The sequence below is a fragment of the Electrona antarctica genome, assembly GCF_951216825.1.
Source record: "Electrona antarctica genome assembly, chromosome: 19".
Lineage (NCBI taxonomy): Eukaryota > Metazoa > Chordata > Actinopteri > Myctophiformes > Myctophidae > Electrona > Electrona antarctica.
Window position 1 is genome coordinate 2,876,394 of NC_136800.1, and position 144,179 is coordinate 3,020,572.

The window sequence follows — 144,179 nt, forward strand, 5'->3', positions numbered from 1 at the left end:
TCATTTATGGAATTAAGAGTTTTTGGTCAGATCTGGGGGGTATATGTTATGATGGTTAAAGGGGAATTTCTCCCTAACCTTTTTTTTTTTTTACAAAAGCAATTTGATAATTATGTATATTGACCAAAGTAAAAATAAAATAAAGACATAGGGGAGCTGAAGCTGGAGCTGGAGCTGCTGCTGGAGGCGTCTAACGTCAGCTCACGTAGACCAGGAAGAGTGCAGTGCATGGAGTGTTGCTGTCACATCATCTAGAACAGATGTAAACAAAAAACAATTGCGCGATTGAAGAGGAGTTCTATCGTTAGACCCCTCCAGCAGCAGCTCCAGCCCCAGCTTCAGCTCCCCTATATATATATATATATATATATATATATATATATATATATTTTTTTTAAATATTTGATTTTGGTCAATATACATAATTATCAACTTACTTTTGTTAAAAAAGGGTTAGGGAGAAATTCCCCTTTAATGCTCCGAGTTTGTGTGAATATTTGAGAGGTTAGCACGCTGAGACAGCTGGCAATGGACACCCTTGAGGAAGCAGGTGTTTCAGATTTGAGTGACAGGTGGTAATCTGTTTCCTGTGACGCAGCCAGAGTGAGCCACCCGATTTCATTTCTTAATACAGTATGAAAGACTTAAGAGAGGCAGCGGACTTATTTAGGGGCCGATCCAAATATGAAAATGTGTTATTAATATGGCAAGAATGTACTATTATACTTGATGTATTATTTATGCTTACTTGACTCGGCGAACTCATTATCAAAACTACCGTAAAAGATATTCTGACAGAGGGGCCCATTTTCGGCAGGTGTAGCTGGTATTCAGTTTCCCAACCTTCAATAAAAATGTGGACAACCACAACACCATAATCCCTGTGTGGGAAATCAAACCCACCCTTGTCCTAAAGCTATGATTCCTAAACACTGGCTCTAAAAGTATTTACTAAAACACTGGTGGCTGCGAGCTGCATGTTTTAACTTGCAATCTGTGCTCAGATTCACAGCTCGCAGTCGTGGAATGTAAAGCTTTTCTCTTCAGGTGGAGCTGTCTACCCCGCTGTCAGTCTATCATTATACCAGAGTTGTCCCTTTGTGCACGCGTGGATGCACGCGCACGCGCGCATGCACACGCATGCACGCACGCACGCGCGCACGCACGCACACGCGCACGCACGCACACGCGCACGCACACGCACACACACGCATATACATTGTGAGTCCAGAAGTACAAAATACACTGTACAGATCACCCACACATTACAAACAGGTGCTCATATCGAGATTGGAGGCGCGCACACACACACACACACGCGCGCACGCACACGCACACAGCCACTAGGTATTACTACGTAGGTAGCTAGGTATACAGATGGATTTTCTATTTGAGAAGATGAGCACACACCTGTACTAAGTATCTTTTGAAATTCCAGTGATCAATGAGACCATCAGATGAAGGGAATGGGGTAGAGTTAGTGTTCCTGTTGTTTGCGATAGAGAGGGTGATTCAAATCGATTTGTTGTGATACACACAGTGCTCCTGAGAAAATGTGGACAATTACACCCCTACTTCAAAGGTTAGCAGATGTCTCAGGTAATTGATCTTCGCCACCGCACTCTTGCGAAAGCTGCCGCCCGTTATAACCAAAGCCTACATCAGGCCTCGGCACTCTTAAGAATGAAACATGAAGCAGCTGAAAACGGATGCAGCAGACTACTAATGTTATATATATTGTGTGTGTGTCTGCATCTGGGAGAATGTTTATGATGTGTCCTTTTGTAGTAGTTTGCATAATGCACATGAGGTTAACTTGGGGTTTAGGCCAGGCTTAATCATTATTTTTTTTAAAACACTGGGGGCGGAGGAACATCATTTCTTAACCACTTCTCGATATACTTTGTTCTACATCAAAATTAGCAAACATACGGGATCTACAAGCTCTTGTGCCACATCACGATACATTGGGAGCTCGTAAATGTTGGTCATTTTTTAAATAAAATACAATTTGCCCAAAAGTAACCTATCCCTGGAAGTGTAGTGTTTACCATACACTTTGAATTGTGATATTATCTAACATATCATGAGGCATTGGATGTATTTAATTGAGTAGGACCAGAAGAAATAAAAAAATAAAAAAAAAATATATATATATCTCAAAATGAATGACATGCATGGGTGTGGGGGATATCAAATGCAGAGAGGCATGGATTTCCGTCCGTCCCCACAGCAGTTAAAACCCTGGGTTTAGGCATAGTGAGCACATGCATGCCATGTGCATCAACTGTTGCACTGCTTAAGTGTTCACTAGACTAGAGTGAGCATTCTGACAGAGCACTTCCTCCGCCATGGGTGTGCATAGCTGAAATGCTAACATTGTGACAGGTTGTCAAGCTAACACCTCCGCGACAGGTAAATCCACTACACAGACCACTATCTCTGCGTATACGTACGCGAGACATCTCTCCCAGGGGTCATTCGCGATTGTCTCTCTTTCCTTTGCATGTTCTATAGGAGGTGAGAGAGTCCAAACAAATTGACTGCAGACGTCACACTCAATCAATTGTCATGAAATCCCCAGAGGAGATTATGTGAACACGGGACTTGATGTGGACTATTGTAGTTGTTCTAGCCATGGCGATACAGCAAAACATACCAAAATACAAGTGAATGCCCTAAACATTTTGTTCACTTCTATTCTGTAGGAGGAAATATGTTTTAAAGGACCACTTCACCACTTTTCAACCTATCTTCATATAATAGGTCCTCACTAATAATCATGATAAAATGGCACGATTTTTTTCCTACTCAGTCTGTGTCTCATAGGAGGGCTGTGAGCAGTTTAGAAACCGTCTTCCAGTGACATCATCATTAGGCAGATTATTTTTTAAACACGATTTTTTTGCAAAAATGTTTAGATTTTCATTATCGTGAGAACGATGGCTTCCATTTTCGCATTGCAACTTTTCAGGACTAGAAAGCCTGCAGTTTTTATTAGCTTATTCCCCACAGACCGAATAGAAAAAAAATTGCGCCATTTTTTTCATGATTATTAGTGAGGACCTATTATATGAAGATAGGTTGAAAAGTGGTGAAGTGGTCCTTTAAGGGGCTAAAATAGTTGGAGAATATTTCCAAAGTTCAGAATATATCTGTATAGGCCTACATATTTTTCTTCACAGTGATGTTTTTGAACATCCACAAAACAAATTCTGAAATTCTGACATTAAAATGATCGAACAAACGAATGTTATTCATAGGGATATTGGTATGGCAAACCATGAACCATGAACTCTTAACCTTTTGCCTTTAGGCCCTTCACAGCGGAAGTTCCTGTTGTTTTCTTAGTTACACAGATTGAAAACTCCTTGTTGCTTTTGAAAATAAGCCTCCCCCTATTCGTGGCCATAGGCTGTGATTATAAAATGCCAGGGAGCTGGAGGCTACATGGAGATGTCTGAAAGATAAGGGCTAGTCAAACCTGTCTTCTTCAAGACCACACATTAATTAATTTAGGCCTGAAAAAATGTCTTTTTAAAATGTCTTTTGTTTCTGTTTCTATATCAGTGGTTCTCAATATTTCATGTCAGGACCCCAAAAATTATATGTAATTGGCCACCGACCCCCATCTGAGGGACCCACCAGAAGCAAAGATTTGAGTTAACAATTGAAACTTCAAAGATTTGAGGCACATTTTCACGATTTTTCAAAAATAGCAGACCTACAAGTTCATAGCACGGCACTCGGTGCTGCGCTATGAGCCTGTAGATCTGCTAATCTTCAATAGCTAAAGTATAACATGATGAACACCAACAGGGGTTCCTGCCCGGAATGGGTTAATTCGCCAGACCTGCTTCTGGTAGCACTTATAAACTAGATGTAACTAGTTGTCTTATTACATTTTCAGAGTCTAACATCTACATTGTGTACCGTCGAGTAGCTTTCTTATAGTGCCTCAGTGGAAATCATCATGCACTATAGCTAATGCCCATCAGCGGTGTTGCAATGATGCATCACAGCGAAATGACAAATTGAGAATTGTAATTGCAAATGGCAAAACATTCCCTTAGGAAGGCAGGACAAGTAGTAGGCAAGATCATTGTTGAATACCATTTACAGCTTAACCCATTTAGACCTGACATCAACATTAAAAAAATGTCGTTTTCTGAAATACCCGTTTCTATATCAGTGGTGCTCAATATTTCATGTCAAGGACTCCAAAAATGATATGTAATTGGCCACCGACCCCCATCTGAAAATATGTTGTTCCAGGAACCCCCCAGAAGCAAAGATTTGAGTTAAAAAACGTTCGCTCTGAAAGAATACATATTCAAAGATTTGAGGCACATTTTCACGATTTTTCAAAAATAGCAGACCTACAAGCTTGTAGATCTGCTATTTTCCAATAGCTAAAGTATAACATAATGCTTCAAACACCAAAAGGGGCTCCCGCCAAGAATGGGTTAAGCAGACATGGTTAAAACCTCCTGATTGTGCAGTGTACATGTATATATGTATCGTTCGTTGTGGCAGCGGTGGCCGAACGGTTTGCGGAGTGGTCTTGATACCGGAAGGTCGCCAGTTCGTATCCCCGGACCGGCACGTTAAAATTACCACCGCTGAAGTGCCCATGAGCAAGGCATTGAACCACTACCATGAAATGTTCTATGAGCAGGGCCTGGCTGTAAACAAGTATCTGATGCTTAGTCCAGTTACCCTGGGTAAATATAGTAACTTTGCTTTTTGTACCTCGGTGTGCCATGCAGGTACATGTCCTAGGGAAGATTGAGTGACATCTCCTGCTTTTTAAGAGGATTTTATTTTGTGCCGCCTGGGAGATATGGACCGTGGCGCTAATCTATTCTGACACCACCATGCTGGTGGTGGAGCCACGACTCACTGAGGCAAAGCAAACAGAGGAAGGAAGACAGATCCGTTTTCTGGCTCTGCATTCATTGTTAAAACCTTGGTACGTTCAAGAGTCCACTCCTCTGTGTGTGTGTGTGTGTGTGTGTGTGTGTGTGTGTGTGTGTGTGTGTGTGTGTGTGTGTGTGTGTGTGTGTGTGTGTGTGTGTGTGTGTGTGTGTGTGTGTGTGTGTGTGTGTGTGTGTGTGTGTGTGTGTGTGTGTGTGTGTGTGTGTGTGTGTGTGTGTGTGTGTGTGTGTGTGTGTGTGTGTGTGTGTGTGTGTGTGTGTGTGTGTGTGTGTGTGTGTGTGTGTGTGTGTGTGTGTGTGTGTGTGTGTCAGATTATCATTGTCATTCATCATTAGAGGTTTTTGATTTTATTCCATAAATCAGTGCTATTGAACACCCTTTACGTCTGTGTGTTGTTTCGAAAATATTGAACCAATGGAAAGTAGTAAAAAACGCATTGGACAAAACCTCTTATCTCAATTGGACCCTCAAACTGTCTGCTAAAACAGCTAACTCCACAACCTCTCTCCTTCTCATGCAAGTAATTGACAATATCTAAAGTCACAACACCAACTTTGATGGGGCAGTATTGCATTGTTTAAAAAACACAAGGTTTTATTAATTTCCTTAAAAACGTATATTTTTGATTTCCTGAAAAATGAACATTTTGGAGTTATGAGGTTTCCTCTGGACAGCAGAGTTATAATATTTGTAGTGAAATGACCTAATGGTTTAATTCCACTGTACAGCCTAGAAATAATTATGTTCTATAGAAAAATGTTATAGTTCATTCATCTTTGGTTGGTTGGTGATGACTTGATCTCTGTATTTCCAAAACCAGCATGAGGGCTATATACAAATCTTCCATTTCATCTAACTCAAGATTTTAAACATCACAGGCTGAAACAGGTTTCTGGTTCTTACATTTCATAGTTTTAGATCAAAAACGTAAAGCATTCCAACATGGAATTCTTTCTCATAAGCCCCACTTGAAACACCTCCATGCCAAAGTAGCCTATAGCCGTATCTCGCGCGGCATGTCCGACATACCGTATAAGTTAGCATGCGTGGACCATCGCTGAACCTGGCAGTAAATTGCTGGGGGGGGGGGGGGCGGGGGGCCTCCCGCTATTGCTACTAAAACATGACAAGATTTTGACTAAGTGAATCATGTGTACTTCAGAAGATTCTTTAGTACATACCTCACATTTTGTGCGTGTACGTGTGTGTCTGTGTGTGTGTCTGTGTGTGTGTGTGTGTGTGTGTGTGTGTGTGTGTGTGTGTGTGTGTGTGTGTGTGTGTGTGTGTGTGTGCGCGCGTGCGTGTGCTTGCAGATGATTACTGTCAAACAGTGATTACAAGAATGCCTACCGGCGTGACCAGACATGAATGCTTACATTGCCCCGAGGTTTACAGTACTGCATCATTATCATCATCTACAGGTGCCTTTAGACCACAGCACCACCACCACCACAGCGTTTTAATCACTTCATCATTACACGCTGAAGAAGCTATAGCCTTTATATTCAAGGCTGAATTGCACACCACAGGTTTAACTTATTCTGGGGGCGGGAACACCCTTTTGGTGTTTTAAAGCATTATGTTATACTTTATCTATTGAAAAATAGCAGATCATACAAGCTTGTAGATCTGCTATTTTTGAAAAATCGTGAAAATGTAGTGCAAATCTTTGAATATATATTCATTCAGGGTGAGAATCTTTGCTCCTGGGGGGGGGTCCCTGGAACAACATATTTTGAGATGGGGGTCAGCGGCCAATTACATACGATTTTTGGGGTCCTTGACGTGAAATATTGAGAACCACTGATATGGAAACATGAGGTTTTTCAGAAAACTGTCATGATTTAGAGGACTTTTTTTTTAAATTTCGAAACACAGGAGGATATGAAGTCCCAGCTGTGGACCTGCATGGCTGCAACAACAGCCACGTTTCTGAAAATACACACTAGCCTCATCAGCACACTGGTTATGTTCCCTATACCCCTTTAAACTCAACTTCTATGTTCCCTATACCCCTTTAAACTCAACTTCTATGTTCCCTATACCCCTTTAAACTCAACTTCTATGTTCCCTATACCCCTTTAAACTCAACTTCTATCTTCCCTATACCCCTTTAAACTCAACTTCTATAGGGCTCCGTCTGCCCCCATTAAAAGCTAACATTCTGACATTTTGATAATTACCTCCACTGTATCGAGTGCTCTTGTCCACTGTATTATACTGTATGGCCTCGTTTTACTCTGGGTACACATTTTTTGTTGGGTTGTTTTGTTGTCAAGGCGGAGAGATAAAAGAGGCTGTTCTAGCAGAACAGTAATTACTGTTATGGTGTGTTTATTCTCTGTATTAGCCTCTCTATGACAAGTACCAAAACAATCCCATAATTTTATGGGCAAAGCCCTGGGATTTTCCTTTTTTTTCCTTCTTCTTCTTTCCCTTCCTTCTTCTTCTCGGGAACAAGGAGGAGGAGGGTGACTGAGCCGCCGACTTGTCCTGACACTTCAACAGGTTGGGTACGTATACCTCTCAATAGAAAACACCTCTGCACTGCAGAGTCACGTCTGCTGCACCTGCCACAGGCAAGTGCCTTTTTGCCATACAAAGGCATAACTTAATGCCGGTGTGCAGGTTCCGGCCTGCATCCCCCCCCCCCCCCCCCCCCAACACCCATCCCACCCCCCCCCCCCCCCCCCCCCCTGACTCCTCTTACTCATAGTCCCTGCTTGTTGTTCTCCGTGTCCTATTGTCAAGCCAGGCTAAAGGAGGGAGAAAAAAAAAAAGCGCCTTCTTGACCTCCTTTAGACATTTTCATTGCAGTGTCTTTCGACCGGATCGGGATGCCGCGGCGCTGCCCCTGGAAAAGGGGCTGTTGGATTGCTTCCAGGCGGCGTATTGGTTGACTATTAGGAAACCAACCAACCACTATTAGGCGCCCGGCTGAATGAGGGATAGCCGATTATAATGAGCTTTCTCATCTCCACCTTCTCCCTATATTCGTGCGCAGTTTATTAGCATATCCAATTCATTTTCTTCAATTGGGCCTCCCTCTATAGGGCCACCATGATCAGGTGGGGGATTACAAACTTGAATCAATGGCAGCCTTTCAGAGGGGGGAAAAGCCGCCGCGTCTCAAAGAGGAGCATCCATCCCCCCCCCCTCTCTGTTGCGTTGGCGATTCGCGCAAACCCGCCTGGACCGCTGTCAAGTGAAAACACTTTAGGATCAGCGGATCCGACGATGGCGGAGAAGTCAAAGCCGTAACGGGGTCCCTCGCTGCTCATGACAGCCCTCCGCTAGCGTGCCCAAACACATATTATTTTGCATTCCTCTTCCTTTATCTTCATCTTCCTGTGCATCTGCTGCCAATTACCTCATCAAATGCTCTAGTTCCTGTGATTTACGCCCTTCAGTGGCTGATCATCCGCTACTGTAAGAGAATCAATCCACTTGGGCATACTAAATATAGAAGGTATGCATATGAACGCACGCACGCATGCACGCATGCACGCATACAGTATATCCAGTATACTACGCGCATTATGACTGAGGGTTATGTATTGAGGGCCAGAGAGAGTTATTCTAATTTCTGTTTGAATGGAAGCTGATGAAATGAAAGCCTTCTCCATCGTTTTAAGGGGCCAGGATGAAGTTCACGTCTCTGAAGCAGAACATATATAGTATCTCGCATTCAATCTAATGTCAGACTCCTCTATATACTGTCGTATGCCTTATTCAGTGGGTTCATATATGCAGCTCTGCCTCATGCCCTGGCTATTAGATTGGGTCTGTACTGTGTACATTGAAAGAGTCTATTTTTAGTGCATCACATGCTCCAGTATTGCTTACACACGGCGCCGCGAGATGTATTATTTCATTGTCTTTTATATACGCTGAATCAATCTCGAATGATGGATAGGAATATAAGCCATTATCGTGCGGGACTAACCCCACTCGGTTGTTCTTTTTCCACTGTGCTCTATGGAGAGGAAAGGTCATTTGTCATTGATTTTTCCTGCTGCCTTTTTCCCCAAGATTAACATTGCTCCTCCATGACGCTTCAGTACCTCTGGGAGCACTAGAGAAAAGAGGGCAGCTACACCTGCGGCTGGCTTGCTGAACAAGTGTATCAGTGTCTGGGGCGCTCTGTCCCGGCATGTCGAGGCCCTCTCGTCTGGAATGTGGCGATGAGACAATCAGGTGCAAGGAGGCGCGTGGCAGCTTGCTGCGGGGAGGGATAACCTGCTCGGAGACACGGCTAGCTATCTTCTAGTCCCAATCATCCGAGATATTCCAATCCCCCTCGGACATGTCAATACTCAACTACTGCATTGTGACGCATCGGTGCATGTTGGTCGATTTCAAAACAGCTCATCTGTCGGTATAATGTAAGCTTTATTTGACTCTCCCAGTGTGACTCACTCCGTCACGGGGGAACAGGGTGGAGTACTAGGAGATTTTGTTTAGCCTGGGGGAATGAAAATTTCATTTCTATCGAGAAAAAAAAAAAGGTCACAAGCAATGTTCCAGCTTCACAGGGAATGCATCAATGCACATAATTGGATAACTCATCTTGAGTTCAGGGGGGGGGGGGGGCGGGGGGGGGGGGGGGGGGGGGGCACGATTGGACTGACACATGTTTTGTTAGTGTTTAGTTTTATTGAATGTATAGGCGCAAAATCCTCAATGCAAATTTAACTCACTCAGCAAAAGTCCAAAGTGTCGCAATAACTAAAAGTCAGTATTATTTTTGAAATGTTTACAAATTAATTTTGTAACAGACTACACGACTAGTCTAAAAATCAAGGAAACGCACGTACAGTAAAAAGCCACATTTCCATATCTATGGACTGACACATGTTTTGGTAGTGTTTAGTTTTATTGAATGTATAGGCGCAAAATCCTCAATGCAAATGTAACTCAGAGTGTGAAAATAGACCTTATAGGTCTTTTTTGACGCTCAAGCAAAATTTGCATTGAGGATTTTGCCGTGTGGGAAAACACTATAGCACTGTAAAAAGGAACAGTATTATAGTAGGCGGCTACATGCTTAAATATAACAGCTGATATGTAAATAGATTTTAACATGGGTTGAGCTTGTTTTGTTACAAAAGTGGAAACTGTAATGTTATGTACTTTTAGTTTAGTCAAATTATATCTGGAGTATATTGGCATCCTACTAAATCAACATTTCAATGAAGAGATACTCAATAATGCAATAATAATTTCAGCTATACTAAGCAAATAACAACAATGTATATATTTGATCTTAGCACTAATCTATCATCACACTTATTTTAAATCACTGACTCTGTACAAATTGCTCTAAGACAAGTGATACAACCATTGATATGATATCCAAAACATTTAGCTTCTCATGAATTATGAACCTCATGTGGTTTCCCCCTCCAGGCGTAACCAGCCCCCTCCATATTTTAACCCATTTAGGCCTGACGTCGACATTTAAAACGTGTCTTTCTAAAATTAATTTTTTTCTGAAAATGTTTCTATATCAGTGGTTCTCAATATTTCGTGTCAAGGACCCCAAATATTATATGTAATTGGCCGTCGACCCCCATCTGAAAATATGTTGTTCCAGGGACCTCCCAGAAGCAAAGACTGAAACTCTGAAAGAATATATATTCAAAGACTTGAGACACATTTTCACGATTTTTCAAAAATAGCAGACCTACAAGCTCATAGAGCTATGAGCTTGTAGATCTGCTATTTTTCAATATCTAAAGCATAATGCTTAAAACACCAAAAGGGGTTCCCGCCCAAAATGGATTAAGTATTTAAATCTTGGGTCATCATGTGGTTATGTGGTCTTTTTTCCCCCCCTCCACGTTACGATTTAGAAAGCATGACATCACAACCTTTCACCCCTTGTGAATTTGGATAAGCGCTTTATTAACAACAGGCCTCTGTTGCTATCTGGAAGGCATATTTCTAAAGATTCACGACGGGCTTTTCTGCGGGGGAATATTATTTACCGCGGAAACCCAAAAAAGCACGACTTTCTCTGAGCAGAAACGACCCCCTTCTCAAGTGTTCATTTTTCCAGAATGTGTGTGTTTTTGTTGTCTAGGGTTTTCCTTGGTGGCAGTGAACAAAGCGTTCTTCTGTGGAGCTAGTTTTCAGCAATCGCAGACACAGTGTCTGTACAGGGAGTTCCTGTCCCTGGCCCAAAACCCACAGACCAACAGCAGAGAAGGACGAGGTCGGCCATCGCCAGCCCTCTGCTTTCCTTTTGGCATCGAGGCATGCAGCGGGGGGGAGATTTACCTTGCTCTAAAGTTGTGTCTCTTTAAGCTTCATGTCAGGTTTAGTTGTCTTTACTATGATACATAAAAGGAATAAATCATAATGAATAAAATGTGTGTGTGTGGGGGGGGGGGGGGGGGGGGGGGGGGGGGGGTTTACAGTGCTGCTTCATGAAAATCGGACTGGTCAGCAACATTCGTTTCTCACAGCGCAACTTCAGTGAATCACAGGTGAGCTCAGTGGTGGAAGTAAAAGTACAAGTTACAAGTAAAGGTCCCGTATTCAAAATGTACTCGAGTAAAAGTACAAAAGTATTGGTATCAAAATGTACTTAAGTGCAAAAAGTAGAAGGTACTAATTATGCCGAAAGTCCCATTTCATGTTTTCAAATGTCTAAAAACATCTTTTGAAACTGTGAGCTTGTAGATCGGCTAATTTCAAATGGCCGAATTGTATATATACTGTAGGGCCGAAGTGGCTAATGTATGTTTTGTAATAATAATCCACATCTACAAAGTAGCATAACTTTAGTAACTAAAGTTGTCAAATATTTGTAGTGGAGTACAAGTACAATATTTGCCTCTGGAATGTAACGGGGGAAGTAAAAGTAATGCAAATTTGACAGACTCAAGTAAAGTACAAATAATTATGTCAAAATTGTACTTAACCCATTTTGGGGCGGGAACCCCTTTTGGTGTTAGCATTATGTTATGCTTTAGCTATTGGAAAAATAGCAGATCTACAAGCTCATAGCGTGCCACAGAGTGGCGCGCTATGAGCTTGTAGGTCTGCTATTTTTTTTAAATCGAAGAACGACTGACATAGAAACATAGCTTTTTCAGAAAACTGTCAGGACGTAGAAGACATTTTTAGAATCTGATCTCAGGTCAAAATGGGTTAAATACAGTACTTAAGTACATGTACTTTAATCACTTTCCACCACTGGGTGAGCTGTACAGTATGCTGCCATGCTCTGGCTTGTTAAATATTGAATACTCCATGTTTGGTTTGCACACTTTGCTACAGCGTAGTGAGACGATTTATCAGAGGTTGGAATTCCAGGCCGTGCTACACGTGATAAGGCAAGCTCAGCAGTTGTGAGAGATAAAAGCAGAGGCACTGCAGTCACTAATGAAAACAACAGAAGCGTTATCTGATTCCTGATAGACTTTGAAGATCCTCCCAAATCACTGAATATTGCCTTTGAAACCGTTTTTCACTTGTCTCTTTAACAAGCTCTGCGCAATTGGCACCGCTGTTCGTCACCTCGGACCGTCCATGACACAATAAATTATGGAATTTGTCAAAAGAATTGAACCCTTTTCATAAAATGGAGTGAACTCGTTATCCATGTACTGTACTGTAGTACAGTAAAGAAAATCGTTGTGTAAAGTAGACAGGCCATTATTCTCTCATGAGAGAGAACATCTATTGAATTTGGGCGGCAGTCAAAATTTACTATAGGCCATTAAAAAGCGAAATGACAAGACACATTTCCTTGACGTGCCTGGATTTCTCAGATGTCATTCCTGCCCCTGCAGTGCAGAGTAATAGAAATATGAAAGACTTTAGCTGCACATGCGACGTGCTTAATAATATATCACTCCATTATGAGGTCAAACGATGCATGGGATTAAAATATACTTTACAAAATGCACATACCGGTACACACATCTGCCTTTAGCAACTGGGCTTCAGGGTGGCTATCTGCAATGTTTTTGCAATGTGATTCCTGAGCCTTCACTCCAGATTACAGAGTCCATGCAACATTGTCTAGGCTCTCACAAAGTCTACTGACCTCCTTATATTTGACCTCTTTGACGTCATCAACTTTTTATTTTATTTTTCTGCAGGGCTACTCAACTTAAGATGGCTCAGGGGCCACTCAACTTAAGATGGCTCAGGGGCCACTCAACTTAAGATGGCTCAGGGGCCACTCAGCAAAAGTCCAAAGTGTCGCAATAACTAAAAAATGTCAGTATTATTTTTGAAATGTTTACAAATTCATTTTGTAACAGAGACTACACGACTAGTCTAAAAATCAAGGAAACGCGCGTACAGTAAAAAGCCACATTTCCATATCTATACGGCCAAACCTCAATGAACAAAAAACATTGTGATTAATGATGACGTTACAAAATCTTCAGTCTTCATTCACACAATGGGAAGAGACTGACATCAGGCCATATCACAAACAATACTATACCTACAATCTTGTTCAAAAAACAATGAAAATAACAAATTATATTTTTATTGGTATGACCATGCACGGACCGCAGATACATCCAAGCAGGGGCCCGCGTGCGGCCCACGGGCCGCGGGTTGAGTATAGCACTGAGCTAGAAGATCATACAGTACAATGGGCGTCATGATATTCAGCCCGGGCATTCTTTGGATACGTGTATATATATTTTTAGTTTGAAGGCTACACTTCATTGGCATTCCTTGAGCTACAACAAAAGCAATGTTTTGGCTTCTGAATGGAGCAACGGGAGGGAAATCTCATTATCAAACCCTCGCTGGTGTTGTTGTGCATGGTGGGATCTGGTGTTGTTGTGCATGGTGGGATCTGTTTTGGTTTTTTTCGTTTTTAGAAGGCAGTGGATAGAATAAGCTTTATTTTCAATCCCTTTTATTTCCAATTTTGCAGAGGAATTACAAAGGTTGTAATACTTAGATTAATGTGCTTTGTGATGGACAGCTAAAAGTTACTGTAACTATACTGTGCTTAAAGGGTGATCTTTGTTATACTAAAGTAACCTATAAGAAGACTTTTCGCTCCTATGCCACCAAAATGTGGAACGCCCTACCAACAGTCATTAAGACATGCGAATCCCTTGACTCCTTCAAAACCGCTCTCAAAGGGCACCTACGGATGGCTGCAATTCGAAACTGGCCCCCGTAAAATCTGATCCCCATACCCCCACCGCCCCCCCTTTTTCCCTCACTGTATATGTTTCTTTTCCCTTTTTACCTCCATTATGATGAATTCCTGTTCTGTTTTGTGTCTATTTGTACGTCTCTAAATGTTTTGATGAATTGAACATGGTGGACCCTCTTGTAAACGAGTGTAATGCTTAATTGGGTCGTCCACTCACAGTTAACAGCCTTTGTATTGAGTTTGTGCTTGAAATGTACTGTACTTCTGCAAACTGTTAATAAATATTTCAATCAATCAATCAATCAAAGACTTACTGGAAACGGATATATATCCTTCACAGCTACAAGTTGTAGCCGTGAAGGATATATCCTTTTTCCAGTAAGTTATAATCAAAGTTCAAAAACCCCAAAGTGTAAATAAGGTCCTATACTTCATGTCCTAAATCAGGGGTGGGCAACTGGCGGCCCCCACCTTCACTTAATGTGGCCCTCAGGTTAATGTTAGAATACTGATATAATATTGGTTTCTGCTGTTACTATTCCACAACATGCAAAACATGACCCGCTTTTATTACTTCAGTCTAAATTAGTAGCTTGATCATTGCTTCAACCCAAGTATAATTAAAGGCATTTGAAATTACATAAAAATGTTAACTTTCAGGATTCCAATTAAAAAATAGCAAAGATTTAAGATTTCAATTCGAATATAGCAGAAATAGCCGATCTACAAGCTCAAAACGCACCGCCGCGCGACGCGTTTTGAGCTTGTAGATCGGCTATATATGGCCCTAAGGAGTGAGTGTGGAAATATAATGGCTCTCTCCATCGTCAAAGTTGCCCACCCCTGTCCTAAATCATGGTTTGCATGGTATATTCACAAACCCAGATTCAGTTGAAACGGAAGGCGTAATGTATTCTCATTTGTTATACCTACTATGTATATCTCACAGTCGGCCATGGTCTCCAGTACATCCCTGCAATACTTCTATGCCTCACAAGGTTTTATCAGACACCCCGCAGAGAAGAAGTACAACAGGCCTGTACTTTACGATAACAATGCTTTGAAAGCCATCTTTAGCCACAGTTGTGCATCCCTTTCTTACGAATCTTGTCCATGCAAGCACCCCCCCCCCCCCCCCCCCACACACACACACACACCACCTACACATGGGATCTCCCTTGTCTACACCACATCCTAGTGAGTAAGAGACGCTCCAGACATTGATGCACTCAGCGCTCAGGGCCCTGGCGGCTTCTCCCTGCACCTATACCCAGCCATGTCATCACGGACGGGGCTACTCATTCTGGCTGTAATTACCTCAGGCTTTGACACACCACGAGGGGCGGACGCCTTCAAGTAAACACAGTCCAGATTCTGGCTCGGCTCACTTCAAAGCTGGCTGCGTGCTGATAACAAGAAATGGCCCTGGAGAGTCCCCTCATTCTCCTCCCCAGCGGTGAGAGAGGGTGGATGGAACGACGGGACGGGACGGGGGGGGTTTGGGGCTGGGCTGGGCTGGGTGGTGGTGTGGCGGCAGTGTGAGAGAGTGGAGGTGTGAAGTGCCTTTTGACAGCACAGCACCTGCTGCTTCTTCACTACTGGCCAGCCCACCACACCACCCCCCCCCTGCCATTTGTCTGGGCCTGACCAGATAGCAAGGACCAGGGGATTAGTAGAGGGGTGGGGTGGGGGGGGGGGGGGGTTCAACGAGAAGGCATGTTGATGGTGGAAGGAGAGAGGGAAGGGGGGCGAGATGAGAAGGAGTGTAGGGATGATGGTGGGGGTGGGGTGCCGTGTCCTGTGTGCCCTCTCTTGTCGGACACTCCCTCTGTCATCTCGGTGGAACATTCCAGCTGCCTGTGGCAAGTATAGCCCCGCTGCTGCAGGCTGGATGACGTGTCTCCCGGAGGGGCCCCCCGGCCCCCCCAGAGAGGGGCTCCGCCCCCCCCCCCCCAGTGGATATAGTGCCTTCTGTAGCTGCTCATCCCACCGGGGTGGCATTATTATAGGGGGTGAAATCACGTCTCGTATCAAACGCCATCTTCAAAACGAGCTTAAGCCATTTTGGACTGAGGTCGATTAAAAAAGAAAAGGCTTCAAAATCCTAACATTTTTCAGAAAAACCCTATGTTTCTGTGTCAGTGGTGCTCAACCTTTTTCATGTCAAGGACCCCCAGAATTATCTCTAGTATTGGGCCACGGACCCCCATCTCAAAATGTGTAGTTCCAGGGACCCCCCAGAAGCCAATATTTTAGTTAAAAATGTTCGCTCTGAAATATATATTCAATGGTTTGTGCCACATTTTAATGATTTTTCAAAAATAGCAGACCTACAAGCTCGTAGATCTGCTATTTTTCAATAGCTAAAGTATAACATAATGCTTAAAACACCAACATGGGTTCCCGCCCAAAATGGGTTATGCCAAAAAGTGATGCGGCAGTTGCTTTAATCGCCGAGGCCCAAATTAGCGTTAATCTGAATGCCATTAGCATTATCTCTCCTAATACAACCCAAATGGCACATGTTGCCCTTTAAAGTCTCGCTTATACCACATCAGTCAGTAGTGTCATCTCGATCTCTTATCAGCAGTGGTGTTTTTCTTTTCTCAGCAGGCTCACCGCACAGCTGGATCAGGGACTCCTGTGATCAGCGCAGTGGAATGAGAGCATTGGTGCAGACCAGGCAATCTCTGAAACTACTCAAAGGCTGTGGTGTAAGTGGAGGAATGCAACAATGACAGAAGTTATTTATGGCGGTGAGGACCGCGACCGCTAGCTGGAAAGACAAACAATCCAGTTTCTCGGAGGGGGCATTGCAATATTGATGCACTGTTTATAAGAGTCATAATTGCAATGTATTACCCCATAGAGCGCAAATATTCAGCTACTTTGGATTGTTATCTTTGAAATCTTAGAGCGCTTTGCAATGCTTCTCACTCTCCTCGAAAGACAGGAAAATGGCAATTAGGAGAGCTGAAGCTCTGCGCCGCGTAAATACAAACATGCCGAGTATTCACAGTGGACATTTCTGTTGCATATTATTCCAGACATATGCTGTATCAGTGCTCTTCCAGTAATCACAGAAATACAATTCGAGTCCTGTGAACCATTTGTTTTCATTGACTCAAACTGCAATTGTTCTCTGTGACGTCCATGCACTATAGCCACTTTTGTCGAGCGTGCATATGGTGGTTCATAATGCACGTGAAATAATGTATACAAGTGCATAGTTCTAACAGACGGTGACAATCGATGTACGTTCTGTGATATGCTGCACAGGAACAGGCCCATATCCTGGGACTGAATGAAATCACTGTGACGGTGGAATCATCTTTGATTCCCATGGGATTGTTGTTAAGCACAGTTAGGTCCTATACCCAACCTCAGAGAAGCTGCTCCGGAGATCCGTGTCCTGTCGGGGCTTGTCTGCTGAGCACAATGCCCAGAGTCTGAATAATGTGGCTGGGAGCTAGTTTATTCAAGCACCTTTTGTTTGCACTCTGTGCTCACCTTTTTCCCTCTGCTGATGAACAGATAACGACTAGACACACAGACGGGGAAAAGTCCAAAGCATCTCCAGTGATGCCCATGCAAGCCCTGCATTCTACTACTACTAGGCATGGCTTGTCCTGGAGGCCATGAGGGGACTAGCTGTCGCAAAGTAAGGAAATGCAAAGTCCAGAGTTAAAGGGAAACTTCACCCCTTTTGCAAAAAAATATATGTTAATGACATTTAGAAGATTTCCTGGGTGTCTTTATGTGTGTAATATGTGGTTTTAGATATTGTAGATTTTAGCAGTGAGCCCGGTCTCTGACGTCATGGACACTGGGCTCACTTCCTTCCTGGACTACATGTTGTCTCAGTAAGACAGCCCCTCCCCCTATCCAGAAGGAGGAGCAGTGCCCCCAAAGCATTATGGGAATTGTAGTCCAGGAAGGAAGTGAGCCCAGTGTCGATGATGTCAGAGACACTGGGCTCACTGCTCAAATCTAAAATATCTAAAACCACATATTACACACAGAAAGACACCCAGGAAAGTGTTCTACATCTTCTAAACGTTATTAACATATCTTTTTTTTGCAAAAAGGGTGAAGTGTCCCTTTAACCTACCCAATGTCCTGATCTGACGCTGAAGGCACCTGATCCCAGACAGAGGTCTTAATGTTGGTGCTGATCTTACAGGGCAGGCAATTCTCAAGCCCACACAGTATTCCATTTCACCCATAAGTTAAGAGAGGTCATGCGATAATACGCCAGTCCCCGAACAGCTGCTCTTTGATGTCAGTATACCTGGGAGAGGAGCATAATTCCTGAGAGAATGTTGCACTGTTTTGATCCAGTCATTTGTTTTTCTCACAGCTAACACAAGTTCCTCTGTCTTTTTTTTGTAATCATAATTCAGAACCCCACCTCAACAGTTATGAATCACTCACCATCTGCAACATAGCAATTTAAAAAACAATTCAGCAGTCACTCTCACTTTATTTTCGAGTGGTGCGGCGCCACTCCAAGGAACAGCAATGTGCGTGTCCCTTTGTCTGTCTGTCTGTTTAGGGTACCAACAGGTGACAAACTGGCGCTGTTGAGCTTCACACTGTGCACAGGTGCATGATGGGAAGCTGAGTTTAACACCAGCACAGAGCACGGTGCAGCACAGACTACGGTGTAGCACCGACAACCAATGGTCTGACAGCCAATGTCCGACAACCAATAGTACGACAACCAACAGTCCCACTATTCCAGTAGTCCGACAACCAATCGTCCGAGAGCTAATAGGCCGGGGTGCATACGTTGGTTAGACATACTAACAGTCCGCCAGCCAGGCATTAGTCCAACAACACCATCGCTTCCGACATGTGTGGCCGGTTGCAACTAACCCGTGGCTGGTTAAAAGTCACACGTGGCAGGTTAAAACTAACCCATGGGTCCCCGACATGCGTGGCAGGTTAAAACTAACCTGTGGCTTCCTGTGAGGTTAGGTTTATAGGGTTGGGTTTTGGGTAGGGTGTCGGAAACTAATGCCTGTCGGACTGCTAGTACGTGGGACCAAACGCATGCAGTCAGTCTGACAACCAATAGTCCGGACAGCCCAACAGCACCACTCAGTTCAGACTGGGTCTGATTTATGTTTCAATGTGACTTCATAGGTGATTGGTGGCTCACAGCAATGCTGATGAGTACATATTGTTGCTCTGATATGTTGCTGTCCTCGCCGAGGCCGCTCACCCTGTTGCTGTGTGGAGTGAAACTCCACTTAGAGTCGGCCGGTGGCCAGACATCTCTTCCTAGCTCTCTGATTCATCATAATTAGGTCACTGGCTCAGTCTGCTGGCCTCCTAGGAGTGCTCTCGCACTCTCTTACATTATTGCTACCGTGTATCACCGGAGCTGGTCAGGGCACTGAGAAAAATGTTTACCAGTCAAAATAATATTGCCTAATGGAATGCGGCGAAAACAGGTAAACGCATGGATTGCAATCTTTCCTCCTCAGGAAACAAACAGAATACAAAACTGAAAGTGTTTTTTTTTAACACTCTATTTTAACACTCTAATTTTAAGTTAAGTTAAAAATTAAATAAATTTGAGTTTGTATACAAAATATTTCACATTATTTACATTAATATGGAGACATCATAGAGCCATAATTTCTTAGTTTATTTTGCCTATTTGGATGTGACAGCTGTGACAGTGTCAACAGCTGGTAAGTGTGCCTTTGGAGCCCGGAACTGGCATATGTCCAGTTGTCCACACTCCACACATGGTTCTGCGAAATCGATTGTGAGTTAACTTGTGTTAAAGATGGAGTGCCGTGACTTTTTTTTTGCCAGTTTTTCATGTGTTCATTAGACCTCTTGGTGTGATTGTTATGTGCAATGATGTCTTCCCTTTGTATATAGGATTTCTTCCTGGAGGCTGAAACCTTGACAGTCAAACGTGCCAATGAAAAGAAACAGTGATATAGTGACATCACAATATCATCCCCTCCCCTAACCCCTCCCCCTTTATCATACAACAGCTGTGGGTGCGGCTTCAGTTCAGGTGGATCAACACCCATCACCACCCACAGGCAAACCATACTTAATGAACTGGTGGGCGTGTCCACATAAAAACGACATTTTAACAGATGCTGTACACTTTTTTAAAAAACGTTCTTCCTCCTTATATAATAATAATACCTGACGATCATGTTTTAGGGTGGGGGGAAAAAATCACGGCACTCCATCTTTAAATGCAGAGCTCCAGAAGTGATGATTCAATGAAGATAATACAATATATGGATGTTTTGCCCAGTGTAAATGGAGTCCCCTTTAGAAGACCCTACAGAACAAACACCCATGTGTGCTGTAATTAGGTAAAGTAAGCATTTATCGACTCAAAATAATTAGAGGTTCTGTTGCGCCACTTCTTTATTTGGCTGGACTCTATTACGTCTATTAGGCTCCTACTTTGAGGTTTCTTCCACATAACTTGTACACGCACACACACACACACACACACACACACACACACACACACACACACACACACACACACACACACACACACACACACACAGACACATGCATGCCACACTACCACCACCACCACCCCCTTATTACAGAGTGTTCGAGAGAGCCAAGCAAACATATTATCCTCCCGAATGGCCTCTATTCCTGAGGGGGTTTGGCAACATGGAGGTTCTGTTCAGTGAACTGAACAGCATGCTGGAGATTGCGTCATCCAAATGAATCAATGCCTGTGTCATCGTGACCATCCTGATGTTGTTCACCTTGTCATATCTCTCATACAAGGATAACGCTATCTCTGACGGCAGCTCCATTTATCAGACACTATTGAGGGTTTTCTTTTTACGAAACAAAACACTAAAATGTAATTTAGAAGAGTGTGGAAATTCACATCATATTCCTTTCTATTTGGCTAAGAGGCATGTGATTCGGGCCGTCTCATGATGGATCAGAGCTGTTTTGGCTATGGAACTGCTGACAAGTCACCGTCAAGTGGGCACTAGGGTAAAACTTTTTAAATTATAGAAAGAAAAAAAAAAAAACGTGGAAAGTTTGAATGTTCAATTTAAACGATGAAAGCTTGAACTGTTTACCCCCGTTCGTAAGATTGAAAATAGCCCCGGCATCCATCACAAGCACGGGGGAAAGGGATTTGTGGATGAAGCTGAACATTAACATTCATCCAATATTATTACGCCATCGGTTTAATAGACACTTTAATATATGAAGTAATGTCTTCACATCAGTAGACGATTTGAACTGTGGTAATGATAATCGTCATGAAACGGAATGCCATGTGTTGATGTCTCAATCCTCCAAATGATCCACGGTTACAAAGGAGCTGTGTTGTTGATCTTTCCCTGCTGTGGTCATGGGGTTTTTTGAGTTGGACATTAAGGAGGAAATACAATCAAGTAAGTATGATCACAGGATCTTTTGACAGCTGACCTCTGCTCGACAAGGCAGCAACACAAACTGGCCAGGGTGCTATTGATCAAGACAACACAAGCCTTGTCTGTCTCAGTCAGACCCGACTCTTGTCCTCACCACTTATAATGACACGCCGACCAGGTCCATCTATGACCTATATTCTATATCTCTTTCTATAACACGTTTAATAAGACACAGGTCTGATTATCGTCGTCGTCCCCTCAGTGTTGAGCCAATGTCGAGACCTTTACATCACTGTTTTACCCCCCCGTACATTAACCTTTTACTTTAATGAGACACCAAGACGGGAGGGGGGGGGGAAGAAAAACATGACCTTCAGCACGACTTCAAAAGACTTCCCTCTGCCACCAGCGGATCTGCATGAAGCAAATTCATCAGCGCATAAATATATTGCCGCCTCCACGCAAAGGACGCCGCGCAATTAGAGGCAAGCGGTATTATCCGGAGAATTAGAATGTACACCTTTTCAGCTGAGTAGCTGCACCATTCTAAATAGCTATCTTGGCCACTTGAGGAGGGAGACAACGGAAATGAAAGAGAATGCTCCTTTTAACAAGATATGGGAGCTCAATAAACAGGCAAACATTCCTCCGGGCAGTTAGTGTAACGAGGAATACACAATCAGCTCCATTCTGATGCACCAGGGTATGAGGGAGGAGGGCTGTGGATCATGCAGTGTCTCAGCCAGGGCCTCAGAGGCCCTTTATTTCATTTGTTCCACTTGATGGTCATAAAGGAGTCATACTCCCCATTCTCCATAAAGTCAGCAGTCGGCTTTAAAAAAAAAAAGAAAAGTGCCACCTCCTAACCCTCTGGTCTCTCTAAAACAGCTTTGAAATGTTTACACTCTGACAGTTAAACTAACACTCGGGATTATACAGTGTATGTTTAATCCTCCTCTTTCTGTCTGTGTATGAAGTCTTACGACGTTATGTTCAACATTGGAGCCCACTGCACGGTGCATGCAGAATAATAATGTCACTTCACATTTTCGTAATTTCACTGTAATTAGTCATGAAAGTAAATTAAACGAGGAATAATTCACGCTGCTCATATTGTTTTGTTCACAGTGCATACATTATTAGTCATTAAGGAGCTCCTTTTTTCATGTTGGACTGAGAAACTCCTGGTTGAATTCCTGCTATTGGATCTTTCTTGCCGGTTGGGTGATTACTGTTCACCACCAGAATGGCTTTTTAATCTGTTTTCACTCCCGAAAGGTATTTGACACATCCTGTAACAGCCATATGCTGTAAAAGGAAAATAACAAACCCTCCTCCTCCCATCACCACAATATAGTTCAATCAAATATTAAATGTCAAGGAGAAATGTGTTTGTTTCACATGTTTTGTGATGTGAAGAATCGGTTAATTGTTATAACAGTGCAATGAAAGAGCAATTTGCATTATTATTTGTAGATTATTATCATTATTATATTTCTACAAGACGGTAAACCACACAAGGACAAATGTTTTAGTTAATGCAAAGAGGTAATTTAACTATGAAAGTTTGAAAATTGACACATAACCATCCCCTCTCCTCCCATTAGAGCGCATCTTGACAGAGTTAAATGAACACGCCGGGTTCCGCTGTGTACTATCACTTCAATACTGGAGTTCAGAGTGTCCCCCTGATGGCACTTGCCCTTTATGAGGTAAAGGATCTGAATATTAGGACCCGCTGCTTGTAATGTTTCCACATTAAATCATGTCTGGGGTTTCCTAACGCGCAGCGTGGAACTGTAGCTGAGGTTGGTGTTGGCGCCGGTGGCTGCACCTGCTTTCCAGTGAGGCTGCAGCGCCGGCAGCCACCTGGCCCAATCACATCAGTCGGTGAGAGCACCTGGAATAGCTCGATGATGACTCACGCTAAAGGAGTAGCTATACCTAGAGGGGGTTCAGCCCCCCTCACAGCTAGCAAAACAAGTGTCTATTTGTCAGATCACGTCTTTCAGGTCAGCAGCTTCTGGGCATCGGTGCGAACCCGAGGTTTGTTATAAGGAATTGAACTTTGGCTTGTGTCCTTCAAGGGATTGTTCTCGCCGTGTTGCTGTATATGTTGACAGCACTAGGCTACAATAGACAACAGAAAACACCCTGAGGAAGTCAATTTAATCCGCGATGGCAAGGATCCCAGAATGCAAGAGGGTTGTCAAAGCGAATGGGAAAATGTGGTTTTGTAAAAAAAATAAAAATAAAAAAAAAGGAAAGAAAGAAATAATGAGAGAAAGAAGACTGTTGCGAGAAAATGTCACTGTCCTCACTCCCCACAGCGGATGCTGTGAATGAAAAGCTTGCAGTTTTAGTTGGTTTAAACTTCTTTAACAGCAGCATTTAACAACTACAGGTAAAGAATAGATATTTAGATTTGAGACATTTACAAGGGATAAACTCTTCCATTCAAAGGTTGCAGTCTCTCAGGCAAAGAAAGCACCACGGGTCCTCAAAGAGGATAACAAGTGGGTGCAGATCAATATAGCCCGTATGTGTTAAATTTCAAGTTTGTTTGATGTCTGGACAGGTTCACAAGGAACAGGTTCAGCCTTGATTCGGAGTTGAGTCATCATACTCTTCATTTCTACACCTCCATGACACCCGTCCATTCCAAGCAGGAGTTATGCTGTTGTACAAAATGACCAGTCAAATCCGGAGTGATAATTTAACGCTGAAGTGTGTTAACGAACGCTAAGGGGTCCATTATTACGCTTTCAGCGATAAATCAACATTCCGGATTTCACTGCGAGGACAATCGGCTACATTACTCGCATTAAGTTATTGATCCTGGGTGATATTGAGACCACAAAAGAGCTTAAAGGGGCATTCCACTCATTTTCAACATTTTACTATGTCATCAATAGAACTGTTGTGTGGAAATAATAAAAAAGTCACCCCATTCTGTGTTTCCTAAAACTGGAGATCTGAAAAAAATCATTAACATGGTGAAACACATCTTGATGACATCATCAAGATGTGTTTCACCATGTTAATGATTGTTTTCATACTTCCAGTTCTAGAAAACACAGAATGGGGGGACTTTTTTTATTATTTCCACACAACAGCTTTAAGGTATATTAATGACATAGTAAAATGTTGAAAATGAGTGGAATGCCCCTTTAATAGTCATTACTCAGACAGGAAAGCAAGAATTATACAAAACAATTACTTTTATTTTAAAAATCAACGTGAAGGTATCAAAGTATCAAAATTCATTCATTCAGTATCACATTTCTCACCGTTTATATACAATCATCTCAGTCACACTTACATTCAATATATAAAAATATAAAAGCAAACCATTGTTTAAAAATACATAACTGCCAAGTAAACTGAGGCACTTTGGGGGAGAAAATATTGCTCTTTTTTTGAGTGCTGGCAAATAGTTTCTGATTCATGACTGTGCAAAAGTTATAAAACGCCCACACAAAAATACATCTTTGCGCTTGTTCCCTAAGCAATAATGGCTTCAATATTCCTTTGGATGTGTGCTATAGACTAGTCTGACTTAAGCATTGCACCATTTGATACAGTTTGTGTAGTTCTTACAAATCAAAAATAGAATTTCATTATAACCTATAAGACACAGCCCCCAAGAGAGACATACGTATCATACACATGTTACAAGATGACGTTCTGAAGATGTATAACACAACGCGTTATCTAAACATGCAAGAAAAAGTGCATGAATAGCACAGGTGGGTGGATTACATGCTATGATGAAGGTCAACACTGATTGCCGTGGCGGAAAACACTGCTTGAAATGAGAAGCATGTGACAGTCAGAGCTTTTTTTTTTTTGTTTTTTTTTTTAACTCTTGTCATGAAATAGATCACCGCTCGGAGAGAGAAAAAAAGTCCAGAGTTTTTTTTGGAACAAACCCTCAGTGTGATTCCCTGACAGCTCTCCAGGGTTTTTGGAAAGTAACCGAGGTCTCTGGTGGAAGCAGTACTATCCCATGCAGTTCAGTCAGTGTGCTGCACAACAACCAGATTCCTCATGCTTGTGCAGAAGGGACATTCTGGAGAAGGTTTTGGAACAGTTCTTGCACTGGTATTTTTTCACATCCGAATGGGTCTGTAGGTGAGCCCTGAGGTTGGACCTGTCCGCGAATGCCCTGTTGCAGTGGGGGCAGGAAAATGGCTTCTCTCCTGTCAAATTGAGAAAAAACGAAAGACAAGTGTCAGTGATCATCACAGGCTTGATATCGGGTTTTGAACAATGCGTTAGGGTTTGTGTAACCAAACTCATATAGTATAGTTATTGTCTTCTTCTGAAGGCCTGTTTACTCTGTACCACTTTGACAAGTATAAATGCACATGCTGTGGAGGTCATTCTGTTATTTCCATTAGTGAAAAAATAAATAACGTTATTGTGTGTATGAAAAGGCACTGCCACTAGTGTTTATACAGGACAACTAATTATGCTTTGTGTGAAGTGGTTAGCGGCCCCTACTTGAAGATCAGTGGTTTGTCTTGACGGTCACAAATGAATTTGAAAGTATATGAAGTCTATTTCATTCATTGTGTATCATTGTTTAGTAAAAAGGTATTCAAGTAAGGCTATATCAGTAACCACAATTACAAGATGTCAGCCAGGCTAGCTCATCATCACCCCACACACCCTCAATGTCATCTGCTTACACGGTTGGCCCATAACCACCCCTTATTATACTTCATTATAGGATGGTGTCACGCACGAATAGTCAAAATAGCAGATCTACCAAGCTCACAAAGAAGTGTGTGAAGCATTGTGAGCTTGTAGATGTGCTATTTTCCACTATTGTTGAGAATATTTGTTGGAAAATGAAAATGTTCACCTAACATGCCTAAAATAGGGATGACAGTGACAGCCTGGTTGGAAGTGGTTTAACTCACTCACTCTCAGTCACTCACTCACTTACCGGTGTGCGTTCTAATGTGTCCTTGGAGCAACCATGGTCTGGAGAAAGCCTTGCCACAGATTTTACAAACACAGGGCAAAGTGTGAGTCCTGATGTGCATCTTGAGCGCTCCGAGGCTGACATACTCCTTTTCGCAATATTTACAACTGAACGATTTCCTCGTCTGGGCTTCGCAGTGCAGCTGTTTGTGTTTGAGCAGTCCAGAATAAGTCGAGTAGGACTTGTTGCACAAGCCACATTGGAATTTCTCCGCTTCCACTCCATGAGCGTCTGTTAGCTTGGTGATGAGCTGCTCGTCCTCATCGCTCCTCGGGCTTTCAGAGCCGCTGTGTAGGTCTTTGGATGATGTGTCGGAGAGCGATGACGGGTATCCAGAGATGGGCGAGAGGTCACTTGGAAGCGGAGAGAGCGGCAAGCTGCTCGTAGTCCATACCGTGATGGGGCTGTACGCCACCGGGCTTAGGATCTCCGGTGGGATGACAGGCAGTGGAAGGCCTTTGTAGATGTACGGTGAAAAGAATACTGAAACAGACAACAACATAGAATGTGTCAAACTTTGTTTTTTCGTAGTGTGTGTGTGTGTGTAAGGACTGCGCTTGCATCATTAGAGTGAGAAACACAGATTGCAAAAGTTAGGAGGACAGGTTAAAACTTTTGAGAGAATTAAAAGAAGGTGTCTCGGTCAATGTCTTTACATGTAGAAATGTGTACATTAAAGCAGTTAGTTTGTAAAGTAAAAGCAGGACTTTGTATCAATGAACTCGAAACTTTACCTGTTGGACATTCCAGCTCACTATAATTTGGCTTCTTAGCGGAGTTTATGTGTTTCTTGACAAGAAACGAGCGTGGCATCTTGGAAAACAAATGGGATTACTTGTTTGCAAAACTTTTTTTTTGTTGGAAGATATAACGGTCGCCACACGGCGCGACAGTTCCCTGCGTAAAGACGGAAATCCCTATTGCATAGTCCAGTTAAGTGTCATCGTGTAGTGCTCTCTCTTGGAAACAGTGCAGAGGGCTATAGCCGTAAAGAGCTGTAAATACTCCCCTATCAGGTGCATGGGAGGAGCCACGCACAGCTCGTTTACATATCAGGATGGCTCAATCCAATTCAATTGCTCTTTTAGAAGAGAGCCCTTTAAAAATACGACTTTTACGCGTGCGTATACACCCGTAAAGGGCGGGGTTATTACATGCACCTTCTTCTGTATAGTGAGACAGGTGTTTTTGTTTTTATGCTGTGTGTGTGTGTGTGTGTGTGTGTGTGTGTGTGTGTGTGTGTGTGTGTGTGTGTGTGTGTGTGTGTGTGTGTGTGTGTGTGTGTGTGTGTGTGTGTGTGTGTGTGTGTGTGTGTGTGTGTGTGTGTGTGAGTGAGTGTGCTTATATGAGTGTGTGTGCTTATATGAGTGTGGGTGCGCTTGCGTGCGTGCCTATAGCTTCACGTGAGTTGATGGGGACGAGGAGGGGTTGTCATGATGTATAGTAATGAGCCCGTTATAATTCATATGGGTGCAATCACTAGAATGTGTTGTTGCTAATGAGCGCTGCGCATTCCTAGGTCTGGGGGAAATTAGTATTCTTTCTGTGGCTGTCAAAAAAATAATGCATCCAGAGAAAGGGAGGATTTATTGCTATACACATGCAGGAACGTTCAATAGTGTTGTTCACTCAAATCTATTGAAGAGACACGTTTTGTACATATCTTTATCTTCTCTCTCTCTCTGTCTGTCCACTCGGTTAATTATGTTTATTTAAAAAAAAACTTGCCCTTTCCTTGCTCCTATATGGTCTTTCTTGAAATGTGAATCTTAGTATAGCCTTAAGCATCGAGCCATGATGACCATGGAGGTTAGACTAGAGTCAGTAGCATAATTACCTTTGCTGCTCAACTGGACACGGGGAGGCAAACTTATCACGTCTACGCCCCCTTGTGTTCAACTCACTTCAGTGGGTAAACTGTAGGCTGTAGGCTGTAATGATTGTGACAAAAAAAAAACACAAATTAGTCTTGCAGAATCATCTTTGAATATTGAAAGGCTGCCCTTTCTTGGAGCACCTTGATTGTCTTGGCAAGCAGATCAATGAACATGCCTGTTTGGCTGGGGCAAGACTTAAGTGAAAATGGCTTAGCCTATATCTGCAAAAAAAAACATAATTACACAACACAAATATAGTTTCCCTTTGTGCTTGGTTGGTTGGATTATAGAAGACATGGGAGGTTTATCTGCTCCATATACAGGTACATGTCACACAGACATATATAACATGCTCTCAAATGAGCATGAACATCCATCGATGCAACGCATGGTGGGTGAACAGTGATGGTATTTTATGGTAGTCATATACAATATGGCTGTGTGCACCAACCACCGACTGGGGGTCTTATACTTTGTAATCAATGCTGCATGCTAGCACCGAACCGAATGAAACTGAAGCAATATGGGCTTGTCTGCTCATCCCAGGCGTTCAAGGAGAAAACTGAATTCAATACTTGCTCTCTGCATTATTTATAGAATGTTATGTTACTAATGTCACTGACAACAACGGATGGCGATAAAACTGAAGTGAAACCAGAAGTCAAAGTGCTGACTCACATCACATTCTAAATCACAGAGAGAGAGAGAGAGACAGTCATTTAGGATCTGTGAAGAATTCACAAGGGAGAGGAACGTATATACCGTATAATATCTTCTTGTGGTGTATTATGTGCATGCAGGGATCGAGTTCACTGATTTACATAATCCGCACATGATAACCTCTGAGACCTGAGGGCGCTTGTGTAATTATTACAGGTGGTATATCACTGCATCAATCGTATTGTTTGACATAACATGGATGGATCAGTCAACCTATAATGGCGTCCATGTGTACATACTGTATGCTCAGGTCAAAGAAGGGTGGAGTCAAAGTGGGTGATGAAATATTGGTGGTCTACCATTCAGTGCATGGCTAAAGGACGGACAAATGTGTCCATGGCAAAGACTCTTGGTAATGTCTGTGGCAAATTTTAGATTTTCTGTTTTACATTACAATGAGTTTTTATTTTGATCACCCTTTGTCAGCCTTGATTGGTCCCTGACTGACTAACCAGCAGGCTCTTCTGCCTTGTTCCGCCCTGGTTCCGCCTTGTTTATGTTGAATTTCTAAAACATAATTTTTGGAAAAAACTAAAAACAAACATGATAATGCCCTGAAGTCACCATGCTGCACCTGTGATGTTCCTTTTTACTGACACCAAGTTTAAAATAAGAATTGAACGCACAGATTATCAATACAAAGCAACTGAAATTCAATGGTTATTTCAATGGTAGTGGACGGAGAGAGAGAGGATTTTTGTCCAACCACGAAACGGCAACCAATGGGTTCGAAGAGGGGCACAACCAATGGCGGGACTTGACAAAGGGTGAATTACTGCATGTCAATCTCCAGGTTTTCCTCAGAATATGTATGGAAATTATTTATTATGACACTATGGTGTTCAACATACGTTAGTGGTTCTCAAATGTTTTATTTGCAAAGACCCCTATGTAACCCTGAGAGTGTTCAAATGGAACCAAATGGACCTGCAATTATAAGGGTCCGTTTGGTTCCATTTGAACACTCTCAGAGTTACAGATTCAGGGCTATTTTTTTCTGTGTTTATATAATATGAGTTTATATAATATTAGTGTCCACTCATTTTGTTTGTCCGTGGCAAAAACTTATAAAATTATGTTGACAAATGTCCCACCACAAGCCAACATGGCGATGAGATGACCCCTGCATGATGACTCCTCAAAGCAATATTAGATCCAGTACAGTAGGTGTACATTAAACATGGTTGGAACACTGTTCAGCCCTTCATGTGTAAATTGGAGAAGTCTCAAACTGAAAAGGATTAAGTGCTAGTGAGAACTCACTGAATACACTATAAAAGCCCTCCATTCCGAGGCCTGTATACCATGTGGGCATTAGGGCGTATGATTATCCACACTTTTGCTATTATAGAGGCAATATTGCCTTTCATGTTGGAGGTAGACTCTTGAAATAGACACGGCCTGATATCCTGGCTGGCAATAACATGGTTTTTGACCATGCATGCATTGACATGACTTGCATGGTTTTCATTTCAAGATCCAGAAGAATGATCAAAGTGGTTGTGCACATACATACATATATATCACGCAGCATGCTGCAGGCTCTATGTGTCTCCTTTAAATGGGCAGGTGTTTCAAGCTGCGTTAGTCGAAAGCTGAAAACGAGTGGAATCTTCCCTGACATGGAAATGAGACGCACCTGCCCTGCCTGCCCTGCCTGCCTGCCTGCATGCACACCCACCTGCGCAACTGCTCACCGCTCACGCATAAGCGGCCGCTGGGATGAGGCTCTCACACAGTCACTGTCTGTACGCAGCTGTTCAATGTAGAATTGTAGATATAGGCCTACTGAGGATATGCAGCCATTCAGTACTCTCTCTCTCGCACGCACACCCACACACACACACACACACACACAGTCACACACGTACACGGTACACTCGACACTGACTCTCACCCTGACTATTAAAAAGTGTTGAAAAATGCTAATATATGCGTTTAATATGACACAACAACATGCAAACAAACACAACTTTGAGACATCTATTTCTGAAAAATCCTCTTGCAGTCCCGTTTATCTTTATCCAGTTTTCCACTAAAACCTATCCCCGGCTTGTTTGCTCAACCGCAAGCTGATAAACCAAACCTGGCTGGGCTATATAAAATAATTCCCGAATGGATTCATACCGCAGTGCACGCAAATAAATAATTGGCCTCAAACGCAACTGCTTTGTGAAATGTAGTATCTGGTGCCCCTCTCTCTCTCTCTATCTCTCGCATAGGGCATAGCGAGAGACAGACGTCCTTTGCTTTACCCCCAACGAACCAAAGTAGTACAGCATCTAATATTCATGTGTAGCCCACACAGAGTTGCGCCGGGTTGGTTGTTGGGTACCACGGAATATACGGGAGTGGATTGACGGACGCGTGCGTTGTTGAAACAAATCGCATGTGATTTTCAGCCAGTCATTTTGGCAGAACCAGCGCACGATGCAAGCGGGATGTGAAACTGTATACCCATGCACGGACGGAGCGGAATCCCTAAAATATCATCGCTGCTGATGCTGCACAGGAAATATGGGAAGATCATGTAAGTGCGGAGTGTGTTTGTACATTTTTTTCTTCTTCTTTCTTTCTGCACATTGCTGCTGGGTATAATATGGGCTGACCAGGATATGCCGTGTGGTGTGGGCGATGTTTGCCACAAGGGATACATTGTGATATGTTTTTTTGCAGAGATGTTTTAGCAACCGTTGCATAAATTAAATAAAGACACCCATCTCATGAGGAATTGGGGTCGGTCGGGGGGTCCAAAGGGATATAGTAACACATCGCCACCTGTTACCAGAACATCAGTTAGGCTAAAGGTTTTAGACCATTCATTGGTTGTGTGGTTTCGTTTTGCAGTGCAGTTTGGACGTAGGTGGCTATTCGTTTTTGACTAGATGGGTGCTATTTATTAGTACACTGATATGAGTCTTCACACAATTTCACCTATACTTTTGATAATGCAATCTGCTTATTTAGGATATTGCAGGCTACATGCGCATTAGGCTATAGGCTATACCAATAACCTATGAGCCATGAATGTAAAAAAAAAAAAAAAAAAAAAAGCAGTTGCAGTCTGAATGAATAGCACATACAAATACATCCACTATGGGGATGACTTAAAAGTCTAATGGATGATTAAATACTATTTCAAATTAAAACGTGTTTTATTTCCAAAGAAATGTCGGCTTCCTCCAGAGACAGCTCCTCTCACACTGTCTCAGTGTTGGAGAGAGGCAACCCGCAGTTCCCCAGCTGACCAGACCTCTCTTCATCCCTCTATATACTACTGGCACTGAGAAACGTTGGACAGTATACTGCCTGCAATCGACACTGTCCTTCATAAATAGATAGCCTTTACATCTTTATTCTTTAACGTCTCTGTCTGTCACAACAACTGTAGGCTACGCTCAGCCGACTCAATCTGTCATCATAAGCCACGAATAGCCATGACCAATATGAGGCGTTAATGTCCAGCTATGGCAACCTGAGGACTAGTTCATATAGCCTGTCAAGTGCATTTGATAAGCCTCGCAGAGAGGGCATCATAGAATGTCAGTTCTTTTTATTAGATTTAATTGAAAACTATAAAACTGGAGATCAGTTCTGACAGGATAGACGGGCTGTTACATTATCACTGTAATAGGTATAGGTGATATAAACAAATTGCATTCAATGTGTTGAGTTAATGAGTTAATCAGATATAGTTATATACGCCTTCTTATGCCCACAGTATCTCTTCCGTCCTTCGTTGTCATTATTGCATGGCTACACTGTATATTTCTTATGCATGGCTTCAGCATGCATGAGAGCATTGTGTTCATATATGATTGTATGAGAGTATATTGAACTGCGTATACGTACATAAGGTCCATCGAGCGGGTCACAGGTCAGGAGCAATCTGGTTGATGTACTGGACAGCTCTCCGTTGGCTTTGACACGCCAATGACAATTTTGAATTGTATGCCTCTGGTGTAGCCTATATACACCCGTTCACCTTACGTCTTAAATCAGCGAAGGGTTTGGCCCACTTGGCCGTGTGACAAAGGTCCCTTGTTTGTTAGGGGGCTATAGTACTGTGTTGCCATCACCGTGACTTGTCATATCAAGTCAGGGGCAAGCTGCAGGTATAATGAATTCCAGTTTCTGTGGCACATGCACGCGGTGCTACTGTACAATGTCATGCCTTGTCAGCTGATTCTCGTGAAATGGTACAAAAAGAATGTCGTATATTATATATGCACTGATTTGAACAGATTGTGACGCAATACAATGATCACAAAGCCTAATGTTTGACTGCAGAATTCCTATAATGACATTATACATAATTTCCACATAGGCCTATACTGTATGTCCCCATATATGCTATAACAGGTCACTTAATAATAACTCTAGCACTTGTCAAAACAAGGTTAATAACGTATAAAACAAAATTGCCATTATAATTATGGAAATGCCCTTCGATACAACTGGAAGAAGTGATTTAAAAGAATACAGTGCTTTGACAAGCTCCGCATGAGCTCCTCAGGCAGGTCATTCCAGACTCCAGAGTGGATAGAGAAGCCCTGACGGCAAAGGCACGGTCACCCCTTTGTCTTTAGCTCTGACTCAGGAACACAACCAGCAGCCTCCTGCCTGCAGGACCACAGGCGATGCACAGACAGACAGCAGGCTCATAGGAGTTGTGCCCACTTGGCAAACAGTTTAGTGAAGGTAAACTAGGATTAATGTTCTCTCCTCCTGGTTATATAGCAACAGTGTTCTATACAATTTGAAGCCTGAGGTTGTTGTTTTTGAGCAGTGCTGACCGCTCCAACATGTGACTTTATGTGCATGTGTGTCTATTAGTCAGCAGCAGCAAGGACTGTAGTTACTGCGTCTCATGGTCGCAGCCAACGTGTTTCCTGTAGGCGGAGACGGCATATCTGCGGTGTAAACAGCCAGGTCTTCTACTACATTGAATGGTAGAGTGACTGATGTTAGTCTGCTCAAACGTTACTCTTTTACCTGCTTTTTACTAACACAACCTTTACAAAGATGCCCAGAACATCGGGATGAACCTGTGTAGTTTATGGCTGCTCCAACAGTAGAGGCAACATTCAACTTTGTACCTCATACTTTAAATGCTTAGTATGAGGTATAAAGTACAGCAGCTATTGGCTATTGGGTAAGACTGTATATCTTTCAGGACCTTTCAGTATCTTGAGACCTCACTGCTTCGTCTCAACCATTACTCTGTGGCTCTGGTCTCAGCCACCGCGTGTATTTTTTGACATTCCATTTCTCTCCAAATTTGATGTTGCCTCTACTGTTGAAGCAGCCATAAACTACACAGGTTCATCCCGATGTTCTGGGCATCTTTGTAAAGTTAAAGCAGGTAAAAGAGTAACGTTTGAGCAGACTAACATCAGTCACTCTACCATTCAATGTAGCAGAAGACCTGCAAGTTTACACTGCAGATATGTCGTCTCCACCTACAGGAAATACGTTGGCCATGAGACCCGTTTCTGAATTTGTCTATAGACGAATCCACGGAAGGGTGCCCTGAGCACCAGCCATTACTGAGGTGTAATCAGCACTGATTAGCTACACCTGGCCAAGATCCCAGGGCACCCCTCTGTGGATTCATCTATACATCATCATCATCGTCATCGTCATCGTCCACACAAAGGTGATTTTTCTTTTAGATGTTAAAACACCTTTGCAATACCCAATGTATGAAGAAATAAACTCAAATTCAAAAGTGATCGGATTCTGGATATATTCCTTAACCACACCAAAGGGTCCCCATGCAACTCCGTGGGTCCAAACGGTTGCAAGGAGTTGCATGGTGACCCTTTGGTGTGGTTTGGGACATTGAATTCCATGCGTTGAAACACTTGGGGACAACTTGGGACGACGTGTGTCAACGTACAACAGGACATATCACACCGCTGGGACAACGCTAAAACCGTCTCGACCCTTTTGTGTGGTTAGGGCTTTAGGTATGAGAAAAACATGTAGGTAAATGGTGCATTTATATAGCGCCTTTATCCAAGGCTCTTTACATAGATTGTGCATCACATTCACCCATTCACACACACCTTTACATAGATTGTGCATCACATTCACCCATTCACACACAGCATTACATTCACCCATTCACACACACATTCATACACCGATGGCAGCGGAAACCATGCAAGTCACCAAACTGCACATCAGGAGCAATTAGGGGTTCAGTGTCTTGCTCAAGGACACTTCGACACCAACTCTGGGGGAGCCCGGGTTCGAACTGGCAACCTTGCGGTTACCATCCAGCCACTCTACCCCTGAACCACCGCCGCCCGTAGCCTATACTGTATGAACAAGTTTGATAACGTGGCTCCCAAAGTTTAGCCCGGGATCAAATAAGACACCAATGATTTTGCCAGCAGACCTGTCATGACATTGTTGGATCAAAGACCAGGAGATGACAGCATTTGAGGATGAAAGTGATTTCAGTTTTATCAGACTTAATTGGAGGAAATGATTTGACTTGCAAAGCAGTCCCTTGATATGCCAATCTATTGATGAGAATGTTCTGATCAATGTGTAAAGGCTACACTCGGAATGTCATGGAACACCACCGGCGTCAGCATTCATTACATTGTTTTTACTATAATCAATGCAGTCTCCGTACTGTGGTGCTGTCGAACAAACCAATCTAATATATTATGTTTGACAGCTGCCAGAAATTGTAAGGCTTCCAGATTTCTTTTTTTTTCTTTTTCTTTTTTTTTTAAATGAATGGGAATTTAGAAATTGTCTTGCAATTGTTGAGTGGGGAGAACCAAAAGAATTATAGTTTTTAAAAATGGAAAGCAAAAGAGCAACTACTTACAATACATTTGGAGGGTATGATATCAATAGGGCAAGTGGAAGTTGAAACACAATATCCATCTCTCTCTACGTCGTCCTCAGACGAGCCCTCCCTCGGTGTCTCCAGTCATCTAGGTTCTCCGTACATCTGGCCAGCTCATTTGTGCTTTCTGCACCAGCACCTTTCTTTAGTACGTCCACGTAGGTCGGTGTGGGACGTCCTCTCGAACGATGCCCGTGTGTTGGTTCCCACAGTACAAGCTTTTTGGCCCTGGAGTTCTTGGTGTCGGTGGCAGTGGCCAGCTAGTCTCATCCTCCTTACTGCTATCTTCTCTGATACACTTGGTAAATGCCCCGTACAGACGCTTGTTGGTGATGTGCTCGTCCTGGTTGATGTTCAGCACCACACGTAACATTCTGGTGTAGCAGGACCCGTCCAGGGATTTCTGTAGGGCTTGTGTTAGTGTCCAGCATTCACAGCCATAGAGGCCATTCACAATATCAACTAGAAAAAGTGCCCTTCTGGGCACAGGTCTCCACCAGGAGGATGTTTTGTGTGTGTGTGTGTGTGTGTGTGTGTGTGTGTGTGTGTGTGTGTGTGTGTGTGTGTGTGTGTGTGTGTGTGTGTGTGTGTGTGTGTGTGTGTGTGTGTGTGTGTGTGTGTGTGTGTGTGTGTGTGTGTGACGCGGCTTGGCCTGTTGTAGCGCCACCATGAGGCTGATTTGAAAACTGTCAAGTGGCATTTCTTCCTCAGCCTAGTGGGAATATGCATGCACAGTTTCACCGCAATCGGATGCTGCGTTGAGTAATTGTGGCAATTTGTACAAAACGGGTACAAAGCGGGCTACTCCTGAAAGGTTTAGAAGCCAATCGTAGTCAATGAAGGTGGATTATGAGAAATCAAACAAACGCGTCTTGATCACATGACTATGGAGAGCATGTGTACCGATTTGCGTGAAATGTGGATAAAATCTGAAGGTGTAATATTAGAAAATGTGTTTTACATATGTCGGCCTCCTGGTGGCGCTATAAAGAGCAGATGTGAAAAATTCCAGGCAAAGGTTTTTCCTTGGCCTCTAGGGAGTTGGCATACAAAGTTATCCACAGATCCGTGCAGTTAGAGGTAAAAACACTTTTCGGCGAGTTATAGCGCCACCATGAGGCTGAGTTGAAAATGTGGCATTTCTTCCTCGACCTAGTGGGAATGTGCATGCACAATTTCACGGAAATCACACGATGTGTCCATGATTTGCAGCATTTTGTTTGAAACTGAGCACTCCTGCAAACTTTGAAAGCCAATCTTAGCCAATCTGGATGGAGTCTGAGAAATCTGAAAGACCCGTTTCGTTGAATGGCTCTAGAGAGACTGTGTACCAATTTGCGTGATGTTTGGACAAAATCTGTAGGTGTACCGTCCAAAAACTTGTTTTGCACAAAGCGGCCTCCTGGTGGCGCTATAACAGGCCGTTCTGGAAATTCTGGGGCAGAGGTTCATCGTTGGCATCCAGGGAGTGTGTGTGCAAAATTTGACATCGACCAGGTTAACGGTGCCGGAGATTAGCTGTTCACAGACGGACGGACACACGGACACACGGACGGACGGACACACGGACACACGGACGGACGGACGGAGTGCAAAACATACTCTCTCCCCATGCCTTCGGCCTGGTGGAGACAATAAAAAGGGTTGGCATAAACTGGATGTATGGCAATGGCAAGTACATTACAGTAAATGATGATATCAGAGCAGAGCTCAGAGTAGTTCTCATCACCCAATCAATTACAATAAAAATGTTGGTATAAGCAGACGCTAGCCTGACACTAGGCAGACGCTCTTATCCAGAGCGACTTACGAGATCAGAGTAAATAGCATGAGCCCTAGTCAACAAACGGGGAAATTATCACGAATATTTTCACTTATCTATAGGAGATAACCGTGTGTTCTGCTTAATGCTAGGTTTAACGGATGCTACACAGTAGTATCTAAAGTGGAGGTACAGTCTACAGAGTAGATTAAAACCACTGACTAAGTTATCAACATCAGAATGTTGGGATAACAGCATTTTCGTCCAAAATGGGAGAGTTCACTATGTTTCTGGTCTATTATAACACATTGAAAAAAATAATCACATCACATAAAATGCATGAGTTATTAGACACACAGAGATCAACCTAGTTAAAGCTGCAATATATGTAACTTTCCCTTCTACCCTGGGAATTGAACACAGTTTCCTGAGCAAGTGCTGACATTTTTTCCATTGCTCTAATAGAGCATATTACTCAGGGGATGGCCATCAAGTCAAACTTTGTGTCAGATCCTGTGTCTAGGTGAGACATGACCTTGGCTTTGACACAATCTAAATGTCTCAATAGAAGAGCAGGGAGGTAGACCAGGCCCGGACGGCACCTAGGCTGCTGAGCCAGCCTGACGGCGTGCCGCGGGTTCGACTCCCGATCCCGGCGGCCTTTTCATGTCAAGGACCCCAAAAATGTAATTGGCCTCCGCCCCCCCCATCTGAAAATATGTTGTTCCAGGGACCTCCCCAGAATCAAAGATTTGAGTTAAAATGTTCACTCTGTAATTATATACATTCAAAGATTTGAGGCACATTTTCACGATTTTTCAAAAATAGCAGACCTACAAGTTCATAACGCAGTGCCGCGCTATGAGCTTGTAGATCTGCTATTTTTCAATAGCTAAAGTATAACATAATGCTTTAAAACACCAAAAGGGGTTCCCGCCCAGAAGTCTATCCCCCCATCTCTCTCCCCATTTCCTGTCAGTCTACTTTCAACCTATCAATAAAGGCAGAAAAAGACCAAATACACGTCAATTGTAGGCCTATAAGTTATATTGTGTTCACATACTCTCCATATAAACTGAACAAACTTACATTTCATTCATTAAAGCATGTTACAGTGCCACTTTAAGGGAGAAGATATTTAACACCAAATACTAATTCTAAAGATATGGCCATGGTTGTGTCAGGCCAAAAGAATATTTAAAAAGTCTCACAGTAATGGTTTAGCATTTAAAATGCTTATTTAAAACAGCTGCACTCCCACCGGCATCATGGCTCATAAAAAAATAATCAAGCTCAGGCAAAGCAAATCATTCAACATAAAAAAAAGTCTTATTTGAGATGTGGTTGTATTAGAAGATGGAGCAACATGCTTAATTTATATAAGGTTATTGATATCAACCTGAGCTTAAGACAATCAGTGTCAAATTGTTTGTGTACAATAGAACAATGGCTAGGTCTGTGGTTAATAACTACAGGAATATTAAAACATGAGTACTGTCGCTACTATACTCGCTATAGTGTGAGTTACATGTCTAAAATTATAGTCAGTGTCTTTACATTTACAAAATGCTGACTGCATAACTTGCTTTAATTGAAAAGTATCCTAAAGCATACCTAGAATCAGTGAATGTACATGTGGAGATCAATTATTTATGTTAACCCATTCATGACGGGAACCCCTTTTGGTGTTTCAAGCATTATGTTATGCTTTTAGCTGTTGGAAAATAGCAGATCTACAAGCTCATAGCGCGAGTGCCGCGCTACAAGCGAAAATGTGGCGCAAATCTTTGAATATATATATTCTTTCAGAGTGAACGCTTTTAACTCAAATCTTTGCTTCTTGGGTCCCTGGAACAACATATTTTCAGATGGGGGTCAGCAGCCAATTACATATAATTCTGGGGCTCCTTGACATGAAAAAGGTTGAGAACCACTGACATAGAAACATAGGTTTTACAGAAAACTGTCAGGATTTAGAAGGCATTTGTAGAATCGTTCCCAGGTCAAAATGGGTTAACACTTTCAAAGTGCTGTTTTCTGCCTACTAGTGTCACCCGCTGGCTAAAACCACCGCGGAGCCTGCATGAATATTCAGAGATTGCACTCGGAATCTCAACATTGTCACTCTATTGAAAGTGAGAATGGAGCATCGCCTCCAATTTATTTTTCTTTCATTGGGGTGAGGCAGTTCAGTGACTCATTATATGACCCTGCTAGGACATATTGGGCTCATTATGATGATGCTCTCTGAGCTCTTCCTGGAGAACGGAGACAGGAAAGCATTAAAAAATGTTGGATGATCAGAAAAAAGAAAGCCAAATAAATACAACGTCCCCATGACAATGCCACATGTACTATTGATGGTGAGTGTATATAGCTGCATGTGCTTTTCACTATATATGTTACGGTTCGATTGGAAAACGGGTCGGATTGAAAAAGGAGCATGCACTCGTCTTTGGCACGAGGCAGAGTGAGCGGGAGGCTTTGATGTCACTGCAGTACAAACCAAACGCCTGTATAAGGGGCCTACTGGGAGCTGTCCCGCCGAGACCCTGGTTAGCAGTGGTACGCAATTGTTTTATTAAGTAAAAGTACCAATACTGCAATTTAGAAATACTTCGTTGTAAGTAAAAGTACGGAATTAAAAATGTACTTGAGTAAAAGTACAAAAGCACCGGCATCAAAATGTACTTAAAGTACTAAAAGTAAAAGTACTCATATTGCAGAATATCCCATTTCAAAAGTTCAAAATGTGTACAAAATCTATTGAAAATAGCCGATCTACAAGCTCACAATGCGTCGCGTTGCGACGCATTGTGAGCTTGTAGATCGGCTATTTTCAAATGGCCGAAATGTAGTGGTTAATGTGTCTTTTCTAACCAGATCTCCAATCTCCAAAGTAACTAGTAACTTATGGGGTGCGCTGGGAGGGAGGGAGGGAGGTCCGTGGGGAGGGAGGGAGGTCCGTGGGGAGGGAGGGAGGGAGGGAGCGCCCGTTTCGTAGCACGGGCGTTGACATCAAAGAAAATGGGCACAAGGAGTGCTAATTTTCTTTGATATATGATGTCAATATGCTCCGATCAATCGGCCACCGATCGGTGATCGGCCGATATTCACTCCAAATGACTCAATTCGTGATCGGCAATTAACCCTATACAGTTATATGTGATCGGCAATTTACCCTACCTGGAGAAACCGATCTTTAATACCATTTAAGTGGTATAAAAGTCAATCAGATATCAGATATATAGTATCATTTTTCATCTTTGTGACAGGCCTAAACATTCTCCCCTTCCTCCCCACACACACAGGAACAGTTTGGACGTGGGTTTTGACATATAATCATTTTGGAAATATTAAAATTTTCGGTATCGGCCGATCAAGAGAAAAACAATCGGTGATCGGGATCGGTCCCAAAAAACCTGATCGGAGCATCCCTAACATATACATATATATATATACATTTTTTCTTTGAAAATCAGAACTAGAACCTTATTTGATAATGATGATCCATGCACACATTTATTCTGCCTTCCATAAGCCGTGGCAGGAGGCAGAATGTTTTCCGATTGTACACCGTCCATCCATCCGTCCGTCCGTCCGTCTGTGAACCTGATATCTCAGGAAAAGCCTTGAGGGAAATGCATGACATTTGCCGTAAATGTCCACTTGGACTCGACGATGAACTGATTTGAAGTTGGTAGTCAAAAGTCAAGGTCAATGTGTGAGCTCACAAAACAACGTTCATTCGATTCCATCATGAACAGCAGCTGGTTGGCGGAGGTATATATATACGACAGCGATGCTGTATTTCTAGTTATTTCTAGCCCATTCAGGGCGGGAACCCCTTTTGGTGATTTAAGCATTATGTTATTCTTTAGCTATTGAAAAATAGCAGATCTACAAGCTCATAGCGCGCCACCGAGTGGCGCGCTATGAGCTTGTAGATCTGCTATTTTTTAAAAATCGTAAAAATGCGGCACTAATCTTTGAATATAACTAGCCTAAATGGGCTAGTTTCTATTTACTCCCAACAGTCACTTTGGAGAGGATGTAGTATGTCACTGTGAGGATGACCATATAGGCACATTTCTCACAATTTAGCCCCATAGAACCAAGCAATGCAGACTAGAGTAGTGATTCTCAACCTTTTTTTCATTTCAAGGACCCCCAGTTTGATATGGATTTGGCCATGGATTGGATTCCCATTTGATAAGATCAATCTCTAGTGAGAGAGTGCACAGATGGAACCAAATTGACCCGTAAAAGGACCTTTTGGTACTTCCTATACCATTTGGAAGTACATTCTTGGGAGTCACAGACCCTTACAAGGGTCCATTTGGTTCCCATCAATCATTTATCCGCAGGATCCCCTGCTGGAACACACACTCAAGGACCCCTGGGGGTGTAGAGAAGCTACTATATATCACACCTGATGTGCTTGTGTGCACTCTGTGGACGTACAGCACCGTGTGATTCATTCATCTGTACAAACTGTTCCAGATGCACTCTTGAATTCATAGAGGAGAGATAACCCAAATGTTCATCACTATTTGATGAACAAACAATAGCAGAATTATAAATAACTAAAATACCCGTTGACGTTTCACTTAGAGTGCAGCAACGTACAATCAGTCATTGCCCACAGAGTCACTTCCATGTAAAACCACATTTGTTACTGGCATATGTACTAGTAGGGACTGATGACTAATCAAGCAAATTCAGTCTTAATACCCATTTCGGGCGAGAACCCCTTTTGGTGTTTTAAGCATTATGTTATACTTTAGCTATTGAAAAATAGCAGATCTACAAGCTCCTTGTAGGTCTGCTATTTTTGAAAAATCGCTAAAATGTGGCGCAAATCTTTGAATATATATTCTTTCAGAGCGAACCTTTTTAACTCAAATCTTTGCTTCTGGGGAAGGTCTCTGGAACAACATATTTTCAGATGGGAGTCGGCGGTCAATTACATATATTTTTGGGGGTCCTTTGACATGAAGATGTTTGAGAACGACTAACATGAGTTTTTCTGAAAACTGTCAGGATTTAGAAGACATTTTGTGGAATCGTTCTCAGGTCAAAATGGCTTAACTCTCATGGCGGGGGGGAAGTGTAGAAGAGCTGCATGAACATTCATTTTAGATGCACCTCATACAGCAGCCCATCTGATGTAGAGGTTCACGACGGTGATGCAGACCACAGCAAATGGAGCCCTCACATCCATCCTAGGTGATTGCTCACTGACTATAATCAAAGAATACTAGTGGTAGAAATATATGACTGTAAACAACAGATGGTTGTCTTCTTATTGGTTGGGTTACCATTATGAACAAGTAAGACGCGCGAACGCGGGAAGCGAACGCAGCTCGTAAATTGCAATAACAACAATTAGAATAAATTACGTACTTTTTCTCTTTTTTTTTAAATTATTTTTTAAGATGTCTTTTTTAAGTTAAGTTTTTTTTAAGTTATTTTTTTAGTGTGTGTTTGTGTGTGTGCGTGTGTTTTTCTTTAAGTTAAGTTTTTTCTAAGTTAAGTTTTTTGTGTGTGTGTGTGTGTGTGTGTGTGTGTTTTGTGTGTGATACAGCTGCGCCCTCTGGTGGCGGGCCGGTGGTGTTACAGCGTGACACACACACACACACACACACACACACACAGACAGACAGACAGACACACAGACAGTTTAGGCCATCTTCTATAGTCAGTGCTCACTGCATTCGCAATAACTAACAGCCATAAAAGAAAAAAAGAGTCACTCGAGTACAACATTAGCATTCAGCTCCTCCTCTGGATTCCTGTCTAAGGGCTAATATTATTCCCTGGATGCTTTACAGCAGAGTTTTCCCTGGTACTTGTACCACTAGTTGTACTTGAGCCCCGCCCCCCTCTGGTGGTATACACAGAGGAGTCACCCAAGAAAGGAGAAAAAAGTGGAATAAAATATTTATAGTACTACAGGTAGTTCTTCTGACCAAGCAATTGGATGAAATAGGGCTATGCAGTCGTGCTGAAATGGGCATGACAGGCTAGCACACCTAGCCGTTAACAGAAGATTTGAGAACGGATTAATCGCATTAGAAATATCATCAGCTGTGCTGATTAGTGATTATAGACTTGAGTTTTGTCAGAGGCCGCAGCAGCATTATTGGCTTAGGAATGGAACAAAAAGGGCAGGTATACGCATTACGCTCCTGAATTTTAACTAAATAAACAAATAATAAATGTTTTTTTTTAAAATGGTGGTACATGTCATGGAGACTAGAGCCAAATATTTTCTTAGGTGGTACTAGTTGGGAACCAAAGCTTTACAGCATCTACAGTAAGGCTGGACAATTTTAGGTCATGTTTGATTAATGGGGACAGTGTGCCTATTTTGTTAAGCACCCCTTTCCACAACAGCCAAGTACAGTACCGCCTATTACTGTTTGCTCCACCTTGATTTCAAACGGTCCTTGTCCCACTGTGAACTATTTTACTGCATGCGTTGCCTCTGTGCATTTCAATTCTTCCATTTCCTGAATTGCAAATAACTCCTGGCAATAATTAACCCAGTTCTTATTTTTGCGTGTGATATGATGGCACAGCAAATTAACTGTATGTGACCGTCAATGTCTTGTTTCGCTTGAGAAAACACTTACTGTTGGTCTGTTACCAGGGATGTGAACACACACACATAGACATCAAAGGGGGCTTGAGCCCCTGCCCTTTTACCCTGTCTGTAAAACAACTGCCCTCTCCAGCCCACGAATGCAGCATTTATTTACTACACGAGACAGTGGCAAAATGCCACTCCTTTCCATGCCATGCCGGAATTGCTTTTTTGTCTCCTGAACTTGAACACAGCATTTTGCGTTGAACAAATTGATTTAGAAATCCATGTCGTTACACCTGCATCCACTAGCTTAAAGAGTGCTGGGTTGCGCCCCGAAAATAGCTGATCTACAAGCTCACAACGCGTCGCAGCGCGACGCGTTGTGAGCTTGTAGATCTGCTATTTTCGCTATTTTTGTCCCAAAGTGCCCCCTTTCGGGGATTTCAGCCCCCGCCCCTCTAACACTCTCTGCACGTCCCTGGCGGGTACATTTTGAACTGTTGTGAAGCATGGCCCCGCGGATCAATGTCCATGCCCAGATGCTGTTGGCACGTTCCAGTATAAAGACAAACAGGTTCCTCTTAGGGCCGATTCATACTCCTATTTTACCACTGTTTTCGGCGCTGTAGTGCCGAAATGATTTCGGCTCGTCAGTCTTGGCTCTTCAGTAGCACTGAAGACGGTACCCGCCCCCTCGAACCTCAAATGACGTCACATTGTAGGCTCTACAGAGCCGAACCGACTTTTATTCGGCTCTAAAATAGGAGTATGAATCGCGCCTTGTACTGCTAGATCTGAAAAGACAGTAGTATACAGTCTACTAGGGATGTGCCCATATACTTTTTTTACGTTCCTGATACGATCCCGATAACACAATTTCGGTGTTAGCCGATACCGATTTACCGAATACCGATACCAGAGAATGATATTTAAAGGAGCATTCAGTGATTTGGGTGATTTGGAAAACCACCCAGTCCGCCCCGGTAACAAAATGTGCACATGCACGCTCTACAGTGGGGGGAAGTGCAACAGGCCAACAGCATGTGCACCAAGGCCCGCCCCCAGTCGATCATGATTGGAGGAAGGCCCCCTCATCCTGATTGGACGAAGGCTTTGCCACCCGCCACCAAAACTGAAACTAGGGTTTTTTGACCCCAGGGGCTCACTGGGGACAGGGAGGAACTCCTTATATGGTCAGAACACTCTATAGTAGGGAGGATTATCCAGAAAAAAAGAAAAAATAAGTGATATTTGAATTAAGTAAAATCACTGAATATACCTTTAAAATAAAATAAAGAGAGAAAAAAAAAGTCCATTAAATCAAACCTTTTCAGGATTCCAATTCAAAAACAGCACAAAATAATTCAGGATTTCAATAAAAAAATAACTGATCTACAAGTTTGAAACGCGTCGCAGTGCAACGCGTTTTGAGCTTGTAGATCGGCTTTTTTAGATGCAACGTGGCCCTCTGGAGTGAGTGTGGAAATATAGCGTCCCTCTCCATCGTCAGAGTTGCCCACCCCTGTTCTATACTGTATCTCGACCGCATTTTGTGTCCTCTGAGTGTTTACTGCAGCATCATTTTGATCTGGTCTGTCAATATGCTGAAGCTTTTAACATCATAATGTATTCTCTGCACACAACGATACCCTTTTCAAGCGCCAAGGTCCTCCCAAATTATGCCCCTTTAATTCCGATTGGACGCATTTCCAAAGTGACAGTATTGAATTTGTACATGCCATTGCACCTTGTGCTATGTGCCACTTAAAGGAAATCAGCAGAGTGAATTCATATTGTGATTTATAATAGTTTAATTAATGACCACGCCTGTTTCATAGAGCCTAATTGAGACGATGTAAGATGACATGCTTCGCGCTTATCCAATCCATTTGCCTATAGGCTCAAAGTTTACATGAATATATCATATGTTAATGAAACGCGGGCTAATTGGTCCCAATTAAGGAATGCACCGGTAAGGGAAAAAAAGCAATTGTGCTCGGGTAACCGTTGACCTCTAAACAATCCTTTACCCTCATGCGTGTCACCAACGCAACACACGGCTTTGTTCAGGCCCAGTCAGTCGTCTCTATATACCGTTCCTCGACATCCTTCCTATGATTATCAAAATGGAATGATCCTCCTGGACTTAGAGGTTGTGCGTCCCTCCACCACCTGATTGCCGAAGGCACTACTTTGCCAAAAGCCATACATCACAATCAGGAAGGTCAGGAGCTTTGGTCCATAAATGTGTCTGTCACTAATTCACTTCTGTGCTGTATCACCCATGAATGCATTTGGCGTAGAGAGAGAGAGAGCAGGCGGCACTGGCTGCTATACGGCAGGTCTCAAAGTATCGACTGAGACGTAATAGAATATTATATATACAATTTTGACAGTTGCTTTAACGGGGACGCACAAAGCACAGGATGTCACTCTCTTGGACTCCGGGTAGAATGATCAATGAATGCAACACTCATTTAAGTAAGTACACTGAGACTAAAATGGACCTCGTCGAGGTTGGAGAATGGAGATGTTCTTGGTAAAGGTATAGTGCACAAAGAGCTGCGTCATGAACCGAACCAACCCAACAAGAAGAAGACCCCACGTGCTCTGTTGTGACGATGCCGTCACACAAATTTGCCAGGTGAAAAGAACAAATTATGTGCAGACCTGTCAAAATACACTGTGCGAGGAGAAGAGTGCAATGACAGAACAATGTGTTGAGTGGTTTAATCTGGAGATGTAATTAATGTAGGGCGTAGAGCCGTAGACGAGCACGTGTGTTCCCTCCGATTAACGCGTGCATTCGCCAAACACTTCTCTTCACCTGACAGTATGACGAGTTTCACAGGGAGGAATTCTGTGTGGATTCCCAGTTTCGGGAGATTTTATGCTTCATGTATAATGTCACCAAGGGGAATCATATAAAAAGGAGAAAAGGATTGGATCTCAAATTTAACCTGGGGCACTCCACAAGGAGGAGAATAGGGGAAGAATGGTCACTATCAGATTTTACTTAGAGACTGCCTTTTTAAAAAAAATACTTTTATGAGTTAATAGCACAGGCAGACTCTTCACATACTAGAGCATGTCTGAAATAAGTGTCAGAGCTGAAATCGACATGTAAATATGAAATAAATGCTTAAACATGTAGCTAGGTGTAATGTTAGAGACCACAGAAGTGAACCTTTCAAGCCTGTTCTCTCAACTCGCTGTTTTCTGCAAGACATTACTCTATAAGCCATATCTCCAAAACTGGTGGGTCAAACTGAACAACCAATATGTCAATTTGAAGCTATGATTCCCTGCTTTCATATGAAAAAAAATGTCCCTCAGTCACGGATACAAAAAAAACCCTACAATATGTCATATATATAATGTAGACCACTGCATAGTTCTAGCTTTGCCATAAGAGCATTAATATGAGCAGTGGCGTCAGCATTCATTAAATGACTTGTTGTGACTCTAGTGCAGTCTCAACTACGGTGGTACTGTCTGTTCAACTCTCGAAACTCGGCTGCCAGAAATTGTAGCAACACCGTTTTCAGACTTCTTTATACTTTCAGCAGGATAGACTTGATTATGGAACCTTTTGGAATACAGCACTTATACTTAACCCATTTAGGCCTGACATCGAAAAAAAATAAAAAATAAGTCTTCTAAATCATGAAAATTTTCTGAAAAACCTCATGTTTCTAATTCTATATCAGTGGTTCTCAATATTTCATGTCAAGTACCTTAAAAATGATATGTTAATTGGCCCGCCGACCCACATCTGAAAATATGTTGTTCCAGGGAGGGACCGCCCAGAAGCAAAGATTTGAGTTAAAAACGTTTGCTCTGAAAGAATATATTCAAAGATTTGTGCCACATCTTCACGATTTTTCAAAAATAGCAGACCTACAAGCTCATAGCGCATAGCGCTATGAGCTTGTAGATCTGCTATTTTTAAATAGCATAACATAATGCTTACAACACCAAAAAGGGTGAATTCCCGCCCAAAATGGGTTAATGATTCCATTCAAATACTAAACTACCATCACTTTCCATTTCACGATATGCTGCTCGCTCGTATTATGTTACAGATCACAGTAAAACACAGATAACCCATCTCATTTTGCAAGTACATTTGCTGCTGCAACAGCAACGCACTGCAGACAGTCGCCCCGCACCCGCCAGGCAAAAATGGTCATTTATCATCCACTATGGGCCACAGCTGTGTCCTCAGGTCTAAAAGAGATGGAGATGTCACAATCTCACATATCAACCATGCCATGCAGGCAATCTAAAAGCCTGCTACTCACTTTCACTCCTTTACCATTGTGTCAAAGACACAAGAACGTTATTTGGAAAAACACTGCTGGGCGAATTGGTAGCAGACGCGGTGCTATGTCCAATGGAGTAGCTAAGAGTAGCTGACTCAACTTAAGTGACACAAAAGGTTCGGTCTAGATAGAATAATGCGCTGTATTCAGAGAACTGCTCGCCCTCGCCAGTATTTCAAGGCACACTGCTGGGATGAAGTAATCATCCCTGAGTCACCAAAAGTGTTTTTCTTTCATTCTTTTTTTTTTTTTTTCACTCCATTGATCGATGTAGACATACATTTTTAAATAAGCCCCAAAATACTGTCAAGATTATAGTGCATCATCCATCAAAGGAGAGCTGTGGTCTGCTGTGTCTGTTCCAGCTGTACTACATGGGCAACGCATGGCGGCCCGGGGGGCCACATGCGGCCCCCACCTTCACTTAACCTATTTTGGGCGGGAACCCCTTTTGGTGTTTTCAAGCATTATGTTATACTTTAGCTATTATATAAAAATAGCAGATCTACAAGCTCATAGCGCAACTCATTGAATAGAGATTCTTTCAGAGCGAACGTTTTTAACTCAAATCTTTGCTTCTGGCGGGGTCCCTCATGGAACAACATATTTTCAGATGGAGGGGGGGGGGTCGGCGGCCAAATATAATTCTAGGGGTCCTTGACATGAAATAGTTTGAGAGTGACTGACATAGAAGCATGTTTTTTTTTCTGAAGACATTTTTTAAATTTCGACGTCAGGCCTAAATGGGTTAATGTGGCCCGCAGGTTCATATCAGAATATTGATATATAATTTATTTCAGACCCGCTTTACTATTACTATTACTTCAGTCTAGCTTAATGACTACTATTAACATTTTATAGCCTTTTTTTTGAGTGGTGCAACCACTCCAAGGAACAGCAATGTCCGTGTTGTTAACCTATGTGTGTGACTATGAGTAGCAGTAGGGGAAAAAGTGGCGCTGTTGTGCCAGAAACAGAGAGAGATATAGTGCTGCACTGTTGCCTGCTAATAGGCCTATCTCACAGCCCGTTTTTCACGCCCACTTCCGGTAAATAGTGGTGACTTTAACATGAGCATTTACACGTTTTTTTCTCTGGAGAATCTAAGTACATTTTCTAATGTAAAAATGTGACAGACCAATATTATTATGAAGCAAACAATATGGTAAATCAGCTCGAACAGATAGAACAAACCTTACCTTGAGAAAACAAAAGTTGTAGACTTCTTAAATTACCTCTGTTAACATGAAGCGTCTATGGAGTGACGTCACGCTATCACCACTAACCCCAAAAGGGGGCGTATTAAGGGGGGCGGGGAAATTCTGTGAGATAGGCTTATGAGAGACAGAGAGAGAGAGAGAGGGGGGGGAGGGATAGGGGAGTTGCACCACTCAGTTCACACGGGATGTGATTTTTTTTAATGTCCAACGTATTTGTATTTAGTTCATAAAGTTATATTATATTATTATATTATAAACTATAATTAAAGGCATTTGAAATTAAATAAGTGGTAATTTTCAGGAATCCAATTCAAAAGTAGCACAAAAATATAGCAAAAATAGCAGATCTATACAAGTTGTAGATCGGCTATTTTTTGCTAATATACAATGTGGCCCCTCTGCAGAGTGTGGAAATATAGTGGCCCTCTCCATCGTCAAAGTTGCTATACATATACAGTATGTAATGTTAGTCTTTTCTAGTCAAATAGTCAGTGTTCCTTGTCTGCCAAAGACAACACATACAGAGCTATAGCGCCACTGCCCCACAAGGGGGCATTACACTCCAGTGAGCGCTACGGGATTCTGTCAGTCAACGAGGAAAGGACAGAAACGTGTCTTAACCCATTCTGGGCGGGAAGCCCTTTTGGTGTTTGAAGCATTATGTTATACTTTAGGTGTGGAAAAATAGCAGACCTACACGCTCATAGCGCGGCACCAAGTGCCACGCTACGAGCTTGTAGGTCTGCTATTTTTTTTAAATCATGAAAATGTGGTGCAAATCTTTGAATATATATTTTTTCAGCGAACGTTTTTAACTCATATATTTGCTTCTGGAAGGTCCCTAGAACAACATATTCTCAGATGGGGGTCGGCGGCCAATTACATAGGCTATATATTTGGGGGTCCTTGACATGAAAATGTTTGAGAACGACACATGAGATTGTTCAGAAAACTGTCAGGATTTAGAAGGCATTTGTAGAATCGTCCTCGGGTCTAAATGGGTTAATTATTGTTATGTGTTTTAACTGTCTTGTTGAAGGTGAGATATCATACAGTGGATGAACAACTTGGCTGTGTGTCTCCATGCTGTCGTACACGATGGTGTGGTCATTCCTATAGCAGCTGAGCTTAGCTGATCGTGGAGGTGGTGGAGGTGAACGGAACGCTAGTTCTAGTTTTAAGTTTTAAGACTAAATCAAAATATTTGAAGAAAAAAAATTAACACTGCACCAGAGGTATAGTTCCACAAACCACGTTCAACCCAGATCCGGCTCAAACAAGGGGTTAACCCATTCTGGACGGGAACCCCTTTTGGTGTTTTAACTAAGCATTATGTTATACTTTAGCTATTGAAAAATAGCAGATCTACAAGCTCATAGCGCGCCACCGAGTGGCGCGCTATGAACTTGTAGGTCTGCTATTTTTGAAAAATCGTAAAAATGCGGCACAAATCTTTGAATATATATTCTTTCAGAGCGAACGTTTTTTTAATTTCGACGTCAGGCCTAAATGGGTTAAATGAATTTTGCTCCTATGCCACTAAAATGTGGAATGCCCTACCAACAGCCGTTAAGGAATGTGAATCCCTAGCCTCCTTCAAAACCACTCTCAAAGAGCACTTACGGGCGGCTGCAATTCGAAACTGGCCCCTGTAAAACAGTAAAATCCCCCCCCCCCTCTAGTTCTATAGGCCTACTGTACACGTTGTCCCTTTTTTCTAACGGTGTATATTTGATGATTTATTTTTTTGCATAGAATTTGTATGTCTTTAAATGTGTTGATTCATTGAAAAATGGAGGACCCTATATGTATAAACGAGTGCTTTTTCTGCGGGTTTTATCCTCTTAGCAGATTTTGTATTGACCTGTACTTTCCTTGAACTATACCAATTCTGCGAACTGCTTAATAACAATTTCAATCAAATCAATCAATCAACCTTAGCAGCTAAAGCTAACGTAGCCTCAGAGAGACCGCAGGCGTTTAAAGCTAACATGGTGACTGCAGAGCATGCTGCAGACTGCAGAGGCCCCACACAGCTACTTATGTGACTCTGTTTTGTTTTGTGAAGAATTCATTCATTTCAACTCACTGTAATAGTATACTGTTTTAGAATCAACAGCACTATTTTGTGTCATGCACTTTTGTTACATTGCTTAACCCATTTTGGACTGATGGCGATTAAAAAAGAAGGCCTCTAAATCCTAATAGTTTTCTGAAAAACCCATGTTTCTATGTCAGTCGTGCTCAACCTTTTTCATGTCAAGGACCCACAGAATTATCTCTATTGGGCCACGGACCCCCATCTCAAAATATGTTGTTCCGGGGACCCCCCAGAAGCAAATATTTTAGTTAAAAACGTTCGATCTGAAATATATATTCAAAGATTTCCACCACATTTTCACGACTTTTCAAAAATAGCAGACCTAATAGCAGATCTGCTATTTTTCAACACCAAAAGGGGTTCTCGCCCAAAATGGGTTAAAACAAATTTGTGTCAATGTGATGTTATTTCTGTTTATGTTCCGATTATAGTCTTTTGTCAGTCGACGAGGAAATCGATGGATTGTGCTGCAGTCCGGGTAGGGAATGAGACATGAAGGAGTTTTAAGTATCTCGGGGTCTTGTTCACGAGTGAGGGGAGGACGGAGAAGGAGATCAATCGGAGCAGCAGGGGCGGTATTGCAGTCGCTGTACCACACTGTTGTGATGAAAAGAGAGCTGAGCCAGAAGGAAAAGCTCTCCGTCTACCGAGCAATCTTCTGTCCTACTCTCTCACCTATGGTCATGAAGTGTGGGTCATGACCGAAAGAATAAAAAAATAGTTTTCTTCGATGGGTGGCTGGCATCTCCCTTAGAGATAGGGTGAGAAGTTCAGTCACGCGAGAGAGACTTGGAGTAGAGTCGCTACTTCTTCGCTTGGAAAGGAGCCAGCTTCGGTGGTTCGGGCATCTGGTTAGGATGCCTCTCGGGCGTCTCCCTAGGGAGTTCCTCGAGGTGGAGCTGTTGCCCCCACAGCCCGGCTACGGATAAGCGGTTGAAGATGGATGGATAGATGGATGGATGAGGAAATCAATACGTCCTGTATAGTGAGTGAGTGAGTGAGTGAGTGAGTGAGTGAGTGAGTGAGCGAGCGAGCGAGCATGCATGCATGCATGCGTGCGTGTGTGCGTAAAATATTTGTATCATATAATCCCCACAACCTGGGGACGATGAAAATAACCCTTTACTACTGTACTAAAAGGAAAGAAATCTATTGGTTTCCTCAAAAATCAAACAAACCGTGCTATACTTTGTCTGCTGTAATGTTAAGTTTACTGTTAATCATAGTCAGTGGGCTTCATGCCAGACCACATGGTCCATGACCATTAACCCATTTTGGGCAGGACCGCCCTGTTGGTGTTTTAAAGCATTATGTTCTACTTTAGCTATTGAAAAATAGCAGATCTACAAGCTCATAGCGCGGCACCGAGTGGCGCGCTACGTGCTTGTAGGTCTGCTATTTTTGAAAAGTCGTGAAAATGTGGCGCAAATCTTTGAATATATATATTTCAGAGCGAACATTTTTAACTAAAATATTGGCTCTCCCTGGAACAACATATTTTCAGATGGGGGTCTGCGGCCAAATACAGATCATTCTGGGGGTCCTTGACATGAAAAAGGTTGAGCACCACTGACATAGAAACATGGGTTTTTCAGAAAAAATTTAGGATTTAGAAGCCTTTTTTTTTAATCCAAAATGGGTTAAGTATACAGAGGCCTTTTCTCCCATTATATGCACAGTAGGGAATTATTTTCCCTGTTTTCTTTTCCTTAAGGTTCCTTCTTGTCCTATAGGTCTACTCTATTGTAAATGAAGTTCCATCATAGACAAACAGATCTGCATATTTCATTGAGTTTATGCATGAGATTTTGTTTCAAATGCAGATAAATTGTAATCTCCCACCACAACAATGATCATAGTAGCGACACATGCATTCTTCAGCTCGACAAAAAAGGTGGCAGGAGCCCACAAAGCATACTAAAGAAGCTGTATTTCTCAAAGGTGTTCTGCTGGAAGATAACAAATCTCCGGCATGGAGAATAATTTGTGCCTGGCATACAAAATGTAAGGACACGGCAAAGAATATAAGCAAATTGCCTATTGTCATTCAAAAGGCTGGAGCTACAGGTTGTACGAAGTGTGCTATTTGAGAGGAGCCGCGGTATCATAGACCGAGATCTGAAGTTTCCTGCTTCGCTTTTTGATTCTGACTTATGTTGTTTACGTATTTATTTCCTAGTTCTTGCCGACGAAAACAGACTTTGAATCACTTGTCATTCAACATCACACGTTACTTTCTTGCGTGTCGACATCACAATTATGATCTGTTTGGGGATAGTATGATAAGCCCCCTTTGAGTCACAGTCAGGAGTTCTTAATCAACATTCTCGACTTCATTACATATGCATGCAGTGCTTCTGCGTTTTGCTCTGAAAGCGTTCCGTTTCTGTTGTGCCTTTTATCGCGAGTAACAAAGCCTTGTGTGCGTGTGCTTGCGTGTGCTTGCGCGTGCGTGTGTGTACGTGTCTCTCTGTGTGTGTTTTATTTCAGCTCATGCTGGATCTCAGCTTCTCTTCTCTTGGTAAAAAATGGATTTCCACCTTTAAACCACGTTTAGGGGTAGAAGAACAACACTTGGGTCTCCTGCTGTAACAGAACAAACGTCAATCAGCGACTGTCAGGGATAAACCCCTTGCTAACAGGACAGCCCTACCTCCCTCCCTCCCTCCCGCGGCCGAGTCGACAACAGCAAACTGCCAGCCAAGGAGAGTTTGATGTCAACGCTCTCCCCTTCAGTCTGACAGTCAGAACATGGTCTGGGAAGCTTCTCTGCTGCTGCTACGGGCTGGATTAGGGAGCAACTCTCTACTCGATGGCTAGACCTCCCCATGAACAGAGCTGGGGGCCTTTCTTCTGAGGTGAGTATTATGTTGTTCCACTCTTGTTCGCCCATATGCTGTTCTGTCCATCCCTGCATGTCCCCCCCCCTAGTATGATGTATTTTTTTGGTATTTTTGGTTCTGTAATTCAAGCATTTAAGCTATATATAATCCCTGTCCCATAAAAAGAAAAAGAAAAACTCACGTGGCAATCATGACTGATTGCAACGGAGTGGAATTGGCTTATGTAAAGTAGGTATGTTAGACTGCTTGCGCATAATCATTATTGCAACTCCGTGTGCATGCGCATGTGTGTGCGCGCGTGTGTGTGTGTGTGTGTGTGTGTGTGTGTGTGTGTGTGTGTGTGTGTGTGTGTGTTCAGATGTTTACTATCGAGCGTTCCTCTCAGTTATGACTACTGTTCCATTACCATGACTACTAGCTTTGTGTCTCTCCTTAAGGGTTTTGATGCTCATCCTGACATGAAACAGGTTCAACAAAGTTCATCTCTGGGAGCAGAAGTGGATTCTATTATTGAAACCTTTTTATTAGGATGTTCAGCTTCTTCTCATCTCTGCTGATGAATCATTCATCAGCATTTTTTAACACATTCTGCGCGGGAACCCCCTTTTGGTGTTTTAAGCATTAATGTTCTACTTTAGTTATTGAAAAACAGCAGATCTACAAGCTCAAGCTACAAGCTCAAATCTTTGCTTCTGGGGGGGGGGGTCCCTGGAACAACATATTTTCAGATGTGGGTCGGCGGCCAATTACATATATTTTTGGGGGTCCTTGACATGTAAATGTTTGAGAACGACTGACATAGAAACATGGGTTTTTCAGAAAACTGTCAGGATTTATAGAAGACATTTGTAGAATCTTTTCTCAGGTCTAACCGTCTAAATGGGTTAAGGTCTCTACTTTTGCTCCAGAATGGCACAATGGGATTTTGTTTTCTTGAACAGAATTGAAATAAAAATCAGATTTTCCAAGCTTCTGTGTGAATAAGACCAACACAATGAAAATAGACAAGCTGCTAACAATGACAAAATTCTTGTTTTAATCCTTTTCGCTGCAACGAATCAGAACCGCATCACCGCAAATAGTTTGCACCTGAAATGTAAAGCCTATATAGCAGACCTATACAAGAGTCTGTCCTTTGGTTCAACTCATATCGCCACCTCAGACGTCAGTGCGTCTCATACCAGGGGAACCGCTCTGACTTTAGGATTATGGAGAAAGGTGTACCCCAGGGTTCTTCCCTGGGGCCTCTGCTATTCTCCATTTTTATCAATGACCTGCCCACAATTTGCTCTTACTGCCATATTCAATTATATGCTGATGACACAGTCATCTACTCCTCTAAACCTGACATTTCCCAAATTCAGTGCTCACTACAGGCTGACTTTGCTGCAGATGGTTTTACCTCAACAAGCTCATATTGAATAAAAATAAGTCCTTTAGCATGCTTTTCTCTACACGACCAACCCCTCTACCGTTATCTATTACATTTGCAGATGGCACACAAATGGAAAAGGTGGATGAATTTAAATATCTAGGCCTCTGGCTCGACCCTCAACTCTCATTCAAATCGCATATTACCTCTGTTGTCCAAAAAGTAAATTTCAGTTTGAAAGTACTATATCGATCCATTAACTGCTTCACCCTTCAGGTCAGAAAATGAATTGTCTCACAACTAATCCTTCCAATAATAGACTACGCTGACATTGTTTATCAAAATACTTCTGAAACACACCTCTATCCTCTTAATGTAACGTATAATAACCTCTGCAGATTCATACTAAGGTGCCCTTATATGACCCATCACTGTGTTATGTATGAGACCCTCAACTGGTTAAATCTCAAATCTAGAAGGCACTTTCATTGGCTCATATATTCATCTTCAAATGTATTCATTTGAACTACCCTGAATATTTAAAACAGTATCTGCATCCCTTTAGCTCACCATATAATCTGAGGAACACAGAGTATGCCTACTTCACTGTCCCCTCCAACATCAGGACCTTACCTCACTGTCCCCACCAACATTAGGAAAGAAGTCGGCCGACGTGCTTTCAAATACAAAGCTCCGGATGACTGGAACAATCTCCCCAGTTCTCTTAGATCAATCAACTCCTTCAATATCTTTAAAGTCTCTATCCTTACTTATCTTCAAATACCCTGCTCCTGCTTCTGATATGCCTTAGTTTGTTTCTAACATACTAATCTGCAAATATACTGTAATTTGACATCTATGCATGTGCACGTTTGTAATTATGTATCTATCTCGTTAAAGGAGCATTCAGTGATTTGGGTGATTTGGAAAACCACCCAGTCCGCCCCGGTAACAAAATGTGCACATGCACGCTCTACAGTGGGGGGAAGTGCAACAGGCCAACAGCATGTGCACCAAGGCCCGCCCCCACTCGATCATGATTGGAGGAAGGCCCCACTCATCCTGATTGGATGAAGGTTTTGCCACCCGCCACCAAAACTGAAACTAGGGTTTTTTGACCCCAGGGGCTCACTGGGGACAGGGAGGAACTCCTTATATGGTCAGCACACTCTATAGTAGGGAGGATTATCCAGAAAAAAAGAAAAAATAAGTGATATTTGAATTAAGTCAAATCACTGAATATACCTTTAAAGCATTTCACTGCATGTGCATACAGTATCTGTTACAGTTTGTTTTTGATTTTTGTTTTCTGATTCTTGATCTATGTCCACTATAGGAGTACCATGATGCATTAAGTGCCTTATTTTCGGGGTGATTAGGTGGGGTGGGAGCGGCCAGCTTTTGCGAGAGCTTTCTGTTTTGTTTTGTAATGTATGCATGGATGTACCTGTTGTAACGTTTCTGTCTATTGCATTGCTCTGTATTTGCTGTATGTTGTTGGACCCCCCTCGACAACGAGATGTGACATCTCAAGGGGGATATCCTTTCTCAATAAAGGTTCATATACTCAAAACATGGCCGGATGCAACGCGCTGTGAGCTTGTAGATCTGCTATTTGCACAGTGCACAATGCGATGTGAAGCCAGTTCTATAATAACTCCTAGCCTAAACCTCATCGTCTTTTCTTCTAGGACAGCTTCCCTCACTGCACAGGTGGCACATGGATTTCAAGACTTCAAATGAAGAGGTGAGATCTGCAACTGTGACGATGGAGAGGGCCACTATATTTACAGATTCACGCCAGAGGGCCACGTTGCATTATACTGTCGGGACGGAAAACTCCTATCTCTGTTTTTTTTCGTAAATTAATGCTTCAACGTGTTTTTTTCACCCAGTGTCAATTATCTAATAATGTAATCCTGGGCGCTACACTCCCTGTGCCAACCTGGGGGGGGGGGGGGGGTCAGCAAACTGACCTCATGCTTCCTTCTATGCATGAAGGGTCCAAGCTGCTTCTTTTCACCTGACAGGGGGGGGAGTTTCCCCTGCCGGACGTAGCGCGTGGAAGGAACACGTTATTCCGACCAGTTCCTTTCCCCTCCATCAGGCGCCCCGGCTGGTAAATGGTAAATGGTAAATGGTGCATTTATATAGCGCCTTTATCCAAGGCGCTTTACATAGATTGTGCATTACATTCACCCATTCACACACACATTCATACACCGATTGCGGCGGAAGCCATGCAAGGTACCAACCAGCACATCGGGAGCAATTTGGGGTTCAGTGTCTTGCCCAAGGACACTTCGACATGTAGACAGGAGGAGCCGGGATTCGAACCGCCGACCCATGGATCATTGGACGACCTGCTCTACCTCTTGAGCCACAGTCGCCAGGGGGGAGGCAGTTTTAGAGACCAGGATTACTGCATGTTTTTTGTGAGGGTACCTACCCTATAGGGGACACGGGGAGAACATTGTTTGCTATTATTGAATTGGAATCCATTTTTATTACATTTCAAATGCATTTAGTTATACTTTATGAACTAAACAAAAAAATACTGGACACAAAAAAATCAATCAATATCCAAGCTGAAATCAATATCAGTATTCTGATATTAACCCGCGGGCCGCATGTGGCCTCCGGGCCGCCAGTTGCCCATGTATGATTCTGAACAGTCCTTATTTACGAATGCATTGTAAGTTAAACTAACAGGGCTTAGAGTATATATTAACAGTTTGACGTCCGCTAATTGTTTAATCCAGTGTTCCACCCCGCGTAAAGCACTATACCCGACATTTGTTTAATGCGTTTAATTCGCCGTTTTAAAATAATTAAAAAGAAACAGCGGATTTATCCGGGACCTGATGACGAGGCCGTCGCCATCTGGGCTGCTAGGGCTTCTGGGAAATTGAGCTCAATGTAAGTGGACGGGGGGTTTGTTTGGACTACAATGCCTCATAGAGGTGGATCCTGTAGCGCATTGTAATGGCCGCTGGTGTTGATGATCAAAACATGCCGACGGACTATTTTTCGCCGGATTTTTGTCGGTGAAATCTGCAAATACTTCAGCGTATGCTCTAAAGGTAATAAAACAATCTCGGCAGCGTATAATATTTGATTAAATAGCGGGTAACGCGTTTTATGGAGTCAAACTGTTAATAGAGACGGCACCCGGAGGAAACGCTGAGGCCAAATGGACATATAGTGGCCGAATTTGGTATTGCAGCGCTGGGCCAGAGCTGGTCCGTTGACTATCATTGCGCAACGTTCATGATGACACGTGAACGCTGTTTCATACGTGAACGCGTGCAGTGATAGTCAACGGCCAGCGCGTTCATGTGTTTGGGCCCAATCCATCCCAGAATGCACTCTGTTCCTACCCGGAAAGGAGGAGTAGAAATCGCCTCATGCGCTTTTGAGCAACTTAATGCAAGTGGATGGGAGGAGAAATCCGGTGCCGTCTCTATTAATATATACTCTAAGTAACAGGGTCACTCGTGGCATTGCCTCTGTGTTTAGTTTTCAGTTTTTCCCCCGATGCGTTGTCAAATGCTAGGTGTGTTACCCTTTAGTCAGCATTTAGCATCATTGATTAAGCTCCAGTATCTGACTGGCATCTGGCTAAGAGAAGAGAAACGTCTGGAAGCTGTCTGTAGTTGTTATAATAATGTACATTGTCATGTACATTATTGTATCTGATTGTAGATGATTATGTAGATAACATTGGTGGTGGTGGTGGGGGGGGGGGGGGGGGGGGTTATGAAAGGAGAACATGATAAACCATAAAATGGGATCAGAGATAAGGCTAATTGCATACAGTACAGTACATGCTCTAGAGCGGGGTCAAACAATGCTCAGCCGCTTGAGAAATTGTCTGACCCAGCAATGTACACGTTACGACATTACTGCCCTGATTGTGCTTCGCTAATGACTCTCCGCTTTCTCGCTCGTGCACACACGCATGCACACGCACGCACGCACGCACGCACGCATGCATGCACGAACGCACGCACGCACGCACACACGCACAGAGGTCACTCACAGATCACATACGCACACAGCCGTATGCTCTCAGGCATCCTCTCTCTCTGTCTCTATCTCTCTCTCTCTGTCTCTATCTCTCTCTCTCTCTCTCTGTCTCTATCTCTCTCTCTGTCTCTATCTCTCTCTCTCTGTCTCTATCTCTCTCTCTGTCTGTCTCTCTCTCTCTCTGTCTCTATCTCTCTCTCTGTCTCTATCTCTCTCTCTGTCTCTATCTCTCTCTCTCTGTCTCTCTCTCTCGCTCTCTCTCTCTCTGTCTCTATCTCTATCTCTCTCTCTCTGTCTCTCTCTCTCGCTCTCTCTCTCTCTGTCTCTAACTCTCTATCTCTCCTCTCTCTCTCTCTCTCTCTGTGTGTCTCTCTCTCTCTCTCTCTCTCTCTCTCTCTCTCTCTCTCTCTCTCTCTCTCCTCTCTCTCTCTCTCTCTCTCTCTCTCTGTGTCTCTCTCTCTCTGTCTCTCTCTCTCTCTCTGTCTCTCTCTCTGTCTCTCTCTCTCTCTCTCTCTCTCTCTGTCTCTCTCTCTCTGTGTGTGTGTCTCTCTCTCTCTCTCTCTCTCTCTCTCTCTCTCTCTCTCTCTCTCTCTCCCGTGTTCTCCCTAGCACATTATACTGTAAGTACACACACTGTGAATTGTTGCTCTCATTTAATATCTCACAAAGGAAGCTGCAGGCATCGACTAATTTCTTAACCTGAATAAGGGGTATTCACTTCCCTCGTCGTGTTCCTCATTGTAGCTAAATGGCAATTGACTCTGTAAAGTGAGTTAGACTCAAGTTTCATTTGCAACTGAGACGTCTCCCTTAGAGAAGGGCGACCGTGGGACTATATACCTTGTTAACCAGTGACTAATGCATGCAGGGTGACAGCGATGCTGACATTGGTGCATTTTGCCATTAGCAATCCTGTCAGGTGAAGGTGGTTCTTTTATTTAGACCTTTTCTAAGTCTCAAGGACGAGACAAGCGTTCCAATTAGCCCCTGGAAGAGATAGCTATGCAAAATGCAAATTTATGCGGATTAGAATGTTTTAAATGGCTCGTCTCCCCCATCCTTACTTGCGTAACACTGAGGAATTCATATGTAAGGTGTTCATCGATGGATTCAGCTCCGTTCCTGAGCGTTTATTCACCGTTTCTCGTGGGATAGATGCATTACTATTTTAGAAAAGATCACAAGAGTGGTGTGACCGAATCAGCCGTTGGCAAAAAAAAATTGCCTGCCGGCGGATTACGGTCTGGAGAGGCTCAATTGTACGCCCATTTCCTACACCAGAGAACTGGTGTGGCCAATCGGGACACGGTATGCAATATGGGCGGGTTTTGGTACCGTGACGTTCAATGCTTGAGACCTTTGACTGACAGTAGCTCTGACCAATTGCGTCAAAGAGAAAATGTTTGAACCCGCCCCCTGGGAAACAAGATCCATACACAGCATCTCCAGACTCAAATACCACACGACAGTGTGATTTGAGTCTGACTTATTAGCCAGGCTAGTGCGGCTGTGGCTCAGGAGGTAGAGCAGGTCGTCCAATGATCCCTGGGTCGGCGGTTCGAATCCCGGCTCCTCCTCCTGTCCACATGTGGAAGTGTCCTTGGGCAAGACACTGAACCCCACATTGCCTCCAATGAGTCGGTCGGTGTGAGCTCGCCACCATTGGTGTGTGAATGTGGGAAGTGAGGACGCTGGCGTTGACTGTTCGCCACTTCACCTCCCAATGTATGAATGAATGAACCATTGTAAAGCGCTTTGAGCACTTGGAAAAGCGCTATAAAATGCAATTCATTATTATGGTAGATATGAGGGCTGGCGGTGGCTCAGGGGTAGAGTGGCCGGATGGGAACGGCAGTTCTTCTAACCCGGGCTCCCCCAGAGTAAGTTAGTTAGCTAGTTTCATTTATTGTCCACGTGTGGAAATTTGTCTTCGGTCTCAACAACAGTAAAAACAAACAACAACAGCAACAACACTTACACAATTATTTTCATGGCAAAAATGCAGGACAACAGTGGCAAATACGTTAAAAAACAAATCTAGCGAGACATGGTATCATTTTTTTTAACAATATATTTATTGCATTTTCTTTTTTTTGTACAAACAGACAATACAACAGAACAATACATAATACATCAGACAATACAATTACTTAAAAAAACAAAAACTAACAGTACATACATATATAAATACAGTATAATTTAGACTAGACTGGTAACAACATATGGCCACAAGACCAAACAGCTGCAGAGAATACAATTAGACATTTTCAGTTTCCACCATTAAATAAGATAAATCATTAACCGTAATATATTGGATAAACCGTCCCCATATTTTATCAAACATCTTTTGTTTATTTTTTTATAAGTGATTCTTTCCAGAGGAAGACACAATGATGTGGGTTTGCCTATCTTTTTCAGACATGGTATCTGTCATGGTCTGCAGGTGTTAGGACCCAAGTGCAGGAAACTCAAACAAAGGCAGGACAAGAAGATCACATAAACTTGACTTTACTTGGGAAAAGACATAGGATAACAGCAGTACATACACTGACCATAAAACCTGACACTAACTTAAGATCCAGCACTGAACAAACACAAGGCAGAGTTTAAATAGTCACTGGAGCTCATCACCCAACCTGGCTCAGCTGGTCCCCACAGGTGATGGCACTCAGGGCAATCAGAGAGTTAGAGGAGCATGGCTTGGGAGAAACAGGAAAATCATGGACAAACGGAGGGGCTCAGGACGTGACCATCACAGTATCATTTCATTAGGAATGAAGGATTTTTTAAAGATGTTACAGTTAGCTTTTGGTACCATCTACCAGAGGGAAGTAGTTCGAACTCCCTGCAGAGTGGATGAGAGGAGGTCATTTGCTATATATCTTGACAGCTTTTTTTCCGAAGTACTTCCTTGTAGATAACATAACATAACCGTTTCTGTGTCTTCCCAATGATTTTTGAAGCGAGGTTCACTATTCGCTGCAGCTTGCTTCTTCCTTTTACATTAATATTACATATAATATTGCCATACCGCACATTGCCATTGTCAAGTGTCCTTGAACAAGACACTGAACCCCTAATTGCTCCCGATGAGGGAGCTTGGTGCCTTGCATGGCACCAAGTACAGTACATGGATACATGTACTCATTGTACTGTACTGTTTATGAGAGTGAATGGATGACGCATCTGAACGCTGAACGCTTTGTGTATACTGTAAACGATGCACTGAGTCATCCAAGCAACACATACCCCTGACTAGGTTTTCCTCAGTGTGCAGTTGGTATATACGTACGTTTTATGCATTTGAATCGTACCAAGAGCACAACATTAGTGCTCTCACGTTAACATTTAATGTTAACGTGATAACTGTCTGTAAATGGCTTAATGGCTACATTGATAACTGTCTGTAAATGGCTTAATGGCTACATCTGCTCAGATGTATACAGTGCTCTGACACTGGTGCTGATTTCGTCGACAAACTATGACGGAAAATGTTTGTCGACTACCCTTTTTCACTGAGGAAAACTGAATAAAAACTAAATAAAAACTAAGCTACTGTATGATGACTAAAACTATGACTCTAGTAAATATATTGACAATTTCATCAACAAATAAAAACTAGACTAAAATGTGAGGGAGGGACTAGTGGACAAGAGATCCAGTAGAACCAAAAGACAAGCTGCTTGGTTGCATGCTGAAAATAGCAGATCTACAAGCTCACAACGTGTAGCAGAGACGCGTTGTGAGCTTGTAGATCGGCTATTTTCAGCATGCAACCAAGTGTATAATCTGCCATTACGACACCATCAAGGCCCGCCAAAACACATTTTAGTCGACAAAATCATATGACAGTTAGTCGACTAAAACTAGACTAACACTAAAACATTTCAGATGACTAAATTAAGTTTTATTCCAAAGACGGACTAAACTAAAATCAAAATTTTGCTGTCAAAATCAACACTGTCTGACACTAATTTGATAGGATTTTCGACCATATAGTATTATAGATTATATAGATTTTCGACATACTCATATTGCTAAATATGATCATTGCCTTAATTCAATATAAAGTTTCAATTTGAAGAAATAATTGAAGTGTTCTCAGTGGAATGAAAATCTCTGCCAGGAGGCACTCTCCTACATATGTTCCATCATTGTGTCCGTGTGGTGCATGATGATGACAACAACAATGTTTTGGGGTTGTGAGTGTGTGCGTGGCGTGCGTGTGTGCGTGGCGTGCGTGCGTGCGTGGCATGCGTGCGTGCGTGCGTGGCGTGCGTGCGTGCGTATGAAAAGGCAAACTACAATGGGGGGGGGGGGGGGGGAAGGGCTACTATAATGGATGCTGATTGCTGATTGTTAATGCCTTGTGTCAATTATATTTGTACAGGGGAACACTAATCAGTCTGGGAATTTAAATGACAGCGCCCCCCCCCCCCCCCCCCCCCCAACCCCCCATGTCTGTCCAAATTGACATTGAAATAATAGCATGCAACACCGTGCGTCAACCGGATGATCAGTCAGTCAGTTGATGAAATTAATACAAATTGAAGGGGCCAGTCCTCTGACGTGTTATGCACGTCATACGGTATAGTGTAAAGTGTACCACACGAGTGCATGAAATACTAATATAATAGTCCAATAACTGAGGACAAAAACATCACAAAGAATATGAAGAAAACAGGGAACCCTGGGGTTACAGACTTCGGTAGGTCACAAATTCTGGTGTAACTAGTATCAATCACATATAGAGTTATAAAGGACTATAGACCTGTACGTGCCCGTCGCAGTTGGCCACCGGCCTACTTGGGAACGATGCGACTTGGGAACCTAATGATATATACGTTGTCATGGCACACGTTTTAACTGTCAGCCAGTGTCCCACATGGAGATCTGTGTATGTGCCTGTGCGGCTGTGCCCACTGGAAGAGCCTGATTGGTTGAGCCTCAATTGGCTGAGGCAGAGGCTGGAAATTGCACAGGTGAAAGGAGTTGGCCTCATTAGGCCCACTGGCAGAGCCTGGCCCAGGTGAAAGGAGTTGGCCTCATTAGGCCCACTGGCAGAGCCTGACCAGAGCCCTTTGTGGTGGTTCTGGAGAACCGTGGGTCCGACCGACTCGATACCTGGCACTGCACTCCCTGTGGGGGTGTGGAACCCGTGTGTCGAATGTGAAGTCGGTGGGTCAAACGGTTCTCGAGTTACGTGCATTACAACCGTACACACATGTACGCACGTACGCAGAGACGTGGCACATTTATAGTAGGACAGAGTGCGGACCGGGAGCAACAGCCTGCGTATACTCGCAGGTATGCAATGTGAGCCACACCCACGTCGTGAGTCCTTCACGAGAGGAAGTATAAGAACTTCTTGGCACCATGACTGGTACCGAGTGGTCTCTGTCTTCTTTGTACAAATCCACCTATCTCCATCGCTCTCTCTATGAGTTACGAGTCATCGTGGACTGAGGTGAATATGCGCAGAGATTTAGATTGTATCGAAAAGTGTAGTCTGTACATATACATTGATGAATGTACGTTGATGTTTATCAAGGGACTAGCGGATTGTGTGTGGTGTGGTGTGGTTTGGTCTGTCTGTCTGTCTGTCTGTCTGTCTGTCTGTCTGAAAGTTTCTCCCCCTCTATAGATCTATTGGCAGAAATATGAAAAGGTCTTTGAATAGAAAAAAGTTTTTGAAGAAGTTTAAATATGCAGTCTATCAACAGTGAATATATGAATGAATATGCCTCACAGCTGTTATCCTTAACAGGCATCTGTCAAGGTTCTGATGTGTGCGTCCCAGTGGTCCGGCCATATGTAAGCGCCCAGAGTCAGTAATCCAAAAAGAACAGACAGAGCCTTGAGTCAAAGCGAGAGTCAGTAATCCCAAAAGAACAGAGCTCGAGCAGACAGTGCAGGTTTTAACCCATTTTGTGCGGGAAAACCCCTTTTGGTGTTTCAAGCATTCTGTTATACTTTAGCTATTGAAAAATAGCAGATCTACAAGCTCATAGCGCGCCACCGAGTGGCGCGCTATGAACTTGTAGGTCTGCTATTTTTGAAAAATCGTAAAAATGCGGCACAAATATTTTAATAGGTATATATATTCTTTCAGAGCGACCGTTTTTTTTTTTTTTTTTTTCCTCGACGTCAGGCCTAAATAGGTTAAACTCTCACGGGGGTCAAGCTTGGTTGTGTGGAGCCTGATGGCTACTGACAACAACAAGCCAAAGAGGAATAGCTGACATAGTGATAGGCAAAGGCTTTGTCACATTCTTCAAGTTCCTTCCGCTCGGGTGCGTTTTACTGTGACATTTCATTCCTTGGCCGCTTAATTTAGTTGCGATATAGGAATGATAAATGATGGTGTCTTTTCGATTATTTTCCAGACAAAGACTGGGATTTATTTGCTGCAAGAAGGTAATGAGGAGCCATTCAACATTCGACTTCACTTGGCCAAAGACATTCTGACCATTCAAGAGCAAGATGTCATCTGTGTGTCAGGAGAGCCTTTTTATTCCAGTGTAAGTAACCCAAGCTGTCTAATACATATAGCAAATGTCCACATCATCTGCATTTCTCGTGACACACGCATTACAATCATATTACAGCCGTTTCGACCGAAAATCAACCGATAATTCCCAGTAGGTTACTTATTACGCCGATCTTATCTAGCCGATCGGCTCGTCTGGAGCCTACTGGCTGCGATTGTCGTTGACGACACGTTAACCGATCTTATCGGTCTATTCAGGTCTACTGGACATGCTGGGAGCCTACTGAAAACGACAAGCCTCCTCATACCCTCCCCTAAACTTAACCGCAAGCATGTCGCAGCGCGGTCCTAATATTAACGCATGTTCGCCAACCTTAATCCTGTCGTTTTTTTTTTTTTAGTCGGCAGAGCATGCCCATACTCGTTGAAAACAATCGTACTGATCCGAACTGATAACTGCGGTCTTGTCCATTGATAACAGTTGAAGCGGGTGCATATTAAGACTAGAAAAAGTGCCCCTCTGGGCACAGGTCTTCACCAGGCCAGGTCAGGTTGTGGCCTCCTGGTGGCGCTATAATAGGCCAATGTGAAAAGTGTGCCATTTGTTCTTACGACCTTGGATGATTTGAGGCATTTTGTTCCAAAATCCACCTGTTGGTGGCACTGTAACAGGCCAATGTTGAAAAGAGTGGGATGTATTCCTCACTGACCATGTTTTGTCTGGGCAGGTTGTGTGGGCAGCAAGGATAGCGAGAGGTAGGTAAACTACTGGGAGAGCGAGCGTTCCGTGCTACAATGCATGCGTCCGTGCTGGGCAGGTGGTGTAGTGTGGGCAGCAAGGATAGAGAGAGGTAGGTAAACTACAGGGAGAGCGAGCGTTCCGTGCTACAATGCATGCGTCCGTGGTGGGTGGGTGTTGTTTCACCGCAGTTGTAGGAAAGCCGGTGGGCGGGGTGACGCCTTGTTATGGAGGAAAGGCCCGCTGTGATTGGCCAGTCGTCGGCAGAGTATTGGACTCGAGACTCGATGACTCGACTCGAGTCCGACTCGAGTCATTGATTTGACGACTTGCAACTCGACTTGGACTTAAGGGTAAAAACTTGAGACTCGACTTGACTTGGAAGACAATGACTCCAGACTCGACTCGACTTGAGACAAGCTGACTCGGACACCACCATCAAGTGTCACTGTTGTGCAGCCTAACACACAGAGGCCAGGGAGGAGAGCTTGTACAGTACAGTACAGTACAGTACAGTACAGTACAGTACAGTACAGTACAGTACAGTACAGTACAGTACAGTACAGTACAGTACAGTACAGTACTCGACTCGACAATCTTGTGACTCGACCCGACTTGACTTGACATAACCTTGTGACTCGACCCGACTTGACTCGACAACCTTGTGACTCGACCCGACTTGACATAACCTTGTGACTCGACTTGACTTGACTTGCCCACAACAGAAAAACTTGAGACTTGCTTGAGACTTGGACCAAATGACTTGCTACTCGACTCGGACTCGGATCGGAGGGACTCGTGCAATTGTCTGGTCGTCGGAACGGCCACAGAGCTTAGTTGACAACGCAGAGGTCAAATTAAGGCAGTGACGTACCACGGCCAGTGGTATACGTCAGTTACAGTTTCTGAAAAACCTATGTTTCTATGTCAGTGGTGCTCAACCCTTTTCATGTCAAGGACAAGGACCCCCAGAATTATCTGTATTCGGCCACATTTTCCAAGATTTTTCAAAAATAGCAGACCTACAAGCCCGTAGCGCGGCACTCGTGCCGCGCTATGAGCTTGTAGATCTGCTATTTTTCAATAGCTAAAGTATTAAAACACCAAAAGTGGTTCCCGCCCAGAATGGGCTAAGTTCTGCATACTCCGCATGTGTCACTCACGGTGTATGACTTGGCCACCTGAACCCGCGCACAAAGTTGTGTGCTCCATCATGGGCAGAAATACAATTGCATTGTGTTCTCACAAATGTAATAATAGATGTGCAAAAAACATTTATTTTTTTACTCTGTCCCAACTATGTCTGCCCAGTGTCCCCCCCAGTGCCTCCCCAGTACCTCCCCAATGTCTGCCCAGGGCCTACCTGTAGTGCCTCCCCAGTGTCTCCCAAGTGTCCCCCCAGGGGGGAGGGAAAAATCCTGCTTAGGGCGCCAGATTGCTCAGGACCGGCCCTGGTGGGAGGAGGTGCAGGTGCTCATGCAAGCTTTTAAAACCCATTCAGGGCGGGAACCACTTTTTTTGGGGGTCCTTGACATGAAAATGTTTGAGAACCACTGATATAGAAACATAGGGTTTTTCAGAAAACTGTCGGGATTTAGAAGACATTTGTAGAATCGTCTTCAGGTCTAAATGGGTTAATACTTCGGTGCATGGGTCTCGCGCACCAAAACTCGACAAGCTCACAACACGTTGCAGCAGGGATGCGATGCGTCGTGGTCAGGGAAGCCTGCCTTTGTGTTACGGTGTGACTTGGTGCAGGAGTAGAATGCAGCGAGCGACACCGGAGTACTGGAACCAGGCTTTATTGAAACGTTCACACACAGAACTGGAATTATACAAGTTGCCTCGCAGGGCTTGTAGACGAACGACCAAGGATGGAACACACACACACACACACACTACACGTAACGCATCAAAATGAAGACTAAGCTAACACACAGAACACAATACGGGACACACATAAATACCAACAGGCCCTGATGGCTTAATAGTCCGCAGCTGAGTCCTCTATGAATTAGTCTCTCATGGGGGGCGGGGAAAACACACAGGGTGGTGAGGGGCAAACATAAGGACGGCGGTCCAGGTATGGTACGTCCTAGGACAGGACGTGACACTTTGATTTCTGACCGGTTTCCCAATTCCCATACCGCAGGCTCTCTATAGTGAGAAGCATACATTTGATATGTTTTACCATTGGTTGTGGGTCAGAGTCATGTCTGTTGCAGCACTGTGCACATACAGTTGGAGGCCGTCGATATTGTCCTTTTCTTTTTGCTGAGGTTTGCGTGATCTGCGCAAAAGGACAGTTAACCCATTTTGGGCGGGAACCCCTTTTGGTGTTTTAAACATTATGTTATAATTTAGCTATTGAAAAATAGCAGATCTACAAGCTCATAGCGCGCCACTGAGTGGCACGCTACGAGCTTGTAGGTCTGCTATTTTTGAAAAATCGTGAAAATATTTATTTCAGAAAACTGGAGGATTTAGAAGGATTTTTTTTTAATTTTGAGGTCAGGCCTAAATGGGTCAAATGATAAGGGACAATATCGGTGGCACCCAACTGTATAGGTATACCAAGGCGGTTGTTGGTGTGTAGCCTATTGTTGCTGTCGTGGGCAGAAGCCTTGAATCTCCATATTTCAACTTTTTGTTTAGTGTTTGCATCATGCAGCAGTGCCACGTACACCAAAATAGCAAACATAGCCAATCTATAAGCTCACAGCGTGTCGCGATGCGATGCGTTGCATCATGTTTAGTCAATATTGAATATTGGCAAATATTCATGGATTTGACTTTTGGCGCTGCAATCAATCCAGTTATTTGTGAGTTCACACGCACGCACGCACGCACGCACGCACGCACGCACGCACGCACGCACGCACGCAGGCTGGTTTTGCTATCAAAATCTTTTGGTACCTCAACTAGACATTGGAGTCGTTATGATTGCAGAAATGTTTAGTATCATCAGACATGCATGATGGCTTTTCAGTGATGATAGTTTTTGGGAACACTTCAACTGATATCATGTAACACTTAATAGTTCTCAAAGGTCCCCTCAGAGCCAAACTCCATTTGGACTCTCTGAGTTATGGGGCCTTTGAAATGAAAATAATTTAAAAAAGGAAACGTTTTTTTGAGAACCACTTCGAGTAGCATAGTTTATTGTCTTATGCAAGAGGATCTCAAGCATCCCCTGAAATCATTACTGTGCTCTTAATTCTACCCAAACAGGAGAGGACTGTAACGATCCGAAGGCAGACAATCGGAGGGTTTGGGCTGAGTATTAAGGTAATTTAGATCTCATTGATTCTAGTCCCACTCTCCACAGAGGTTTCTTTTAATCTACTGTCACCTGATATTATTGACCTTTCTTTCTTTTTTTCGTTAAAATGTATTAAATAGCGAGGGTAGTAGTGTTTTGTGGAAAATGGAGTCGCTCGCCCTTTAATCTTGTCTCAATAGTTCTTTGTTCCTCTGTGATAACTCTGTTTCATTTGTCTCTTAGGGTGGAGCGGAGCACAAAATCCCTGTTGTGATCTCGAAAATATCAAAAGAACAAAAAGGTAAGCTACATTCATGGCTGAGGGAAGTAGGGGTGCTGGGGGGGCTGGAGCACCCTCTCCGCCCAGGCACAGCCCCCCCTCAGACAGGAGGGGGAAAATAATAATTGTAATCAAAACAGATTTCTGTTAATGGACTAATAAATATGCTGTATCACAGTATCGGCGCCTTATCCTGGTTCATTGCCTGTGTCAGTTTGCTCATGCGTGGGGAGAGGCCACTTTAAAAGCCACTTTTCTGCGTGAAAATGCGCGTGCACGAGGCGCGTGCACACACATTTTGCGGCGCGCGCTAACGCGCGCGCACCCCCTACTAAACGTTCAGCACCTCCTACTGTAAACATCTTCCCGCGGCCATGGCTACATTACCTTCTATGCTAGAGCCCAACCGATGGCAAGATCATCAACGTTTGACCAAGGTTTTCTTTAGAAGTGCAAAAATCATTTGATTTTGAAAACATACATTTCATTGTTCAAAAATAGAAAATTCAACAATAGCTGATCTACAAGCTCACAATGAGACACACCTATGGGGGGGGGGGCATCCATGGGTTCATGGGTTTGTTGTGAATCAAAATTGTTATTGTATGACCTATGGCTCAAGAGTTCTAGGCCGAATAGCGCCACCTAGGAGGCTGATTTGAAAGATTTGGAGCAGAGGTTCTCTTGGTTCTAATCTTTGCTAATCAGTCCAACGGTGCCACAGACAGATGGACAGACACGCACACGCACACACACACACACACACACACATACACGCACACGCACACGCACACACGCGCACACACACACACACGCGCACACACACACACACACACAAAAAACAATAATGACAATAATGACCGATATATCGGCCGAACCGATATATCTGTAGTGCCCAAGTCCAATACTTTGGCACTACGTGGTTGCCGACGGCCAGGGAGGATATTCAGACTTGTGTAGAAGAACCGAAGTCCAACAACGTTCCCATTCGGTTGGTATTAAATCATATTCACTGCGTGAAAAGAGGAGTTAACGGGCAATTATGGACACTGTATTTTGCCCGTAAACCTCAAGTTTAGCAGCATATACAGTTAATATACGGTAATATGCAGGTGTGATGGTATACAATTCGGGAGTTTACCGGAGTTTGTTGGAAAGTTTAAAGGAGCATTCAGTTATTTGGGTGATTTGGAAAAAACCCCGGTCCTCCCCGGTAGCAAGATGTGCACATGCACACGCTCTACAGTGGGGATGGAGTGCAACAGGCCAACAGCACGCACACCAAGGCCCGCCTCTGCTCGATCATGATTGCCAGAAGGCCCCTCTCTTCCTGATTGGATGAAGACTTGGCCACCTATCCAAAAACGAAACCTAAGGTTTTTTGACCCCAGGGGCTCACTGTGGACAGGGAGGAACTCCTTATATGGTCAGCACACTCTATAGTAGGGAGGATTATCACAACAAAACAAAAAAAGAAGTGATATTTGAATTAGAAGTGATATTTGAATTAAGTGAAATCACTGAATATACCTTTAACGGGAGTTTCCTGTAATATACACATCCGTATTCCATGCTTTTTGCACAGTGATTTATTTAATGTCCAAAGCCCTATACTTCAGTATATAAAATAAATACAATGAAATAAACATACACGGGCCAATTAACGCCTATACAGAGACCACCAGCCTAACAATCACAGTTTAAAACAGTGTGCCCTCTGCCTGTCAGCAACACACCTGTGCCTAATCAGGGACAGGGCTAAATACCCTCTGTAACCATGGCAACCATGACCAATGAGTGACCATGCCCCATTGTGACGTCACGTCATCAATTAACATAGTCAATGTCATAATGTCTAAACTCTGCACACAAGCCATTAGCAAGAATGCCTCGTGCCTCTTTTTTCCCCCCATGGAGGCTTCTTCTTTACCGAAGTGATTTTCCTCTTCCAGCTGAACTCTCCGGGTTGCTCTTCATCGGAGACGGCATCCTCCTGGTAGGTATAGAGAAAGCAGACACACACACCATATGTCATTTAAATGCTTGTTTATGCGTCTCAGCCCACTCTGCAAAGTGATTCACATCTTTAATATTTCATACACCATATGTCAGCAGCCTGAAACACTCAGCAGTTATTCCCCTATAGGTGTAAATGTCAGTGGTGTAGTGTTGTTGCATAGGTTTTGCGGGGGTGGTGGTGGTGGCGGGGGGGGGGGGGGGGGACAGGGCGGACTGTGATGCAGTCTGCAAAGATAACATCGACAGGATAGCAATTCAGTATTAATGGCAGCTGTGTGTGAATGTCACCTGTGTTTACAGTTCTTGAGTCCAGATAGGCATAAGGCAAGCAGGCAACTGTGTTTGTATTGCAAAGGAGTGACTTTCTGCACCCATGTCTTCTACATCCTGACAGCTTTCTGAAAAAGCTATGTTTCTATGTCAGTGGTTCTTCGATTTTTCAAAAATAGCTAACACCAAAAGGGGTTCCCGCCCAAAATGGGTTAAGGCAGGGTTCCCCAATAAATTTTCCTCAAGGGCCATATTTTGACTAGGGTACCAGGCTTGATTTATAAGGCATAAACAGGGATTTAATGCTATATCTCCGAACATAATCGTACCCCTAGGCTAGGGCAGTACGGCATCGGCCAACTACGTATACATGTTCGTCCATATATGACAGCGGGGGGACCGTAATTTTACCTTTTAACGTTGATCCGGTTTGCTATGCAACGCCTCCGTCCCCACCAGCTATGGGTTCTTTACATCACCATTTAGACTCCCATTAAAGCAGGATTTTTCAAAGCCCCGTATCTCTAAAGCTTCGAGCGGCGCTGACCATGGTAATCTGTCCGTCGCGCATCCCGATGTTTCGGATGTCATTTGTTGACTTTGTCTCTCATCGCTCCCCGTCATGTAACCGTTTCTGGGCAAGAGGTAAAGGGTGTGCGCTAACGCTAACGCTAACGCTAAACACTCATGATGATGAATCCTCACAACAACACACCACCCTCCTCCCTGCTGACCCGGAAATGAAACGGCTGGCACAGCTTAGCTAACGCTCATGCTACCACCTAGTGGGGTGGTAGCATAAGCTAAGATTTAACCCATTTTAGACCCATGAGGCCGATTCTAAAAGGCTTCTAAATCCTAACAGTTTTCTGTAAAACTCTATGTTTCTATGTCAGTGGTTCTCAACCTTTTTCATGTCAAGGACCACCCAGAATTATATTTGGCTGCGGACCCTCATCTGAAAATATGTTGTTCCAGGGACCTCCCCCGGAAGCAAAGATTTGAGTTGAAAACGTTCGCGCTGAAATAATATATATTCCAAATTTGCGCCACATTTTCACGATTTTTCAAAAATAGCAGATCTACAAGCAGATCTATGAGCTTGTAGATCTGCTATTTTTCAATAGCTAAAGAATAACATAATGCTTAAAACACCAAAAGGGGTTCCCGCCCGAGGAAATAAGAAATAAAAAAACTATACCAAATATAGGTACCTTTATGTATGACAATAACAATATTGTGGTTGTTTTGTTAAGTCAATATTTTGACGTTGTTATTTTAACACCCACATGTTGATTTGGTTTCCAGATAAATGGAATAAATGTAAGAAGCTATCGCCATGAGGAAGTGGTACGTTTGTCTCATATTTCACCTACGCTGCAGCAACTCTCACATCACAGTCTTTATCTTGTTTCAACAGTGCGATCATTATCTGTTGGACGTGTAAAACCATTTTTATCCATTTTTGAAATGAACGGCTTCACAAGGTGTAGCCTATGTAAGCACTGTATAACATCAGGGTCAACGTGAGCCCCTTATCTAAGCTTTCCTTTCTGTACAGAAGTACAGTAGCACAATGCCTCATGTCATAATATAACAACAGTAGCGGTATACGGTATAAGCCTTTAAAGATGGAGTGCTGTGATTTGTTCCACCCTAAAACATGATCATCAGGTCTTATTGTTATTAAAGGAGGTATATTTTTTTTCAATAAAGTGTACAGTATTTGTTAAAATGTTGTTTTTATGTGGGCACGACCACCAGTTCATTAGGTATGCCTGGTTTGCCTGGTGGGTGGTGATGGGTGGTGATCCACCTGAACTGAAGCCGCACCCACAGCTGTAGTTGTATGATAAAGGGGGAGGGGTTAGGGGAGGGGCTGATAGCGTGGTGTCACTATATTGCTGTTTATTGCATTGGCCCGTTTGACTGTCAAGGGTTCAGCCTCCAGGAAGAAACCCTAAATACAAAGTTAATACACCATTGCACATAAAAACGACTCCAGGGTGTCTAATGAAGTACTGTCACCTCATAGACACATGAAAAACTGGAAAAATACACAAATTGTGGCACTCCATCTTTGATGTTTAGCTACAAATAGACATTTATATGTTGTGTACCTTTCCAGGTCCAGGTTTTGAGAAACGCTGGTGAAGACGTGACACTCACCGTCTCCTTCCTAAAGAAGACTCCGGCTTTTCTTAAACTACCCCTTTGTGAAGATTGCACATGTAAGAATACTCACATACTAAGTAAGAATTCGCCTTTTTTTTTTTTTAGACAGGTCATTCGCTTTTAATTGTATTTACAGCTGAAATCCCCCTCTGACTGTTTTTTTTTTTCAATAATATTTGTATTGATTTTTCCATTTTATGACAAAAACAAAACAAACAAAAAACACAGCTCAGCTCAGACACGTTGTGGAACAAAGGACACAGTTATAAACATACCCATTACCTACATCGAACCAAAAAATAAAATACAAAAATAATATGCAAATATGGACACATTAAGTTTGGTGCTTGAAAGTCTAGATGGGTTAACAACTCCAGAGAAAATTAAAGAAAATAAAAGATATATGCATATATTCCATACATAACATACATACATTTATCCAAGAATTTGCCTCTTTTATACTTCCATCACACGACGGTGTCCCTTACAACTAATTAACACTGCGGTGCCACGTCCTGCTTGTGAAAAAAGAATCTGACATTTTTCAAGGACTAAATGAACATTAATTGCCAAATATACACGAAGCAGAGACAAGCACGCACTTCCACCCCCACTAATTGCGTCAAGAACTAAATAAATAAAGATAATAATTGGCTTATAATAATGACAAAGAAACAGACCAAGCGTGCATTGTTTAATACCACCTGAAGAAACATTTGACAGCAAACACACCAAAATATAATAGTAAGTAAGTACATTGTATTTATAAAGCACATTTCGAAACAAGGTTACAAAGTGCTGACACGCTGCACATTGTATAGACGCTGCCTTCGCGCGAGCAAATTTACTACTAAACGTTGAAGGCATGAGCCCTTCATTAGAGACAAAACACACACCGACTGACAAACACCCATCATACCCGGGCATTCGCCCATTAAGTCACTTTAACCGTCGCCTTTATCTGTAAAGTAAGCAAATATTCCGTATCCCTAATAATATGTGCACAAGTGTGTGTGTGTTTGTGTGTGATATCGCTATAATATTTGCACAGCGTGTGATAACGCCGCATCGTATTAGCAGCTGATGAGTATAATTCACTTTGAAGGAGGATGCCCTTGAAAATGCCACATGGCTCTTTACAGACACTGCTGCTGTGGGGATATGTGTGGCTTTCTTGTGCTCGTTCCCTTCAGGTGTGCCCAGTGACCTTGTGCTCGTTTCCTCCAGGTGTGCCCAGTGACCAGAGTAGCGGGACGTCCTCTCCTCTCTGCGACAGTGGCCTCCATTTGAACTACCATCCCAACAACACGGTAGGTAGGCTATACTCTGGACCCAGTTGTTGTTTTTGGCAGCAAAATTTTGACTTTTTTTAGTTTTTAGTCCTATAGTCTCTTGAATAGTTTTCATTTAGTTTTAAGGTCCCCACACACCGAGCGCGTTTTTCGGATTTCTGGCGGCGTTTCTCCATCGGTTTTTCCACAAAAAAAAACGCGTCCAGTGTGCAACCACCTTCTGTCACATTTTAGTCACACGGGAATGTTTTAGTGTTAGTCTAGTTTTAGTTAGAATAAATATCATAAGATTTTTAGTCGACTAAATCTACAGTTGATTTAGTCGAACAAAATGTGTTTCGGCGGTGCCTTGATGTTGTGGTAATGATTTTTCACTTGCTGAAAATAGCAGATCTACAAGCCCACAACGTGTCGCGCTGCGACGCATTGTGGGCTTGTAGATCGGCTATTTTCAGCATGCAATTAATTGTAAAATGACTTATACTGGATCTCTTGTCCCCTACCTTCCTAACATTTTAGTCTAGTTTTTATTTGTTGACGAAATTGTAGTTTCCATTTAGTTTTTGTCAGTGGAAAAAGGTAGTCGACGAACATTTTTCGTCTTAGTTTTAGTTGACGAAATCAACACTGCCCTGGCCCCCTTACCTCACTCCACTGGTTCCCAAGCAGTGGGTCGGGACCCATTTGTGGGTCGCAGACACATTGTTTAAAAAAACATTCCCAAAAAATGATGCTTTGGGAGTCAGGTTCGGCGGGGCCCGATCGTGCGGTCACCCCCCCGGCCCGGCACCGAGTTGTTCCATGCACTGCCTTACTCCATCACAAATCATCTCAATCTGTGGTCCAATGCGGGGACCCCTGAGGGGGGTCCCTGAGTGGGTCCCCAGCTAAATGATTGATAGTTGGGAACCAAACAGGCCTTACATTTACGGATCTGTAACTCTGAGAGTGTGCAAATGGAACCAAATGGACACGTAGTAGTAAAGGTCCATTTGGTTCCATTTGTACACTCTCAGAGTTAAATTAACACTGGATATTACAGTGCAGATTTGCGGTACCAGAGATTTAAAAAAATCACACCCGTGTGAACTGAGTGGTGCAACTCCCCTCTCCCCCCCCCCCCCCCCCTCTCTCTCTCTCTCTCTCTCTCTCTCTCTCTCTCTCTCTCTCTCTCTCTCTCTCTCTCTCTCTCATTAGCAGGCAACAGTGCAGCACTATCTCTCTCTCTCTGTTTCTGGCACAACAGCGCCACTTTTGCCCCTACTGGTACTCATAGTAACAGTCACATACATAGTCACATAGGTTAACACGGACATTGCTGTTCCTTGGAGTGGTTGCACCACTCAAAAACAGAAAAATGCGCGTCTGTGACAAACTTACTCGGGTTGTCCTTGAAAAGGTTGAGAACCACTGGCCTATACTACAGTACAGCACATTCTATAACGGTCCCCCTATCACTATGCCACAGCGCCGTGCCAACAGGCTGTTTCCATGCAACTGTTTCTATTTAGCTGAGAATCAACACACTCCATCTTTATCTTAGAGGTGATCGTGAATCAACTTCCTCTGCTCTCCCCACCTGAGCGGCCGGCGCGGGGCGGGGGCGGGGCGGGCCTCAGCGCCGACTGTTGACATTTTCAGCCGTTATGAAATGAGGCGCGAGTGAGAAATGAGCGTGCGGTGGGAAAACGATAAGCTCCTCTCCAGTGGTGTGAAGTCACTGTGTGCATTTAACTCAAGTGCTGTCTGTACTCAAGCACAATTTTGAGGTATTTGTACTAGTATTTACAATTTCCGATACGTTGTACTGTAGCCAAAATGTGTACTTTTTTACTCCACTACATTTATTTGAAAAACGTCAGTTTCTAGTTACTTTGGAGATTTTGGGGATTTTGGAGATTTTGGGGCTTTTTATGCCCTTATAGAGCGTCGCAGTCCCGTCCCCTTTCATGACGAAGCCAGGCCCAGGAAATAATTCCCAATGCATTTTCCCCATAGACATTTCAAAAAGTATTACTTCAAAGACCTTTTAAGCGCCGTACGAAGCCAACTCGAGTTGTGACAAATCATGACAACAAACAGAAATAATTACAAAGATTTCTTCTTTCTAATTATTTTTTCGGGCCAAAACATTGTGTCATGATTTGTCACGACAAGAGTTGGCTTTGTCCGCGGCTGTAAACGTCTTTAAATAAATACTTTTTGAAAAGTCTATGAGGAAAATTAACAGGGAATTATTTTCCGGGTCTCTCGAGGGGGCGGGACTGCGACACTCTATTGATAGGGAACAGTGGTCGGACAGGAAAGGGGGAGAGAGATGGGGAGTGACACGAGGCAAAGGCCGTCGGGCTCGGGAGTCGAACCCGCAGCACACTGTCCGGCTGGCTTGGCAGCCTAGGTGCCCAGACGGTTGAGCTAAACGTTAGGGGTGTGCTGAAATATCGATATGGCGATATATACTGTATCGATACGTCCTCCCGCGATAAATAATCGATATTGATTATTCAAATATCGATTAAAAAATATATATATTTGAAATGTTGTTCATAATGAAGTGATGAACAACATGTTTAGAAAAGGAGGAAATGACAGCTAAAATAAAGCAAATTTAACATGTTAAAAAGCAATTTTTTTAACATGCGACACGTCGTACGGCGAAGCATACGTCAGGCTTCCCTTTTGTTTTTAGCTGAGGCGACGTACAGTCAAGACAGTCAGACAGACACACATGGCTCCTCGGTGCAAAATAAACAGTGTACACTACCCGACTTTACGATAATAAGGGACAGTATGTTGGGACACAGTGTTGATAAGCTTCATTTTGTGCAGCAGCAGTGCCAGTCCGCAATGCTTTGCACTCTTCCCACTCCACTATGTCGGAACTAAAACCTGTACCCGTAAAAAGGCGGTGGCCGATGCCTAGGCTGTGAGAGACGGCATTGCACACGAGCAACCAGCTGCTCCAGCACCCGTAAAACAAACACAAGCACAGCGGCGAATGGGAAGAGTGCAAAGCATCCAAAGCATCCCCTTTTACAACGTTTACACCGGGGACTAGTTTGCTCCACATCTGAAACGGAGAAGCCGAACCATTTGTGTCAGGTTTTCTCAGTAGTAAACTCCTGTCCTCCTGTCAACCTCCTAGCAGCGAGCAGCATGGAATCCTCCCTCGTTTGAGTAAGGACGCGCTGTGATTGGCCACAATGGCCAGTGTACTTGTGCAAGACGTGCTGTGATTGGCCAGTAGGCGCTTTGAGTGGCGGTGGGAAATGCTATCGCCACAGAATTTACTAGTATTCTGGCCATAATAAGAGATTTTAATTTTGATTACAAAACATACATTATACCACTTCAGCCTTTCGGGCCATTTGAAAATAGCACATCTACAATAGCAGATCTTGTAGATCGACTATTTTCAGAAGAGTTTGTACACATTTTAGACTTTCTGGGACATTCTGCAATATGAGTACTTTTACTTTTAGTACTTTAAGTACATTTTGATGCCGATACTTTTGTACTTTTACTTGAGTACATTTTTAATACGGGACTTCTACTTGTAACGGAGTACATCTACATTGCAGTATTTATACTTTTACTTAAGTGAAACATTTGAGAATTTTTTCGTCACTACTCCTCTGACACCTTTTCCACCGGTTGGTTCCCAATTGACCTTATGCACACCGCTGCCATCTTGCCAGCAAGGTGCTAACTATGTGCAACTTCCCATAGATAGCGCCCATTCATCCAAACTGAAAAGTCCTATCGAATTGTATTAAACAACGTCAAACTCACCAACATTGCAGCTGTATGGAAAGCTTGAATTAAACTCTTTCAATCTGTAAAGTGTTTGTTTCATTAAAAACTTCCTGTCAAGAAATTCCTTGCAGGTGAGTATTGGAGTTTGGAAGCACTCGTTTTTAGTAAAGCAACCTCCTGCTGCCTCCTGCATTATGTGCAAATTCAAAACAGGTTGTTATGCAGGGCAGTTGAGTGATTAGCCAACAAGCACTCCCAAGCTCAAAGCGTCAGAGTTTGGGAGTGCTCGTTGAATATCACTCAACGGACCATGCGTACCACCTGTTTTGAATTTGCACATAATGCAGGAGGCAGCAGGAGGTTGCTTTACTAAAAACGAGTGCTTCCAAACTCCAATAGTTTTTTCTTGACAGGAAGTAGCTCATAACAAGTCTACAATGGATTTTTGTGAAGCAAACACTTTGCAGAAAGAGGATAATTCAAGCATTCCGCACAGCTGCAATGTTGGTGAGTTTGACGTTGTTTAATACAATCAGATAGGACTTTTCTGTTTGGATGAATGGGCTGTCAATATGATAATGAATTTATTTATATAGCACATTTCATTCCTTCCACGCGCCAGAATGGTACCTCCCAGTCCCGGCAGAGTAGTTCAGGAGGAACGGATTGTGTGGCCCTGGTTTTTCCCTAATGGGACTGATCGAGGGTAGCTACTGGGACGTAAGTCGGGACTTGATCACCCCGGCTGGGTCACCTGAGTGAGGGGTATGATGTTGGGAGACCCGAAACCCCGATGACCTTGGGATTCATCACTGAGGATACGTCCCAGGTGCATCCATGTATGTATGTATTTTGTTTAGTTCAAGACAGTCACAAAGTGCTTTACATAACAGGGTAAAAAACAACAAAAAGCAACAACAACGTAATCACAGTTACAACAAGATATCAGTGAATAACAGCAAGCACAAAATGAAAGCATGCACATATAATCAAAAAATAGAATAAGGTATGCAAAAGGAAATTAAGAGAAGGCCTTAACGTAAAAGTGGGTTTTCAGAAGGGATTTAAAACATGACACAGATTTTGCAAGTCTTCGATTAATAGGTAGGGCGTTCCAGAGTTTGGGAGCCCGAATTGCAAATGCCCGCTGCCACCCTTTGTGATGAGCTGGGCTGTGGCTGTGGGGGTCTCAAGGAGGGCTTTGTCTGAGGACCTGAGTGTACGTGTAGGCTTAGTGGGAAATTGCATCTAGTTAGTATACCTTGCTGGTAAGATGGCCGCCGCTTAACCCATTTAGGCCTGACGTCGAAATAAAAAAAAAAGTATTCTGAAAGAATATATATTCAAAGATTTGTGCCGCATTTTCACGATTTTTCAAAAATAGCAGATCTACAAGCTCGTAGCACGCCACTCGGTGAGCTTGTAGATCTGCTATTTTTCAATAGCTAAAGTATAACATAATGCTTAGTTAAAACACCAAAAGGGGTTCCCGCCCAACATGGGATAAGGTCAATGGGAACCGGTTCAGTTATTTTTGGTTCTTAGTCCATGAGCCAGATCGAGCTCCAACATTGGAACGTTAATTATGAATTGAGTATGCAAAACAATACCTATATTAAATTGTTATCGCCATGAAACTTCCCCAGTTGATTACTTACACGAAGACAATGATTTATTGTATTACACATTTCTAAAAATGAAATATGCAAATGAGGCATTATATAGGGAAATATGCAAAAAAAATGATTTTTTTTTTTATATTGATTAACAATTTAATATAGGTATAATTTTGCACACTATATAAAAGGTCATCTCTAAAAGAGAAAATAATACAAAGGCACTCTTTGTATTGTTCTTAGAAGAGTTGGCATGGTAGCTGCAGAGCATGCACAACGAACGCGTTTCGATCCTCAAGCCTTCATCAGCGTTGAACGCTACAAACACAGAAAGTGACACCTTTTATGGTCTCCCTAGAGGGGACACCTTCCTCTATCATGTAAACAACCCTGACTACACAGACAACCCAAAGTGCAACCTTGAATAGATTCAGACACATAATTAATACTAGACATCAGAGTCCTTGAATAAATATACAAACGTAGTATCAGAATATTTGGGTAATTTGTTCCATCCATGTATAAGGTTCATAAAGTTAGGCCGGCATAGAAAAACACTTAGGCTATAATATACACTGAGACACATCGGACTGAGTCCTTGAAAAGGAGGGGGATTTAGGGGACTCGGTAAGAGAAATATACAAGTTACACATAACATGTTAGGCAGCTAAGGTAGTGCTACTGTATTAAACAAAATCACACCCGTGTGAACTGAGTGGTGCAACTCCCCCCCCCCCCCCCCCCCCCCCTCCTCTCTCTCTCTCTCTCTCTCTCTCATTAGCAGGCAACAGTGCAGCACTATCTCTCTCTCTCTGTTTCTGGCACAACAGCGCCACTTTTGCCCCTACTGGTACTCATAGTCACACACATAGGTTAACACATGTACACATGTCACATAGGTTTGAAAAATATATATAAAGAAGTCTCATGTTAGGCTACTAGTGTCATTCAGTCCTAGGCTTTTGGAGCTCTGGCTCATGGACTAAGAACCGAAAAGAACTGAAGCGGTTCCCATTGGGAACCAACCGGTGGAAAAGGGGCTATTAATCGAATTTTAATCGAAATCGCAATTTTTGGATTTGGACGATGTCAAAAAAAGGTTTTACTAGGGTATTTACGGTACGGATCTTGCTCATTAAAGCACTGCACAGAGCCAAAAGTCCTGCTAAAAGCATAATAAACCCGAGTCCAACACCAAATTAATGTAATGCGTGTCTGCCGTGGTGCGCGCAGCTCACAGCTGTGATTGATTGTGTGCTCATAGTCACTCATCCACGTATATCCCTGCTCAGTGCGTTAGCCGTTAGCACAGAACATGTCCCAAACGCTGAGGTAAACATAACCGTGCCACCGAAAAAAGCTCGTAGCTTATCAATACCGTGTCCCGACCTACTGTCCCTTACACCACTGGTTCCCAAACTTTTTCATGTCAAGGACTCCCAAATTGACACTAATTAGCCCGCGGACCCCCATTTGAAAAGACATGCCAGGGACCCCCATATAAGAGAAGATTTTTACGGCTCTATATCAGTGATTCTCAACCAGTTTAATTTCAAGGACCCCCAGTTTTACATGCATCAGTCTACGGACCCCCATTTAATGACATTTATATCTCTGGGACCCCCAATATATATGGGAAAATCAATGTTAATTTAACTCTGAGTGTACAAATGGAACCAAATGGACCCGTTAGGGTCCATTTGGTTCATTTAGCTGGGTACCCCCTGGAACTCCCTCAAGGACCCCTGGGGGTCCCCGGACCCCACTTTGGGAACCACTGCCTTACACTAACTGTTTATTTTGCATCGAGGAGCCATGTGTGTCTGTGTCGCCTCGGCTTTTTTTCCACATGTATGGCCCATACAGAAGCTAAAGGGAAAAAGATTACAGATTCGGTGACATTTCACATTGCAACAGGGTGCAGGAAGAGTGGGCACCTCGTGTTAAATTGGCTATTTTTTCCAAAATGTAAAAAAAAAAATCACACCCGTGTGAACTGAGTGGTGTAAGGTTTTATATAGCATGATCAGCTGTGGTCTGACGTAATGTCTGACGTAATGAAATCACACAAAATATGTTAAGTAAAAAAAGCTATCATTTTTGATAAATGTATGTATCACACCCGGATGTGATTTCACAACTGGCTGTTTTTGCGCAGAGAAAATGACCACGGTTGCTACGGTCATCCAGTTCACCCGGGTGTGATTTAATTACGTCAGAAATTATTTTGAACATAGCAACCATGGTCATTTTTTTATGCACACAAAAGCCAGTTGTAGGAGTGGTTTACACCACTCAAAAATATTACAAAAGGTATTAATTTGGATAATGTTATAATGGCAGGTGGTATCACTATGGCACATTAGGAGTGCACTAGTGCTAGTGGTTTATAATGGCAGGTGGTATCACTATGGCACATTAGGAGTGCACTAGTGCTAGTGGTTTATAATGGCAGGTGGTATCACTATGGCACATTAGGAGTGCACTAGTGCTAGTGGTTTATAATGGCAGGTGGTATCACTATGGCACATTAGGAGTGCACTAGTGCTAGTGGTTTATAATGGCAGGTGATATCACTATGGCACATTAGGAGTGCACTAGTGCTAGTGGTTTATAATGGCAGGTGATATCACTATGGCACATTAGGAGTGCACTAGTGCTAGTGGTTTATAATGGCAGGTGATATCACTATGGCACATTAGGAGTGCACTAGTGCTAGTGGTTTATAATGGCAGGTGATATCACTATGGCACATTAGGAGTGCACTAGTGCTAGTGGTTTATAATGGCAGGTGATATCACTATGGCACATTAGGAGTGCACTAGTGCTAGTGGTTTATAATGGCAGGTGATATCACTATGGCACATTAGGAGTGCACTAGTGCTAGTGGTTTATAATGGCAGGTGATATCACTATGGCACATTAGGAGTGCACTAGTGCTAGTGGTTTATAATGGCAGGTGATATCACTATGGCACATTAGGAGTGCACTAGTGCTTCTCAAATGTTTTAGTTGCACATTTGGTTCCATTTGTACACTCTCAGAGTTACAGACCTGTTTCCGGTGATATTATTGTCCACTCGTGTTGTATGACCGTGGCAAAAAAATAGAATTTAACCCATTTAGGCCTGACCTCAAAAATGTTAAAATTTCTTCTAAATCCTTTTCTGAAATAAATATTTTCACGATTTTTCAAAAATAGCAGACCTACAAGCTCGTAGCGCGCCACTCGGTGGCGCGCTATGAGCTTGTAGATCTGCTATTTTTCAATAGCTAAATTATAACATAATGTCTAAAACACCAAAATGCCCAAAATGGGTTAAAGGTATATTCAGTGATTTCACTTAATTCAAATATCACTTATTTTTTCTTATTTTTTTGGATAATCCTCCCTACTATAAAGTGTGCTGACCATATAAGGAGTTCCTCCCTGTCCCCAGTGAGCCCCTGGGGTCAAAAAACCCTAGTTTCGGTTTGGGCTTTGGGTGGCAAAGCCTTCATCCAATCAGGATGAGAGGGGCCTTCCTCCAATCATGATCGAGTGGGGCGGGCCTTGGTGCACGTGATGTTGGTCTGTTGTACTTCCCCCACTGTAGAGCGTGTGCATGTGCACATCTTGTTACCGGGGTGGACCAGGTTTTTTTCCAAATCACCCAAATCACTGAATGCGCCTTTAAGCTAAAATGTCCACCACAAGCCAGCATGGTGATGGTTAAAGCTGCTATAAGCAATAATATGTCGACATTTTAATTACTTTGTTTTGTATAATTCTTTTTGGTATTCAGACAGCCAGCAATGAGTAAAACGCTCCCCCCCCAAAAAATGTGTCTCTGTGACACATCTAGGTAGCCTGGTGAAACCACTCCCCCTGCTGGACAACATTTTCATTCTGCCAGCAGGGAGAGTCTGGGAACTCTCAGGCAGAGATGATGTACTCCGGTCCAATTCTGGCCGGAGCGATATGCGGCTGTATGAGGCCGCTAGAGGCGGGATCAACGCGAGACGTATGACATATTGAAGCGCTGCCACAGTGCAAATGTAAACACAACCTAACAAGACTACAACTCGAAATTATTATGGAGATATCAATATCAATATGTTTGTCCCGCTGCTTCCGGGTTCATCGTTTCTGCTTGAGAGATCCCAGATGCAGGCAGGAGGAGTGAACTGGTGAACTCAATACTGCCGCAATCTGGCGGAGTCAGGTTACCATCTAGGTGCCACAATCTGCATTCAAGGAGGGAACTGGTGAACTCAATACTGCCGCAATCTGGCAGAGTCAGGTTAACATCTAGGTGCCACAATCTGCATTCAAGGATGTTCATAGCAGCTTTGTCATTGGTCGGAAAAAAAACCCGGTCGAAATGACAAACCAATCAGGAAGTAGACTGGCAAATCGACCAATGACAAAGCTTCTAGGAAAATCTTTGAATGCAGATTGTGGCCCCTAGATGTGTCACAGAGACTAAAAATGTTTTGGTAGCGTTGTACCCATTGCTGGCTGTCTGAATAACAAAATAAATGTAAATAAAAAGGTCATTAAAATGTTGACATATTATTGCTTATCGCAGCTTTACACATAACGTTTTCTTGTTTAGGTTTGGACTTTATTCCAATAGGAAAATTCATATTTGTTTGCATTAAAAAGAAATCAACATATTTGAGGCAATGTATTTCTTTTACAAAAGAAAAATTGAAATCGAGTTTTATTTTATTTTTTTTTTTTTTTTCACAAAATGGTGCAGCCCTAGGTCACAGCGTTTGTGTTGTCTTCTCCAGGATACCCTCTCGTGCTCCTCCTGGCCCACGTCCCCAGGGCTGCGCTGGGAGAAAAGATGGATGGACCTGCGGCTCATTCCTTTGCTCCACTCGCGCCTGTCACAGCACGTGCCGGGCTCCGACGTGTGCAGGTGAGTGTACGCGCACTGGCGCAGTGGCGTTTCCAGGAATTACATTTTGGGCAGGCAAGAATTACATTTTGGGCAGGCAAGATGTGTTAATTGTCGTCTCCCCCCACGCACAATCGGTAGCACTAAAGGTTTTCAAAGAGAGGCTGAAAGGCATGCATTTGCATTCGAATGGGTGATTGAGGGTCGCGCTCTATCCGCTGTCCACTAATAGTTCTCAGGTCTTGTTTTTGTCCTCAGTGTATGGATTTTGGCCAGGCAGAAAATGGATTTGGACGGGCGGACGTTTGTCCTCGCCTTATTATAGATACGCCTCTGCGTACGCGGTACAAAGGGGACCTCATATTTTGTCAGAAAAGTGGCTCAGGCAGCCCGAGACATTGCCAAAGCATTTCCGGGGGTCCCCGGCCAAAAACGTTGAGAACCACTGCCCTAGGGCAGGTACCCTCACAAAAAAATGCAGTAATCCTGGTCTCTAAACTGCCTCCCCCTGGCCAGCCGGGGCGCCTGATGGAGAGGAAAGGAACTGGTTGGAATAATGTGTTCCTTCCACGCGCTACGTCCAACCAGGGAAACTCCCCCCTGTCAGGTGCAAAGGAGCAACTTGGACAGATCAGGCATGAAGGAAGCATGAGTTCAAGTCCGTTGCTCTCCCCATGTCCCCCATATATGGGGACTAGGTTGGCGGAGGGTGTGTAGAGCCCAGGATCACATTAGATAATTGACACAGGGGTGAAAAATGGGTTACAAAATCGTGGGACAAAAATGTATAATAAAAAAATAAATCATCTCATATAAGCATAGTGGTCCAAAAAGGTGGTCTCTCTGTATCGTAATTTTTTTATACAGTCCGTTTCTAGTGAAAATGTAACTAATTCAGCAGCAGTAACATTAGCGTTTTCTCACAGTCAGTTGATTCTTCATATCCATATGAGTGAAAAGGCCGGGATGATTTTGTTTATTTTTCAATCACAGTTCTTATACGAGGCGATCTAAAATCCCCCTTTGGGAATTACAAATGCAAATAAAAAGTACATGAACCCTCTGCCGATATTGACGTCAGACTTCGGTGCTCTTTGCTGCCTTTGCCAATAATATGTTTGGAAGCTGTTCAAAAGAGTTCTGCAGCTACAGTCCTGATTAAGTCATCAAAATAAATGACATTACAGTTTGGGATAATATAAAGCATAGCCTTGCTATTTCTATTAGACACAAAAGTACAATAATTGTGTTGTTATGGAGTGGTGCTATCCTTCAGCCTAATTTATAGTTTCGCGGCCGTGTGTGGCTTGATTAAATAAGTGATTCTCAAAAGAAAATCAATATGTTTGTTGAGTGATGCGGTCGCACAACGAAGTATAAACGAGCCTCTAATCACATTTCTCTGTCTCCGTTTATTTGCCCCAATTTTTTTGTGTTCAGGAAAAATGCTTTTCAAGTGATAGCTGTTGATGGGGTTTGCAGTGGTGTCATTCAATGCCACACAGCCGAAGACTGCTTAGACTGGCTCCAAGCAATATCCAGAAACATATCCAACCTCACTAAGCACAATGTAAGTATAAGTATTTGACAAACATCTGAAAGATTCTAGCAAATATGTTAGCCTCTATTGCTACATGTGTATAGTTAATGAGTAGCTCTGGTCCATATAGCTCTAATGCGTTTCATTTAGAGCTATGTTACTCTCGACTTCCGGGGCTCGCATTAATGCAGACCAGCCTCTCGTCTTTAGCGTAAATAAAAATAACGTTTCACCTACTCACCAAAACAAAGGCGGGTTGTGTCATTAGAAAGCCTACTTTCCTTAGTGGAAGCACTCTGAGCCCCCCACCACACGTATAAACGGTACTTTTTAGCCAGAAAGGGATTTCTTTTCACCGGAGGAAAAATATTCTCTATGAGGCAATTCTCTGGGCAATATCGGTAGAAAGCGCAGTGGAGTAACTAAAAGTATTTTTGGCCAAAAAGTTACGTTTGGCCAAAAGGGGGGGGGGGGGGGGGGGCTCAGAGTGCTCCACTAAGGAAAGTAGGCTTTCTAATGACACAACCCGCCTTTGTTTTGGTGAGTAGCAAAAACGTTCTTTTTATTTACGCTAAAGACGAGAGGCTGGTCTGCATTCATGCGAGCCCCGGAAGTCGAGAGTAACATAGCTCTAAATGCAACGCATTAGAGCTATGGACCAGAGCTAGTTAATGAGGTACAAACGTGCTATTTGGACGTCAATGTTGATGATGACAATGTCCACATTATTCACATAAACAATAATATTACAAATGTCACATGGTAAGTAGACGTATAATTATGTCAATTCACACAATGAGATGAGTGCATATATATGCTCTTCTAATGCCCTGGGGCAACATTAACAGTGTTAGCACTACCACACTACATTTACTCCCTCAAGGTAAAAGCATGCGCATGTATTATCTATAATTCATTACACTGTATTATATAATAATGATGCCAAGGGGTAAAACGCACAGTAAAATAACTCTTGAGATAGCAATTCTATATTCCAAGCCTCTTTGTGAACACATTTCTTTTTTTTTAAATGTTTTTTGTGGCTTTCACCTTTATTTTATATATTTTTTTATGGAGGGACAGACAGTAGGCTGACAGGAAATGGGGAGAGAGATGGGGGGGAAGACATGCAGTAAAGGCCGTCGGGATCGGGAGTCGAACCCGCGGCACACTGCCAGACTGGATTACCAGCCAAGGTGCCTGGACCATTGAGCCATGGCCCAGGCCGTGAACACATTTCTGACCTTCACAGGAGTTTGGGAAATGTAGTGCTTTCACGTTGCCAAATTAAGTAGGTGAAACTCAACAGCCAAGCTAGGCCACATGTATGCAGATTGTTTAGTAAACATGTTGCCTGTAGCATTTGATTACCTTTCAAAAATAAACATTTAGGTGTATTGTCCTGTATCATGCATTTCTGCCAATGATGGGTACATTAATGGAGTTGAGATAGCCAATGCTTGCTGGCTCTTTTTTAGACACACTCCCGGGGGAAACACAAAAGCTCTGCAGCCACCTGTGTTGGCATGCTAGTCAACATAAATGTCCAACAATTAAAAGCCTCAGAGGGTGGTAATTATGATGTGGTGTTTGAGCTGGCTCTATATGAGAGAGCTGTATGCGAGCGTCTCTGGGGGATAATGGAGCCCTGGCTAATTTGGAGTGCATTAACTGAGGGGTCATACTGAGCATAACACAGATTACTCATTGTCAGAATGGCTTGAATGATTGAAAGGGCATTTCTGGCCTCAGCCTTTTATTAATCGTTTACCCGCCAGGAACATAGGAATTTTAAAACGTAGAATCTTGTAGCCTGCCACAAACGGAAAAGCCGTTTTAACAGCGATGTATTCATTAATGCATGTTTTAATACGATCGTATCGAAATCTACCGTCTGTTAGCTTTGTTATGCTTCTGACACAATGGGCGCGGCCATTTTGAAAATGCGCGCGCATCCACTTACATTGCCGGCTCTGGTTTCAGACGGCTTTATCTCACAGAAGCGACATTGCAGAGGACGCTTTGTCCCAGACAAGCGTTTTCAACGGCCTGTAGCAGGCGCTGTGATACTCGCGGTCCACTTTTTCCACCACCGACCGAGAGAACGAGCACACAGCTTCGTCAACACACACGGAATGGTTTCATAGTAAAATGCGATACGGATATTTGGCTCTTCAAAGTAAGTGTCACGCGTGATTAAACCATGGCAATACGCAATCGAGGGATTAATTAATGGCGGCAGGCTAAGAGTTAAAAGTCTGAGCCATCACAATAAGCTGAAGGACATACAGATTTCTGTTCCACTTAACGCATTTTGGGCGGGAACCCCTTTTTGGTGTTTTGAACATTATGTTATAATTTAGCTATTGAAAAATAGCAGATCTACAAGCTCATAGCGCGCCACTCGGTGGCGCGCTATGAGCTTGTAGATCTGCTATTTTTGAAAAATCATGAAAATGTGGAATATATATATATATATAATATACGTTTTTAACTCAAATCTTTGCTTCTGAGGGGTCCCTGGAACAACATATTGTCAGATGGGGGTAATTTTTGGGGTCCTTGATATGAAATATTGAGCACCACTGATACATGGGTACTTCAGAAACTGGAGGATTTAGACGAGACATTTTTTTAATTTCGACGTCAGGCCTAAATGGGTTAAACAACTTAGTTGACCAGAGTCACCCAGGGCTACGTCCTACGTGATAGGTCTGCTCCTTTTGTTGAACCCCTGCACCAAATCGCTTAACTCACAACGTGTCACATATTTGCGATGCGTTGTGAGCTTGCGGATCTGCTATTTCCGCAAAGTGTTTGCACCAGAATAGTGTAATATGGGTGTACGTACAGTACAGTAGATACTGCGATTTATTTTGAATGGATGTGTAAGTGTTACCGTGTATGATTTTGACAGCAGAACAAACGAGTGCTACAGTAACACTGGTAGACCACACAATAATGTGACTGGTCACAATAATATGCAGTTGAAGGAACACGCACTCAACAACAGACAGTAGTCAGGCTTATTTAGTTCCCAGCTAGCAAAAAAAAGAACATACTGTATATACTGTAGTGGTTTCCTCCCTGGGCTCAAAATGGGGACTTGCCAGTCGTTCTTGCCTCCATTGGAAGACCAGAGCCAATTTGGAGGGTCTAAACTCGACGTTCTTGTTCCTTGAGAGTGAGTTATTGATAGCGTGCTGTGGAATTAGGAATGCCTGATACCTGCTGGGATCTGAACCGAATGTTTTAACATATTTTGACCTGAGGACGATTCTACAAATGTCTTCTAAATCCTTACAGTTTTCTGAAAAACCCTATGTTTCTATATCAGTGGTGCTTTTTCATGTCGATGACCCCCAGAATGATCTGTATTTGGCTGCGGAACCCCGTCTGAAAATGTGTTCCAGGGACCCCCCCAGAATCAAAGATATGAGTTAAAAACGTTCGCTGTGAAAGCATTATATTTAAAGAATTGCACCACCTTGCGATTAAAAAAAAATAGCAGACCTACAAGCTTGTAGCGCGGCACCGAGTGCTGCGCTACAAGCTTGTAGGTCTGCTATTTTTCAACAGCTAAAGTACGACATAATGCTTAAAACACCAAAACGGGTTCCCGCCCAGAATGGGTTAATTTAAAGCTTCACTGCTCTGATCTCTCTCAGTGCCTCATGACTATGAATCTATCCCTGTTTTTTTCAATTTGCATACATTGAATTAAAGTAGCCATAACAGTGTCCCTCTGATGCATGTGGAGGACCCACAAATATTTGTGTCATCATTTGTTTGTCCTTGGAGGAAAGTTTGGCCTGAATGTGTGTTCTAATGGGACAAATGCCAGTAGGATATATTCTAGACTCTAGAAGTGGCTGGTGCTGGGACTAGTCTGGTGCAACGCACAGGTCCACAGGTGCAGTGTGTTGACATCGTTTTTTCTTTGCATTATGGCGTACACCTTTTAATTCAAGGCATTCCTTGAGAAGATTTATAAAAGTCCCTAAAAGTTTCCTACTACTATTTATACACCAGTAAACTATAATATGAATCAATTTTAAGTTCATTAATTAGATATTTTGCCTGCCTGGTCTCGTCATGAGTGGACTCACCGTCAGCTGTCGGCTGCTCTGTGCGTGTAGGCGTGCACGTGCGCGCGTGTGCGGCGTCATTAAAACGCTGTGGTACCAAACAAACCAAACACCATTACACCACTGCACCACCTGAGGTGTGATGTGAGACCCGAAACCCTGATGACTTTGGGATACATCCCTGAGGATACGTCCCAGGTGCATCCATGCGATGTATTTTGGTTCTTTAGATCTAGACTGCTGGGACGCATACCATTTTCGGGTTCCGGTCGTGAGTAGGGCATTAAGCGACTAGTCGACTAGTTTTTTTAAAATTATTTTCACGATATTGTAGGCCTCAAGATCAGGTAGATTATAGTTATAGTCACCAATGTACACAGTTTTTAAATGTACAAATGTTTATTTACAAAAACAAATATATATATATACATTTTTTTTTACATATTAGGTAGTTGAACAACTAGTCGACTAGTAAACTAGGCAACTAGTCAACTAGTAAAAATGACTAGAAGTGAATGCCCTAGTCGGGAGCGGATGGTAACCTCCGTCATGTTGTAGTCCACTCACTGGTTTGTAGTCATCAGGGCAGGAAACCACAAACCGGAAAATTCCCTGGGATCAAGGCAGTGCTGTTTTTGGCAGCACATTTTGATTTTAGTTTTAGTCATAGTCTCTTGAATAGTTTTCATTTAGTTTTAGTCACATTTTAGTCACCTGGAATGGTTTAGTGTTAGTCTGGTTTTAGTCGACTAAATATCATAACAGTTGATTTAGTCGAACAAAATGTATTTTGGCGGGCCTTGATGCCGTCGTAATGACTGTTTTTTTTCACTTGCTGAAAATAGACGATCTACAAGCCCACAACGCGTTGCAGCGCGGCGTGTTGTGGGCTTGTAGATCGTCTATTTTCAATACTAATTGTAAAACGACTTATACTGGATCTCTTGTCCACTAACATTTTAGTCTAGTTTTTATTTGTTGACGAAATTGTCAGTATATTTAGTCTTAGTTTTTGTCATCGTAGCTTAGTTTTTCATTTAGTTTCCATTTAGCTTTCGTCAGTGGAAAAAGGTAGCCGACGAACATTTTTCGTCTTAGTTTTAGACAAAAACAACACTGGATCAAGGGCATCATCATTTCATGGCCTGCCCAATAAAAATTAATGCGGCGGGTATGAATCCGACACGTCTTTCAAGTACTTGGAATAGTTTACTAAAGACAAGCACTCAAAAAGTTAAAAATGAGGAGAGGGTGGATAAAAATAGATGTCTGATGAAGACTCTGTTGGAGTCGAAACATCTTTTAACTTTTATAAATAAAGTACATCTATTTTTATCCTACATGTATTGTACACTCTCCTCATTTTTTACATTTTTGCCTTGTATTCCAGACCCACTGATCCTTGAAGCACCAGCCTATACTTTACATTATTTGTTTTGCATCTCCATCGAGCACCTGGTTGATTTTCTTTTTGTCACTTGGAATAGTTTGTTTGGTATATCCATCTTTTATTCCAACTCGTAACGACTGATCGAGACTAAAAACAAACAAGGTGAAATCGGAAGTTTAACCACTTTCAACCTGCTTTGCCTATTATTTTGGCATGTCATTGTTGTCTTCATCTTTCAAACATGTTCAAAAATAGCTAAAATGCATGGAGGCGGCCATGACACACAGAAGACACAGGACACAAGTGTGTCTTGCGTGTGTCTTAGGTGTGAGTTAGGCCTTAGTAAGTAGTAGTATTTTTTTTGTGCCATTTCGCAATAGGCCTATCTCACAGCCCGCTTTCCACCCCCACTTCCGGTAAATAGTGGTGTCATTTAACATTAGCATTTACACGTTTTTTTCTCTGGAGAATCTAAGTACATTTCCTAATGTAAAAATGTGACAGACCAATATTATTATGAAGCAAACAAGATGGTAAATCAGCTCGAACAGATAGAACAAACCTTACCTTGAGAAAACAAAAGTTGTAAACTTCTTAAATAACGTCTGTTAACATGTAGTGTCTATGGAGTGACGTCACGCTATCACCACTAGTCCCGAAAGGGGGTGTAAAAAGGGGGCGGGGAAATTCTGTGAGATAGGCTTATAGTGGAGCCATGGCCAGAGGCTATGGCTATTTGGGGGTTCTTGGCATGGAAAAGGTTGGGATCCCCTGCTCTAGATTGTTCCAGTAACAGCTCTCTGATACTTCTAGGTAGAGGTAGAAGATACGTATTTTTGAGTGGTGCAACCACTCCCTTACAGAGCTATGTGTGTGGCTGGCTGCCTGGCTGGGTGCCTGGCTGGCTGGGTATGAGCACGAAAATAGCATGGTTTCACCACCTGTGTGCAACCTAACACGCACATATTAACTGTATATATGATGATTTTGGGTGTGCCAGTACAGTACAGTACAATACAGTAGAGGGTACAGTAGAGGGACCCCCACACGGTAACTCTGTCATTTCTCAACCGTTTTAGACGTGGGGCGGCTCTCCGGAATCGGCCCGGCCCCCTGGGCGCGTTCCTGGGGGTCTGGATGTTCCGGGGACCCCCCACGGGGACTCCCCGGAGACCCCCACATGGTAACTCTGTCGTTTCTCTACCGTTTCGGACTTGGGGCAGCTCGCCGGAACCGGGCCGGCACCCTGGCCGCGTTCCTGGGGGTCTGGAACTTCCGGGGACCCCCACACGGAGTTGCACCACTCACTTCACACGGGTGTGATTTTCCTATATAATTGTTTTATTTTTTCCTAACAGGTAAAGAAGATTAACAGAAATTTCCCAGTGAATCAGCAGGTAAGTCAATCAGCTGAACCTGCCTTGTTCTAAATTAGCTCTGTGAAAAGGTTTGTACTGCTTTCTATTGACCATATGCAGACTAGGGCATTAAGCAACTAGTCGACTAGTTTACTAGTAAATCCACTAGTCGACCTTGCTGGTACTAGTTGACTAGTTGATAAGAAAAAAAAAAATATATATATAAAATATATATATATTTAAAATATATATATATATATATATATATATTTCCCCCCCGATTTTGTAGGCCTCAAGATCAGGTAGATTATAGTTATAGTCACCAATGTGAATAGGTGGTTAAACAACTAGTCAACTAGTAAACTAGGCAACCAGTCAACTAGTAAAAAGGACTAGAAGTGAATGCCCTTTAATGCAGACTGCATCCATATTGCCAGCAAGGTGGTAACAAGGTGCAGTTTCCCATTTGTCAGCCCATTCCTCCACACGGAGAAGAAACGTAGAAAAATAATCTGCAAGGAATTTCTTGACAGGTCATAACATGTCTGCGGTGGATGTTTATGACACAAACACTTTGCAGATCGAAAGAGGATAATTCAAGCTTTCTATACCGCTGCAATGTTGGTGAGTTTGACGTTGTTTAGACGGGACTTTTCTGTTTGGATGAATGGGCCGTCTATGGCAGGGGTGGGCAACTGGCGGCCCGGGGGCCACATGCGGCCCCCACCTTCACTTAATGTGGCCCTCAGGTTAATGTCAGAATACTGATATAATATTGGTTTCAGCTGTTTACAATTCCACAACATGCAAACATGACCCGCTTTAATTACTTCAGTCTAAATTAGTAGCTCAATGCTTCAACACACGTATAATTAAAGGCATTTGAAATTACATCAAAATGTTAATTTTCAGGATTCCAATTCAAAAATAGAAAAAAATAAAAGATTTCAATTCGAATATAGCAAAAATAGCCGATCTACAAGCTCAAAACGCGTCGCAGCGCGACGCGTTTTGAGCTTGTAGATCGGCTATTTTTGCTACGACAGTAATATATGGCCCTAGGGAGTGAGTGTGGAAATATAGTGGCCCTCTGCATCATCAAAGTTGCCCACCCCTGGTCTATGGGAAGTTGCACCTAGTTACCACCTTGTTGGCAAGACGGACGCGGGCTGCATATGGTCAATATGGGGCATTTAGATACATTTGTACCTATGCTGTCTTTAACCCATTTATACCTGAGGACAATTCTTAAAAAATGGCTTCTAAATCCTGACAGTTTTCTGAAATACCTATGTTTCTATATCGGTGGTGCTCAATATTTCATATCAAGAACCCCAATAATTATATGTATTTGGCCGCCGACCCCCATCTGAAAATATGTTGTTCCAGGGACCCCCCCAGAAGCAAAGATTTGAGTTAAAAAGTTCACTCTGAAAGAATATATATTCAAAGATTTGCGCCACATTATCATGATTTTTCAAAAATAGCAGACCTACAAGCTTGTAGATCTGCTATTTTTCAACAGCTAAAGCACAACATAATGCTTAAAACACCAAAAAGGGGTTCCCGTTCAGTATGGGTTAAAGAAAACTTTGACAGTCATCACTGGAATATTTCCTTCCGAATGAAACGGAATGTCACTAACCACGTTGGTCAAAGAAAAGAACGGCGTCGAATCTTTTGCAACGGTTGCAAAAGAGGCAGAATGTTTGCATCATGAAAATCCAATCCATCGATGGAGAAAATAAGCAGCTCAAAGTGCCTGCATACAGATTGTGAATTTGGTGTTTTCCATAATAATTAATTCAACAGTCGCACGCTTCCCATTTGACAAAGTACAAAATCACATGATTGACTTATCATCTCTGCAATTAAATTGCATCACAAGAGGATGCTCGCCCTGAATCTTTCACTCAATGGATTTGGCATCCATCAAAATCTCCCACATGGCAATACTGCCAAACATTCCACTGGTTCTGCAATCGCCCCGAATGTGATAAGTACACCCTTGAAGCCTACAATCCTTTTATAGCCTCTATAACAGACTCATACCTCCCTTTAATGTATATCCTACAACTCCCTTTCTACATTGTACCATATACTACTCGTGCACCTTTCTCTCTCTCTCTCTCTCTCTCTCTCTCTCTCTCTCTCTGTTTCTATATCGATCTCTCATCTTTAAAAAAAAAAAAAATGCACTTCATTTAATCATCTGACAGATTATCTACATGGGCTGGTCAGACGAGAAGGAACAGGACTCTGTTCAGGATCGAATGTACACACCAAAGTTCCTCGCCTTGAGGGGTTCCGCTCTCTTCAAGTTCTCAGCGCCTCCTGTACGTTGTTTGTTTGTTTGTGGGTGGAGGTATCTTGGTTTCTGTTTGTCATCCGTTTGTCTTTTCAATACAATACAAGTCTTGGTGTTCATTTGAATTGAGCTTATATAGGGCTCCATCTTTGTGCCACCCTTATCCCTTAATATCCCTAAACTTATTTGCCATCTTTCACTATTTTGAAAATCATTTGAACCCATTTTGACCTGAGATCAGATTCTAAAAAAATGTCTGTTTGAAAATGACAGTTTTCTGAAAAAGCTATGTTTCTATGTCAGTGGTTCTTCGATTTTTCTAAAATAGCAGACCTACAAGCTCGTAGCGCGCCACTCGGTGGCGCGCTATGAGCTTGTAGATCTGCTATTTTTCAATAGCCAAAGCATAACATAATGCTAACATCAAAAGGGGTTCCCGCCCCCAAAATGGGTTCAAATAGTTTAACTAGCCAATCTACATTTACACGTTGTGAGCTTGTAGATCAGCAATTTGAACTATTTTAAAAGGTTTTTTTTAAATAGTAAAAAAATGGCAAATAAGTTCAGGGATAAGGGTTAAGGGGTGGCGCAAGATACAGGCTATGTCCAATGGCTTCCACCAGAAGCAGCCGTGTCTAGTTGAACAGAACAAGATACAGGCAGGGCCGGATTAACACCTCTGAGGGCCCCTGGGCACTGAAGCTCGAAGGGCCCCCCCTTCACGCGCGCGCACAATTTTTGCGGTTTTGGAGCCGTTTTGGGGTAGTTTTATGCCGTTATATTAGCCTATTTCCGGTCGCCTACCCCCCCCAGACACCATTTATTTCAGGGAAATTTTATGTGGAGCTGGAAAAAAAAAAAAAAGGGGCCCCTGGTGGCCAAGGGCCCCTGGGCACGTGCCCAAAGTGCCCTATGGTAGATCCGGCCCTGGATACAGGCTATGTCCAATGGCTTCCACCAGAAGCAGCCGTGTCCCGTAACCAAAACATTTCCCTGCTGGAAAATGGATATGACTCGAAAACAAAACCAATTGTGCCGCATTGATCCAATCGCCTTGATTGATGGTGATCATCAACTCTGTGTTTACATTTTGTGAGCCATGGAAGTGATTGTGACAAGAGAGATAAGCTATTGATTTTTACTGAGTTAAGAGATGGGAAATGATTGATTAATAAGTAAAGTTGCGCAAGCACCCTTTCAACGTGCCGGAGGCTAAAAGAGGAGAATAGGGAAGTGTTTGGCTTTATATAGATGCATAATTGATTAATGTGTAAAAGCTGCAAGCACCACTTAAATGTGCTGGAGAAGGAGAGAAGGAGAATATAGGGAAATATGTTGCTTTGTATAGATTAGAATAGATGCATGTTGTGCTATACATTTTCATGTCTGTCAAAATAAATTGTTGCGTGTAAATGAACATAATATGAATATAAATGATAGCAGTTAAGACCATGTTAAACCAAGCCACTGAGCTGTAACTCATTTTAAATAGGTTGGTTTTTAAATGAGCAACCTGGAGAGGGAAATACAATGGCTCAAAAGTATTAGTTCCGGGGGCGGCTCTCATCCGTTCCGTTTCTTTAAAAGCGCCACGGCATAGCTATTCAGTTAAAATATTCATTGAATATATTAAATCAAATCCAATTAAATAATGTGACATGTTTTCAGGTGACGACATGGGACTGGACCAGAGCGGAGAAGAGTTTCACTGTGTATGAGATCATGTCCAAGGTCCTGAAGGTAAAGGCTCGAGCCATAACGTTTTAATATTTCACACGCTGTGAAAAGTGTCTGGATGTGCTTTTTTGAGGTGAAAGAATGAACCTGCACTCGCGAATTAGTTAATTAGAATATTTTTTTTTGATGCATTCTCTTTTGCAGTCCAACCACGGTGAGGTTTAACGGTGTGGTGCAAAATGCACCGGGCCGATAAACCATCTCAGTCGCTTGGATTCACATTATCATCATCATTACATTAACCCATTCTGGGCTGGGAACCCCTTTTTGGTGTTAGCATTATGTTATGCTTTAGCTATTGAAAAATAGCAGATCTACAAGCTCATAGCGCGCCACCGAGTGGCGCGCTATGAACTTGTAGGTCTGCTATTTTTTGAAAAATCGAAGAACGACTGACATAGAAACATTGCTTTTTCAGAAAACTGTCAGGATGTAGAAGGCATTTATAGAATCTGATCTCAGGTCAGAATGGGTTAAGAGTCAGTCAGCGTCTGCGCTCGGGGCCCTGTGATTGACAGACGCTGATAGGCTCTTATATATTTTTTGGCCCTTTTAGCCTTTATTGATAGATTTACAGTAGTTTGACAGGAAAGGGGGAGAGAGATGGGGATTGATTGATTGATTGATTGATTGAAATATGTATTAACAGTTTGCAGAATTACAGTACATTTCAAGCACAAACTCAATACAAAGGCTGTTAACTGTGAGTGGACGACCCAATTAAGCATTACACTTGTTTACAAGAGGGTCCACCATGTTCAATTCATCAAATTGGGGAAGAAGACACGCAGCAAAGGTCGAGATCGGAACCCGCAACACGCTGTCAGGCGTGATTACCACAGCCTATTCAGTATTTTAGCCGTGACGTAAGCGCCGCCCCCTCCAGAGATACCTCCGGGTCTTACTTTTGTGTTGCTTTTGTGTCCCCATAGAGTTATACTGTGTCCCTCCGTCGGACTAAATCTGAGACGAAAACAACCACGAAAGCCTCATTTTACCGCTTTCCTCACAAAACAACAAAGCTATTGGTCTCCCAAAATCTGGCTGTGACAGGTCGTCCGCCCCACACGGAATACTATCGCCATTTTATTTCATTGTGTCAACTAAATCCTCATTAAATGAGGCAAACTAGATTCAACATACTCAACCCTGCACACATTCTAAATATGCCCCCGGAATATTTTACTGAGCAAATGGACTGTTACCACCTTCAATAATAATGATAATAATAGTCTTTATTGTCTCCACATCATACATTTTCTTGTCATGGACACTTGTACAGAACATTAATAATTCTACTCGAGTTGGAAGCACATTAATAATTCTACTCGAGTTGGAAGCATTAAGATCCATTTTAACACTCAATGGCTTCCTTTCTGAAAAATAAAGTTATTGTAAAAAGATTCACGTGTTTAGATATTCTATTTACAATGAGAAGCGGACGGGAGCTGGTGCCACTTGGACCCGGACTACCCGGACTACCCGGACTTTTGTAGGACTACAAAATGACGTCGGACTTAATCCATTGAGACCTGGAACACATCCATGTCACGTTAGCGTTTAACCACATTAACCATTAACCCATTTTGGGCGGGAACCCCTTTTGGTGTTTTAAACATTATGTTATAATTTAGCTATTGAAAAATAGCAGATCTACAAGCTCATAGCGCGCCACCGAGTGGCGCGCTATGAACTTGTAGGTCTGCTATTTTTGAAAAATCGTTAAAATGTGCCTCAAATCTTTCCGAAAATTGTCATGATTTAGAAAACGTTTTTTTTTTAAATTTCGACGTCAGGCCTGAATGGGTTAAGGGGCGCTATAGCCCCTTCTATAAACAGCTTTTGTCCCCACACGTTTTGATGATTTGCCATTGACAATGAACGGACAAATTACGTCAAAAAACGAGCAAATCGGTTAACCAATCACATGGGGAGCGCTTGGCCAATAAGGGACCACCTTATGTACCTTATGTAGCAATGTCAAATGTCCGCTAACATAAATTGATGTACAAGAGTGCCCCTCATTTCACACGGGTGTGATTTTATTACATACATTTTGGCATTAGTGTAGCTAGCATGCCTTTCATGTTATTGTCTCTGCCAGGCCGAAGGTGTGGCCAAGACAATATTTTTTCAGAGCGGCCTGTTATAGCACCACCAGGAGGCCGATTTGTGCAAAACATTTCTTTTTTTAATATTACTCTTACAGATGTTGTCCAAACATATTATACTACTAGTCATGTGATCAAGACAGATCTGTCCGACCTTTCATATTCCATCCTGGTTGGCTAAGACATGCGTCCAAAGTTTTCAGGAGTGGGTTCGCTTTGAACAAAATGCCTCAAATTGATTGATTGATTGAAAAATGTATTAACAGTTTGCAGAATTACAGTACATTTCAAGCACAAACTCAATACAAAGGCTGTTAACTGTGAGTGGACGACCCAATTAAGCATTACACTTGTTTCCAATAGGGTCCACCATGTTCAATTCATCAAAAACAAAATCATGAGTGCAATACTTTCATCAACATTAACCCCTCAACTTCTACACATTCCACTCACCTCTATAATGACTGCATTCCAAATATGTCTTGCCCACAATAGCCTACCTGACCTGGCGGAGACCTGTGCTCCGAGGAGCACCTTTTCTAGTACTTCTGTTTCGCTGGCGAAACATTGTTTGGTGCAGCATTTTCTGTGCTACCTTTACTTGAACCACTTAAACCATAAACCCCCGGGGGTCTATGCTAGGTCCACTGTTACAGTATTTCCTGCTACATCGAAGCTCTTCACCGAAAATAGCCAACCTATACCGTACAAGCTGTACAAGAAGAAAACACTATTTTGGCAGAATGTTCGCTCCCAGAATAGGTATGCTAAGGTTCACGTGGCAAAACAAAATGAACAGAGCGTGTTGAGGATCATAACCTGCAGACTTTAGGTTCCATATGCTCTTCAAACACATCATTATCACGGCCACCTTTTTGTTATCACCGAGTCACTGTGCACTGTCTGTGCATGATGGTCAGGGACGTGCACACATAGGCCTCACTCAGACCTTTACTGCATTGCTGTATGCTTGTTGGATGAATGTTGTGTAGTGTCATGGCCGCCCCAATGCATTTCCAATGGGAGTCACATGGTTTGACACAACATTTGTAGACGAAACACAGCCGAAAGCCATACAACAGCTTGTAGTCCAAAATGTGGACTACAAACCATGTGACTTCCATTGGAAATGCATTGGGGCGGCCATGACACTACACAACATTCATCCACAAGCATACAGCAATGCAGTAAAGGTCTGAGTGAGGCCATAGACAACAAAGGGGGCTTCAGCCCCTGCCCTTTTACCCGTCTGTAAAAAAAAAAACTGCCCTCTCCAGACCACGAATGCAGCATTTACTCGGGTGGAAGAAATGCAAATGATGCCACTCCTTTCCATGCCATACTGGAAGGCAGCATTCAGGTGAATAGCTTTTCCCCCCGATGTCTCCTGAACTTGGAACGCGCCATTTTGCGTTGGAACAAATTTGTTTCGAAATCCATGTCGTTACACACCGCATCTCCAGTAGATAAAGAGTGCTGGGTTGCGCCCACGAAAATAGCTGATCTACAAGCTCACAACGTGTCGCGCTGCGACGCGTTGTGAGCTTGTAGATCTGCTATTTTCGCTATTTTGTTTTGTTCAAAAGCGCCCTCTTACGAGATTCCAGCCCCCTGCCTCTCTCTAACACTCTCTCTTGCACGTCCCTGTTTCGGCGTTATATTTCAGGACAATGACCTTCTGGACAAGAGGAAGCATTGCTTCAGCATCCAGACGGAGGCCGGGGAGGACCTGTTCTTCAGCGTGGAGCTGGACTGTGAGCTGCTGATTTGGGAGAAGGCTTTTCAGATGGCCACATTCCTGGAGGTAGAGCGGATACAGGTCAGCATGTGTACCGTAAACTACTACCTGGTGGTGGAAAAAGTACTGTTGTTTTACTTAAGTAAAAGTACCAATACTGCAATTTAGAACTACTTTGTTACAAGTAAAAGTACGGAATTGAAAATGTACTTGAGTAAAAGTAATCATATTGCAGAATGTCCCATTTCACAAGTTCAAAATGTGTACAAAATCTATTGAAAATAGCAGATCTACAAGCTCACAATGCGTCGTGTTGCGTTGCGACGCATTGTGAGCTTGTAGATCTGCTACTTTCAAATGGCCGAAATGTATAGGGTTAATGTATGTTTTGTTTCAAAATTAAAATCTCCAAAGTAACTAGTAACTAAAGTTTTCAAATAATTGTAGTGGAGTAAAATTTCAATATTTTGCCTCTGAGATGTAGTGGAGTAGAAGTAAAAGTACTGGAAATTGGAAATACCTCAAAATTGTACTTAAGTGCAGTACTTAAGTAAAAGTACTTAGTTACTTTCCACCACTGACTACTACTAGTGAGACCCTGTTTCAGATTTATGGTCCTGTGACATGCTTTAATAGTGTAGTGAAATGGGGACGAACTACAACCTATCTCAAACCCTCACCCTAAACCTAACCTCCCGCGGGGCAGCACACCTAAACCTAACCTCCCGCGGGGCAGCACACCTAAACCTAACCTCCCGCGGGGCAGCACACCTAAACCTAACCTTAAAGGAGAATTCCATACTAAAAGGCTTTCTTACCTTTCTTTGTAGTTGTTACGTCCCCACCAAAGAGGTCCAGGTGTTATTTTGTGCAAAATCTCCTTATTGGCTATTTCCCCTACCATAAGCCCTAAATGAATTGCATTGAATTGAATGGGAATTGAATGGGGCTATGGGGTGTTGTGCTAATTCGCTTATTTCCATCGAAATAAGTAGTAAAGTGTGCCGCTTGGGATATTATTTACATTATGAAGAGAGGATATATACAAAAAAATAATAATTTTGAGCGATGGAAATAAGCGAATTAGCACAACACCCCATAGCCCCATTCAATTCCCATTCAATGCAATTCATTGAGGGCTTATGGTAGGGGAAATAGCCAATAAGGAGCTTTTGCACAAAAAAACACCTGGACCTCTTTGGTGGGGACGTAACGACTACAAAGAAAGGTAAGAAAGCCTTCTAGCATGGAATTCTCCTTTAACCCATGTCTAACCAATGACTAGTCTAAACTAAGCATGCACCCCATATAATGTCTTGTTCTGCTCCACAGTGTAAAACGTACGCCTGCATTATGGAGAGTCACCTTATGGGACTCACCATCGACTTCAGCATGGGATTCGTTTGCTTCGATGCCGCCTCAAAGGTGAGTGCATGGGATTGGGAGGGAGGTGGTGGTGGTGGGGGGGGGGTGCCCTGGTAAAAGGCAATGTCCACACACATGCGGAAGGGGGCTCACCCGTCTTTTCTTTAACCCATTTTGGACTGAGGTCGATTAAAAAAAAGGCTTCTAAATCCTAACCTTTTTCTGTAAAACCCATGTGTCTATATGTCAGTGGTGCTCAACCTTTTTCATGTCAAGGACCCCCAGAATTATCTCTATTGGGCCACGGACCCCCCATCTCAAAATATGTAGTTCCAGGGACCCCGCCAGAAGCAAATATTTTAGTTAAAAATGTTCGCTCTGAAATATATATTCAATGATTTGCGCCACATTTTAACGATTTTTCAAAAATAGCAGACCTACAAGCTCGTAGCGCGCCACTCGGTGGCGCGCTATGAGCTTGTAGATCTGTTATTTTTCAATAGCTAAATTATAACATAATGTTTAAAACACCAAAAGGGGTTCCCGCCCAAAATTGATTAATTATTTGCGGGGACAAAAGCCCCTCCAATGTTGTCCCAACACATACATTAAATGCCATTGACAATGACACAAACATTGTCAAACGTTGTGATTGGCCGGAATGAGATGATGTACGATGATGAGAGCGCCCCTCACTTCACATGGGTGTGATTTTTGAGGGGCGCTAGCCCCTCCAGCTTTTGTCGCCACACGTCTCAATATTTGCCATTGACACTGAAAGGAGAAATTAGATACATTCCTTGTGCTCCTTTGTCAAGTCCCGCCCCGTGGTTGTGCTCCTCTTCGCACCCATTGGTTGCAGTTTCGTGGTTGGACAAAAATCCTCTCTCTCCATCCACTACCATTGAAATAACATGTTTTGACGGTGACTCTGCATATGTTTGTTTTTAGTTTTTTCCAAAAATGATGTTTTAGCAAATTCAACATAAACAAGGCGAAACAAGGCAGAAAGAGCCTGCTGGTTAGTAGCCTGGGCACCATTTCATTTAGAGTATATGATCCTGTCGGGAGCGGATGATATCGTTACGTCATGTTGTAGTATTGTTTTGTAGTCGACAGGCAGGAACAACGGGGCGGCAACTTCCTTTTTTCTCAAACCGATTTTTCTCAATAAAAGCTACAGGCTACGGATCATACGGACTTTTGAAACAGAGACCAGGCTTTCCTCCGAGGTGGTGGAAAGCCTGGTGAGGCGAGGTTAGCTGGTTAGTCAGTCAGGGACCAATCAGAAGGCTGACAAAGGGTGAAAATAAGTTGTGCTTTTTTTCAATGCAAATAAGTAATAATTTGTGCCAAGGTGCATTGTGCGCGATTCCCTCGTTCAGTTTCATCCCCTCATCACCCCATTACGCAGCAAAGATTTAATGGATTAAAATAATGTAAAATTCCACATAATCAGTAACACGAGGCTCATACTTGTGTCAACCAAATGTGTTTTTTATTAAAAGTTAATTAAAGGCTAAATGGGTGTCATTTCCATTGATATTTCCCTCAGTTAAGTCGGTTTAATAAATCCGATTTTCACCAGCACAAACGTGCGTGCGTGCGTGCGTGCGTGCCTGCGTGCTAGGCTTCTCAACAGTGACACTTGGTGGTCAACCAACACTATTGCCGTACTCATTTAGACAGACATATATATTATATACCTTAGGAGTCGGGGACGGACGGACATAGTTGGTTGTTGGAGTGGCTCAAAAAAGCGAAGAAAAGACGGGAGAGCAACCAGCAATGTGTGCCTTTCTTGCCTTTCTTCTTCATTTGATCATTTTTGGGTCCAGCACTGTCTAAAAAAATCACACCCGTGTGAACCGAGTGGTGCAACTCCCCTCCTTACACCCCCCCCCCTCTCTCTCTCTCTCTCTCTCTCTCTCTCTCTCTCATTAGCAGGCAACAGTGCAGCACTATCTCCCTCTCTCAGTTTTTGGCACGACAGCGCCCCTACTGGTACTCATTGGTACTGGTCACACACATAGTCACAAACTTGAACACGGACATTGCTGTTCCTTGGAGTGGTTGCACCACTCAAAAAAAGAAACTGCGGGGATGTGCATATCCTACTCCTTTTTTCATAAGACTAGTGCTGATGACTGAGCATCTCTTTAGGTGCTAACTTATTCTGCAGCGTTTTGTAGTCTGAGTGCATTTGTTATGATGGCTGCTGGTCGTCCCCTCTGGCTTCCAAACTCTCCCTCCTTTCTGCAGTTCGTTTTGGCCTTGACCCAAGTCTGAGGGAGAGCCATGCAAAAGACTGCCACCCATTATGGGAATTAACAGGACACAGCCGATGGCTGTCTACTGTATTGTTTTCTCCTTTGTAGGCCCAAGTCCTGCAATAGGTGTGTGTGTGTGTGTGTGTGTGTGTGTGTGTGTGTGTGTGTGTGTGTGTGTGTGTGTGTGTGTGTGTGTGTGTGTGTGTGTGTGTGTGTGTGTGTGTGTGTGTGTGTGTGTGTGTGTGTGTGTGTGTGTGTGTGTGTGTGTGTGTGTGTGTGTGTGTGTGTGTGTGTGTGTGTGTGTGCGTGCATGCGTCGAGGCCAATCACCAAATATTACATATGGTGGGATTACTTAATAGTTTTGATTGGCAAGTAAAAAACAAACAAAAAAACACGTAGATTTGAATTATAAGACAATTGACAACCTACAGTAGCTTTAACTTGTTTGTTGTATTGTTTATTATTAGTATTATTATATGGGACAGAGCACAATCAAAAGTAATTGCACCAGAGTTCATTACCATTTATTGTCCCTTGGCAGGTAGACAAAAACAAGCATTACATAAAACAGTACATAAAAGGTGTGAGACAAAAGAATCACTCTGACAAATACTATGTAAACAAGAAGGACATTATGTCATGCTGTTTTGGCTATTTTTGGGGGGTATTTTATACACCTTGGGAAAACAAAAACGAGCGCACCTATGTGAGCTGCAACACCGCCCTCCCTGACTGGGGGGGAGACGACACACACACACACATAAACAAGCGAACATCTTTGTTTATCTTTTCTTATAGATTAAGACTAGCTGGGATCACGACCTGAATAAATGCAGGAAATGCGTGGTACTGTATATTGCAACATATTTAATAGTCGTTAGGGTGAACCTCTTGATTATCACGCCACTGCCTGGAAACCAAAACAAACGGAATGATCTAATCCTTTAATTTACAGCAAACACAGACAAACTAAATGACAAATGTACAGTATAGTCACGGATTTCTTATACAACATAATATCTCTCAAACCTCAACTCCAAAATGTTCAGTTTTCAGGAAATTAAAAATGTACATTTTTCAGGAAATTAAGAAAACCTCTTAACTGTCTGCAATGGAGTTAAGAGGTTTTGTCCAAAGCACTTTTTACTACTTTCCATTTTCGAAACAACACACAGACGTAAAGGGTGTCAAAAACCTCAAAAATGGAGTTATGAGGTTTCCTCCCGACAGCAACGATAACACAATAATATACTGTATAACACAAGCTTCCCTTCTGCTGTCTAGATACTGGCCAGGGAATGCTCAAACATGTTATATAAAAACCACAATTTGGATTCTTTTTTTCTGTCAGTGGTTGCGCTTATGTGTATCAACATCCATTGCAATGCACCAATCGCCAAATACATTATCACATCTCAACCTTATCGTTGACTGAATAGAAACGGCCACTTAGAGTATATTGACAGTAGCCGTTTACAGGCTCTAGGCCCCTTGCGGGCATGTCGCAACCCAGCAACTTGCGGGTCTGTCGCAAAAACAACAAGACCGCAATCTTTGATGGTCACCCGTTTGCGCTGACTTTGGCCAAAGCTTGAGGCAGTTCTTAAACAAAGTTCAAGAACAAAATGTGCTCAGTGCTCACCCACAAGAAAATCTTCTTTTGATCTGGTGCTGGATTGCTCTATAGCAAGAGACTTCAGTAAAAGTTAAAAAAGACTCAGGAATTCTCTTCATTTATTCATTCAACATGGCCTCTTGTTCCAGCCAAACATTCAATGAAGCTACTGAGATAGTTGCAAAGCCTCCTGGGGTTCCAGAGTGCCGAAAGAAAGAAAGAAAGAAAGAAAGAAAGAAAGAAAGAAAGAAAGAAAGCAGATTGACTTTAACCCATTCAGGCCTGACGTCGAAATTTAAAAACAAATGTTTTCTAAATCATGACAATTTTCGGAAAGATTTGAGGCACATTTTAACGATTTTTCAAAAATAGCAGACCTACAAGTTCATAGCGCGCCACTCGGTGGCGCGCTATGAGCTTGTAGATCTGCTATTTTTCAATAGCTAAATTATAACATAATGTTTAAAACACCAAAAGGGGTTCCCGCCCAAAATGGGTTAATGGTTAATGTGGTTAAACGCTAACGTGACATGGATGCGTTCCAGGTCTCAATGGGTTAAAGACTGTTTTTCTAAACTGTGGTGCCCACTAGCCAGTTACTAGATGTACTGCAAATGTCAGGATATTAGGCATCCTCTAAGAGCAATGGGTGCGAGATGATGAAGATTATGAGATTATAAACATCAGGCATGCTCCAAAGAAAAAAATAAGAAGCTAACAACAGTAAATTATTATTTTCTTTTTTTTTTGCGGCTTTTATATTTTTTTATAGAGGGACAGACAGTAGGCTGACAGGAAATGGGGGAGAGAGATTGGGGAGTGACATGCAGTAAGGGCCGTCGGGATGGGGAGTCGAACCCGCGGCACACTGCCAGACTTGAGCTACCGGCCAAGGTGCCTGGACCGCTGAGCCACGGCCCAGGCCAATTATTATTATTTTCAAGATAGTATTAGTGATGATAACCCCATGGCTTTTTATGTGGTAAATATGGTGCATTTATATAGCGCTTTTATCTAAAGGGTCACTCATGATTTAACTAGCCACTCCAACACCATGCTCATTTCAGTCAGTTTGGCACACGGTATCATCAGCATACATTTGGATGCTAAAATCTGGACATAATGGGCGAGATAATTAATATTGTATATACGGTACACTGTATAAAAGGAATACTGGACAACTCACCCCATGCTTGCCCGTTTTTCCTCCCGGAAATGTCCCCAGTGAGCGGTGGGAGGGGCTAGGGGCAAGGGTGGGAGGGGCTAGGGGCAAGGCGAGAGCCCTGTATGCAGATTCAACACACTGCCTTATGTAGTGTCTACAGCAAAACAACCTTTACAATAGTTGCCTTAGGTTCTTAAGATTCATAACTTGTAATATGCTATTGACTGTTTGTATTCTTTTTGTACAAATCTAAAAATCTACTCCTATGGAAAGGCTATCACTGTAGTAGCCTTTTCATGAATTATATTCACTAGCCCCCCCCTTGTGGCCGCAGGGGGTACTTCGCGTTTTCGCATTTTTAATTCACAAATAAATTCATTATTAATCATGAATGTGTACAATCGAAATAAGGGCTTCGTGAAGACCTCCATATTATTATGGTCAATGCCTGTGTGAAAAGTGGGAGTGATTGGTGCAGGCAGTGAGGAGATACGGCGGTGTTTCTGACAGACACACACACATTCCATTCAGACATTGTCAGAATTATAGTATGATTATAGTATGATGATGATGATGATGATGATGATTATAGTATGATGATGATGATGATGATGATAGTATGATGATTATAGTATGATGATGATGAATTGATCGATTCGAATTAGAATCGCGATTCCCGTTATGAACGATTCAAAATCGATTCATAATTTCCAAAAATTGTTTTTATTTTTTTATTTTTTTAGATTATAATTTTTTTGTTACATTTACAGGAGTTTTCACTACATGGTGTTTGAATAGAGAATTGTTTTGAATCTGGAAAAAAATGCTTTCGAATTTGTTTTTAATCGTTTTTGGATTGAGAATCGAGTTGAATCGATTTTGAATCGAATCGTGACCCCAAGAATCGGAATCGAATCGAATCGTGGGACACCCAAAGTAGTAGTAGTTGCTGTTGTTGTGAATTAGCGAACTGGACATTTGATTTTGGACCAAATGTTTCCTTTATCCTCGTGTTGCGCTTCTGTTTTCACCAACGTTTTTATTTTTGTATAGTTTCTCATGAGCGCTCGTCCGTTGTCCTTCAAGTTCAATGGCCGTCTTCCGTCCAGCCTCTCCCACCCCTCACTCACACATTCCGGGAGGAAAAACGGGGTTGGGGCGAGTTGACCTGTTACCGTATAAAAGTGTCCTAAAATCGGCCCGTGAGAGACTCCTACTGTACAACTAGTAAGGAAATGAAGAACACATATCACCCATTCTTATTTAAGTAGGATTATCCAGGCCAGGGCATTAAAATGTAAAAAAAAAAAAAAGAAAAGTAGGTATGAGTAATGTCTTCTTAAAAGCTGTTGGAAGGACACTGATGGGTCTACAATCTGATGGGATAGTTCTTTCACCTGATTTAAAGACATCGGTCACTACTGAAGCCGTCCAGGAAAACAAGGAGTTTGCTATTGATAGCTTCTCCTTCCATTCCCTCTTCGCTGCGTCCTCGGAACCTTTCCACTACAACCATCCCTCCAGCTGCTCTGAACTGTTATGGAGTCCTTGTGGGTGCAATTGATATGAATGGGATGGGTATAATGCTCTCTTTGAGATCCCTCTCTGAAAAGCCAAGCCAATTCTTCTCTCGTGTGTGTGCGCGTGTGTGCGTGCGAGTGTGCTGAGTGAGTGGGTATGTCCGCGTGCGTGCGTGCATGCGTGCCCGTGAGTGTGTGAGTGAGTGGGTATGTGCGGGTGCGTGCGTGCGTGTGCGTGTGCGTGTGAGTGTGTGAGTGAGTGTGTGCGTGCCCGTGCGTGTGAAGGCATTTGAAGAATTGTGATTCTCTCCCTGTACTGACCTCTGCGATGCATCAGAAAATTGACTGAACTCATTTCAATTATGAATAACTATTCAACAATGGCACATTCAAATATCACTTACAGTGCATTGTACAGTGTAATATTCCTACCATCAGTCATGACTGGGAATGAAGTCTTGCACAGTACTGATGTATGTAGTACGGTATGTACCAGATACATATTCACATAAAAGACGAGCTAGGTCACCAACTGTATAGCAGAGAGATGCTCCAATGAGAACTCACTGTTGTCTAAAGATATTGCACAGCTGCTGCTTATACAGCTCGATGTTGATTCAGTTATGAAAAGTGATGCAGTATCTTGTATCTTTACCTCTGTTTAATGTGACATTCACAGTGTTCTTATTAACTGCAAATATAATATCTTCAATTTTAAATGTCCCCATTTGACCTCTCTCTCTCTCGTTATGTATCCTATACAGGCTGTGCTGTGGAGATACAAGTTCTCGCAACTTAAAGGATCATCCGATGACGGCAAAAGCAAGATCAAGTTTTTGTTCCAAAATCAAGACTCCAAAGCAATCGAAGCAAAGGTAACAAGCCTGTACATTTCAGTGATGAAATTCATCAGGATATGAGTGGATTGGTGGATTTTTTTGTCAGGATTATTTAGACTTTTGAACGCTCCTGAAATGTAAGCGACCATCGCGCGACCTAGTCATATTGATCTGATTGGCTGCCTCGTCTGCCTCCTCTCTGGCCAATGGCCAGCCAGGCAGAGCGCAGCAGAGCAGCATCAACACACTCGCTCGGCATTACCCCCGACACGGCGTCGGAAAACGAACGCAAACAACGGCCGCGAGGTTGTGACACAGAATGTTACTAGATTATAACAAGTAAGACGCGCAAACGCGGGAAGCGAGCGCAGCTCGTAAATTGCAATAACAACAATTACAATAAATTACGTACTTTTTTAAGGGTTTTTTTAAGTTCTCTTTTTTTAAGTTAAGTATTTTTTGTGTGTTTTTTGTAAGTTTCTTTTTTTCTTTTTAAGTAATTTCTTTTTAGTGTGTGTGTGTGTGTGTGTGTGTGTGTGTGTGTGTGTGTGTGTGTGTGTGTTTTTGTAAGTTTTTTTTTAAGTTAAGTTTTTTTTTTGGGGGGGGGGGACGACGACAGTGCACTGCAGCGAAACGAACGCAAACAACGGGCACGAGGTTGTGACACTAACATACACTAAAACAATAATCATTCATACTAATATGGGGGAGAACACAACGGAGACTGCGCTTCTTTCACCTGACAAAATATCACTATGTGACCATTTCTTGTTCATCAATATTTAGACTAGAGTAACGTGATTTCTGTGCAACTTCAAATATTGACTTTCTGTTACAGGAGCTGGAATTTTCGAACCTCTTTGCCGTGCTCCATTGTATCCATGCATTTTTTGCTGCCAAAGTTGCTTGCCTGGACCCAATGTTTGTGGAGAGTCATCATGGTACTGCAACTAGCACTGGGATGGCCTCTCTCACCAGTATCTCATGTAATTCCCATACATCTAAACTCAAATATGCCACTTGACAGGCATCTTATCACTAAACTTGTAAGACATTGCACTTAATCATGGCCTAAATGAACAATTAAAAACACGGAAATGTGTGTATTCAGTGTCTGGTCATCCATACTATGAAGGACAGTGGGACTATTTTGGCGGAAGACCTCTTCTTCTGGAGAAATGCAATGGATGATTTCAAGGAAAAAACATGGATTAATGTGCTTATCTTGGACACCACAAGTACGTCGAACAACTTTGTAGCCGACAAAAAGACTCCAGTAATGAAGAAAACAAATTGTGTTATTTAACATTTCCGAACGAAACTTTCTGTGGATATAATTTGGTTGATCATCCAACATTAAAAGCAGGCATTCTTCAATTCTATCCTCAAGGCAAGATGTCTTTTCTATACATTACAAATTGATGTATGGTGGACTCCTGCACAGATTTTAGAGTTTGTTTATCATTTTATATAATAATACTGTATGCCACTTGCACTTCCATAATGACATTTTTTATTTCTTGACAATATTACTTTCCACATAAAGTTGACTATTGATATTGATGTGGTGTTGTAATTTGCCGTTAAAGCGATGCTTTCTCTTTTTGTTTGATTATGTGGTGTAGCAGAGATAAACTTTTATTTTCATACTGTACATTTATCCTTCAATTATTTTTCAATGAAATATAAATTCAAATCCAATTACTATACCTATAAACGCCAAAAGCATTTGCTTTCATTTAGTGAAATATTAGTCTGGGTGAAATGTGTTGCCATTGATACGACAAGGTTATCATTTATGCTGTGTGGGGGATTTATGGAATACATTCCCATGCTAGTTGTAAGTGCTACTACAGCACACTTCCCTTATTAGCTTGTAAATTATACCCATTGAATACATTTTAACACAAATGTATATGTTGGGGATATCATAACCTTGACTATTATTCAGTTCAATACCAGCTGTGCTGTTTGACTGGATAGATGTGTATCCACTTCACTGGAGAGAGATTGGCCCTAGATATCTGTATACAGTATACACTGACACCACGGCTCGTAAACAGCGCCTCAAACTGTGACTCCGCCCACAACCGGGGGAAGTTGTGATTTGCGCTCGTTCACTGCAATGCAATTTGCGGCATTTTCAAAACAATATTGAGCAGAGTAGCGATTATCAAACGTATTTGCAATGCCATTCGTTGAAAGATCTGTTGCCCGTGGACAAAGCACGCTACCTCTGCAAGTTAGATAGCATCGGCATAGATGTTTGTCCGTATGTGATTAAGGATTGGACCAAGTTGCATTGGCAGCCATAGAAAATTCTTACCCCAGGCTAAAAACCGGATGTGACGTTTTTGGGCGTTCCTGTCTAGCGTGGTGTCAGTGTATGTGTAATAATGTTATGTTTGTGTTACGTTGCATTACAGTACGTTTGTTTTATCAGCTCACCCACAGAAATGGTCAGATTATGGAATCATTCATGGCTGTATGTATACTCATACAGGACACACTTTACAGGGAAGATTTACAAACTATAGTGAATAATGAATCACCTTAACATTTAGACCTGGGAACGATTCTATACAAATGTCTAAATCCTGACCGTTTTCTTGAAAAACCTATGTTTCTATGTCAGTCGTTCTCAAACATTTCCATGTCAAGGACCCCCAAGATTATATGTAATTGGCCGCCGACACGCATCTGAAAATATGTTGTTCCAGGGACCTCCCCAGAAGCAAAGATTTGAGTTAAAAACATTCGCTCTGAAAGAATATATATTCAAAGATTTGCGCCACATTTTCATGATTTTTCAAAAATAGATCTACAAGCTCATAGCGCGGCACCGAGTGCCGCACTACGAGCTTGTAGGTCTGCTATTTTTCAATAGCTAAAGTATATATAACGTAATGCTTCAAACACCAAAAGGGGTTCCCGCCCAAAATGGGTTTTAATGGAGAAGTGCTGCACACAACACATGCTCCAAACATGGTTAGGAAAATGTTGACACCTTATGTGATGTTTTTTTATTGATTTCTCCAGTTCTTGATTGTGTATATAAATACAGTACTGACATTCAAATGAACTCTAAAGATTAATTAATTATGGAGATTTTCTTTTTTTTAGGGATTACTTTTAGGGATTATGGCATTTGTTTAATTTGATGTGTATACCGAAGAATATAGGTAGCTTATATCCTCTTGATCTCTTCATCATTAACCCAATGGGCCAAGTTAAGAGATTGAAATGAGTTATGGTTGTACTTTCATTTCATTTTAAATTTAGCCTGTAAATAGTAAATTATGATCACAGATCTTCTTTGGCATAGCCATATAGCACCATGACAATACGAAACACATAAAGGAAGATGGAAACATGTAGCATCATAGACTGAGAGGGGTTTGAGATGGCGCTTCAAACTGTCTCTGTACCACTCTTGTGTTTTCTCTGTATTTTTGAAATGATGCACGAAGCCACATTTGAACATCTTAAAAGACTTACGGTCAATTAGTGCAGTCAGTCATGCTCTTACCTTCAATTTCCCTAAGTAGGATCAACAAAAGAGAGGACCACATGGGTAAGTGAACTCAGAGGATAGGAAATTAAATGGAGTCATTGAAGTGCTTCATGTGTGTTAGTTAAGCTGACATGCAGTCAGAGAGAGTGGGCGACGGTGAAGGCAGCCTATGCAAAGAGAGTTTGAGTGATGCGGTCGTGCTTTAAAAATGACCTTTGGTCGCATACCCTTTTGAACACAGGAACTAGCAAGCGATTTAATTTTTTTTGCAGATTATACCCGTTTTATTAACAAATATGATGTGTAATAAATTAATAAATGAGACGTTTCTAACCTTTGGGTTTTGATTACATTTTTCACAGCATTTGGTTCAAATTCAAAGTGGTGACTGGAGTGGACTCAACAGCTTGTGCAACAACATATGCACTGATATTCTCCTATAGACAATAAGAGACTATGAAGATACACACACGATATTTTTAATAGAAGCTTGCATTCATAATCTGTTTTATTCAGATGGTAATTGCCATGTGTAGATGATATTAACTTGCTTGTTTGAAAGGATAAATCAAAGTTGTTCAGTAACTAACTAGACAAGGTAATTTGGTGAACCTTTTGCTGAAATGTATCTGTTTATTCTGTGCATAAAGCATGGAATTCATTAAATGTACATTGTGTAAAAATAAGTCAGAATAGTGAAAAAAATATATTTTATTTCTTTTTTTTATAGCAAGCAGGCCTGATGAAGGTCTATGACAGAAAGCTTGCTATAAAAAATTAAATAAAATCCGATGTTGCACAGATTTGAGTGTGCAGAGGATGCCTTTATATTGTAGCATAAATCTACATTCATTTATCAAGAAGGTGGCATCCAAAAATCCATTTTCCATGTGAAGAATTACCGAACTGTTGTCTATAGTCTTACAGTTAACTGTACTTCCATACAGTCAACTGTATGGATGTACTGTAAGTGCTTTACTTCCATAATAACTTCAGAAAATATATGGCACTTGATACTGACGTGATACTGGCCATGATACTGACATGATAAATTGACCATGATACTGACGTGATACTGGCCATGATACTGACATGATACTGACATGATAAATTGACCATGATACTGACGTGATACTGGCCATGATACTGACATGATACTGACATGATAAATTGACCATGATACTGACGTGATACTGGCCATGATACTGACATGATACTGACATGATAAATTGACCATGATACTGACGTGATACTGGCCGTGACACTAGCATGATACTGACATGATACTGACACTGACATGATACTGACCATGATACTGACATGATACTGACACTGACATGATACTGACACTGACATGATACTGACATGATACTGACCATGATACTGACATGATACTGACCATGATACTGACCGTGATATTGACCATTTCAGCAAAGTTTGAGTGAGGTAATTCGGTCATATGGCACACTAGTTATGCCTGGTAAAGATAAACACGCACACACGCACGCACGCACACACACACACATCCCCATGTGAGCCTATAATCTTTTCTACCTAATACAACTGCGATAATAATGTATATTATTATTATAATGTATGAAAATATATTTATGAAACGCCTTTCAAAACAAGAGTTCTTCTATGATCCCCAATTATTTTCACGTTTCACTGTCTTTTTATGAATTGCATACATGGTCCTAAAGTAAACTTTATTTATATTTCAAAGTGCCTTTCAAAACAAGTGTGGTGCAGTTGAGTAAAACATTCACTGTCTTTTACTGAATAACAAAATTCCATCCAACCTTTTCCACTTTATTACAACAACCAAGCAATCATTTAAATCTCCCAAATTGTCTGAGTATGTTGGTCATAATAGCCTACTGTATGAGCAAATGATGCTTGAACTGTGAAGCAATTTATTACTTTTAGCAAAAGGCCGATGCACACCTCAAGGCTATTGACAGGTGCGTAGGGCAATAAAGCATACTTAAAAGGGTATATTTGAAAAACAAAGAAGGGTCCCGCACACTGTCAGAAAACTTGCCAGAAGAAAAAAAAGAGCAACATTTCTGGCAAGTTTTCTGACAGTGTGCGGGACCCTTCTTTGTTTTTCAAAGATACCCTTTTAAGCAATGTATTACAGCAGGGGTTATTGTATCCATACATATACATGCTGTCTCTGCAGTGCTTCATTTTAAAATCACTACTTCACCCAAATCATTATTTCCATAAACGATACAGTAGCATTGGCAATAAAGATTAAACAGACAACTGAAATGTTGCACAAGCTGCCAGACATTAACATGATTGAGCCACACTAATAGAGAAGGAGGATGTCACTTATCCTTATCCGTTTGCCTTCTTCTAGCACACCAGCTGTGGAATTGCTTCGACACTTTATGCACACTTTACAAATAACAAATGCATGCCTTGGGAAATCCAACGCACTACATTTCATGCTTTCAAATTTCATATTTACATTTGTGTGATACTATTACTGTGCAACATTTCAACCAGAAGTGCTGTGATGTAAAATACATCACATTTTCCACTTTCACTGCACACACAAACCGCACCTGGACAACTGCAGGGCACCTGATCACTTGGACACAAATGGACAGGGTTTTTATAAAGCTAAGTGGTGCTTAGTTATCCCGTGGGGCTCACTTCTGAATCTGTTGTAGTCCATAGTCTGTTGTCTGCACGTAGCTTGTGACTGCGTTTGCGCTGCCGAGGATGAATGTCAGAGAGAGAGAGAGAGAGAGAGAGAGAGAGATGTTTTTGTTTTGCTGATGGTGCATTCAAGGCGCCTCGGAAACACAGGATAGGGTGAAATACTTACTGCAGAATGTTCACCATGCCCATTCATTACAACATGCCCAGGATAGGGACACTAATGTGGTTAACAGTGGCTGACTCTGCTAGATATGGGGTTCTCAATGTTTTTGGCTGGGGACCCCCGGAAATGCTTTGGCCATGTCTCATCTTCATATTTAGTGCGTGGATATAGGTAAAAAAAACCTCAAGTCATGATTATTTGCCATAGCCTCCTCATTTGCCTTGCCTAAACTGAACAAAAGAAACTGTGACATCAGTGATGTCACAACTAAAGTAAGTAGTAAGTAGGCTAAGTCGGAGAGGCTTATTGTCTGTCGGTATCAAAGTGTCACAATACATTAGTGTTTCAGACTGATAGGACCATTGAACTTGAACTTGTTTTGGGCTGCGAAATAAATGACACATAGTAGGCCTAGTACCTCCACCGGGTCATTTTGAAGCTCTAACATTGCTTTAATGTAGTTAAAAAATCACACCCGTGTGAACTGAGTGGTGTAAGGTTTTATATAGCATGATCAGCTGTGGTCTGACGTAATGTCTGACGTAATGAAATCACACCCGGATGTGATTTCACAACTGGCTTTTTTTGTGCAGAGAAAATGACCATGGTTGCTACGGTCATCCAGTTCACCCGGGTGTGATTTAATTACGTCAGAAATTATTTTGAACATAGCAACCATGCTAATTTTTTTCTGCACACAAAAGCCAGTTGTAGGAGTGGTTTACACCACTCAAAAAGTGTGTTGGTGTGAGATTATCTCTTTGAATAAAATGTGTTAACTTAATATCATAATCAGCCTTTGTTTGCTATACTGTAGTTAACTTTCTTGATTTAGCCAAAACCCAACGCAATACATCTTCTGTGGGGTATACCCATGGGAAATAACTACCAAGTTGGCCCGAACAAGCAGCCAAACCATTCCCTCAGTAAAGTCAACGTAAATGATTATAAGGTAAAAGTTGATGACATAGTAATCTCCAGCAAAGAAGAGATTACATATTTAATTTGGGCTGTATTCTTGACAACAAGCCGACAGGTCAAAGCATGGCAACAAAGCTGATCAAAAAAGTAAATCAAAGAACAAGATTCCTGGGAAGAATTTCCTGTCTTGTCAACAAAAGTCCTCTCAAGACTTGCGGGTGCCCTAATTCAGCCCTCCTTTGACTATGCTTCTAACTGGGGTGGCGGTGGCTCAGGGGTAGAGTGGCTGGATGGTAACCGCAAGGCTGCCAGTTCAAACCCGGGCTCCCCCAGAGTTAGTGTCAAGACTCTGAACCCCTTGAGCAAGACTCTGAACCCCTAATTGCTCCTGATGTGCTGGTTGGTGCCTTGCATGGTTTCCGCCGTCATCGGTGTATGAATGGAATGTATGGGTGAATTGATGCACAATCTATGTAAAGCGCCTTGGATAAAGGTGCTATATAAATGCACCATTTACCATTTTACCTCTTGGTTCTCCACAGCATCCCTAATTGTGACTGCAGGTCGCATTTACTATGAAACGTGCATTTCCCGTCAGTCCCGTCAGTCCGTCCGTCACCCCATGCCTCCATATATGGTCATGCCTCGTGACATCACGTGACATCATCAGGGATGGAGAATATTAAGCCCATATATGGGATACTAGAAAGTTCCTTTCTTTAAATAATTGTATTGTTATTATTATTATTATTATTATTATCACAATCTGACGTCAAATAACACAAACAAACTAACATACATGTACATGATAAACATACATCATCTTCTTCTTAATACACTAGTTTTAGCTAGTAAAAAGCTAGAAAATAATAATAATAATGGTACAGTACAGTACAGTACAGTACAGTACAGTACAGTACAGTACAGTGCACAGCAATGTGTGCCCCTATGTATGTCTCCATGTATGTATCCATGCATGTATATCCACTTCAGTACGGCAACACAGACACACACCCATTGACAACTGCAGCAGCAATCTCTCTACAGTACAGCCATTGACCACTGCAGCAGCAATGTTACAGACAATAAACCATGTCGTTACACAACAAATGCAATCTTTTTTCCAACTACTTCCCGTCTGCATTTACACCCTAGTATTCTCCATGTGCATCAAACACACTCATTACTCACACAAACACCTTCCTCCTTGCTCACTTACAAATTGCAGTGCAACATTGCAAGGGTGACAACATCGCAAGGGAGCCAACGACGCGTGGCGCTAGAATCGAGGTCGAGTTTCTACTTGGCACAAGCGATGCCACAAAGTGAATATATACGCTGGTGAGGAAGTTACAGAAGCTGGCTATACTGATTAACTCCACTCCTATGTGCGTGTGGGGATGAGGAGCACAGTCCGCCGCATATTGATCGGGGTCAGCACATTATGATCTGGTCAGTCCTTTGTGCCAGTAGCCATCAGGCTCCACAGCCAAGTCTCTTTAATATTTTATCCCACGATTGTGCAACCCATTTTTTCCACCCAGTGTCAATTATCTAATGTAATCCTGGGCGCTACACTCCCTCTGCCAGCATGGGGAGAGCAACGGACTGACTTCATGCTTCCTTCCCCATGAAGTCTGACCCCATATGTTCTATTCTGTTCTTTGGGATTACTGACTTTACTCTGGCACACTTGCACACAGACTACGACAGAACCAGCCATGCCATGTTGACCAATCTGGTGTTGAGAGAGAACATGCAAAGAGCAAGGATTTTGAATGGGATTAAGCAGGGCTTGACATTAAGGCTCGCCCTGTTGTCCAGGACAACTAATACATCTTTCCGGACAAGTGAATTGTATACTTGTCCATAGGACACGTGATTGACTCTTGGTTTCATGTTTTCTGAGCCAACAATATTGTCTGACATTATTATGGATAGGACGGATCTATGGCTGTGTATTTGGAATACATGAAATGTATGTAAGATCACAGACATTATTGGGCTGTTATGATGCGTTCACACGGGCAAATGTAAAAGATGCAGTCTTTTCTTTTTTTTTTTATTATATTTTTTATCCCACGATTTTGTAACCCATTTTTCACCCCTGTGTCAATTATCTAATGTGATCCTGGGCTCTACACACCCTCCGCCAGCCTAGTCCCCATATATGGGGGACATGGGGAGAGCAACGGACTTGAACTCATGCTTCCTTCATGCCTGAGTGTCCAAGTTGCTCCTTCTAGCCTTCTAGCTGTGAGGCGACAGCACTACCAACTGTGCCACCGTGCCCCCCCCCCCCCCCCAAAAAAGATGCAGTCTATCATTTATTGTCAAAGGAAGCCAGCGACATGACATTGCAAAAACGCAATGATGCCATGTGGGTGACAGACTGCATGATGCAGTCCAAATCAATTCACAGCGCTTCTTTGTGTCGTCGCTTCTGCCCGCTTGAACGCAAAATGTACTTGTAAACTGAGAACATTAATTTAATGTATTCACCAAAACCAACTTAGCCTACAGTTAGTTGATTTAAAATGTATTTGTGTGCTCGCGTGCTCCGAACAAGTGAATTGGAAATGTGCCTCAAAAAGTTAATGTCAAGCCCACATAAACCTACTTACAGTACACCTATAGAAACCCCATTCAAACTTTAAAATGCTGATCTTACAGTGGACATAGTCAAGTACTAAGTAGCCTTGCCGAGCCATGAGCCTATTTCCTGTTTCTGTAGCATAAGGCGGCTTGATGTACAAGTACACCCCCTGGACATGACACTAGTATGTCACAGGGACTTACCCCCAATCCAACCCTTGATGCTAAGTGTCAAGCCGGGAGCCACTGGGTCCCATTTTTAGAGTCTTTGGTTTGGTATGACCCAGCCGGGGATTGAACCCCGACCTCCCAGTCTCAGGGCGGACACTCTACCACAAGGCCACTGAGTTGGTAAGTGGACAAGTTTGCCTGAAAATAAATCTTTGAAATGTTTCATAGTTTTAGAAATATAGTGCTTTCAAATTTGACAAACATATAATGGGGGTCAATGCCAGATTTTGGCACGTAAAAAAATCCCTTTCACCTAGAAACTCCATTCACACTTTTTATAATTCAGCTTACTGTGGAGACACATGCTGGAACTTTTTACTTTGAAATGTTTTGTAGTTTCTGAGTTATTTAACATAAACGACAAATGCATTCGCACAATTACTTTGGCACGTTACTAGTCCTACATACTTACTAGACCTAGAAACCCCATTCACACTTTAAAATGTTCATCTTACGGAAGTTACGGTGAAATTTGAAATGTTTCATAGTTTATTAGTTTTAGAAATATATATAATATATATATTCAAATTTGAGAAAATAAAATTGGGGGTCAATGGCAGATTTTGGCACGTCAAATAATCACTTTCACCTGTAGAAACGTATGCATCAATGGGTTACCCAGAAGCTCCAGTGGTGGCATGAACCTGCGAGTGTTGCAGCACAAACATCCAGATTTTAGTGATCCTTCCGCTTCACCATCACTACTTTTGCCAGACTGAGAGAGATTTCCAGCCGCTTTTATCTTCTTCGTTCTTCAAAGTAAAGTTTCAGAGTAAAGGGCAGAGTGGGATTTGAACCCACAACATCTGGATCAAGTGGACAGACACTTACCACTGTGAGCTACCATGCTCTCTGTGTTCTATCATGGTTTCTCCTCTGTTTATCTGACTAACATCCATGATAACAGCACTAAAGACACGTGATGGAACAGAAAACACTGTTAAGATAAGGTAAGGCAAATGTGTATGTTAGCCAGAGTTTATGAGTTCAAACCCAGCTGAGCTCCTTGTACTTTCACTCTAGAGAATGTTTTGGAGAAGAACACTGTAAGAAAGAGATGGAAAGCTGAGGAAGTCCTCAAAGAGCCTGGTGGCTCTCTGGGTTAAGACACTGTCAATGTAAGCTACAGGTTGTCAGTTCAAGTCCAGCCCATGTCCTTCTGCTCAACACAAGTTTTAAAGCGTGACGTCCAGAAGAACACCCTCTGGTACGTAACAGAGAACATGTTGGCTCCCTTGTGGGTTTGAATAAAGACAAGGCTCTTCTATCTGAAAAACTGTATGAGATTGTTTATTTAAGAAGTAACAATCAATGCAAAATTACGTTGCAGAAGCAAGCAGAAATAGCTCAGTTGGGAGAGCGTTACACTGAAGATCTAAAGGTCCCTGGTTCAGTCCTGCGTTTTGGCATGTGCAATGAGGTAGGCCTATAGAAAACCATAATACTATCAGGCTGAACTCACTGGGGAAAAACTGTGAAAATCATTGATTAAGAACTAACAAGTAACAATCAATGCAAAAATAGATTCTGGATGCAAACCGAAATAGCTCAGTTGGGAGAGCGTTAGGCTGAAGCTCTAGGGGTCCCTGGTTCAATCCTGGGTTTCGACAGATGCAATGACTCAGGCTTCTCTCAATATGGGAAAAACTGTGACTTTACTGTGACACTTTCCATTGCACACTGACATCCAGAAGGACATCTTTAAGCAGCACCGAAATTCCATATGGAGTGTGTGCTGTTAAGTGGCCCAGCGGATAAAACAGATGTGATCCGTAGAATACCAAGTGTGTGTGTTGGTTCAAACCCAACAAACTCCTAGTAGGACGGTGCTGGTTCAAATCTCCAACACCTAGAAGTAGGTAGCAGTAGCTGTGCCGTTAGTGTGTTGGTTCAAACCCACCACACTCCTATAGGATGGTGCTGGTTCACATTGCAAACACCCAGAGTAGGTAGGGGAAGAGTGAGTCAGGTAGCAGGAGGTTGGTTAGGGTACAGTAGGTTGGGGGAGAGTAGTCCAGGGGTGGCCACTGGCCAGGGAGGAGGACAGTAAGTTGAAGGGGCTTTAGATAGGGGGAGAGTATGTGGTAGGGGGGTGAGATAGGGGGATAGTAGGTTGGGATTGTTCAGGGGGAGAGTAGGTGAGGGGTGGGAGGGTAGCTCAGGGGTAGCTACTAGTCCTACATACTTACACCTAGAAACCCCATTCAAACCTATTTAGGTTCATCTTACATTGGACATGTTTGCCTGAAAAGGAATCTTTGAAATGTTTCATCGTTTTAGAAATATAGTGCTTTCAAATTTGAGACATTTATAATGGGGCTCAATGGCAGATATTGGCACGTCAAAAAGTCACTTTCACCTAGAAACTCCATTCACACTTTTTATAATTCAGCTTACTGTGGAGACACATGCTGGAACTTTTTACTTTGAAATGTTTTGTAGTTTCTGAGTTATTAAACTTAAACGCCCAATGCATTCTCAATGGCAATAGCACAAACTTTGGCATGCTACTAGTCCTACATACTTACACCTAGAAACCCCATTCAAACGTATTTAGGTTCATCTTACGGTGGACATGTTTGCCTGAAAAGGAATCTTTGAAATGTTTCATAGTTTTAGAAATATAGTGCTTTTAAATTTGAGAAATTCAGAATGGGGGTCAATGGCAGATTTTGGCAAGTAAAGATTTGAGTGGGGTTTGAACCCACAATCTCCAGATCATGCAGCCAGTGTGCTAAGTCACTGATCTACTTGCTACCTGCCACAATGCAGTCTGCTGTTCCCTTTGAGTACAACATTGATAAAAAAATAAAATAAAAAAAATAAAATAACAGGAGATTTGTCTATTGTTTCTTTTGCTGTTGTTTATCTCTAGACGTTCGAATGTTTATGAACCACAATGGAAACAAGTCTCTGGCTCTTCTGTCATTATCTATTCGGCCTTTTAAGAAGAGTATGCACAGTGGCTCACTGCAGGGTACAGAGCCTGCCTGGGAATCAGGAGGCTGCAGGTTCAAGTCCTGGCTCTGACGTAGTGTTCCAAAATCATGAAAATATGACATAATATATTATGCCGTCCCAAACCATGGACTATAGTATGTCGTTTTTTCATGATTTTCATCTTTTTTCGAATCCTCCAAAATCACGAAAAACGACATGATGCCGTCCGAAACCATGAACTATAGTATGTCGTTTTTTCATGATTTTCATCTTTTTTCGAATCCTCCAAAATCACGAAAAACGACATGATGCCGTCCGAAACCATGAACTATAGTATGTCGTTTTTTCATGATTTTCATCTTTTTTTCAAATAGTCCAAAATCACGAAAAACGACATGCTATAGTAGTCTGTCCGGAAAAAATTATAACTTTGGCATGCCACTAGTCCTACATACTTACACCTAGAATCCCCATTCAAACCTATTTAGGTTCATCTTACGGTGGACATGTTTGCCTGAAAAGGAATCTTTGATATGTTTCATAGTTTTAGAAATATAGTGCTTTAAATGTGAGAAATGTATAATGGCAGAGTGGCACGTCAAAAAATCACTTTCAACTAGAAACTCCATTCACACGTTTTATAATTCAGCTTACTGTGGAGACACATGCTGGAACTTTTTACTTTGAAATGTTTTGTAGTTTCTGAGTTATATAACTTAAACGCACAATGCATTCTCAATGGCAATAGCACAAACTTTGGCATGCTACTAGTCCTACATACTTACACCTAGAAACCCCATTCATACCTATTTAGGTTCATCTTACGGTGGACATGTTTGCCTGAAAAGGAATCTTTGAAATGTTTCATCGTTTTAGAAATATAGTGCTTTCAAATTTGAGACATTTATAATGGGGCTCAATGGCAGATATTGGCACGTCAAAAAGTCACTTTCACCTAGAAACTCCATTCACACTTTGTACAATTCTGCTTACTGTGGAGACACATGCTGGAACTTTTTACTTTGAAATGTTTTGTAGTTTCTGAGTTATTTAACTTTAACGCCCAATGCATTCTCAATGGCAATAGCACAAACTTTGGCATGCTACTAGTCCTACATACTTACACCTAGAAACCCCATTCATACCTATTTAGGTTCATCTTACGGTGGACATGTTTGCCTGAAAAGGAATCTTTGAAATGTTTCATCGTTTTAGAAATATAGTGCTTTCAAATTTGAGACATTTATAATGGGGCTCAATGGCAGATATTGGCACATCAAAAAATCACTTTCTCCTAGAAACTCCATTCACACTTATTATAATTCAGCTTACTGTGGAGACACATACTGGAACTTTTTACTTTGAAATGTTTTGTAGTTTCTGAGTTATTTAATTTAAACGCCCAATGCATTCTCAATGGCAATAGCACAAACTTTGGCATGCTACTAGTCCTACATACTTACACCTAGAAACCCCATTCATACCTATTTAGGTTCATCTTACGGTGGACATGTTTGCCTGAAAAGGAATCTTTGAAATGTTTCATCGTTTTAGAAATATAGTGCTTTCAAATTTGAGACATTTATAATGGGGCTCAATGGCAGATATTGGCACGTCAAAAAGTCACTTTCACCTAGAAACTCCATTCACACTTTTTATAATTCAGCTTACTGTGGAGACACATGCTGGAACTTTTTACTTTGAAATGTTTTGTAGTTTCTGAGTTATTTAACTTAAACGCCCAATGCATTCTCAATGGCAATAGCACAAACTTTGGCATGCTACTAGTCCTACATACTTACACCTAGAAACCCCATTCATACCTATTTAGGTTAATCTTACGGTGGACATGTTTGCCTGAAAAGGAATCTTTGAAATGTTTCATCATTTTAGAAATATAGTGCTTTCAAATTTGAGACATTTATAATGGGGCTCAATGGCAGATATTGGCACATCAAAAAATCACTTTCTCCTAGAAACTCCATTCACACTTTTTATAATTCAGCTTACTGTGGAGACACATACTGGAACTTTTTACTTTGAAATGTTTTGTAGTTTCTGAGTTATTTAATTTAAACGCCCAATGCATTCTCAATGGCAATAGCACAAACTTTGGCATGCTACTAGTCCTACATACTTACACCTAGAAACCCCATTCATACCTATTTAGGTTCATCTTACGGTGGACATGTTTGCCTGAAAAGGAATCTTTGAAATGTTTCATCGTTTTAGAAATATAGTGCTTTCAAATTTGAGACATTTATAATGGGGCTCAATGGCAGATATTGGCACGTCAAAAAGTCACTTTCACCTAGAAACTCCATTCACACTTTTTATAATTCAGCTTACTGTGGAGACACATGCTGGAACTTTTTACTTTGAAATGTTTTGTAGTTTCTGAGTTATTAAACTTAAACGCCCAATGCATTCTCAATGGCAATAGCACAATCTTTGGCATGCTACTAGTCCTACATGCTTACACCTAGAAAACCCATTCAAACGTATTTAGGTTCATCTTACGGTGGACATGTTTGCCTGAAAAGGAATCTTTGAAATGTTTCATAGTTTTAGAAATATAGTGCTTTTAAATTTGAGAAATTCAGAATGGGGGTCAATGGCAGATTTTGGCAAGTAAAGATTTGAGTGGGGTTTGAACCCACAATCTCCAGATCATGCAGCCAGTGTGCTAAGTCACTGATCTACTTGCTACCTGCCACAATGCAGTCTGCTGTTCCCTTTGAGTACAACATTGATACAAAAATAAAATACAAAAAATAAAATAACAGGAGATTTGTCTATTGTTTCTTTTGCTGTTGTTTATCTCTAGACGTTCAAATGTTTATGAACCACAATGGAAACAAGTCTCTGGCTCTTCTGTCATTATCTATTCGGCCTTTTAAGAAGAGTATGCACAGTGGCTCACTGGGTACAGAGCCTGCCTGGGAATCAGGAGGCTGCAGGTTCAAGTCCTGGCTCTGACGTAGTGTTGCAAATATGACATAATATATTATGCCGTCCTAAACCATGGACTATAGTATGTCGTTTTTTCATGATTTTCATCTTTTTTCGAATCCTCCAAAATCACGAAAAACGACATGATGCCGTCCGAAACCATGAACTATAGTATGTCGTTTTTTCATGATTTTCATCTTTTTTTCAAATAGTCCAAAATCACGAAAAACGACATGCTATAGTAGTCCGTCCGGAAAAAATTATAACTTTGGCATGCCACTAGTCCTACATACTTACACCTAGAATCCCCATTCAAACCTATTTAGGTTCATCTTACGGTGGACATGTTTGCCTGAAAAGGAATCTTTGATATGTTTCATAGTTTTAGAAATATAGTGCTTTAAATGTGAGAAATTTATAATGGCAGAGTGGCACGTCAAAAAATCACTTTCAACAAGAAACTCCATTCACACGTTTTATAATTCAGCTTACTGTGGAGACACATGCTGGAACTTTTTACTTTGAAATGTTTTGTAGTTTCTGAGTTATATAACTTAAACGCACAATGCATTCTCAATGGCAATAGCACAAACTTTGGCATGCTACTAGTCCTACATACTTACACCTAGAAACCCCATTCATACCTATTTAGGTTCATCTTACGGTGGACATGTTTGCCTGAAAAGGAATCTTTGAAATGTTTCATCGTTTTAGAAATATAGTGCTTTCAAATTTGAGACATTTATAATGGGGCTCAATGGCAGATATTGGCACGTCAAAAAGTCACTTTCACCTAGAAACTCCATTCACACTTTGTACAATTCAGCTTACTGTGGAGACACATGCTGGAACTTTTTACTTTGAAATGTTTTGTAGTTTCTGAGTTATTTAACTTTAACGCCCAATGCATTCTCAATGGCAATAGCACAAACTTTGGCATGCTACTAGTCCTACATACTTACACCTAGAAACCCCATTCATACCTATTTAGGTTCATCTTACGGTGGACATGTTTGCCTGAAAAGGAATCTTTGAAATGTTTCATCGTTTTAGAAATATAGTGCTTTCAAATTTGAGACATTTTTAATGGGGCTCAATGGCAGATATTGGCACGTCAAAAAGTCACTTTCACCTAGAAAATCCATTCACACTATTTATAATTCAGCTTACTGTGGAGACACATGCTGGAACTTTTTACTTTGAAATGTTTTGTAGTTTCTGAGTTATATAACTTAAACGCACAATGCATTCACAATGGCAATAGCACAAACTTTGGCATGCTACTAGTCCTACATACTTACACCTAGAAACCCCATTCATACCTATTTAGATTCATCTTACGGTGGACATGTTTGCCTGAAAAGGAATCTTTGAAATGTTTCATCGTTTTAGAAATATAGTGCTTTCAAATTTGAGACATTTATAATGGGGCTCAATGGCAGATCTTGGCACGTCAAAAAGTCACTTTCACCTAGAAACTCCATTCACACTTTTTATAATTCAGCTTACTGTGGAGACACATGCTGGAACTTTTTACTTTGAAATGTTTTGTAGTTTCTGAGTTATTAAACTTAAACGCCCAATGCATTCTCAATGGCAATAGCACAATCTTTGGCATGCTACTAGTCCTACATGCTTACACCTAGAAACCCCATTCAAACGTATTTAGGTTCATCTTACGGTGGACATGTTTGCCTGAAAAGGAATCTTTGAAATGTTTCATAGTTTTAGAAATATAGTGCTTTTAAATTTGAGAAATTCAGAATGGGGGTCAATGGCAGATTTTGGCAAGTAAAGATTTGAGTGGGGTTTGAACCCACAATCTCCAGATCATGCAGCCAGTGTGCTAAGTCACTGATCTACTTGCTACCTGCCACAATGCAGTCTGCTGTTCCCTTTGAGTACAACATTGATACAAAAATAAAATACAAAAAATAAAATAACAGGAGATTTGTCTATTGTTTCTTTTGCTGTTGTTTATCTCTAGACGTTCAAATGTTTATGAACCACAATGGAAACAAGTCTCTGGCTCTTCTGTCATTATCTATTCGGCCTTTTAAGAAGAGTATGCACAGTGGCTCACTGGGTACAGAGCCTGCCTGGGAATCAGGAGGCTGCAGGTTCAAGTCCTGGCTCTGACGTAGTGTTGCAAATATGACATAATATATTATGCCGTCCCAAACCATGGACTATAGTATGTCGTTTTTTCATGATTTTCATCTTTTTTCGAATCCTCCAAAATCACGAAAAACGACATGATGCCGTCCGAAACCATGAACTATAGTATGTCGTTTTTTCATGATTTTCATCTTTTTTTCAAATAGTCCAAAATCACGAAAAACGACATGCTATAGTAGTCCGTCCGGAAAAAATTATAACTTTGGCATGCCACTAGTCCTACATACTTACACCTAGAATCCCCATTCAAACCTATTTAGGTTCATCTTACGGTGGACATGTTTGCCTGAAAAGGAATCTTTGATATGTTTCATAGTTTTAGAAATATAGTGCTTTAAATGTGAGAAATTTATAATGGCAGAGTGGCACGTCAAAAAATCACTTTCAACAAGAAACTCCATTCACACGTTTTATAATTCAGCTTACTGTGGAGACACATGCTGGAACTTTTTACTTTGAAATGTTTTGTAGTTTCTGAGTTATATAACTTAAACGCACAATGCATTCTCAATGGCAATAGCACAAACTTTGGCATGCTACTAGTCCTACATACTTACACCTAGAAACCCCATTCATACCTATTTAGGTTCATCTTACGGTGGACATGTTTGCCTGAAAAGGAATCTTTGAAATGTTTCATCGTTTTAGAAATATAGTGCTTTCAAATTTGAGACATTTATAATGGGGCTCAATGGCAGATATTGGCACGTCAAAAAGTCACTTTCACCTAGAAACTCCATTCACACTTTGTACAATTCAGCTTACTGTGGAGACACATGCTGGAACGTTTTACTTTGAAATGTTTTGTAGTTTCTGAGTTATTTAACTTTAACGCCCAATGCATTCTCAATGGCAATAGCACAAACTTTGGCATGCTACTAGTCCTACATACTTACACCTAGAAACCCCATTCATACCTATTTAGGTTCATCTTACGGTGGACATGTTTGCCTGAAAAGGAATCTTTGAAATGTTTCATCGTTTTAGAAATATAGTGCTTTCAAATTTGAGACATTTTTAATGGGGCTCAATGGCAGATATTGGCACGTCAAAAAGTCACTTTCACCTAGAAAATCCATTCACACTATTTATAATTCAGCTTACTGTGGAGACACATGCTGGAACTTTTTACTTTGAAATGTTTTGTAGTTTCTGAGTTATATAACTTAAACGCACAATGCATTCACAATGGCAATAGCACAAACTTTGGCATGCTACTAGTCCTACATACTTACACCTAGAAACCCCATTCATACCTATTTAGATTCATCTTACGGTGGACATGTTTGCCTGAAAAGGAATCTTTGAAATGTTTCATCGTTTTAGAAATATAGTGCTTTCAAATTTGAGACATTTATAATGGGGCTCAATGGCAGATCTTGGCACGTCAAAAAGTCACTTTCACCTAGAAACTCCATTCACACTTTTTATAATTCAGCTTACTGTGGAGACACATGCTGGAACTTTTTACTTTGAAATGTTTTGTAGTTTCTGAGTTATTAAACTTAAACGCCCAATGCATTCTCAATGGCAATAGCACAATCTTTGGCATGCTACTAGTCCTACATGCTTACACCTAGAAACCCCATTCAAACGTATTTAGGTTCATCTTACGGTGGACATGTTTGCCTGAAAAGGAATCTTTGAAATGTTTCATAGTTTTAGAAATATAGTGCTTTTAAATTTGAGAAATTCAGAATGGGGGTCAATGGCAGATTTTGGCAAGTAAAGATTTGAGTGGGGTTTGAACCCACAATCTCCAGATCATGCAGCCAGTGTGCTAAGTCACTGATCTACTTGCTACCTGCCACAATGCAGTCTGCTGTTCCCTTTGAGTACAACATTGATACAAAAATAAAATACAAAAAATAAAATAACAGGAGATTTGTCTATTGTTTCTTTTGCTGTTGTTTATCTCTAGACGTTCAAATGTTTATGAACCACAATGGAAACAAGTCTCTGGCTCTTCTGTCATTATCTATTCGGCCTTTTAAGAAGAGTATGCACAGTGGCTCACTGGGTACAGAGCCTGCCTGGGAATCAGGAGGCTGCAGGTTCAAGTCCTGGCTCTGACGTAGTGTTGCAAATATGACATAATATATTATGCCGTCCCAAACCATGGACTATAGTATGTCGTTTTTTCATGATTTTCATCTTTTTTCGAATCCTCCAAAATCACGAAAAACGACATGATGCCGTCCGAAACCATGAACTATAGTATGTCGTTTTTTCATGATTTTCATCTTTTTTTCAAATAGTCCAAAATCACGAAAAACGACATGCTATAGTAGTCCGTCCGGAAAAAATTATAACTTTGGCATGCCACTAGTCCTACATACTTACACCTAGAATCCCCATTCAAACCTATTTAGGTTCATCTTACGGTGGACATGTTTGCCTGAAAAGGAATCTTTGATATGTTTCATAGTTTTAGAAATATAGTGCTTTAAATGTGAGAAATTTATAATGGCAGAGTGGCACGTCAAAAAATCACTTTCAACAAGAAACTCCATTCACACGTTTTATAATTCAGCTTACTGTGGAGACACATGCTGGAACTTTTTACTTTGAAATGTTTTGTAGTTTCTGAGTTATATAACTTAAACGCACAATGCATTCTCAATGGCAATAGCACAAACTTTGGCATGCTACTAGTCCTACATACTTACACCTAGAAACCCCATTCATACCTATTTAGGTTCATCTTACGGTGGACATGTTTGCCTGAAAAGGAATCTTTGAAATGTTTCATCGTTTTAGAAATATAGTGCTTTCAAATTTGAGACATTTATAATGGGGCTCAATGGCAGATATTGGCACGTCAAAAAGTCACTTTCACCTAGAAACTCCATTCACACTTTGTACAATTCAGCTTACTGTGGAGACACATGCTGGAACTTTTTACTTTGAAATGTTTTGTAGTTTCTGAGTTATTTAACTTTAACGCCCAATGCATTCTCAATGGCAATAGCACAAACTTTGGCATGCTACTAGTCCTACATACTTACACCTAGAAACCCCATTCATACCTATTTAGGTTCATCTTACGGTGGACATGTTTGCCTGAAAAGGAATCTTTGAAATGTTTCATCGTTTTAGAAATATAGTGCTTTCAAATTTGAGACATTTTTAATGGGGCTCAATGGCAGATATTGGCACGTCAAAAAGTCACTTTCACCTAGAAAATCCATTCACACTATTTATAATTCAGCTTACTGTGGAGACACATGCTGGAACTTTTTACTTTGAAATGTTTTGTAGTTTCTGAGTTATATAACTTAAACGCACAATGCATTCACAATGGCAATAGCACAAACTTTGGCATGCTACTAGTCCTACATACTTACACCTAGAAACCCCATTCATACCTATTTAGATTCATCTTACGGTGGACATGTTTGCCTGAAAAGGAATCTTTGAAATGTTTCATCGTTTTAGAAATATAGTGCTTTCAAATTTGAGACATTTATAATGGGGCTCAATGGCAGATATTGGCACGTCAAAAAGTCACTTTCACCTAGAAACTCCATTCACACTTTTTATAATTCAGCTTACTGTGGAGACACATGCTGGAACTTTTTACTTTGAAATGTTTTGTAGTTTCTGAGTTATTAAACTTAAACGCCCAATGCATTCTCAATGGCAATAGCACAATCTTTGGCATGCTACTAGTCCTACATGCTTACACCTAGAAACCCCATTCAAACGTATTTAGGTTCATCTTACGGTGGACATGTTTGCCTGAAAAGGAATCTTTGAAATGTTTCATAGTTTTAGAAATATAGTGCTTTTAAATTTGAGAAATTCAGAATGGGGGTCAATGGCAGATTTTGGCAAGTAAAGATTTGAGTGGGGTTTGAACCCACAATCTCCAGATCATGCAGCCAGTGTGCTAAGTCACTGATCTACTTGCTACCTGCCACAATGCAGTCTGCTGTTCCCTTTGAGTACAACATTGATACAAAAATAAAATACAAAAAATAAAATAACAGGAGATTTGTCTATTGTTTCTTTTGCTGTTGTTTATCTCTAGACGTTCAAATGTTTATGAACCACAATGGAAACAAGTCTCTGGCTCTTCTGTCATTATCTATTCGGCCTTTTAAGAAGAGTATGCACAGTGGCTCACTGGGTACAGAGCCTGCCTGGGAATCAGGAGGCTGCAGGTTCAAGTCCTGGCTCTGACGTAGTGTTGCAAATATGACATAATATATTATGCCGTCCCAAACCATGGACTATAGTATGTCGTTTTTTCATGATTTTCATCTTTTTTCGAATCCTCCAAAATCACGAAAAACGACATGATGCCGTCCGAAACCATGAACTATAGTATGTCGTTTTTTCATGATTTTCATCTTTTTTTCAAATAGTCCAAAATCACGAAAAACGACATGCTATAGTAGTCCGTCCGGAAAAAATTATAACTTTGGCATGCCACTAGTCCTACATACTTACACCTAGAATCCCCATTCAAACCTATTTAGGTTCATCTTACGGTGGACATGTTTGCCTGAAAAGGAATCTTTGATATGTTTCATAGTTTTAGAAATATAGTGCTTTAAATGTGAGAAATTTATAATGGCAGAGTGGCACGTCAAAAAATCACTTTCAACAAGAAACTCCATTCACACGTTTTATAATTCTGCTTACTGTGGAGACACATGCTGGAACTTTTTACTTTGAAATGTTTTGTAGTTTCTGAGTTATATAACTTAAACGCACAATGCATTCTCAATGGCAATAGCACAAACTTTGGCATGCTACTAGTCCTACATACTTACACCTAGAAACCCCATTCATACCTATTTAGGTTCATCTTACGGTGGACATGTTTGCCTGAAAAGGAATCTTTGAAATGTTTCATCGTTTTAGAAATATAGTGCTTTCAAATTTGAGACATTTATAATGGGGCTCAATGGCAGATATTGGCACGTCAAAAAGTCACTTTCACCTAGAAACTCCATTCACACTTTGTACAATTCTGCTTACTGTGGAGACACATGCTGGAACTTTTTACTTTGAAATGTTTTGTAGTTTCTGAGTTATTTAACTTTAACGCCCAATGCATTCTCAATGGCAATAGCACAAACTTTGGCATGCTACTAGTCCTACATACTTACACCTAGAAACCCCATTCATACCTATTTAGGTTCATCTTACGGTGGACATGTTTGCCTGAAAAGGAATCTTTGAAATGTTTCATCGTTTTAGAAATATAGTGCTTTCAAATTTGAGACATTTATAATGGGGCTCAATGGCAGATATTGGCACATCAAAAAATCACTTTCTCCTAGAAACTCCATTCACACTTATTATAATTCAGCTTACTGTGGAGACACATACTGGAACTTTTTACTTTGAAATGTTTTGTAGTTTCTGAGTTATTTAATTTAAACGCCCAATGCATTCTCAATGGCAATAGCACAAACTTTGGCATGCTACTAGTCCTACATACTTACACCTAGAAACCCCATTCATACCTATTTAGGTTCATCTTACGGTGGACATGTTTGCCTGAAAAGGAATCTTTGAAATGTTTCATCGTTTTAGAAATATAGTGCTTTCAAATTTGAGACATTTATAATGGGGCTCAATGGCAGATATTGGCACGTCAAAAAGTCACTTTCACCTAGAAACTCCATTCACACTTTTTATAATTCAGCTTACTGTGGAGACACATGCTGGAACTTTTTACTTTGAAATGTTTTGTAGTTTCTGAGTTATTTAATTTAAACGCCCAATGCATTCTCAATGGCAATAGCACAAACTTTGGCATGCTACTAGTCCTACATACTTACACCTAGAAACCCCATTCATACCTATTTAGGTTCACCTTACGGTGGACATGTTTGCCTGAAAAGGAATCTTTGAAATGTTTCATCGTTTTAGAAATATAGTGCTTTCAAATTTGAGACATTTATAATGGGGCTCAATGGCAGATATTGGCACGTCAAAAAGTCACTTTCACCTAGAAACTCCATTCACACTTTTTATAATTCAGCTTACTGTGGAGACACATGCTGGAACTTTTTACTTTGAAATGTTTTGTAGTTTCTGAGTTATTTAACTTAAACGCCCAATGCATTCTCAATGGCAATAGCACAAACTTTGGCATGCTACTAGTCCTACATACTTACACCTAGAAACCCCATTCATACCTATTTAGGTTAATCTTACGGTGGACATGTTTGCCTGAAAAGGAATCTTTGAAATGTTTCATCATTTTAGAAATATAGTGCTTTCAAATTTGAGACATTTATAATGGGGCTCAATGGCAGATATTGGCACATCAAAAAATCACTTTCTCCTAGAAACTCCATTCACACTTTTTATAATTCAGCTTACTGTGGAGACACATACTGGAACTTTTTACTTTGAAATGTTTTGTAGTTTCTGAGTTATTTAATTTAAACGCCCAATGCATTCTCAATGGCAATAGCACAAACTTTGGCATGCTACTAGTCCTACATACTTACACCTAGAAACCCCATTCATACCTATTTAGGTTCATCTTACGGTGGACATGTTTGCCTGAAAAGGAATCTTTGAAATGTTTCATCGTTTTAGAAATATAGTGCTTTCAAATTTGAGACATTTATAATGGGGCTCAATGGCAGATATTGGCACGTCAAAAAGTCACTTTCACCTAGAAACTCCATTCACACTTTTTATAATTCAGCTTACTGTGGAGACACATGCTGGAACTTTTTACTTTGAAATGTTTTGTAGTTTCTGAGTTATTAAACTTAAACGCCCAATGCATTCTCAATGGCAATAGCACAATCTTTGGCATGCTACTAGTCCTACATGCTTACACCTAGAAAACCCATTCAAACGTATTTAGGTTCATCTTACGGTGGACATGTTTGCCTGAAAAGGAATCTTTGAAATGTTTCATCGTTTTAGAAATATAGTGCTTTCAAATTTGAGACATTTATAATGGGGCTCAATGGCAGATATTGGCACGTCAAAAAGTCACTTTCACCTAGAAACTCCATTCACACTTTGTACAATTCAGCTTACTGTGGAGACACATGCTGGAACTTTTTACTTTGAAATGTTTTGTAGTTTCTGAGTTATTTAACTTTAACGCCCAATGCATTCTCAATGGCAATAGCACAAACTTTGGCATGCTACTAGTCCTACATACTTACACCTAGAAACCCCATTCATACCTATTTAGGTTCATCTTACGGTGGACATGTTTGCCTGAAAAGGAATCTTTGAAATGTTTCATCGTTTTAGAAATATAGTGCTTTCAAATTTGAGACATTTATAATGGGGCTCAATGGCAGATATTGGCACGTCAAAAAGTCACTTTCACCTAGAAAATCCATTCACACTATTTATAATTCAGCTTACTGTGGAGACACATGCTGGAACTTTTTACTTTGAAATGTTTTGTAGTTTCTGAGTTATTTAACTTTAACGCCCAATGCATTCTCAATGGCAATAGCACAAACTTTGGCATGCTACTAGTCCTACATACTTACACCTAGAAACCCCATTCATACCTATTTAGATTCATCTTACGGTGGACATGTTTGCCTGAAAAGGAATCTTTGAAATGTTTCATCGTTTTAGAAATATAGTGCTTTCAAATTTGAGACATTTATAATGGGGCTCAATGGCAGATATTGGCACGTCAAAAAATCACTTTCACCTAGAAACTCCATTCACACTTTTTATAATTCAGCTTACTGTGGAGACACATACTGGAACTTTTTACTTTGAAATGTTTTGTAGTTTCTGAGTTATTTAATTTAAACGCCCAATGCATTCTCAATGGCAATAGCACAAACTTTGGCATGCTACTAGTCCTACATACTTACACCTAGAAACCCCATTCATACCTATTTAGGTTCATCTTACGGTGGACATGTTTGCCTGAAAAGGAATCTTTGAAATGTTTCATCGTTTTAGAAATATAGTGCTTTCAAATTTGAGACATTTATAATGGGGCTCAATGGCAGATATTGGCACGTCAAAAAGTCACTTTCACCTAGAAAATCCATTCACACTATTTATAATTCAGCTTACTGTGGAGACACATGCTGGAACTTTTTACTTTGAAATGTTTTGTAGTTTCTGAGTTATTTAACTTTAACGCCCAATGCATTCTCAATGGCAATAGCACAAACTTTGGCATGCTACTAGTCCTACATACTTACACCTAGAAACCCCATTCATACCTATTTAGATTCATCTTACGGTGGACATGTTTGCCTGAAAAGGAATCTTTGAAATGTTTCATCGTTTTAGAAATATAGTGCTTTCAAATTTGAGACATTTATAATGGGGCTCAATGGCAGATATTGGCACGTCAAAAAATCACTTTCACCTAGAAACTCCATTCACACTTTTTATAATTCAGCTTACTGTGGAGACACATACTGGAACTTTTTACTTTGAAATGTTTTGTAGTTTCTGAGTTATTTAATTTAAACGCCCAATGCATTCTCAATGGCAATAGCACAAACTTTGGCATGCTACTAGTCCTACATACTTACACCTAGAAACCCCATTCATACCTATTTAGGTTCATCTTACGGTGGACATGTTTGCCTGAAAAGGAATCTTTGAAATGTTTCATCGTTTTAGAAATATAGTGCTTTCAAATTTGAGACATTTATAATGGGGCTCAATGGCAGATATTGGCACGTCAAAAAGTCACTTTCACCTAGAAACTCCATTCACACTTTTTATAATTCAGCTTACTGTGGAGACACATGCTGGAACTTTTTACTTTGAAATGTTTTGTAGTTTCTGAGTTATTTAATTTAAACGCCCAATGCATTCTCAATGGCAATAGCACAAACTTTGGCATGCTACTAGTCCTACATACTTACACCTAGAAACCCCATTCATACCTATTTAGGTTCATCTTACGGTGGACATGTTTGCCTGAAAAGGAATCTTTGAAATGTTTCATCGTTTTAGAAATATAGTGCTTTCAAATTTGAGACATTTATAATGGGGCTCAATGGCAGATATTGGCACGTCAAAAAGTCACTTTCACCTAGAAACTCCATTCACACTTTTTATAATTCAGCTTACTGTGGAGACACATGCTGGAACTTTTTACTTTGAAATGTTTTGTAGTTTCTGAGTTATTTAACTTAAACGCCCAATGCATTCTCAATGGCAATAGCACAAACTTTGGCATGCTACTAGTCCTACATACTTACACCTAGAAACCCCATTCATACCTATTTAGGTTAATCTTACGGTGGACATGTTTGCCTGAAAAGGAATCTTTGAAATGTTTCATCATTTTAGAAATATAGTGCTTTCAAATTTGAGACATTTATAATGGGGCTCAATGGCAGATATTGGCACATCAAAAAATCACTTTCTCCTAGAAACTCCATTCACACTTTTTATAATTCAGCTTACTGTGGAGACACATACTGGAACTTTTTACTTTGAAATGTTTTGTAGTTTCTGAGTTATTTAATTTAAACGCCCAATGCATTCTCAATGGCAATAGCACAAACTTTGGCATGCTACTAGTCCTACATACTTACACCTAGAAACCCCATTCATACCTATTTAGGTTCATCTTACGGTGGACATGTTTGCCTGAAAAGGAATCTTTGAAATGTTTCATCGTTTTAGAAATATAGTGCTTTCAAATTTGAGACATTTATAATGGGGCTCAATGGCAGATATTGGCACGTCAAAAAGTCACTTTCACCTAGAAACTCCATTCACACTTTTTATAATTCAGCTTACTGTGGAGACACATGCTGGAACTTTTTACTTTGAAATGTTTTGTAGTTTCTGAGTTATTAAACTTAAACGCCCAATGCATTCTCAATGGCAATAGCACAATCTTTGGCATGCTACTAGTCCTACATGCTTACACCTAGAAAACCCATTCAAACGTATTTAGGTTCATCTTACGGTGGACATGTTTGCCTGAAAAGGAATCTTTGAAATGTTTCATAGTTTTAGAAATATAGTGCTTTTAAATTTGAGAAATTCAGAATGGGGGTCAATGGCAGATTTTGGCAAGTAAAGATTTGAGTGGGGTTTGAACCCACAATCTCCAGATCATGCAGCCAGTGTGCTAAGTCACTGATCTACTTGCTACCTGCCACAATGCAGTCTGCTGTTCCCTTTGAGTACAACATTGATACAAAAATAAAATACAAAAAATAAAATAACAGGAGATTTGTCTATTGTTTCTTTTGCTGTTGTTTATCTCTAGACGTTCAAATGTTTATGAACCACAATGGAAACAAGTCTCTGGCTCTTCTGTCATTATCTATTCGGCCTTTTAAGAAGAGTATGCACAGTGGCTCACTGGGTACAGAGCCTGCCTGGGAATCAGGAGGCTGCAGGTTCAAGTCCTGGCTCTGACGTAGTGTTGCAAATATGACATAATATATTATGCCGTCCTAAACCATGGACTATAGTATGTCGTTTTTTCATGATTTTCATCTTTTTTCGAATCCTCCAAAATCACGAAAAACGACATGATGCCGTCCGAAACCATGAACTATAGTATGTCGTTTTTTCATGATTTTCATCTTTTTTTCAAATAGTCCAAAATCACGAAAAACGACATGCTATAGTAGTCCGTCCGGAAAAAATTATAACTTTGGCATGCCACTAGTCCTACATACTTACACCTAGAATCCCCATTCAAACCTATTTAGGTTCATCTTACGGTGGACATGTTTGCCTGAAAAGGAATCTTTGATATGTTTCATAGTTTTAGAAATATAGTGCTTTAAATGTGAGAAATTTATAATGGCAGAGTGGCACGTCAAAAAATCACTTTCAACAAGAAACTCCATTCACACGTTTTATAATTCAGCTTACTGTGGAGACACATGCTGGAACTTTTTACTTTGAAATGTTTTGTAGTTTCTGAGTTATATAACTTAAACGCACAATGCATTCTCAATGGCAATAGCACAAACTTTGGCATGCTACTAGTCCTACATACTTACACCTAGAAACCCCATTCATACCTATTTAGGTTCATCTTACGGTGGACATGTTTGGCTGAAAAGGAATCTTTGAAATGTTTCATCGTTTTAGAAATATAGTGCTTTCAAATTTGAGACATTTATAATGGGGCTCAATGGCAGATATTGGCACGTCAAAAAGTCACTTTCACCTAGAAACTCCATTCACACTTTGTACAATTCAGCTTACTGTGGAGACACATGCTGGAACTTTTTACTTTGAAATGTTTTGTAGTTTCTGAGTTATTCAACTTTAACGCCCAATGCATTCTCAATGGCAATAGCACAAACTTTGGCATGCTACTAGTCCTACATACTTACACCTAGAAACCCCATTCATACCTATTTAGGTTCATCTTACGGTGGACATGTTTGCCTGAAAAGGAATCTTTGAAATGTTTCATCGTTTTAGAAATATAGTGCTTTCAAATTTGAGACATTTTTAATGGGGCTCAATGGCAGATATTGGCACGTCAAAAAGTCACTTTCACCTAGAAAATCCATTCACACTATTTATAATTCAGCTTACTGTGGAGACACATGCTGGAACTTTTTACTTTGAAATGTTTTGTAGTTTCTGAGTTATATAACTTAAACGCACAATGCATTCACAATGGCAATAGCACAAACTTTGGCATGCTACTAGTCCTACATACTTACACCTAGAAACCCCATTCATACCTATTTAGATTCATCTTACGGTGGACATGTTTGCCTGAAAAGGAATCTTTGAAATGTTTCATCGTTTTAGAAATATAGTGCTTTCAAATTTGAGACATTTATAATGGGGCTCAATGGCAGATATTGGCACGTCAAAAAGTCACTTTCACCTAGAAACTCCATTCACACTTTTTATAATTCAGCTTACTGTGGAGACACATGCTGGAACTTTTTACTTTGAAATGTTTTGTAGTTTCTGAGTTATTAAACTTAAACGCCCAATGCATTCTCAATGGCAATAGCACAATCTTTGGCATGCTACTAGTCCTACATGCTTACACCTAGAAACCCCATTCAAACGTATTTAGGTTCATCTTACGGTGGACATGTTTGCCTGAAAAGGAATCTTTGAAATGTTTCATAGTTTTAGAAATATAGTGCTTTTAAATTTGAGAAATTCAGAATGGGGGTCAATGGCAGATTTTGGCAAGTAAAGATTTGAGTGGGGTTTGAACCCACAATCTCCAGATCATGCAGCCAGTGTGCTAAGTCACTGATCTACTTGCTACCTGCCACAATGCAGTCTGCTGTTCCCTTTGAGTACAACATTGATACAAAAATAAAATACAAAAAATAAAATAACAGGAGATTTGTCTATTGTTTCTTTTGCTGTTGTTTATCTCTAGACGTTCAAATGTTTATGAACCACAATGGAAACAAGTCTCTGGCTCTTCTGTCATTATCTATTCGGCCTTTTAAGATGAGTATGCACAGTGGCTCACTGGGTACAGAGCCTGCCTGGGAATCAGGAGGCTGCAGGTTCAAGTCCTGGCTCTGACGTAGTGTTGCAAATATGACATAATATATTATGCCGTCCCAAACCATGGACTATAGTATGTCGTTTTTTCATGATTTTCATCTTTTTTCGAATCCTCCAAAATCACGAAAAACGACATGATGCCGTCCGAAACCATGAACTATAGTATGTCGTTTTTTCATGATTTTCATCTTTTTTTCAAATAGTCCAAAATCACGAAAAACGACATGCTATAGTAGTCCGTCCGGAAAAAATTATAACTTTGGCATGCCACTAGTCCTACATACTTACACCTAGAATCCCCATTCAAACCTATTTAGGTTCATCTTACGGTGGACATGTTTGCCTGAAAAGGAATCTTTGATATGTTTCATAGTTTTAGAAATATAGTGCTTTAAATGTGAGAAATTTATAATGGCAGAGTGGCACGTCAAAAAATCACTTTCAACAAGAAACTCCATTCACACGTTTTATAATTCAGCTTACTGTGGAGACACATGCTGGAACTTTTTACTTTGAAATGTTTTGTAGTTTCTGAGTTATATAACTTAAACGCACAATGCATTCTCAATGGCAATAGCACAAACTTTGGCATGCTACTAGTCCTACATACTTACACCTAGAAACCCCATTCATACCTATTTAGGTTCATCTTACGGTGGACATGTTTGCCTGAAAAGGAATCTTTGAAATGTTTCATCGTTTTAGAAATATAGTGCTTTCAAATTTGAGACATTTATAATGGGGCTCAATGGCAGATATTGGCACGTCAAAAAGTCACTTTCACCTAGAAACTCCATTCACACTTTGTACAATTCAGCTTACTGTGGAGACACATGCTGGAACTTTTTACTTTGAAATGTTTTGTAGTTTCTGAGTTATTTAACTTTAACGCCCAATGCATTCTCAATGGCAATAGCACAAACTTTGGCATGCTACTAGTCCTACATACTTACACCTAGAAACCCCATTCATACCTATTTAGGTTCATCTTACGGTGGACATGTTTGCCTGAAAAGGAATCTTTGAAATGTTTCATCGTTTTAGAAATATAGTGCTTTCAAATTTGAGACATTTATAATGGGGCTCAATGGCAGATATTGGCACGTCAAAAAGTCACTTTCACCTAGAAAATCCATTCACACTATTTATAATTCAGCTTACTGTGGAGACACATGCTGGAACTTTTTACTTTGAAATGTTTTGTAGTTTCTGAGTTATATAACTTAAACGCACAATGCATTGACAATGGCAATAGCACAAACTTTGGCATGCTACTAGTCCTACATACTTACACCTAGAAACCCCATTCATACCTATTTAGGTTCATCTTACGGTGGACATGTTTGCCTGAAAAGGAATCTTTGAAATGTTTCATCGTTTTAGAAATATAGTGCTTTCAAATTTGAGACATTTATAATGGGGCTCAATGGCAGATATTGGCATGTCAAAAAGTCACTTTCACCTAAAAACTCCATTCACACTTTGTATAATTCAGCTTACTGTGGAGACACATGCTGGAACGTTTTACTTT

At 41.7% G+C, this 144,179-nt stretch overlaps 2 protein-coding genes across 6 annotated transcripts; one reads left to right on the forward strand and one right to left on the reverse strand.

Moving 5' to 3' along the window:
• The first annotated feature begins 17,662 nt into the window (after positions 1–17,662).
• Positions 17,663–113,673, forward strand: sntg1 (syntrophin, gamma 1). Of its 5 annotated transcripts, none has more exons than XM_079530151.1 (19): positions 17,663–17,741; positions 54,499–54,799; positions 57,848–57,903; positions 66,572–66,706; positions 70,646–70,702; positions 70,920–70,977; positions 72,909–72,952; positions 74,554–74,595; positions 75,374–75,497; positions 76,648–76,730; positions 86,864–86,994; positions 88,414–88,543; positions 95,350–95,388; positions 97,569–97,685; positions 99,326–99,397; positions 103,172–103,324; positions 104,576–104,668; positions 111,945–112,055; positions 112,858–113,673. In XM_079530151.1, the coding sequence occupies exons 3-19, from the start codon at positions 57,877–57,879 to the stop codon at positions 113,041–113,043; spliced, it is 1,602 nt and encodes a 533-aa protein (XP_079386277.1). In that variant the 5' UTR covers positions 17,663–17,741; positions 54,499–54,799; positions 57,848–57,876; the 3' UTR covers positions 113,044–113,673. The 5 variants fall into 5 exon arrangements, with proteins under 5 accessions (XP_079386277.1, XP_079386275.1, XP_079386279.1 ...); XM_079530149.1 differs by lacking the exon at positions 17,663–17,741 and adding an exon at positions 31,462–31,600; XM_079530153.1 differs by lacking the exon at positions 17,663–17,741 and adding an exon at positions 31,462–31,600 and having other exon boundaries at positions 75,374–75,476.
• Positions 24,665–27,423, reverse strand: snai2 (snail family zinc finger 2). Its single transcript, XM_079488899.1, has 3 exons — positions 27,208–27,423; positions 26,435–26,956; positions 24,665–25,682 (listed from the first exon to the last, which is right to left on the reverse strand). Exons 1-3 carry the CDS (start codon positions 27,284–27,286, stop codon positions 25,501–25,503), a joined length of 783 nt encoding a protein of 260 aa, XP_079345025.1. The 5' UTR covers positions 27,287–27,423; the 3' UTR covers positions 24,665–25,500.
• Positions 113,674–144,179: the final 30,506 nt, after the last annotated feature.

What these genes read in the sequence shown, in the direction of transcription:
- snai2 (XM_079488899.1), bottom strand. Translation starts at nt 27,286, where the DNA reads ATGCCACGCTCGTTTCTTGTCAAGAAACACATAAACTCCGCTAAGAAG. An exon ending in TGAGCTGGAATGTCCAACAG is followed by an intron (nt 26,957 to 27,207) that starts GTAAAGTTTCGA and finishes TGTCTGTTTCAG; the next exon opens with TATTCTTTTCACCGTACATC. An exon ending in ACACATTAGAACGCACACCG is followed by an intron (nt 25,683 to 26,434) that starts GTAAGTGAGTGA and finishes TCAATTTGACAG; the next exon opens with GAGAGAAGCCATTTTCCTGC.
- sntg1 (XM_079530151.1), top strand. Translation starts at nt 57,877, where the DNA reads ATGGATTTCAAGACTTCAAATGAAGAG. An exon ending in GCTATCGCCATGAGGAAGTG is followed by an intron (nt 74,596 to 75,373) that starts GTACGTTTGTCT and finishes GTACCTTTCCAG; the next exon opens with GTCCAGGTTTTGAGAAACGC. An exon ending in ACTACCATCCCAACAACACG is followed by an intron (nt 76,731 to 86,863) that starts GTAGGTAGGCTA and finishes TGTCTTCTCCAG; the next exon opens with GATACCCTCTCGTGCTCCTC.